At 45.8% G+C, this 144,179-nt stretch overlaps 1 protein-coding gene across 1 annotated transcript; it reads right to left on the bottom strand.

Annotated features, from left to right (window-relative positions):
• Positions 1-43,102: 43,102 nt before the first annotated feature.
• On the bottom strand, positions 43,103-116,191 carry LOC135022342 (myeloperoxidase-like). The gene is made up of 13 exons (XM_063953307.1): positions 115,999-116,191; positions 114,440-114,542; positions 113,197-113,372; positions 109,536-109,656; positions 80,965-81,094; positions 75,702-75,908; positions 74,592-74,907; positions 72,805-72,965; positions 70,126-70,378; positions 66,705-66,875; positions 48,507-48,744; positions 44,743-44,951; positions 43,103-43,182 (listed from the first exon to the last, which is right to left on the bottom strand). The coding sequence occupies exons 1-12, from the start codon at positions 116,189-116,191 to the stop codon at positions 44,753-44,755; spliced, it is 2,268 nt and encodes a 755-aa protein (XP_063809377.1). The 3' UTR covers positions 43,103-43,182; positions 44,743-44,752.
• Between the last annotated feature and the right edge of the window lie 27,988 nt (positions 116,192-144,179).

The following is a 144,179-nucleotide window of genomic DNA, read 5'->3' as shown; positions in this document are numbered from 1 at the left end:
AAACACCGGGCCCATCTAGGAGTGGCACTGCAGTGTCACGCAGGATGTCCCTTCCAAAAAACCCTCCCCAAACAGCACATGACGCAAAGAAAAAAAGAGGCGCAATGAGGTAGCTGACTGTGTGAGTAAGATTAGCGACCCTAGTGGCCGACACAAACACCGGGCCCATCTAGGAGTGGCACTGCAGTGTCACGCAGGATGTCCCTTCCAAAAAACCCTCCCCAATCAGCACATGATGCAAAGAAAAAGAAAAGAAAAAAGAGGTGCAAGATGGAATTGTCCTTGGGCCCTCCCACCCACCCTTATGTTGTATAAACAAAACAGGACATGCACACTTTAACCAACCCATAATTTCAGTGACAGGGTCTGCCACACGACTGTGACTGATATGACGGGTTGGTTTGGACCCCCCCCAAAAAAGAAGCAATTAATCTCTCCTTGCACAAACTGGCTCTACAGAGGCAAGATGTCCACCTCATCTTCACCCTCCGATATATCACCGTGTACATCCCCCTCCTCACAGATTATCAATTCGTCCCCACTGGAATCCACCATCTCAGCTCCCTGTGTACTTTGTGGAGGCAATTGCTGCTGGTCAATGTCTCCGCGGAGGAATTGATTATAATTCATTTTAATGAACATCATCTTCTCCACATTTTCTGGATGTAACCTCGTACGCCGATTGCTGACAAGGTGAGCGGCGGCACTAAACACTCTTTCGGAGTACACACTTGTGGGAGGGCAACTTAGGTAGAATAAAGCCAGTTTGTGCAAGGGCCTCCAAATTGCCTCTTTTTCCTGCCAGTATAAGTACGGACTGTGTGACGTGCCTACTTGGATGCGGTCACTCATATAATCCTCCACCATTCTATCAATGTTGAGAGAATCATATGCAGTGACAGTAGACGACATGTCCGTAATCGTTGTCAGGTCCTTCAGTCCGGACCAGATGTCAGCATCAGCAGTCGCTCCAGACTGCCCTGCATCACCGCCAGCGGGTGGGCTCGGAATTCTGAGTCTTTTCCTCGCACCCCCAGTTGCGGGAGAATGTGAAGGAGGAGATGTTGACAGGTCGCGTTCCGCTTGACTTGACAATTTTGTCACCAGCAGGTCTTTCAACCCCAGCAGACCTGTGTCTGCCGGAAAGAGAGATCCAAGGTAGGCTTTAAATCTAGGATCGAGCACGGTGGCCAAAATGTAGTGCTCTGATTTCAACAGATTGACCACCCGTGAATCCTTGTTAAGCGAATTAAGGGCTGCATCCACAAGTCCCACATGCCTAGCGGAATCGCTCCCTTTTAGGTCCTTCTTCAATGCCTCCAGCTTCTTCTGCAAAAGCCTGATGAGGGGAATGACCTGACTCAGGCTGGCAGTGTCTGAACTGACTTCACGTGTGGCAAGTTCAAAGGGCATCAGAACCTTGCACAACGTTGAAATCATTCTCCACTGCACTTGAGACAGGTGCATTCCACCTCCTATATCGTGCTCAATTGTATAGGCTTGAATGGCCTTTTGCTGCTCCTCCAACCTCTGAAGCATATAGAGGGTTGAATTCCACCTCGTTACCACTTCTTGCTTCAGATGATGGCAGGGCAGGTTCAGTAGTTTTTGGTGGTGCTCCAGTCTTCTGTACGTGGTGCCTGTACGCCGAAAGTGTCCCGCAAATTTTCTGGCCACCGACAGCATCTCTTGCACGCCCCTGTCGTTTTTTAAAAAATTCTGCACCACCAAATTCAAGGTATGTGCAAAACATGGGACGTGCTGGAATTTGCCCATATTTAATGCACACACAATATTGCTGGCGTTGTCCGATGCCACAAATCCACAGGAGAGTCCAATTGGGGTAAGCCATTCCGCGATGATCTTCCTCAGTTGCCGTAAGAGGTTTTCAGCTGTGTGCGTATTCTGGAAAGCGGTGATACAAAGCGTAGCCTGCCTAGGAAAGAGTTGGCGTTTGCGAGATGCTGCTACTGGTGCCGCCGCTGCTGTTCTTGCGGCGGGAGTCCATACATCTACCCAGTGGGCTGTCACAGTCATATAGTCCTGACCCTGACCTGCTCCACTTGTCCACATGTCCGTGGTTAAGTGGACATTGGGTACAACTGCATTTTTTAGGACACTGGTGAGTCTTTTTCTGACGTCCGTGTACATTCTCGGTATCGCCTGCCTAGAGAAGTGGAACCTAGATGGTATTTGGTAACGGGGGCACACTGCCTCAATAAATTGTCTAGTTCCCTGTGAACTAACGGCGGATACCGGACGCACGTCTAACACCAACATAGTTGTCAAGGACTCAGTTATCCGCTTTGCAGTAGGATGACTGCTGTGATATTTCATCTTCCTCGCAAAGGACTGTTGAACAGTCAATTGCTTACTGGAAGTAGTACAAGTGGGCTTACGACTTCCCCTCTGGGATGACCATCGACTCCCAGCGGCAACAACAGCAGCGCCAGCAGCAGTAGGCGTTACACGCAAGGATGCATCGGAGGAATCCCAGGCAGGAGAGGACTCGTCAGAATTGCCAGTGACATGGCCTGCAGGACTATTGGCATTCCTGGGGAAGGAGGAAATTGACACTGAGGGAGTTGGTGGGGTGGTTTGCGTGAGCTTGGTTACAAGAGGAAGGGATTTACTGGTCAGTGGACTGCTTCCGCTGTCACCCAAAGTTTTTGAACTTGTCACTGACTTATTATGAATGCGCTGCAGGTGACGTATAAGGGAGGATGTTCCGAGGTGGTTAACGTCCTTACCCCTACTTATTACAGCTTGACAAAGGGAACACACGGCTTGACACCTGTTGTCCGCATTTCTGGTGAAATACCTCCACACCGAAGAGCTGATTTTTTTGGTATTTTCACCTGGCATGTCAACGGCCATATTCCTCCCACGGACAACAGGTGTCTCCCCAGGTGCCTGACTTAAACAAACCACCTCACCATCAGAATCCTCCTGGTCAATTTCCTCCCCAGCGCCAGCAACACCCATATCCTCCTCATCCTGGTGTACTTCAACACTGACATCTTCAATCTGACTATCAGGAACTGGACTGCGGGTGCTCCTTCCAGCACTTGCAGGGGGCGTGCAAATGGTGGAAGGCGCATGCTCTTCACGTCCAGTGTTGGGAAGGTCAGGCATCGCAACCGACACAATTGGACTCTCCTTGTGGATTTGGGATTTCGAAGAATGCACAGTTCTTTGCTGTGCTGCTTTTGCCAGCTTGAGTCTTTTCATTTTTCTAGCGAGAGGCTGAGTGCTTCCATCCTCATGTGAAGCTGAACCACTAGCCATGAACATAGGCCAGGGCCTCAGCCGTTCCTTGCCACTCCGTGTGGTAAATGGCATATTGGCAAGTTTACGCTTCTCCTCCGACAATTTTATTTTAGGTTTTGGAGTCCTTTTTTTACTGATATTTGGTGTTTTGGATTTGACATGCTCTGTACTATGACATTGGGCATCGGCCTTGGCAGACGACGTTGCTGGCATTTCATCGTCTCGGCCATGACTAGTGGCAGCAGCTTCAGCACGAGGTGGAAGTGGATCTTGATCTTTCCCTAATTTTGGAACCTCAACATTTTTGTTCTCCATATTTTAATAGGCACAACTAAAAGGCACCTCAGGTAAACAATGGAGATGGATGGATTGGATACTAGTATACAATTATGGACGGGCTGCCGAGTGCCGACACAGAGGTAGCCACAGCCGTGAACTACCGCACTGTACTGTGTCTGCTGCTAATATATAGACTGGTTGATAAAGAGATAGTATACTCGTAACTAGTATGTATGTATAAAGAAAGAAAAAAAAACCACGGTTAGGTGGTATATACAATTATGGACGGGCTGCCGAGTGCCGACACAGAGGTAGCCACAGCCGTGAACTACCGCACTGTACTGTGTCTGCTGCTAATATATAGACTGGTTGATAAAGAGATAGTATACTCGTAACTAGTATGTATGTATAAAGAAAGAAAAAAAAACCACGGTTAGGTGGTATATACAATTATGGACGGGCTGCCGAGTGCCGACACAGAGGTAGCCACAGCCGTGAACTACCGCACTGTACTGTGTCTGCTGCTAATATATAGACTGGTTGATAAAGAGATAGTATACTCGTAACTAGTATGTATGTATAAAGAAAGAAAAAAAAACCACGGTTAGGTGGTATATACAATTATGGACGGGCTGCCGAGTGCCGACACAGAGGTAGCCACAGCCGTGAACTACCGCACTGTACTGTGTCTGCTGCTAATATAGACTGGTTGATAAAGAGATAGTATACTCGTAACTAGTATGTATGTATAAAGAAAGAAAAAAAAACCACGGTTAGGTGGTATATACAATTATGGACGGGCTGCCGAGTGCCGACACAGAGGTAGCCACAGCCGTGAACTACCGCACTGTACTGTGTCTGCTGCTAATATATAGACTGGTTGATAAAGAGATAGTATACTCGTAACTAGTATGTATGTATAAAGAAAGAAAAAAAAACCACGGTTAGGTGGTATATACAATTATGGACGGGCTGCCGAGTGCCGACACAGAGGTAGCCACAGCCGTGAACTACCGCACTGTACTGTGTCTGCTGCTAATATAGACTGGTTGATAAAGAGATAGTATACTCGTAACTAGTATGTATGTATAAAGAAAGAAAAAAAAACCACGGTTAGGTGGTATATACAATTATGGACGGGCTGCCGAGTGCCGACACAGAGGTAGCCACAGCCGTGAACTACCGCACTGTACTGTGTCTGCTGCTAATATATAGACTGGTTGATAAAGAGATAGTATACTCGTAACTAGTATGTATGTATAAAGAAAGAAAAAAAAACCACGGTTAGGTGGTATATACAATTATGGACGGGCTGCCGAGTGCCGACACAGAGGTAGCCACAGCCGTGAACTACCGCACTGTACTGTGTCTGCTGCTAATATAGACTGGTTGATAAAGAGATAGTATACTCGTAACTAGTATGTATGTATAAAGAAAGAAAAAAAACCCACGGTTAGGTGGTATATACAATTATGGACGGGCTGCCGAGTGCCGACACAGAGGTAGCCACAGCCGTGAACTACCGCACTGTACTGTGTCTGCTGCTAATATATAGACTGGTTGATAAAGAGATAGTATACTCGTAACTAGTATGTATGTATAAAGAAAGAAAAAAAAACCACGGTTAGGTGGTATATACAATTATGGACGGGCTGCCGAGTGCCGACACAGAGGTAGCCACAGCCGTGAACTACCGCACTGTACTGTGTCTGCTGCTAATATAGACTGGTTGATAAAGAGATAGTATACTCGTAACTAGTATGTATGTATAAAGAAAGAAAAAAAAACCACGGTTAGGTGGTATATACAATTATGGACGGGCTGCCGAGTGCCGACACAGAGGTAGCCACAGCCGTGAACTACCGCACTGTACTGTGTCTGCTGCTAATATATAGACTGGTTGATAAAGAGATAGTATACTCGTAACTAGTATGTATGTATAAAGAAAGAAAAAAAAAACACGGTTAGGTGGTATATACAATTATGGACGGGCTGCCGAGTGCCGACACAGAGGTAGCCACAGCCGTGAACTACCGCACTGTACTGTGTCTGCTGCTAATATAGACTGGTTGATAAAGAGATAGTATACTCGTAACTAGTATGTATGTATAAAGAAAGAAAAAAAAACCACGGTTAGGTGGTATATACAATTATGGACGGGCTGCCGAGTGCCGACACAGAGGTAGCCACAGCCGTGAACTACCGCACTGTACTGTGTCTGCTGCTAATATATAGACTGGTTGATAAAGAGATAGTATACTCGTAACTAGTATGTATGTATAAAGAAAGAAAAAAAAACCACGGTTAGGTGGTATATACAATTATGGACGGGCTGCCGAGTGCCGACACAGAGGTAGCCACAGCCGTGAACTACCGCACTGTACTGTGTCTGCTGCTAATATAGACTGGTTGATAAAGAGATAGTATACTCGTAACTAGTATGTATGTATAAAGAAAGAAAAAAAAACCACGGTTAGGTGGTATATACAATTATGGACGGGCTGCCGAGTGCCGACACAGAGGTAGCCACAGCCGTGAACTACCGCACTGTACTGTGTCTGCTGCTAATATAGACTGGTTGATAAAGAGATAGTATACTACTAATATTATATATACTGGTGGTCAGGTCACTGGTCACTAGTCACACTGGCAGTGGCACTCCTGCAGCAAAAGTGTGCACTGTTTAATTTTAATATAATATTATGTACTCCTGGCTCCTGCTATAACCTATAACTGGCACTGCAGTAGTGCTCCCCAGTCTCCCCCACAATTATAAGCTGTGTGAGCTGAGCAGTCAGACAGATATATAATATATATAGATGATGCAGCACACTGGCCTGAGCCTGAGCAGTGCACACAGATATGGTATGTGACTGACTGAGTCACTGTGTGTATCGCTTTTTTCAGGCAGAGAACGGATATATTAAATAAACTGCACTGTGTGTCTGGTGGTCACTCACTATATAATATATTATGTACTCCTGGCTCCTGCTATAACCTATAACTGGCACTGCAGTAGTGCTCCCCAGTCTCCCCCACAATTATAAGCTGTGTGAGCTGAGCAGTCAGACAGATATATATAATATTATATATAGATAATAGATGATGCAGCACACTGGCCTGAGCCTGAGCAGTGCACACAGATATGGTATGTGACTCAGTCACTGTGTGCTGTGTATCGCTTTTTTCAGGCAGAGAACGGATTATAAATAAAACTGGTGGTCACTATCAGCAAAACTCTGCACTGTACTGAGTACTCCTAATGCTCCCCAAAATTAGTAAATCAAGTGTCTCTCTAATCTATTCTAAACGGAGAGGACGCCAGCCACGTCCTCTCCCTATCAATCTCAATGCACGTGTGAAAATGGCGGCGATGCGCGGCTCCTTATATAGAATCCGAGTCTCGCGATAGAATCCGAGCCTCGCGAGAATCCGACAGCGTCATGATGACGTTCGGGCGCGCTCGGGTTAACCGAGCAAGGCGGGAAGATCCGAGTCGCTCGGACCCGTGAAAAAAAACATGAAGTTCTGGCGGGTTCGGATTCAGAGAAACCGAACCCGCTCATCTCTAGTGACAACAGGTAGCAATCTTATCTTTAAACTAATAGAGGTAATTACAAATAATCAGGTGGGCACTGCTTCTCTGATGGGACCCCATATACTACTTTTATCTTTAACCTGGATCAGCTGCTATGTAGGTGTGTTGGTGACTGTCTCACTTTGAAAGCCAGTAGTCTGTTGGCAGGTGAGCTGTAAACCAGCGATTTCCTGTCTCCTGTCTCTATCTAGATTCCGACAGAGGCTTGGACTTAAAAGACCAGGGGATCGACAGGCACTGTGTCAAGCCGTAATCCGGTACGCAATATTATTCTTGCGTGTGACGAAAACTTCACTAAAGGATACTACACTATAGGCGCTCTGTTGTTTCTTCCTCTATTTTCATATTCCTTTTGGGCTACGAATACCTAGTGGCACATTTTGAAGAACTGAGCAGCCACCCGATAAAATGGGGAGAGTGTGGACTGTTGGTTAATTAAACCTTGAACTAGTTGAAAAAACTTATTTACTGGACTGGTCATTTGACCAACTTATTTCTGACTGCAGATTGCACTTTTACAGTGAGGTATTACGCATAAATTTGACGAGCGCACTGATTCACTCATTTATAATATTTGTTGACCCCATATACTAGTTTACGTCTGTTAATTAGTTCACATTGGAGTACTTAGTTGTAATTCCCTCAACTCATCTGGTTGTCCCAACTACCTACTGTGTATAAAGGGCTTAATTCAAACTGGAATGCTGCAGCGGCGGCATTCGTAGTCTGAAGCCCTGTGCTGTGTGCAAGATGTAAAGGCATCTCACTGGTGCAATCACCTCTGTCTGATTGACAGGCAGAGGCGATCAGGGACGTGTCAACGGCATTGGGGGGCGTGTAGGCGGCATTGGGGGGCGCAGTCTGGACAACGCAGGCATGTCCAAACCGCTTGCAGGGCGGGCCGCGGTGGCTACATGACATCACACGCAGCGCTGCAGCCAAAATCATGGTGGGTAGCTGCCTGTCCTCGCAGCTAGGCTGCATAAGCAGGGAGCTACTAGCCAGGTGCGACTGTACTGGGCGTCCCCGCCGCATGTCAGAGATTGGGATCATAGATGTGCTTTCTTTCTCACATATGATCAGCTCTGAATCATCCCCAAAGTTTGCAAGGGCAGGCTGGCTCTATTCGGGTGTGGTTCATCAAATCGACAGTGTCTAGGTCGACAATGTTTAGGTCGACCACTATAAGTCGACAGTCACTAGGTCGACATGGATGGAAGGTCGCCAGGGTTTCTAGGTCGACATGTGCTAGGTCGACAGGTCTAAAGGTCGACATGAGGATTTATTTATTTTTGTGTCGTTTTCTTCATAGAGTGACCGGGATCCCAAATTAGTGCACAGCGTCCCCTCGCATGGCTCGCTTCGCTCACCATGCTTCGGGCATGGTGCCTTCGCTCCGCTACCGCTTCGCTCGGCACACTTTACCGTTCCAATCGTAGTCCACGTGGATCGTTAAGTATGAAAAAATAAAAAAAAAGAAAAAAAAAAGGAAAAACTCATGTCGACCTTTAGACCTGTCGACCTAGCACATGTCAACCTAGAAACCCTGTCGACCTTCCATCCATGTCGACCTAGTGACTGTTGACCTATAGTGGTCGACCTAAACATTGTCGACCTAGACACTGTCGATCTTCAGACCGGATCCCGCTCTATTCCATGCTCTATTCCAAAGAGGAGGGTTTCCTTTCCTAGCATAGAAATGTTTTACTGCTCTCAACTTGCAGTCAGTCAGAATTGTTACTTTGTTTTAAGGCTGGGTACACACGTGCCGATGTCACATTAGATATGACATCGCACAAGAACCTCCTTTCCCCCGCAAATGATATCGTTCATACACACTGAATGATATAGTTTTCTTCTCATTATGTTAATACCAGCAGGAGATTCAGGAGCTCACAACAGGATGAGAGACAACAAACCATAATGATGTGCGGGAGCGCACATCGTTAACAATATAGGGAATACACACTGGACGATGTGTGCGGATCGGACGATATATATCGGGTGCACATCGACAAGTGTGTACGGAGCCTAAGGGTGTGTACACATGGTGAGATCCTTGCTATGCCCGATTTTCACTAGCGATTTCCCTTGAACTACCCGGAGCCCAGATAGCACAGATTTTGACTAACTTTTCTTGAGATATGGACTGTGGCCCTCATTCCGAGTTGATCGCTCGCAGCCGATTTTCGCAGCGTCGCGATCAGGCTAAAAATCGGCATTTCTGCGCATGCGCATGGCATGCAGCGCACATGCGCTAAGTACTTTCACACAAAACTATGCACTTTTACACAAGCACGAGAGACAGTTTTCAGTCGCTTGAGTGTTCATTGTTTGATTGACAGGAAGTGGGTGTTTCTGGGCGGCAACTCAGCATTTTCCGGGAGTGTGCTAAAAAACGCAGGCGTGCCTGATAAAAACGCATGAGTGGCTGGAGAAACGGGGGAGTGGCTGGCCGAACGCAGGGCGCGTTTGTGACGTCAAACCAGGAACTAAACAGACTGCATTCATCGCAAGCTAGGAGTAAGTATCGAGCTACTCTGAAACTGCATGAAATTATTTAGTAGCAGAACTGCTAACCTTTCGTTCGCACTTCTGCTAAGCTAAGATACACTCCCTGAGGGCGGTGGCCTAGCGTTTGCACTGCTGCTAAAAGCAGCTAGCGAGCGATCAACTCAGAATGAGGGCCTATGTGTGCTTACGATTTTGGCTTATGTAAGATTTTGGGTTATGTGAGATGTCATTGACATGTGAGATGAACTAGATAGTACACCGATCTAGCAAGGATTGACTTGCCTGCACAGTCTATCTTTTCTTGCAATGCTGACCTGGCGGGACCGCGCATCGGGATCAAATCGGGATCGCAAGGTGACTTTCACCTTGCGATCTGCACTAACTTTTCTTGCAATTTTGACTATATAGTCAAAATCGAAAGAAAATATCTCACCGTGTGTACACACCCTAACTCTTCAGATGACATCTGCAACAAAAGCATCCAGTGGCGGCTGGAAGTTGTATGTAACATATGTGCCAGCTTCTTTACCCAGGGATGGCAGCCGTCGCAGCATGGGATTAAGGAATACACTACTGAGCCTGTCAATTGTCATTTAGCCCGCCTCCCAGACTCACATTGGTTGGTTTCACATGTATGCTGATATGTGCTGGCCAGATCCCCCTGCACACTTTGGTCAGCGCTTCAGCCCAGGAGCAGTAGCCGCCGTTGAAAGTATCTACCCTTAGCAGACAAATTCACTTTTTCTGTGCATGTCATAGTTGGTCTCTGAAGAGCTGAGTATTGTGTTATTATGCACCCTGCTATGCTGATGCTCCTTTAACTAGATTATAAACTGTAGCTGTCAATTAGTGATGTGGACTATGTGTCCCTGGATGACCTGTCTAGTATAAAATACTTGTTTGCTTAGTTTATGCTCTCTAACGCATATGCTGAAATCAGGTGACTTGGAGTATACACTGTTAAAGAGGCTAGTCTGCACTCTAATGTGGAGATGTGCCCTGTATCATAAGGCACATCAGAGCAGTGACAGCAGGGGTCCGTAGCCGAGACCATCCGTTGGTTCCTGGCTCTGTTCATTCAGAGGTGATGAGCTGCGCTGCGGTGCTTCAAACTTGACGCAGAGTCAGCAGCAGTCAATAGGAAGCGCCGCCCAATGGCCTTTCAAACCCGGTGCCCTCCAAGAGCCAATCATGGCTCGCAGAGCAGCAGCCAATAGGAAACAGCCGCGGTGACCCAATCAGAGTGCACCGCACCGTAGCAGACCCCGCCCTCGGTGTCTGATGTATCAGAAGCTAACTGATTTTATTTAATATATTTTATTATCTGTGACAATATCACACTATGGGGGTAATTCAGATCTGATCACTAGGCAGCAAATTTTGCTGTCCTGAGATCAGATAGTCGCCGCATACAGGAGGCGCAGTTTGGCTCTGATCGCCCGCTGTGCGAAAACGCACAGCAGCGATTAGATCTGAATTACCCCATATATACTGTTTTATCTCAATCCCCATATGCACAAATAATCAATTTGTTGAAACCGAGTGCTACAAGAGAGAAGTAATTTGTTTTTATTCTATTTATGTCACGGGTTGGTGCCATTGGTTATTGCACACTATCTCATTCCTTAGCATTTCTCCTTGGGTTTAAGGATCCCCACGTGTATGTACCATACTGTATGTTGCCTACCTGGTTGGGCTAGGTTTGTGTATTCCTGCATTTTACATCATCTCCTATATAATAGACCAGATCTGTGACTCTGTGCCTGTGTGTATAACGCTGGGCGTGGCTAGGAGCTCTCATTGGGTTAGCAGCAGGTCTATAACACCCAAGCCACAGCTGATTGGGCGAGAAACGCCGTCCCAAACAGGTTACATCCAGTGGGAGGTTCTACCCTATGGCTGCTGTCTGTTCCCAGAGCAGGATTAACAATGGGGCTGATGGAGCTGCAGCTCCAGGTCCACACTCCAAAATAGGCCCACTGCATCTGCAGCAACATACCCTCCAACAATTTACACATAAAAATCAGTACAAATTCAAAAAGGGGGCGTGCTCACGGGTACCGTGGCGTGGTCACGCCCTTTTCCTATACTTTCAATGGAAGTTTGGAGAGCCAAAAATCGGTACAGACCATAAAAAGAAGGTACTGTACCTGCCAAAAAGGTACAGCTGGAGGGTATGCCACTGCATCTGCAGCAAGTCTCTGCGCTGTAGATAGGGGAAAAAATCCTTTTACTGCAGCATCCTATGGCCAACAGCCAGTCCGCCTGCCCCCTCCGGCATCAACAATCCCCACTCTCTAGCCGCGGCGCAGGTGGAACAAAAGCTGCTGCGGACGCCGGAATAGATATGTATGAAAGCGGTGCAGCGGAAGGCTTTCATAGCCCTCTCTGCGCAGCATACTCTCTGAGCCCCGGAGCCTCCTCTGTGCATGATGTCACAGAAGTGCCTCCCCGCTACAGCTGCGCCCAGAGGTCCTGACTTCGCAACACAGCACCTGGGCTGCCAGTCTGGAAGCCCTGAGATGGCTAATGTAACCGAAAGAATGGGTGATATCGCGGAGGGTAATGTCTGGACGCTGAATCAATGTAAAGGTTGACAGTGCTGTGCAATGCAGTGGGTGTGCAGTGTCACTGACACTGCACAGCACTCGCACCTTTTACATTGGTTCAGCGAGTCAGTCAGTTCTGCCAGCCAGTCACTATTGTTAGCGCCGGTGTCCCAGCGCGCCGCATTACAGGGAAGTAGACCCACTAAATAAGAGCCAAAGGGATGACAGCTGCTTAGCTGCTTCTGAGAGGAGAAGCATTACCCGCCCCTCCCCCACTCGCAGTACCTCCGGGCCCCATCCGAGGCACCCCCACATCCCTCCTCCACAACCCGCGGTGGCCCCAAACCCTCTCCCCCACCCGCAGCACCCATGCACCCGCCCCTCCCCCACCCGCAGAACCACCGCACTCACCCCTCCCCCAACCATGGCACCACCGCAACCGCTCTTCCCCTACTCACGGTGGCTCCGGACCCACTGCCCCACTCGCGGCACCACCGCACCAGCCCCACCCGTGACACCCCAGCAACCGCCCCTCCCCCACCTGCGTCTCCCCTGGACCCCGTCCGCATCTCCCCCGCACCCGCCACCCGCCCCAACCACAGCACCTACTAGGTGATTCATCAGGCCCGGCGTGCACTGTTCACGCTGTTGCAAGGGGCTACGACCCCTTAACCATCGCACGCCCTTTGTCTGTGCAATATTTAACCACTTACACAATTATGATTGGAGGTAGTACTCCATATAATAAAAATATTTCACGCCACAAGGGCGTACAAGGGTTAAGTGGGCATAGCCCCTTACGACAGTGTGGAGAGTGCCCACAGGGCGTGATTAATCACCTAGTTCTATGTTTAAGCTTCTCGACAGCAGAATTTGTTTTAATTTCACAATTTGGTGGCATTGGTTATTGCACAATACTGTATCTCTTTCCTTATTTGTATGCCCAAGACCTTTACTTTGGCTGCACAGCACTCCAGGCAAGTCAGCAGGGTACAGTGTCTGCAGCCAGTGATGATAGGCTGTTCAGGCATTAGCTGTGCTGTTCCCAGTGGACAGAGGTCAGGCAGACTTCCGGGGACCCAGATGACCATACAACAGCTGTGGCTATTAACCCGCCACTAGCTGCAGCAAGGTTCAGCAGTCACTAATTGGTAGAGGCGTAACTAGTGTTTTCGTTGCCCAGTGCAAGATGAGGAATGGCGCCCCCCTCCAACACACTCATAATACAAAGTACACTATGTGCTTGTGTGTCAAAAAGTGGGCATGGTCACATACCGGTAGGGGCATGGTCAATGAAAATGGGCCATACCAATATGACATGCCACCTGTCTCTCGTCACTCTGGGAACATTCCTTTCCATTGCATATGCACCTTACCTATATGATAGTTTCGTAGTGTTCACTCTAGGAGTTGGGCAGGGCAGGGCGCCGGACTGTGAGGGGCACAAGTGTGTGCGCGCGCGCCAAAAAAGGGGCATGGCCACGCAAAATAGGGGGCATGGTCATTTCACAGCATAAAAGTGGGCGGTTCAGCCCACAGACGTTAAAACAGGGGGTGTGGGCGTCCGGCGGCGTCACTGTTGGGTGCGTGCCCAGCACCTACGGAGGTACTGGGCTTCCCCCAAGCTCTCTCACTGCGTGAATGGATGCCGCGCGCATGCGTACGGCATCTTTACATGCTGGGAGGGCAGGAGGCGGGCGGCTGTTCTAGCAGGGCGCCGCAGAAAGGGCAGGGCGGATTTTGCCCTTAAAAAAATCGGGCAGGGCGCGGTGCCCTTCTAAAACAGCCTAGCGTGAACACTAGTTTCTCACAATATGGAATCTCTAAAGAAATGCATCATCCCTGGCAAGACGGCATCTTCAGTTGGTGTTCACTATTCAAGTAGGTCAACACCTGGAAGACCATTGCATCTGGTCTTGAAAGTTGAGGACAGAACTGAGCAGGCTTAATGTAAGATCTTCTCATGCAGACTTGGCAGTTGGCTGAGAGAAGTTGTAGTGAGAGGTGACCTGCTATATGGGTACTGGACCACTGATGGGCAGACCCACCAGTGCAATAGATAGCTAGGGTGTCACCAGTAACAGATAGTCACTGAGAAGTTGAATGTTCAGGTACTGGTAATCGGAATGCTGGGCGGAACCAGCAAGACAGGTTTACAGAATGCTGGACAGAGATGAACCAGCAAGGCAGGTTTCCAGAGTGCTGGGTGGCGGAACTAGCAAGGCAGTTTTTCAGAATGCTGGGCAGAACCAGCAAGGCAGTTTTTCGGGATGCTGGATAAGTTGAACCAACAAGGCAGAATTCCAGACTGATGGGCGGAACCAGCAAGGCAGGTTTTCAGGATGCTGGATGAGTTGAACCAGAAAGGCACGTTTCCAGAATGCTGGGCGGAACCAGCAAGGCTGGATTTCAGGATGCTGGATGAGTTGAACCAGCACGGTAGGTTTTCAGAATGCTGGGCGGAACCAGCAAAGCAGGTTTTCAGGTTGCTGGATGAGTTGAACCAGCAATAAAGGTTTCCAGAATGCTGGGTAGAATCAGCAAGGTAGGTTTTCAGGATGCTGAATAAGTTGAACCAGCAAGGCAGGTTTTCAGTATGCCGGATGGGCTGAACCAGCAAGGCAGGTTTTCAGGATGCTGGATGGGCTGAACCAGCAAGGCAGGTTTTCAGGATGCTGGATGGGATGAACCAGCAAGGCAGGTTTTCAGGATGCTGGAAGGAACCAGCAAGATACTAATGCCGCAATAATATGCAGGACAGTCCCTTGGGAACACTGGGAAGGCACACCAGTGAACCTGGATATGCTGCAGTGTTATTGCAGTAGTGGCCCTTTAAGATCACCCAGGGAGTCAGATAGTGCTAGAGATGGATACTGCACATTGGCCCTCATTCTGAGTTGTTCGCTCGCTAGCTGCTTTTAGCAGCATTGCAAACGCTAGGCCGCCGTCCTCTGGGAGTGTATTTTAGCTTAGCAGAATAGCGAACAAAAGATTAGCAGAACTGCTACTAAATAATTCCCTGCAGTTTCTGAGTAGCTCCAGACCTACTCCTAGACTGCGATCACCTCAGTCCGTTTAGTTCCTGGTTTGACGTCACAAACACGCCCTGCGTTTCGCCAGCCACTCCCCCCGTTTCTCCAGCCACTCCTGCGTTTTTACCTGGCACGCCTGCGTTTTTTAGCACACTCCCTGAAAACGTCCAGTTTCCGCCCAGAAACACCCACTTCCTGTCAATTACACTACGATCACTCAAGCGATGAAAAAACATCGCTTGAGCTTGTGTAAAAGTACAAAGTTTTGTGTGAAAGTACTTAGCGCATGCGCGCTGCGTACCATGCGCATGCGCATTTTTGCAGTTTTTTTATTTGATCGCTGCGCTGCGAAAATTGACAACGAGCGATCAACTCGTAATGACCACCATTGTTAATACCAGCAGGAGATTCAGGAGCTCACAACAGGTTGAGAGACAACAAACCATAAAAAGGTCCAATAGCACGATCAGAATTTCTTTGTTTTTTTATTTCTTTGCTGCTGCTGACATGAGGGATACTCAGCCCTCAGAAAATTGACCAAAAAAATGGAAAAGATTGTCACAGCGCACTAGAATAAAAGCACATGGATGTTTATTTTAAACACAGATCCACACTAATTTAATACACTATTTTAAAAATACATAAAAAAAGATTTCATATTATTCCTGAACAGCTGCTATAGTGTTACAACACAATATATCACTTAACTGGACACAATGTGATGGATTTTGCAGACACAGCTTTGAAAGATTGTATCAATTATGCCGTAAGAATTTTTAAAGAAAACGATACAATAGATATTCATAGGTTCCCAGAAATTTGTATCACACAACTTTCCTGCTGGTTCAACTGTGATTAGAAGGTTGCTCAAACATAAGTTTATCCAGTAATTAAGGTTATGAATCAAGTGCACCTTTTAGTGACATGTAATTAGAATAGTCCCAACAATGTGTTTAGAAACACTTGATGAATAAACAGCTTTGCGGCTTTGCAGCTTGTTTCTTAGATAGTAAAGCAGGGGGAAAACGAACATACAAGTTCCTTCTATAGCAGCTTGTACTTTGAAGCCACCTATTTCTTTATAAAGATTAAAATATCTGGCCAGACCGTAAAATTTATGATTCAGACAGCAATCTTATCACTTTGCTTTTAAGCAGAGAGTATCGGATGGTCCTCCCAACTGCTGGCGCTCACTCCTTTGTTGCAGTCATCTCCAGAGGCTATCCATTCTGAATAGGTGGTTCAGATGTTGGATTTAGCATGGATCCGGATGTTTTAAACTTTACGCATTTCCCCGCCTACTGTGGTTGTCAGCGGCTTCCTTAACAATCTCAGGATTTGTGATTTCTGATAACGCCACAAATATTGTGAGAGCATTACAGCTAGGTGAATTCAATGTTTTTTAAGCAATGACAGGTGCATGCAGAAGACGCTGCCTTTTGCCCCCCAAAAATGAGACATTTTTGGCATTCATCAACAGCATATAAGAGATGGCAGTTGCTGTGAACAGTTCAATTTGCCCTGCCACCAACTGAAGCAAGAGGTGGTAACAACGTGAAATTCCACCCTTTATATGCTTAAATGTATGGAGGAACAGCACCAAGTCATCCTAAGCAACACAACAAACCATGACATTGGGAAGGAGGCGGAAAGTACCTTAGTCCAGCACAATGGAGAATTGTTTCTATGTTCTGCAAGGTGCTGAAACATTTCAAAGTAGTCACATGTGAAGTGCAGGGCCAGATTAACAATGGGGCATCCACATAAAAATAGGCCCATCATCATGGCAACATGATCACTAGCCACCAGTTGGCCACATGGTCAGCTATAAATCATAACTATTTAGATTGCATTTCTATTTTTCTTACAAAATTATGCAATTTTTTATATTTTTATATATTTAGGGAGACATTAGAGCTGATAGTGTAGGAGTTGTACATGCCCACATGGCTCTTACCACACCCACACAGCACTGATTACACCTTCCCTTTTTCTCAAAATAGGGCCTTGAATATGTTCAGCTCCAGGCCCATGTGGCCCTTAATCCGGCCCTGGTGAAGTGAGTTCAGACACTGTTAGCTTGAGTCAGGTGATTCCGCTAATTAGACTTTTGGAAAAGCAGCATCAAAAATTGCAGAAGATGAAACATTTCTCCTAAGTATGTCAGACTTGTAGATCAAGTTCATTTGTTCACTTTGCCAGGATTTAAGGGTTGTCAGCATCTTGAAAGTGGATCACTACATCTTGGTGATCATTCTTGATCCTAGTTTTAAGTCATATGTCTTGTCTTTTTTTACAACTGTCGTAGACCTTAAGAGATGCAAACAGCTCCTGGTGAGCAAGTTGGCAGCTCAAGTGGTACATGACACAATGAAGTCTCCTCCTTCAGTTTTCTCTGACAACTGCTGTTGCCAGAAAAAAACTGAGCTTTCCTAAGAGACCCAGTAGTGATGCAGATGAATCAATATAACATTTTGACATTTCAAATTGTGTCTAAATGAATTGACCAAAAGTAGTGACACCTCTACCATAACTCCATTTGATACGGTCAAAATCCAAAAGATGGTTGAGGATTTTTTTAATGACAGCATAAATAGGCATGTCACAGAGTCCCTTGGACTACTGGAAGGAAAAAAAATGCAAGTTGGAAGCCCACCGTACTAACTTGCCTTGCATCAGTTTAGCTGTCCACCCTCCAATGTGTACTTTGAATGAATTTCCAGCCAGTTATCAGCATAGGAGGCTACTTCCTCAAAATGTGAAAAAGATGATGTTCATCAAAATGAGCTACAAATTCCATGAGGAAGATTTTTACTGCCAATTACATCAAAGTACAGAGACTTCTGTAATTGTGTATTCCAGTGGGGATAAATTAGTATTGTGTGAAGATAATGTGAACACTGATGTGGATAAGAGTGAGGAAGATAATGACAATGACATCTTGCCACAGTAGAGATAATTGATAGCACTGTTATCTTACAGTAGCTGCCTTAAGCTCATTGGTAGCTTGTTTTGTGGGGGGGGGGGGCAACAAACCAAGCACTTCAGCTCAAAGTGGCAGTCCCTATCGCTGAAGTGTTTGGTTTTTTAAACTGTGCATGCATTTTTAATATCCAACATAAGGGTAGGTGGGAGGGGCCAAGGTCAGTTCCATCTTGCACCACTTTTCTTTTCTGCTACTGCTGTGTGGCAATGTTTTATTGGTGTACTATAAACTGCCGTGTGTTTGTGCCACTGCTCTGTCACTTAATAACCAGCCAGGTTGCTGCAGCCTTTGGCCTAAACTGGATGAAAACAATATTGTGAGCTGTGAGGTGGTCAAACTTGTCTGGAAATGACTGAAAACGAATGCCAACATCAGGAGCATATATATAATATACCATTCATTAAATACATATATATTTATATTAAAAATGTTTTTTAAATATATATTGGTATAACTCTCTCATATAATAGGCATCGCTCTTTACCCCTTCAAACATATATATTAGCACCATCTAGTGGTTAAAAAGGATATCTTTATCTGTTTATTTCCAACAATCTCTACCAATTGTATATATACTCTAATTCATTTGTATTTATCTATAGCCAGCTTTTTGCTATTATTATATCCATTTCCTTATTTACTTATTTAATTAAATAAACAAATATAATCTCTTTCTTAATCATAAACAGTATGTACTTATACATCGCCTTTTATTTCAATCAGAATCTTTGTCCACATTTATTTTTCACAATAATTCTCCTACATGAACCCTACATATCCGCCACTGTCCATGAGCCACAACCCCAATTATATCCCATTTAGTTCTACCATATCATTTAGACCGGAAGGTATCAATGTGTCCAGTCTAAAGATCCAGTAGGCTTCGCGTCTACGAAGCCTACTGAATCTATCCCCCCTCCTCCCCCCGATTTGTTATTTTGATTTGTTCAATTCCAATCATAGTTATATTTTTCCAATTTGAATTTTGACAATGTATTACGTGATCTGATAATGGATGTCTGGCCCCTTTTATTATATTCCTTCGATGTTCCATATAGCGGGCATGTAGGGTTCTTGTGGTACATCCCACATACTGCTTCTCACACTGACAGGTGATCAGATAAATAATATATGTTGACATACAAATTACAAATTCTTTAATGGGAAAAGTTTCATTAGTGATAGATGACTGAAAGGTAGTACTGTTCCTTGGTATATTGTTACACGACTGACAATTGTTTTTTCCACATTTATGATAACCTATTGGTCTCACCAGTAACCAAGTACTACTTATGTCCACTACTTTTCTATTTTCCTTCTGAAAATGACTTGGCACCAATTTTTTCTTTAAATTATCCGCTTTTCTGAAAATAGCGTATCCTCTAGGGTCTATATGAGTTTTCAACACCTCATCCAGGAGCAACAGAGATGTATTTTTCTTTACTACCTGACTAATCTTATATGCACAGCTATTGTATTGCGTAACAAAGGCCTCACTTCTCCTACTATCTTTTTTTTAGTGGAACGCTTTATGCTGGATGTCTCCACTTCCCCATAGCGCTATAGACATTGGGTGCGTGTGCGCCCTGTGTTTCCGCCGTCGAGTGGAACACAGGACGTACTTACTGCTGGATGGAACGCACTGTGGACCGCATGTATTTCCGGTCCAGCGTGACTAGACTCTGTATTATTGTATTAAAACTCGTCTGTGCATTAATTTTTTACCAATCATATTGTATTATATTTATTTCAATATTCAGCAGTTTTAAACATTTATAATAGTGTTTATATTTCTCCAAATGTCATGGCTGTTTGTATATCCCATCATGCATTGTTGTTCCTGCTTCCTGTTACATGGGCATAAATAGCCTCTAATCCACCTATATCACAGGTTCTCAAACTCGGTCCTCAGGACCCCACACAGTGCATGTTTTGCAGGTCTCCTCACAGAATCGCAAGTGAAATAATTAGCTCCACCTGTGGACCTTTTAAAATGTGTCAGTGAGTAATTAATACACCTGTGCATTTGCTGGGTTACCTGCAAAACATGCACTGTGTGGGGTCCTGAGGACCGAGTTTGAGAACCCCTGACCTATATGATCGAAACGGCATTGGTGCGTGCTGAGATTGGACACTGCATTCTTTTTAAAGCAAGTTTTGTCACTTGTTTCACTTATAAGGTACGCTGGGGTTTGAATACAGTGGGTACAGGTATTCCGGATTCCTCACTTGTATTGGAGTTTTTTCCATCTGCTCCCTACGCTCCAGTAGGCACTTTAATGTGTCACGTATGATCATCTTTCCTATTATTTTATTGCATATTTTTTATTAAATAAAGTGAATAATTTTTTCTTCAATCAACTGAATTGGCTGCTCATTTAAAAGATACCTTTATATGTGGAAAGATCATATCTGATACATGAGTGGGGTACGCTGTGCCTATATGAACACTTGTGATATTATTAGAAAAGATACCTTTATATGCAATTCCCTAATCTTTTGTCATGTGAGTTTTCGTACGCTCTATTCTGTATTTGGATTGGTGGTGAGACCCTATTCTTTCTTCTATCAAGTTTATTTATACACCAGGGTTCCATTTCTGGACATCACAAAATAGACTTCTTCAGACATTATTACACATTGGACTTTATTCTTTTCATTCTTTTACACATCTGCTGTGGACAATTGGATCACAAACGGATGACCTGAGGACTCTCTCTGGAAAACTTACCGTATTGTAGAATTTATTTTATTTATCTAATTTTTTATTCATATTGTCTTTCAGTCATTTGTCGCCTTTGATCATTTCTCTTTTTGTTTATCATTTGCACACTTTCTCATACCTGGTTGGGCAGGTATTAAGGGATCTGATTGGGCTGACTATATATAGTGCGCCAGAGTTCACCCTCTTTTCATTTTTTCTATATCTAGGAAACTTATACTAGTAGTACTGTGACTAGATGTGAATTTAAGACCGTATTTATTATTATTTAAATCATTAGTGAATGTCTGCACTGCCTCATAACTCCCACCCCAAATAATAAATAAATCATCTATATATAGGCCATAGTATACCAGATCCTCCCCAAGTCCGCCTCCCCACACATCCTCCTCCTCAAAGATGCCCATATATAGGTTAGTGAAACTCGGAGCGAATCTGGCTCCCATGGCCGCACCACGTGTCTGCAACTAATATTGTGCAACAAACATAAAATAGTTATGTGATAATATGAATTTTATTTCCTCTAATATAAAGTGACGTATTCGATCTGAGGTATCGCCCTGTCTTAAATAACACTCTACCGCCAGAACACCTTTTTCATGTGGAATATTAGAGTATAGTGACTCTACGTCACATGTTACTAAATAATAATCCTTTTTCCATTTAATTTTATTTATAATATTCAAAAAATGTTGTGTGTCTTTTATATGCGACCTCAGACCCTCTACATGTCCCTGTAGATAATGATCTACAAAAAAAAGATAAATTATTTGTGAGTGATCCCACACCCGAAATAATAGGTCTCCCAGGTGGATTAGCAAGTGTTTTATGAATTTTCAGTAAATAATAAAACGTTGCCGTAATTGGATGTGCACAAAGTAAAAAATTAAATGTTTCCCTAGATATAGAGCCATCTTCGAGTGCTGCATCTAATAACTCTATATATTGTCTCTGAAAAAGGGTGGTGGGGTTAGAGTCCAGCCTTCGGTAAAAATTCACTTCTCTTACCTGTCTATGACACTCTGTAATATATTCTTCCGTATCTATCACCACCCTTATCAGCTGGTTTTATTATTATACATTTGTCATCTTGTAATGACAGAGGCAAACGCAGGATCTAGTCGGCGGGGTTTCCGTGTGTATGTGTGAGTACATACACACACACACACATATATATATATATATATATATACATACATACACACACACACGTATGTATATATATATATATATATATATATATATACACACACACACATTTGTATATATATATATATATATATATATATACAGTATATATATATATATATACATACACACACACATGTGTATATATAAATATATATATATGTATGTATGTGTGTATATATATATATATATATATATTGCACACACATTCATTCATACAGACACACATATATACATGCAAACATACATACACAACCACACAAAGAAACACACATACACATATACTGTACATTCGCACAAACTTCACATGCTGTAAAGTGTATAAACTACATATTTAAATATACTGTACAGTACTGTACCATCAGGAGCTGGGAGGCGGAAGCAGACTGACGGCATTGTCTGGATGGAGGGAGCTGCTGTGGCTGAGCATGCGCAGCCAGCAGCTCCACCGGGACACTCTTTATACAGAGAGCTACATAGCTCTCTGCTGCAGCAGCTCCGCTATTGCGGTCGCGTACGTGATCGCGATTGCGGCTTTTACTGAGACGGAGACACTACTGTCTCCGTCTCAAAAATGTAAATGTTGGCTCATCAGGGGGGGTTTCCAGGTACTCGGAAACCCCCCCTGCGTGCGCCACTGAATGACTTAATTGCTTTTCGTTCCCCAGGGGTCAGATTGTCCTGATATTTTATATCATGTGATTTTTCACATATTTGCCTAAAACTTGCAAGGGTAGATCTATAGAAACTGTCTATAAAAGGTCCTTTATAAGCCATAGGGTAGAAATCTGATCTCTTTTTAAAGGGTTTTGTTCCCATATCAAAAATAGGAATCTCTACACCCGAATCTTCTCCACCTGTGGCACCCTCCTGTCCCAAACATTCCAATATCTCTCTTATATCCTCATCATCTTTATCTAAAATTATTGGGATATCCTCACTCCTTTTCTTTTTTAATGCTTTTAATGCAAAATATCTCTTTCTGCTAAGTGTACGCACATATCAGTTAAGATCTACAAATAATTGGAATAAATTTGGTTTAGCCACAGGTGCATAATTTAGACCTTTCTCTAATATAGTTATTTCCTCCTTTGTTAGTACCCGTTTAGACAGATTATAAATTCCTTTTCCAGATCTCTCTTTAGTTACCTTCAGCAGGGCGTTTTCTACCTGTTTTCTTCTACCTCCTCTACATCCTCTACCTCTCTGTTTCTTAATCTTTTTTTCTGATATTTGTCTGTATGCCAAGTGTTTTGTTCTTGATGCCTGTCTAAAAAAACTTTACCAATTGGTGTGTTATCCTGTTCATCTTCTGTTTTTGACGGTTTCTGACATAATATTCTATGTGATGCTGGACGGCATTAAGAAATGTATGTTTGTAGAAATTACATTTTATGTGTGAATAAAAATCCACATCAGATTGGACTGCGCATTTCCTGTATTATATTTTGTTTGGTCGTTATAAAAAGGGTTATAACCTAAAACCCTTGGGAATTGCAGCGTCCATCTGTAATCAATCACAGCGCCAGGAGTATTTGTTTGGAATGCTATTGAGGTTATTAATGCTGTAAAACATAAAAAGCCCAAATTATGTGATTTTTTAACTATTTTTAACATTTTTTACATAAAATACAGATCCAAAACATGTGAGGGTGGTTTTGGCAAAACCAAAACACAAAGTTAATACAGATCGAAAACCAAAACACGGGGGTCAGTGCACATATCTACTAGAGATGAGCGGGCTCAGTTTTCTGAAAACTGAGCCCACCCACACCTCAATGATCTGATGGAGTCCGAGCATTGTCTCGAGTTCTCCTGACATGCTCAGATTCCAAAACAGGGCAAAATGTCATCATCCCAGTGTCGGATCTCATGATCTTTAGATTTAATATAAGTGCCTGCAGTCTGAACTATTGCATACCCCCCAACTATCCCAAATTTCGAGAGGCAGTCCCGTTTTTTTGGGGGGGACTGACCAGCTGCCCACCCACGGGCTGCAGTGTCCCGCAGTTGGGAGGTTCCAATCACCCCCCGCTTTGCTATAGAGCAACGGTGAATAAACGCTGTGTACATGCACACAGCGTCTATTCACAGGAGACAGAGGGACTGGGGGCATGGCCAGCAACGCCCCCGCTGTGATGATAATGGGAGGCTTGAGACAGGTGGTCGCAGCATTTCCATAAAGCCACACCCTCTTTTTACTGAGGCCACGCTCTCTTTTTGGGCAGGCGTGGCTTTACCGCGCAGAAATGTACCTCATCTCAACAATTCAAAGTTGGGAGGTATGCTATTGTATTTGTTCACTCCAGGCTGAGCTGAATTGTCTGTCCATCCACTCCTGTCCTTTGCTGCTGAGATGAACTATTTGTCCTCCTATGCTGACTGCAGTTTTGCTGAGCTGACATATCAGAGTGTCCACTCTAGTCCCCTTACTGAAATAATGGCCAAACTAGATATTCTGTACAAGCAGTTAACAAGTCATTGTTTATTACTTTTTATAGTGCAGGAACTTACTGTATACTGTACCTATTGTCTAAAGGCCCATATAGACGGGAGAGATGTGCGCTGAGCGGTTCGCTCAGCACACATCTCTTCTGCCGCTCAGAATAGCGCGATGTGTGCTGAGCGATGCGGGGGAGGACGGGGGGCCACTCATTTCACCCAGCGGGTAAAATGAGTGACGTGCTAGATTGGCCTGCATGGAGGACAATCTAGCACCGGCGATAGCGATGTGCGGGGCCGCGCATCGCTATCACTGAGGGGGGTACACACGAGTGATCTGTGCTTAAAATCTAAGCAATCTAGTCAGATTGCTTAGATTTTAAGCATGGATCTCTCCGTGAGTACCCCCCTTAAGTGTGTCACACTGATGCTGCTGCGTATCCCTAAGTGTCACAGTGGTATTTAATTTTTTTGGCATTGTTCAGTGTGCAGCTTCAGCCCAGTGCTAATATATTGTTTGCACAACTGGTATGTGCTGTGCCCTACTGTGTTCACATAAATACTATAAGCAGTGTGACTACACAGTGAGTGGTCTTTTAAAAAAAAGTTCAAGTAAATAAATACAATACTATTATATGGGATGGAATTTGGGTGACCGGGCTCAGGATGCCGGCGGTCAGCATACCATCGCCGGGATACTGGCCCCCAGAATGCTGGCAGGGGGGCGATTGCAGCGATGCCCCTTGCTGGCTCGGTGGTTTGTTGCGCTTGCCACAGGTTCTATGGTGTCGGTATGCTGACTGATGGGATCCTGACCGCCGGGGTCATAACTACATTCCTATTAAACTATTATTGTTCTTTTGTACAACTTTTGTGTGCTCAGCTGTACCCCAGTGTGTTCATGTCATGTTGTAGCTGTCATTTACTGTCCCCCTGGCATTGCTTCCTCGATAACTTTGCTTCCCTTCTTCTGACATTCCCTCCATTATCCTAGGTGATTTCAACATCCCTATTAATAGCCCCACAAAATCCCCTTCCACTTAACTCCTTAGCCTCACATCTTTGCTTGGTCTCTCCCAGTGTACCTCCTCCCCCTCCCATGTGAACGGGAGCTCAATGGATCTGGTCTTCACTCACTGTTGTGATATTTCTGATTTCTCAAACTCCCCATTTCCCCTCTATGACCACCACCTGCTCTCCTTTAACTTATCTCTCTTTTCGTCTCCATCTCTACCTCCTAAGGCTACCATCACTAAGCGTAACATTGCGGCTATTGATACCACATCCCTAGCCTCCTTGTTCGACTCACTTCTCTCTCCTATTCTCTCTATCTCATGCCCTGAACAAGACACTTCCCTATATAATGCATCCCTTAATTCGCTCCACCAACCACTATTCACCCTTGAAAATTAACACCTCAACCCTGGCACACCAAGTGCACCAGATATCTGCAAAAATGTTTGCATACTGCTGAGCAACACTGGAGGAAATCACACTATGAGGCAGATTCCCTCCATTTCAAACTTTTGCTCTAGTCCTTCAGTGCTGCCCTTTCCCTCACTAAACAGTCATACTTTAAGAATCTCATCTCCTCCCAGTCTTCCAACTCCCTGGCTCCTCTTTGCCACTGTCAACTCCCTCCTCTGCCCACCTCTTCTCCCCTCCTCATTCTCTGCTCTTGACTTTGCCACTTACTTCACATCCAAAATTTACTCCATACGTCAGGACATCACATCCCACCAGACCATCAGTAACCAGCCACCTCCTGTCCCTTACCAGCAATCCCCATCCATCTCACCAACTCTGACATCTTTCTCCCATGTATCTGGTGAGGAATTCATGGCCCCCATCTGTTCCTTCCCACCACCACCTCCCCCACTTAATCCTATCCCCTCCCGCCTCCTCTGCTACCTCTCTCCTTCTGCTTGTTCCCATTTTGCCCACCTTCTCAATCTCTCCATCTCATCATGCACTGTCCTCTCTGCCTTCAAGCATGCACTCATCACCCCTATTCTTAGAAAACCTACCCTTGATCCAAACACCCTCTCCAACTACCAACCCAAATCTCTCTCATCCCTTTTGCCTCCAAACTCCTTGAGCGTATTGCCTAAAACCGCTTTACTACCTTTCTTTCCTCACATTCACTGCTTGACCCATTCCAGTCTGACGTACATCCTCTCAAATCCACTGAAACTGCCCTCACAAGAGTCTCCAATGACCGCCATGCTGCCAAATCTAAGGGCCAATATTCTCTGCTTATTCTTCTTGACTTCTCTGCTGCTTTTGACACTGTGGACCATCCTCTCCTTCTGCAAATCCTTCACTCCATTAGTCTGTGTGATACTGCCTTCTCTTGGCTGTCCTCCTACCTATCTGACCATTCCTTCTCTGTCTCTGTCTCCGCACCTAGCAATTCCCTACTGCTGGGTGTTGTCCCCACTGGCCATGCCTCACACTGTGCACATCACACGTATCCTCCAATGCCCTCTACCGGCGGCTCCCTCCCACTCGCTGGGCCTCACATTACCTTCACCCCCACCCATGTCGGATGCCTCCTGCCAGCCAAGTCTCCCGGTGACCAAAACTGCAGTGAAGACACTGCTCTCCCACGAGGACTCCAGGACTCATAGAATAATCCATCCCATCATGGTGACACATTGAACGATTCACAAATATATCTGCAGATAAATTGGTCATTGTCTGTGCAGCAGAGCTGCCACAATATATCTATGAACAACATAGTTCACAGACATATTGTTTATACACACCCCGCGATCAGTTAATGATATATCGGCTGATCAATTGATAGGACAATATATCTGCCAGTGTGTACCCAGCTTAAGACCCCGGCTTCTTTTGTGCCAAAGGAGTGGGAGCTGCAGGAGCCAATTGTGTATCATGTAGATTTTTCTGCAGTGCCTGAGAAGCAAGTAGGAACCAGTGCTGTGGGGCGAAGCACCTGGCTACTATACCCATGCCGCTTAATGGCCCATGTCCCTTGAGCAGGTAAGGATAACAGAGTATGGGGATATTAGCTGCATTTAACAGACAAACAAGAGAGAGTTGGCGAGGTCAATGGGGGCTGGGGGGTGGGGGGGGGGACATGGTGGCAAGGAGAGAACACAATGGGGGAAAAGAGAAGTCCAGAAAGTGAAAACTGGCAGAAGGGGACCCAGAGGCATAAGGGGACACAAAAATTGGGTACAAATGGACACAGAGTAAGCTACATATATTTATTCCACTTTGTAATGGTGGATGTGCTTTTTAGGCTTTGTCTTTAGCTCCAGTCTACCAAAAACATTTTTATGTAGGGGTAGGTCCTACAGTATGTGAAGGGACTCCAAATCTATAACCTGCTTATGGCTCCATAAGATGATAATCCAACTCTGACAGTGAAGGGTTGGCTCTCTCAGGAAGGTTGTGCTAATATATTACTCCATCTGCCTCTCTCCTCAGCCCACAAGTACTGGTTAACTGCTCTCATCAACGTCAGGCAGTCTTCTGTCAGAGGTAGGTCCGCATTACTTTGTGGAAAAATGTGTAAGGGCACTACTACTGTGTGGCATAATGTGTACTGTATAAGGAGCTCTATTGTGTGGCGTAATGTGAATAAAGGGCTCTACTGTGTGGCATAACATGTATAAGGAGTATTACCGTGTGGCATAACGTGTATAAGGAGTACTACCGCGTGGCGTAACGTGTGTAAGGAGTACTACTGTATGGTGTAACGTATGTAATTTGTAATACCATGTGGCGTAACGTGTGTACGGAGTACTATTGTGTGTCGTAATGTGCGTAAAGAGCACTGCCATGTAGCATAACATGCATAAGGAGTACTACTGTGTTGCGTAATGTGTGTAAGGTGCACTTCTGTGTGGAGTAATGTGAATAATGGGCTTTACTGTGCAGTGTAATGTGAATGAGGTTGCACTACTATGCGACGTAATTTGAATAGGGGGTACTATTGTGTGGCCACGCCCCTTCACAGTGAGAGCACACACAGTCCCTATTTGGAATATGCGGGGGCTCAATGCACATTGTTGCACCTGGGCCCACCACTCCCTAGTTCCACAACTCACCCACACAGTGGCGTAACATGCCGGGTCCGGGGGTTGGGACCCGCACCCGGGTGTCACCCTCGGAATTGGTGATACCAAAGTGCCAGCTCTTCTGCAGTGGCAGGAGCCGAGTGCTGTAGTGTGATATTCACCTGCAGCACTCTGCTCCTGTCACACACTAAGAGCCGGCACTGCACTCAGCCCAGTCTCCGGAGCCATGCCCCTTTTTGCTAGGCCCCACCCCCTTTCCGGGCGGACACAACAGAGGCGCGGGGGGATAGTGCAGAGTGCGCACTGGGTGTTACCACACCTGGTGACGCCTCTGAACCCACAGAACCTCTGGCTAGAATCCTCACTGTGCTTAAAGCGTTTCTGACCCACCTTGATTCTTCAACAGAAGCATGTGTGGGACAAGCCAGCTGTCCTCACATATGTTGGCCAGAAAGAGATGTGTTAAGCACAGTGTGGACTCCAGCCAGAGGTTCTGTGGGTGATCCCTAACATCTTGGTGACCTCCAGTGGTGAGCACTTAGCCCAGGCTTCTGCATCCCTTTGCATCTGTGGGAACACAAGGGAGAAGCACTAGCACCCTAAATGGGGTGTAGTATGGTATGCCGGGGGCCGGGCTCCCGGCGACCAGCATATCGGAGCCGGGAGCCCGACCGCCGGCATACCGACAGCATGGTGAGCGCAAATGAGCCCCTTGCGGGCTCGCTGCGCTCGCCACGCTGCAGACACGCTATTTATTCTCCCTCCGGGGGGGTTATGGACCCCCACGAGGGAGAATATCTGTCGGTATGCCGGGTGTCGGGATTCTGGCGCCGGTATACTGTGCGCCGGGATCCCGACATTCAGCAACCTGAAGACCACCCCCTAAATGATCTGGCTGTGGAGTAATATTTATATATGTTTTAAAATTTTGCTAAATCATCAAAAAGGTCAGCACGATTATCTTTGTTTTGGCTGTATTCTCCTCACCCTGATACTTTTGAGCTATAGGGTCAGAGAGAGTACATGCTTGTGATTTGCCCTAGGTGTCACTGTGGGACAGAATATGACAATGGACTCATAAGTCATTGCAAGCACTACATTTTCTGTTGAGAGAATCTCATCAGATTCAAAAAGGACAAAGTGGACTGTTTATAAAAGTGAATGTTTTTCTTCTTCATTGTTTTTTATAACATGGTTATAGTATAGATCAGCGTCTGAGTATTTAACTGTGTCCTCTACTGTTATATTATCCATTGAGAGTTACTTTGAGAGACCCTCTGTAAATCAAGTACAGGCTGCTTTGCTTATATTTATTGCACATGTAGTTTAGGTTATTTTTGTACTATCTTCTGCACATGTGGCATCTTTCCACAGACATCACTGGAAAGATGGCGCTGCTGGCAGAAGATTAGGGGCAGATAGTGGAGGGGAACGCTCTACACTCCCACCTGTGTCCTGAGCTCTGTGCTTTTCTGTACAAACAGGTGCTTTTTTTTAAATGCAAACTACAGTAGGAAATTGCTGCATAGCCATACTGCAATTTTCTAGCTTTATAAATTACCCCTATCATTAACCTTACTGATTCCCTTTCATTTAGTCCAAACATTGTTTTTTATTTGACCTTTTTTGTTATATATTCATTTATTTTACGGATGTGTACTATTAATTTGGTTGTTGCTTAAACTGTACAATTGACAAAATCTTATCTTTAAAAGAAAAAAGTCCACTTAGTGAGCTTCTATACATTCAAATAAATATTTTTTGTTTATTTATTTGTAGTATATTAATGTGTTACTAAATGTATTCTTTAGCCTATCATTATTACTTATGATTTGGATTTTGCATTGGATTGGAAGTTTAATGAGTTAAGTGGTGATCATTTCTTTAGTTTTTCATGAAATTAATTAATTAGGCCTGATTGTAATTATTGAAAAGCCTGATGTTTGTGTCTTTTGTCTATTTAGTACATTGTAGCTGTATAATCTGTTTCTGTGGTGGAATGGAAATTTAGATTTGGTCAATTTCCAGAGACAGTCCAAGCTTTTATCATACCTCCCAACATGACCCTTTCTAGGAGGAACAAAATGCTCTGTTTCCGGACTTCTCTCTTAATTTAAGACTGTGCTCACCTGTGTTGAAACAAACACCTGCGTTATCAATTAACCTGTTCAAAACAGATGACAGCAATCCTAAATTAAGAGGAAAGTCCAGGAACAGAGCAATTTGTCCCTTCTGGAATGGGTCGTGTTGGGAGGTATGCTTTTATTGTGGTATCAGTGTCACACAGATGCATACCTCCCAACATTACTCTCTCCAGGAGGGACAGACTGCTCTGCTCCTGGACTTCCGTCTTAGTGTATGATTGCCATCACATGTGCTGAAACACCTTTCTTATCCGTTAACCTGTTCAACACAGGTGACGGCAATTATAAATTAAGAGAAAAGGCCAGAAGCAGAGCATTGTGTCCCTCCTGGAGAGGGCCATGTTGGGAGGTATGCAGATGTTTTTCAGGCAACGCTTATGTGCAATCTTTTTCATTACTGCTGGAAAAGTACAGAGCTTAATACTGCTTCCTATATACTGTACAACAGGGTCTACTCATATATAATATATTTCATATAGAGTATTTTATCAAGGTTTATGAACACTTGTCCAAAATTCTGCTGTCAGTGCTTGGAACAAAAAAGTTTTAAGTAAGTGTGACATCTCCTCTGTTTTAACTAATAAAAATGGTAGGTTAACCGAGTGCCAATTTATGAAATAAAATGTATAAAAAGAACTCAAAGAATGTATCTAATATAAAGATGAGTTAAAATACCAAAGAGCTGCACATTCCAAAAAGTGAGGGTGTGACCAATTACTAAGGTAAGAGAAAGAAAGAAAACCAGGGGTGGAATTGCATTTACCTATGAAAATCAATAATTTCCATTTGGAGAGATCAGATACTGTGCTTTAAATGTGGAATGAAAAGTGCCTGTGCGGCACCACTCCAGGGGCTCATTCACACCTATCTGGTGTTAACGTGCTTTTCATGAAAATATATTGTGCTGATTAAAGAAAGCTGCTTGTGCTAAAAGCATCACTAATGGTTTTTATGCCTTTTGACCCTTACTAGTTTTTCGGCATTAACCAACATAAAGGGCAGGTTCAATTAACTGCAGACATTGAATAGGTTCGGGTTAAGTGTCCAAAGCTATTCAATTACTGCCTGCAGTAACCCCGTGGTTATCCCTTAAATTGCATTAGACCCCGAGTTAAGTTCCAGAGGATCTAAGTTACTTGCCATGGTAAGCCCTCAACTAGCCCTGATGGTGCACAAGTGGCGGATTTTACCACCAATGACAGATTTTACCTATGGGCTGCAGTCCTCCTACCCCAGTAAAAACTCAGCTCAGTGTCAGTGAGCTAGATGCAGTCCGTAACTACACTGGCCTCAGTGTGACTGGTAGTGACTTCCTATTGGAAGTCACACCTGTCATTCACAGTCACTACAGGCAGTCCCATTTGGAGGTAGGGGTGGCCAACGGTGGAGTGCCAGACCGAGCTGAGATTAGTAGAGAGAGGGGTTCCTGTGGAAAGTCACTCCCTGCCTGTCATGCAGCCCAATCCAGCTTCTGTGGTCTGCAGCCGATGCAGTCCATAAAAGCAGGTGTTTTGCGCATGCGCCGTCATGCTGCCGCTTGTGCACATGCCCTGGTCAAAGTACCTGCGAGATCCATTCTACAGATGCCGGGACCCTGCTGACAGGAGCTCTTCTCTCCTCCTCTCCAGGTAGCAGCTGCGGGAGGGGTGGATTATGGTTAGGCTGCAAGAAGGGAGGTAGGGTTTGGATTTTGGCAGTCAGGGTGCCAGTCAGAGGCGGAACTACCGCCAGTGCAACCAGTGCGTTGCACTGGGGCCCGCCTCTGTCCAGGGGCCCAAAGCATGTAATGAGTCAAACTGACTCATTACATGCTGCTGTGTGCTGCGGGCAACCGCTGCCCGCAGCACACAGCCGCCCGGAGAGGAGAGGAGCAGCGGTACGGGGGGAGAAGGAGGAGGAGGGAGGTGGAGGAGAGAGCCGCAGCAGCGCTTTACTACTGGTTGAGGCGCTGCTGCTACTGGCCCTCTGCTTCACTATAGGCTGTCTTCTGAGAACAGCCTATAGTGAAGCAGAAGGCTGCAGCAGCAGCGCCTCCACCAATAACACAGCGCTGCTGCGGCTCCCTCCTCCACCTCCCTCCTCCTCCTTCTCTCCTGCCCGGGAATCGTGAGTGACCAGAAGCTGCACCGAGGAGCCTGAGCCAGCGGAGAGGGTAAGTATAATTCATTCTTTCTTTCTTTCCTTTTCTTTTCTTTTCTTTTCTTTTCTTTTCTTTCTTTCTTTCTTTCTTTCTTTCTTTCTTTCTTTCTTTCTTTCTTTCTTTCTTTCTTTCTTTCTTTCTTTCTTTCTTTCTTTCTTCAAAAAGGGGGAATTTGCCTGCCACAATGTGTAAAAAGGGGGAATCTGCCTGCCACAATGTGTGAAAAGGGGGAATCTGCCTGCCGCAATGTGTAAAAAGGGGGAATCTGCCTGCCGCAATGTGTAAAAAGGGGGAATCTGCCTGCCGCAATGTGTAAAAAGGGGGAATCTGCTTGCCGCAATGTGTAAAAAGGGGGAATCTGCTTGCCGCAATGTGTAAAAAGGGGGAATCTGCTTGCCGCAATGTGTAAAAAGGGTGAATCTGCCTGCCGCAATGTGTAAAAAGAGGGAATCTGCTTGCTGCAATGTGTAAAAAGGGGGAATCTGCCTGACGCAATGTGTAAAAATGGGGAATCTGCTTGCCGCAATGTGTAAAAAGGGTGAATCTTCTTGCCGCAATGTGTAAAAGGGGGGAATCTGCCTGCCGCAATGTGTAAAAAGGGGGAATCTGCCTGCCGCAATGTGTAAAAAGGGGGATGCTGTCTGCCGTAATGTGTAACAAGGGCACGCTGTCTGCCGTAATGTGTAACAAGGGCACGCTGTCTGCCGCTATGTTTAACAAGGGCACGCTGTCTGCCGTTATGTGTAAAAAGTGTACGCTGTCTGCCGCTATGTGTAACAAGGGCACGCTGTCTGCCGTTATGTGTAAAAAGGGTATGCTGTCTGCCGCTATGTTTAACAAGGGCACGCTGTCTGCCGTTATTTGTAAAAAGTGTACGCTGTCTGCCACTATGTGTAACAAGGGCACGCTGTCTGCCGTTATGTGTAAAAATGGCACGCTGTCTGCCGTTATGTGTAAAAAGTGCACGCTGTCTGCTGCTATGTGTAAAAAGGGCACGCTGTCTGCTGTTATGTGTAAAAAGGGGGACGCTGTCTGCCGTAATGTGTAAAAAGGGGACGCTGTCTGCTGTAATGTGTAAAAAGAGGAATCTGTCCGCCGTAAGGTGTAAAAGAGTCTCTACCTGGTGTAGTGGTGCTACTGTGCGGCGTAATTTGAATAATGGAGACTACTGTGCACCGTTTTATGAATTGGTATTATTTTGTGACCACACCCCTTCCCCACAAAGCCACGCCACTATGTATTTTTGCGCGCGCCTATGGCGCGCACTGCCCCTGTTTTGCATGCAGGGGTGGGGCTTCAATGCCGTTTCTTGCACACAGTGCTAAAATGTCTAGTTACGGCACTGTTGCTAGGTATCCATTTCTCTGGCCCTGAGCAGGTCCCCCTCACCAGATCCTCTCCAGGGGTGAGGGGGTGGACTTGGATGGGATGGGGGGCCCAAAGCATTTTGTCGCACCTGGGCCCACCACTCGCTAGTTCTGCCACTGGTGCCAGTGTCTGTAATCTGTACGCCGGTACCCTCACTGCCGGTATCCCATACCGAACCCCTGCATCAGGGACGTGGGGTGAGCTAAATAGCTCAGGAGGCACTGGCTAGCACCAGAGACAGATTTACATGCAATATATGAGCCAAAGCGTACATCTGGGCATTATACACAAGTGCAGCTGTATAAACTACTGGAAATTTGGTGAGTTTTGATTAGAGATGTGTGGAAAAGTTAGCCAGGTGAGGCACTGACTCACCTGCCATAGACTTTTTACTTCAGAGTTTTGGCTATAAAAAATATTAGAATAATGCAAAGAAGATATTTCAAACATATTCTTTGTATTTTTCATATACTTTATACAGTCAAAACTCTGGCACAAACGTTAGTATGACAGGAAAGGCTCTGCCTCACCTGCCTCACCTCACCACACGTCACTGCCCTGCATGGACATACACATTGCGGCAACATCCATGAAGGATGCGGCCGCAATGTGATTGACAGGGGTGGGCTTTCATGGGGCATTTAGGTAAACTATCACACACAGTACTTGTCTAGACTCCCTAAATGTCCAGGGAGTGAGATGAGGCAATTCTCTGAGTTTGGCATTATCTTAGCAGTGCCCCCATGCTGCACGATGAGGACAGAGGTAAGAAGGAGATCGAAATGACAGGCATAGGAATGGAGAGAGTTAAACCTCCTGTGATGGGTGTGGACTTAATTGTTATGGAAAGTACAGCCAATGGTAGAGAGGGGAGGGATCAGTATATATAGGGATGTATAGGCTAGCTAGGGGTCTCTTACTTCTGGTTTGCCTTCTGGTGAGTGATACTGAAAGTTTGTATATCACTAGTGGTTTAGCTAGACTAGTTAGATTAGTCACGTTGATTTCACTAGGTGGGTGACTTATATAGCAGTTAGGGAGCTTCCACATCACCCTCCTCTCTCCTCTCACCTCACGTATTCCAGCGTGGTATAATGGCCGCCTCTCGCCCCCTCCGTTCTGCCGGGATCCCAGCTCGTTACCGCTCTGAAGGCGGAGAAAATGGGTCCTCAGATGTGCCTGCTGGCTCATCCGCTATTTCCTCATCCCCCTGCGCCGACGCGCGTACCCGCGCGGTGGTGGCTGGGCGGACCCGGTCTTCCCTGCCCCAGGTATCGGGACCGGAGTTAATATCCGGCCGCGGGCGGCGGGGGAGGCTGGGGGCACGGGGGAGGGGAACTGAGGTGGCCAAGCATCGGCCTTCACCTCCACCTCTGGAGGGTGAGGCGCCGTTGCCGGGAGAGCGGGCGGGCTACGGGGGCTCTCATCCCATCTCCCCACCCGCCCCCCTTGTCACGGCCACGGAGAGATGCCGGTCGGGGGGGTCGGGGTGGGCGGAGAGCGGTGGCAGGTCGGACAAGGCCTGTCGCAGGGTCTCGTCCGGCGGTGCTCCCTGGTGATCTAGACACTGGACGGAGGGTGGCGGGAAGCGACAGCCCGTGCGCACGAGGGTCGCGCACGCCCGCGCACACAGCCAGTGGCGCCGATCGAGCACGTGTGCGCGCTGCGGCGCCGCCGGGTTACATGTCTCCCCTGCTGCCTCCCTTACAGCCGGAGTCCGTCGGGGAGCGGCGGCAGGGGGGGCTTACTAGGGTGAGGCATGGTAGCATTTAACCCCGCAGAGGTGCCTTCCCTGCAGACGGAGGGAGCTCCGGCCTGCGGGAGGAGGGCACGCGTGGCGGGGCCGGCGGCAGGCACAGTAGTGACAGTGAGGGCCAGCATAGGCAGGATAGACTAGATGAGTGGTGGGGGGCCACGCCAATTGTAGCCAGGGGGGCCAGCGAGTCACCAGAAGGCCAGGCTGGTCATTTGCAGATGGGTTTCTTAACGACGCCTGCCGGACGATGGGCCAGTATACGTGCGCCGGCATCTGCGGGGGCTCCCGCCGGTGCTGGCCGCGATTTTTGGGGAAGTCAGCAGGCTTCCGGAGAGCTAGCATCGGCCCTGTCGACGGTGGTGGCGGCATTGGGCCCATTGGCTGCAGCCGCATCTCCGGGGATAGCAAGGCATTCCAGCGCGCGCGCAGAGCAAGGGCGTCCGGTACGTAGTCGGGGTCAGCGGCTCAGCGAATAGCGCTTGCTTGCCGTGACCTGGGGGCGGCCGCGGCGCAGTTGGGCAACCGTCCAGTATGGACGGAGCGCGGACGCGAGGTGGGGACGTATTTGCCCCGGAGTGCTAGGCATGCCCCGGGAGTGGTTTCCGGGTCCCGTGCTTTGTCATCTTTTTCAGGTGATCGTGGTGAGGTTGAGGTGGACGTGAGCGATGAAGAAGATTTTGAAGTTTCCACACTGGGGGACTCCCAGTCCGAACAGTCGGCAACGTCAGGTGAGGTCGAGCAGTCGACGTCGGGCTCCAGCGCACGCTCCAGTTCTCTCAGTTCCTCCTCTTCTTCATCCCTATCGTCGCAAACGTCCGACGTTAGTAGCACGACTAGGGCAAAGAAGCGTGCGACAAAGTACGCTAAAAAGGCGGCAGGGCAGCAGGAGAAGCGGAAGAGGTGCAAGCGGCTTAGCGAGGACGCTCGCAGGGCCAAGAAGCGCCGCAATTTGCCTGGAGTAGTCCACTGTGATTATACAGCAGTGTTGAGGGGGTTGCGGGATAGCTGCCGTAGGAGGATCTGCAGAAGCGATTACGCGGATATGTTCGTGCTGACTAAGGACGCGAAGAAGGAGTATAAGGCATCGACGGCTAAGAAAGGCATAGGAGCTGAGGCTTTCCGTACTTTTGACAACTGGCTGGCTGGTTTCTGCGTCTTTGCGGCATGTTATCTGGAAGATAGGCCGGATGAACACATGAACGTCATACGGTACCTGCACTTGATACACGATATGCAGCGCACATCGTCAGGAATAGAATGGCGGATGTATGATGAGAAGTTCCGAGAAAAGCAGGACTGCTTACAGATTATTGATTTTGGTTGCAAGGACGTGGAGGTCTGGCTCCAGGTCACCCGGGCTTCTTAACCTGCAAAGGAGCCCCGGAATCCGCCCAGGGGGGGTAGCGTGGAAGGGGGACCGGGTAGGAAAAGTAGATCAGCTATCCACGGGGGAGGACAGGCCACCGCGAGGGGGAAGTGCTTCGCCTTTAATAATGCGACCTGTTCCTTCAGCAAGCAGTGTCGGTTTCGACATTCATGCTTGCAATGTGGCAGCTTCCACCCGATCTCCAACTGTTTTAAAGGCAATCGGCAAGGCGCAAGGGGAAAGCAAGGCTATGCAAAACCCACCGGGAGCGGGATCGCTCAACAGGGCCCCAACGCCAATTAATTTGGATGCCATGTCCAAGTGGTTGGATTGGTATCCGAATTGTACGGACGCCCAATTTTTGTTTCAGGGTTTTTAGTTTGGTTTCCGCTTGCCGGTTGTGGGCGAAGTATCGGTCAGGGCTCTCAGAAATCTTCAATCCGCTCGCACCTTGCCTTTGGTTTTGCGTGAGAAAGTTGATAAAGAGGTGCGACTGGGTAGGATGGAGGGCCCGTTTAGCTTGCCCCCATTGGAGGACTTGGTCATTTCCCCAGTGGGGGTAGTCCCCAAGAAGACTCCGGGTGCTTTTCGGCTCATTCAGCATCTTTCTTACCCATCAGGGTCGTCGGTCAACGACGCAATACCGCCAGCACAATGTTTGGTGGTGTACCAGTCGTTTGACGAGGCACTGGAGATGGTTCGTAGTTACGGCCCGGGAGCTCTGATGGCTAAGATCGATGTTGAATCCGCGTTTCGGTTGCTCCCGTTGCATCCGGACTCATTCCGTTTTATGGGTTTTCGGATCGGAGCGGAATATTTCATTGACAAATGTTTGCCGATGGGGTGTTCCGTTTCCTGCTCGTTTTTTGAAAGGTTTAGCACATTTTTGCATTGGTGCGTGGAGTCTTCTTCAGGGGGTCATGGAGTTGCGCATTACCTCGATGATTTCCTGTGTGTGGGACCGGCGAATTCGCCGCGCTGCAGCGACTTGCTGTTCAGCATCCAAGCGTTGTTTTATCACTTTAGCGTTCCTGTGGCCGAGGATAAAACGGAGGGGCCGGTTTCATGTTTGTCGTTCTTGGGGATCGAAATCGATACGGTGGCAGGTTTGTGTCGCCTTCCTCAGGCCAAGGTCGCGAAGCTCCGCGAGGTTATTGGGCAGTTCGTGACGTCGAGCAAAGTCACGCTGAGGCAGGCGCAGTCCTTGCTGGGCCTCTTGAACTTTGCTTGCCGGGTAATCCCGATGGTCAGGATTTTCTGCCGAAAACTGGAGAGGGCGACGGCGGGGTGTGCCAGGCCGCATCATTTCATTCGCTTGTCCTCCGAGATCAAGAGGGATTTGGCAGTCTGGGCCTCGTTCCTGGAGGACTTCAATGGGGTGCGCATCTGGCTGGCCCCAACGATCGACAATGCTAGGTTACAGCTGTATACCAACGCGGCGGGTTCCTCTGGGGTTCGGTTGCTACCTAGAGGGATCTTGGTGCATGGCCTCGTGACCTGAGGAATGGCATCGCGAAGGTTTCACTACGGACCTTTTGCTGCTGGAGCTTTTTCCCGTTATGGTAGCACTGGAGGTTTGGGGCTAACGTCTGGCTGATCGCAGCATTTTGTTTAGATGCGACAATCTGGTCATGGTGCAAGCGATCAATAACCAGAGGGCGAAATCGCTGGTGGTCTTGAGGGTGCTTGCGCAATTGCTGCTGACATGCTTGCATAGGAATGTATGGTTCCGCGCGCAGCATGTGCCAGGAATTGAGAACGGAATTGCCAACGCGTTGTCCCGAGGGCAGTGGGAGAGATTTCGTTTGTTGGCACGTGAGGCCGATGAGCGGGGGTTTCAATGTCCCGGTTATGTCTGGCAGGTGATCGGATCGGACTGGAGGGCCTAGCGATGCGGTCAGTGGCTCTGAACACGCTCAAGGCTTACGGTCAAGCTTGGAGAGAGTGGGAAGAGTTTGTCCGAGGACGTAGTCAAGAAGGTAAGAGCGGGCATCGGATGATGCTTTCTTTTATTTGGCAGCTTTTTGTCACGGGTAGGTCCAGAGCGGTGGTGTCCAGGTACTTAGCAGGGATTTCGTTTTTTAATAAAATCAAGGGTGTTCCTGACGTGACAAAGAGCGTGCTTCTTGTGAAGGCGATGAAAGGGTGGGCGCGCGTGGCGCCAACGCCGCCAGATAGGTGACGCCCCATCGATGCGGCCTTGATACCAGCTGTCATCGATGCTGTGGGCAGTATCGCATCGTCACTTTTTGAATCGCTGTTGTTCCAGTTGGCGTTCTCCATGGCTTATCACGGAGCCTTTCAGGTTTCGGAGCTGGTAGCGCCATCTAAGCGGGCAGATTCGCGCATGCTTCTGGATGACGTGGTGGTGGGTGAGAGGTCTTTGCTTTGCAGACTGCGTCGCTCTAAGACGGACCAAGTAGGTAGAGGGCGATGGGTCACTTTGGTACCGTCTCTGGAAGGGAGCATTTGCCCGGTGAGATTGGCATCGAAATATGCAGCAGTTCGGCCCGGGGTGAAGGGGTCGTGGCTGCTGCATTATGACGGTTTACCTTTGACAAAATATCAATTTCGTTGGATGCTGAGTCGCTGTCTGGCGAGCTTGGGCCTTTCACCCGCTGCTTTCGGTACGCATTCTTTCCGAATCGGGGCGGCGACGTCGGCTGCGTCGGTGGGTTTTTCCGTTGCGGAGATTCAGGCGGTGGGGCGATGGAAGTCTTCAAGTTACAAACGTTATATTCGCCCGGTTTCATGAGTTTTCAGTTTTATTAACTGTTCAGTTTTATTAACCGTTGGCTAAGTTAATGTTGTAAGGTTAAGTACGTCCTTGTGCCGTTTGTGTCTGTTTGTCTCCCCTGTTCATCCTACTCAGGGATTAGCTACTCGCCGCTGCTGGCAGCGGGGGTCTGGAGTTCTTTTGCGATTTTTTGCCTGACTTGACGGACTGAATTTCAATCTACAATTCGGCTGATCAGTTACAATACGAAGTCCCTCAGCAGGTTTTTACGCTTTCACCTCCAGCTGAGTTTCTTACATGTTTTTTTCCCATTTTCAACCCCCCCCCCCCTCCTTTTATTTTCTTATTTTAATTTGATCTTTCCCGCTGTGTTTCTATGTTATGCTTCGATTGGCTGGAAGCTTGTTTAGTTCGGCTAGGCCGTGACTCATTCAAGACACGAAAACCCCTTTTTTCTTTTGGCAGATCCTTCAGGTTAATGTATGCAATAAGCTCATGTTAGGATATTTATTAACCAATTTTTACTCCTTTCCTTCACTTCAGGTTAGGTAGAAGACGATTTGGCAATCTGGGTAGTTGGCCACTCTTATGTTTACTGGGCAGCCAGGTTTGTGGCCTCGGATGGGGCGCAGTTTTTTCCTTGGGCTCATGGCGTTCGTTGGCTTGGTTGGCGTGGGATGACGTGGCAAGATTTGAAGAGTAGATTGGTCAGTCAGGTCAGTGAGCATGGAGTCCCTAGGGTGCTGGTTGTCCACTTGGGTGGCAACGATCTGGGGAAGAGGACATCTTTAGAGCTGAGATGGGCCATGATGGAAGATCTGGCCAGTGTGGCCGCAGCGTGGCCCAATTGTGTTTTGGTGTTCTCTATGATGGTGCCAAGGTTGCGTTGGCAGGGAGTGGTGGACGGTCGCCCGATTGATGAGGCCAGGCAAAAGGTGAACGCGGCGGTGGCGAAGTGGGTATTGGCTCACGGAGGGAAAGTGGTTCGCCACCCTAGGATTCGGTTCCGGGAAAGTCACCTTTTTCGGCATGATGGTGTGCATCTGTCCAAGGAAGGGATGATGCTTTTCCTGGAGGATCTGTTTCAGGTGTTGCAGGAGTTAGGTTGAGGGTACGGTGGCGGTGCGAAGACTCTGTGGAAGAGTCTTTCGCTGTTGGCGGAAAAGAACGGCAGGTTATAGTTTGACTTGTTAGTTACAGTTTTTTACAGTATTGGTGTGGTTTAGGTGCACTCACCTCCATTGACTTTTAAGGCCGCTAGATCACCCAACAGGGGGCAGCGTCATCACCCGTCAGGGTGGGCAGTCAGCGTGGAGGTCTGAGTCGGGCACCTATTACCTATGTATGGTTTGTGGTAGATTAGGATTGTTTGGGTTTTTAATGTTTTGAGGTTATCGTCAGTGGATTATAGCCGTTCTTTTTTCTGCCACCATATGTCGGTTGAATCGGCATGTTAACTTAAATTGTACTTTACAGGTTTTTTCTAATGGTTAGAGTACAATAAATAGCTAACAATTTTCTGCCAAATTCAAGTCTCCGTGTCATTATTTCATGGTATTAAGGGTATTGAATGTTTTACTTTTAGAATAGAGGTCCACACATTATCATTAGGAGGTTTAGGAGATCGAAATGACAGGCATAGGAATGGAGAGAGTTAAACCTCCTGTGATGGGTGTGGACTTAATTGTTATGGAAAGTACCGCCAATGGTAGAGAGGGGAGGGATCAGTATATATAGGGATATATAGGCTAACTAGGGGTCTCTTACTTCTGGTTTGCCTTCCCACCCTCCCACCCCATTAGGTAGAGGTTCTGGCATGGAGTGTCTTGGCTCTGGATTGTTAGTTGTGGTTTATCGTTGGCTATTTGTTGGCGGAAAAGAACGGCAGGTTATAGTTTGACTTGTTAGTTACAGTTTTTTACAGTATTGGTGTGGTTTAGGTGCACTCACCTCCATTGACTTTTAAGGCCGCTAGATCACCCAACAGGGGGCAGCGTCATCACCCGTCAGGGTGGGCAGTCAGCGTGGAGGTCTGAGTCAAGCACCTATTACCTATGTATGGTTTGTGGTAGATTAGGATTGTTTGGGTTTTTAATGTTTTGAGGTTATCGTCAGTGGATTATAGCCGTTCTTTTTTCTGCCACCATATGTCGGTTGAATCGGCATGTTAACTTAAATTTTACTTTACAGGTTTTTTCTAATGGTTAGGGTACAATAAATAGCTAACAATTTTCTGCCAAATTTAAGTCTCCGTGTCATTATTTCATGGTATTAAGGGTATTGAATGTTTTACTTTTAGAATAGAGGTCCACACATTATCATTAGGAGGTTTAGAACCTTCAACACATATTTTATTTAATTTACATGCATGAAGTGTTTCTATCTTGTTATGCATTGTGGTAACTTTCTGACTTGTACAGATAGTTACGCGTTGGTTCCTTTGAGAGAAAGTGTTTTATGGAAGAAGATAATATAACTAATAATGGCTATAAAATGTCCTATACTTTACCACAATTTGATAAGGTTTATACCTCAGGGGAAGTTGTGTACTTTTGAGATGTGGACAGGGCCGCTGAGTGGGAGGCAGGTACTAATTACCCAAGCCTGTTCTTGTTGGAAGGGCCAGGGTCCGCCCCCTGCCCCACTTCTTACATGTCAGCAGTGGCGCCCCCTCCTTATCAGCGTGCAGTCAATACATTTTTCTCTAAGGGGGCATAACCATGCCATCCATGATTAGACCACTCCCCCAAAAAGTACCAGGGCCCAGCACATCTCTCTACAGCCCTGAATGTGGAACTGACATGTTATGTACATTATTAACATAAAGATGAAATAAAATTTTGTTTTACAGCAACGTATTCAGATACATGAGTGATAATTACTATTAGCAGTAACAAGTTTATTAATAAAAAAAATACTAATTGAAATACATAATCAGTTTAATATTTTTCTAGGATTAGCAAGAAAATTAACTGGCATCTTCTTTATCTGTCGATGTTGGATACATCCGTTTTCTCAGTGCTTTCAAACAGAAGCCAGGACCTAGAATGCAAGAATTAACAAACATGCATTAAAAGTTAAAAAATAAAAAAACCTTTCCCTTCTCTAAGTAACAGAATACATTTATTATGACTTAAAGTAGTGTTATTGCCTGCACACATGTTTGCTATCAGAGAATTAATTTACAAATTGTTTTAATTCATGCAGAAATAATTAACACCAAGAACAGTGTAAGCAGAGCACATAGAACGTAAATCAGCAAGCATCAACAAATGTTTCTCTGAGGCTGGCTATGATTCCATATACCAGCATTGAATAATTTAGACTTTCACAACCTATCACCCTAATTACTCTTATTGTCCAGATATATATACCTAAAGGCCAGTACACACTAGCCAAGCCCCCGCCGACGCCAATATTAGCGACAGCAGGGACTCGCCGGGGTGCCGGCATCGGCAAGTGCATACACACTTGCCGATGCCACCGGAAAAGTGAGCGGTGTAGGGGGGGAAACAACAGCCATGCTGCATCTGCAGCATGGCTGCCGTTAGCGAGGACCCCCTACGTCTGTACATGTTCAGACGAGGGAGGGGTTGTTAACGACGCAGGGGAGTGCGCATCGTTCACAATAATGAGTGTACACACTAGGCCCTTTCTGAGCGATATTGTTCAAAATATCGCCGAGTGTGTATGGAGCTTGACACATCTTAAAAGCATACATCCATGGCTATCTTACCAGGATTGTAGGCCCTGGGCAGAGCAATGCACTGGGTTCCCTTCACATCCATTCATGTGATCCAATAAAAAAACAATTATAACATTTCCCTTCTGCGGTCCTGTGCCATCTCTCCATATGATTCCATACAGAGAATGGCAGTCAGCACTATGATTGGTGGATAGCTCCAGCCATTTTCCAGTCAGCCTGCTAATAGACATTCACTGTCTGGCTGCAGGCTGCAGGCTGGGAGGCAGATAGAGAATAAGAGCATATTTATCAAAAATCACAATTATATTGTGATACTAAATATTCAAGCATATTCATATTTTAAATCACAGCAATGAATGAATATTCACCGGCTCGGACAGAGCTCAAGTAAGTTCTGTCTGGCAAATCCCTCTCCCTGCAGTTTCCATGTATTTATCATGATTAAAAGGTTGCCGAAGCTAACAGTGTATGCGCCGGCATTGGGATGTCTGTGCACTGCACACCTGACAGGAGCAGAGAGGGTGCATAAAACACACGTTTACTTTTAGTTACATTTCTTACAATTTCAATCAAAAACACTGTTTGGGTAGAATTTATTTTACCGTGTTGGAAGAAGCAAAAACACTAAAAGCTTGTGAATGCAGCAAGCTCGTGAGGGGACACGCTGCAGTCGCCGCCGGTATTCTGGCTGTCAGGATCCTGGCATCGGTCTCCTGACCACCGGGATCCCAACAGCCAGGATATCATACTGAATCCGTCAAAATGTTATAGCCTGCTAGTTGATCTATATTACTGTAGCCTAAATATTATTAGTGAAAGAGCAGTTTGAAACGTCACTCATCTCTACCAACCATCTTCAGTACGTGTTTGACAACAAGCTGTTATTGTGTACTCACTGTCTCTGTCTCAAGCTGTCCAAGGACGCAGGTCCAGCGATGGGATGCTGATACAGTTGACAAAATCATAAGGGTACTTGTTCCCCATGAAGACATTGCGAGGGACCTGTTTGATGTTAGTATTACTACATATGATACTGGCCATGTTCACTTTGTCTATTGAGCTTCTTTGCGCTGGACTGAGCACTGTGGTACTTTCATAGTAAAACCTAAATAGAAAAGTAACGAATGGTCATTCATATTTTTATGTGCACAGTTCTAGCTAACATTAAAGTGACACCAGCTGCACAGCCTTGATCTCCTGGCGTGCCAGCGCCAACAAAGGGGGCGTGGTCATATAGAGGGGGTGTGGCCTCATGGGCAACCCGAGAACGTCACTCTGGGGGCGTGCCTAGCATCTCCGGACATCGTGGGCTGTACTGGGCGTAGTTACCCTCCCAACTACCTGCTTAAGCAGGTGGTGCTAGCTGATCTCTGGACTGCGGGTGGACTGATCCTGGTACTTCGACTTCCCTTGTACCGTTGTGGTGTCCGGGACCTCCGGTGCTTCCCCTTGTGCCATCTTGGTAGGGTAACTAGAAGATATCCAATACCAGCACCCCTTTCTATCCACTGGCAGTGGTTACATGCTTGTTTGTTTATGAATTTTGTGAGTGTTCTATGTTAAATAAATACGTTGTCCCTGTGAAATTGATCTGCACTATGACCTCTTCTTCTTTATTGAGAAAAAGAAGTACTCTGTATCACTGAGGTTGTGTGGACAAGGGATTCGAGAACACGGAGCATACAAAAATCAAGATTTCACTCCTGTCTTTTCATAAGGATGCTTATGTAAGGATTCATTTACGGTGTTTGCGCCTACTTTAAACCATTTCTGTTGTTACCATTTATATTCTTGGAATTTTGTGTGAAGGTTCCTCTGTTTATTAGTGGGCTGCATTTACATCATAGGCAGCGCATTTGTACAATAACTTCTCTGTATATGTGATTCATTCAGCCAACCTTAGTTCTGCAGTGGTCATCTGACTTCCTCCACCAATGGACATCCTTTTGTTCTAATGTAAACCTGAGACTACCAGCAAACCATGTCAGAGCAATGCTTTCCCTCTGGGGTATAGTTACTGATCACAGGCCTTTGCTATCTGAATGATGCTAGTGTTATTTTGCTATCAGTCTCCAGTGTCAGCATGTTCCTGCCTTCAGCTTATCCATGTGTTCTGTCCAGTACTTCCATGTACCCTGCTCAGTGCTGCCGTCAGCTAATCATGGTAACCTGCTCAATGCTGTTCCCAACTACTATGTGTACATTTTCAACTTATCTGGATTCCCTGCAGCTGCTACATTTCCAGCATATCTGTGTTTCCTGCATCTGTCCACATCTCTAGGCTAGCCTGTACCTGTTTAAGCATCTCTAGTCTCTTTGCTTCCACGCTGCATATAGACTTGCTTCTAACAATCCATCTCCAGCCCAGCCAGTGTATCTGAGGTTCATCTCATCTGCTGCTTTACTCACCGCTAACCATTCTTGTGGATTCTGCTCTGCGGTGTGCCCAATAGTTTCATGGACTGTGTTTGCTAGTATTACCTATAAGGCCTGATTAAGGGTTCCAGCTGCCTTAGGCTAATGCAGAAGTGGCCGCCCCCCTTCCCCATCCTTGCCATCAATTTTTTCACTTATATTTACTTTTGCTCATATTCAGCTAAATGTCCATTGTCATATAACTTGTTTACAGTAGATTTAAATATGGTTCAGCAGCACAACATCGTGATTATCATGAGCACTTCAATCTGAATATCAATTCTGCTAATTTATATTTTAGCAATAGGTCAAATACAGATTGTTGGTGCTGGCCTGGCTGGGGCTGGTCACGTCAGCTGACACTGTCACTCCCTGTCCTCCCCCTTCAGTGTCTGCAGCGGCTCTAGGAGCAGATGCGAGGGCGGCGCATGATATTATGACACACGTGACGTCCACCACACCCACAGTGCTCCTCTGGGAACGTAATCAGCCAGGGCGACATTTTTTGGGTTGAGTACCATGAGCCTGCAGGAGACGGGTGCTGCATCCCCCCCAGGACCCAGCGCTCCAGGCTGCAGCCTGATCAGCCTATTGGTTTATCAGGCCCTGCCTATACTCTGTAGTTCACTCAGGTTTTGGCATTCTCTAGCTGACTGTTATTGGTTTCCCAGTACTGTGTGCTGCTGTCTTGCGCTGGCAGTATAGTGAGCAGGTTCCAGGGCTGGAGTACATGATTGGGCTACAGTCTATGCGCTCCGGTGTCCAGTACTGCTTTACCTGGATTTTTTCTCTGTTCTGAGTTCCCCATCTGGATTCCGGGATCAGGTCTTGCGCCACAGCAGTACAAGGGATATAGCTTCCTCAAGCTCTTTTCTGGTTACATAAGACTCCGATTCCTGATATGGATTCCAGTTCCATTCTGTTAGTACTATACTGCTTTGAGTTCTAGGAGTTGCCTTGCTTCTGGTGTGGGTCTCTGGCCTGGCTAGTCTTTATTGATCATTAGGTAAGAGGTCACCTGGTGACCTGGTGGCTCCTGGTTCCATTTCAGTGTCCTTGCATATCACTAGTCCATTGTTCCCAAGTTTCACTAGTGTGCTTAATCTCCTGTACAATCTATGAGTCTCTGACCATCAAGCATCATTTAGACTCACTCCATGAGCATACCCATATTACATCCTCCTCATGTCACTCATACGCCTATGTCAGCAGAGCCCAGGTGCCCAATACGTATAACAGACTTTCTCATTTTGTGATACAGGGCACATATAGGAGTCAATGGGCTAGATACATCATCGCTTGGAGAGTGATAAAATGGAGAAAGAAAAAGTACAAGCCAATCAGCCCTAACTGTCATGTCACAGGCTGTGTTTGAAAATGGCAGTTAGGAGCTGATTGGCTGGTGCTTTTTCACTCTCCGTTTTATCATTTTCCAAGCGATGATGCATCTGGTGTAATATCTTTTGCTATATTTCTTTTCTATACTGAGTTGCAGAGCTGGATTACCAAAAAGGCAGTGCAGATGGCTACCTATGGCCCAGAGTAATCCATGGGGCCTGGCTGCCACCTGCTCCGCTGCCAGCGAGTGCAATGTGAGTTAGGAATGCAGGGAGGGGTGTATGCATGCATGAGCCCTGGACACACCTACATCACAATACGCTAGACACCGCAGATTTATGGGTAGCAGTGGTTTAGCGCAAATATCCCTGTGATTTGTGTGTGGCGTGTTCAGTGAGTTGTTTAAAAGAAGCAAAAGTCAAAGAAGGTAAGTTTGTTTGGGCTGCGGCTGGAGTGACACATCAGGTAGCTGGCCTGGACTGACACATGAGGGGGGCTGACTGGAGACAAGTGGCACATGAGGGAGCCCAGGGTTGGAGTGACAAATAGACGGCTGGCCTAAAGTGACATATAAGGGGCCTGGAGTGACACATAATGGGCCTGTGAGTAACATATACAGTAAAGGGGGCTGGAGTGATAATTTAGGGTGTATCTATACGTTAAGAAGATTGTAATCTTGATATAACAAAGGAGAAGGGCCCCAGACCGGTATCTTGCTTAGTGCCCCATGGGGTCTTAATCCGGCTCTGACAAGTTGGAGACACTATTACAGTATCTGTCCTTAATAATAATACTAAAGCAGTTACTGGACTCTGTAATAGATCAGGAAAATGTATGGCTGTTTCTTGTTTCCATTTATTTGTCTATAGACACATGTATTTAATTCATAATCTGTAAAGAAACTTACCGATCTCCATTTCGAGCCCTACGGAACTGATTTCCAATCAGACAAGAAAGCAACTTCCCGGTTCTTCCATTGGGAACCAGGGGCTCAGAGACTCCTCCAACCCAGACATCAATGTTTTCAGGTGTTCCATATAAACTAATCAATTTTTCAGCGAGTTTCTTATTATTAAGCACAGTGGCCAATTCCTCCACATTACGAGGTGCAGAAAGGCCACAGAACCTCCTCCATGAATTGTATCCTTTGATATAAAGAACGAAAGCAGGATATACCTTATTTAGGAATACACTAATAAGCATGATAAGATACGGAGAGCACATTATATTTGTAACAAATTGTATACATAAATAATCAGCATAGTGCTGATTTCTCATTGCTCTTATACCTCTCTTATCCAGGAAAATGATCAGTAAGTAATAATTATTATGTAAGTTCACTACCTTATGTACAGCAAATACCTAGATGTTAAATAATTTGAGGGTGGTTCAACAAATAAGGTACTGTAGCAAGACCTCTCATGTAAATTTATTCAGCTCATACATACAGTATGTATAATCAATAGTATGGCCTTAGTACAGATTATTTTTCCACATAGTCCCCATACTTGTCTAAGCATTTGTTCCAACGGTACACCAAGGCATCTATCCCGGCATACAAGAAAATAGTGTCTAGCCAGCGCCTAAAGCCAGGATATGATGTCTTGCTGAACTTCACTGTTGGTTGCGAATCGCCAGGGCTGCCATCAGAAATGATGGGGCCCGGGACTGACCCTCACAACGCAGGGCACCCAAACCACACACACTGTCCGCTCTGCCCCCCTTCCCTGCATTCCCCAAACTTTACCTTTTGAGTGGGCCCGCATGGTTGTAGTTAGGATCAGGGGGCAAGCAGCCACAGAGGGACAGAGCGCATCGGAAGGGCAGCCACGGAGGGACAGAAGCAAAGCCGCATCCATATTCTTAATACAGAGCCAAATGGCAGCTCTTGTTTGGCTGCCAGCCCATGAGCTCCGATTGGCTCACGGCCGGCTCTGCCTCGCCCTCTGTGGCTGCCTGCCGATGCGCAGGCAGGCAGCTGACCTGCATCCCTGAATCTGACTACAAGCACCCGGGCCCTATCTCGGTCCGGGCCTGGGGTACCCACCGTCCCCCCATGATGGCGGGCCTGCGAATCGCCTTCCACCCAGGTGCCTCTACAACGGTCCAAAGAGATGTAAATCACTCAGTGCCAGTTCAGGGCAGGGAGGATGGTTCAGTACCTCCCAATGGTAACATCTTGAATGTCTGTCCTGCCATTATCAAAGGCAGTGCACCAAACCCAAACCTGCTTCTGTGACATGACATTATCACCGTACACCTCCACAAGATGGCAATGAATTTCAGCTGCTGATGTCCCCTTTAGGGGCAGAAATCTGATCCCGCTATGTTTGACTATGTTTCCACCAGCCCCGCCATCTTACACCTGATGTTGGTGCAGTATGACTGATATGAGACACAGTCTATTTGCAATGGGGAGCCATGAGTGGTCTACATGATCTGGCCTGGTCAGAAATGAAATAGAGAATATTACACGGTCTTGTTACCTTACTTATTGAACCACCCTCATAATGTATACAATGTTTAATGAAGACAAGTACAAAACCACTGATGTTTCAATTACATTATGCATTATGCACTGCTCATATGCTGAATGAGCCTATTTTGTGGTTATTGTTGGTATGTGTGTGATATTGGTGGATAAATGCAGAGTACAATAGCTGCACCAGCGGATAATGAGATGCAGATGATAGCCCATTGGTGCTTAACCATGTATCTGGTTTATTTGAAGCACAACAGAGTTTGTTTGTACAGCTATACTCACAGTTACACACTTCAGGTATTCTAGATGGGGTGGAGCTTGAGCAGAGCATACAGAGGACCAGTCGGCCATGTATGTGGGTAGCGGTGTGTTAATACAGCGTCTGGTAATTGCTAGATCCATCCAGACACTCACAGGGTCACTGAGCTAAGTGAAATATGTCTATGTCTCACTGTGGTGTTCTAACACAGTAACAAGATGGCGCAGTGCATTCGCAGAAGTACAGAAGGCGGCCATCTTGGTTTTACTTACTTATTGAGTACCATGGTGATACCGCAGTAGCACACTACATTCTACAACATATATTGTGGGATATCCCCACAAAAACAGCCATTTTCGGGGAGTACCCGCAAATATTAAGAATCCCCCAGATGTACCATGCTATGGGCAACACCCTCTTTTTCCTTTAGAATGTTTGATGCATCTTCCCTTAAGGTTCTAAAGTTACTCATGATCCATGGATGCACTGAAGGAGTAAGGACTCCCGAAGTGTAGTTGTTGCAATCTCCACCTAATCTGATCTACAGCTAGTCTTCTCACAGGAATCCTGTACAGTACTGCAAGGGAGACATACTGTAGATTAGTGATAATAGAGAAAAGGGTGTCAAATTATTTTGCCCCTTTTTTCTTGTCCTTTAAAGGATTGTGGGATGCAAATCTGATGGGAAGATGTGGGAACAACATTTTAGTCTTTTGGTTAGGACAGACCTAAACATGACACTTGAAGCTGTCTTGTGTATTAGCAGCAATTGTATTTGGGGGGTAATTCAGACTGGATCGTTGCAACGGCAGCAATTGCAGTCTGAATATTTTTGTGGAGCGCACATGTGCAGCGGCCGCACTGCGCGTGCACACCCCGAGAGCCCAGTGAGATGCTATCAGCATCTCTGGGCTGCAATCGCCTTTGCCTGATTGACAGTCGCGGGGTGGGAGGGGTCAGTGGCAAACGCAGGATTTGCATGGGGGGGTTTCCAGAACTGGGTGGAGCCAATCACGGGGGTGGGGACTGAGGTGACCCAGTCTATGCTGGGTCCGTAAAACTAGTGTGTCTGTGTGTATGTATAAATATATATATATATATATATATATATATATATATATATATATAGATACACACATATCTACACATATATATACCGTATATACACATATATCTTCTATATAATAGCCCAGATCTGTGACTTTGTGACTCATTTGCTAACGCTGGGCGGAGTCACAACACTGGGCGGAGTTAGTCAAATGAGTCACAGATCTGGGCAAATCTATAGGAGACTAGGAGCAGAAGCAGATAGTATGGGCATGGCACAGGCAGGGGTGCATACCTCCCAGCTTTCTTCAGGCAGACAGGGGTGCATACCTCCCAGCTTTCTTCAGGCAGAAGGAGGGCACACACACACACACACGCGCGCGCAGCAAAAAGGGGGCGTGGTCAACAAAAGGGGGCGTGGCTTCACGGGAGGGCCCCCATTTTCGTCAGTGAGGGGGCATGCCCAGCGCTCTGTGAGCTGCTGGCATGCCTCCAGGGGCGGATTATGAGTCCGGGGGGCCCAGGGCACTTGAGACAGGGGAGCCCTATCTCATGGCTGTCTCTGCTGTGGGGCTGGGGGCGTGGCCTAATCGTGGCAGCGTGGCCACGCCCCCTTATGCAAATTCCGGTATTATTATTTTTTTTTATATGGAATTTTGGCCCCTCAGCTAGGGCTAAATCCAGAGGAGGTGGTCGCTTCCCCCTACACACCCGCACAGGCAGAAGAAAGCAGGCAACACCACAGAGCTGCCAACACGCAGCAGCGTGTGCTGACTGTAGCACAATGCTGCCGCTGTTGCTGGCAGGACGGTGGAGCTTCTGAGCTGGGACAGAGCTACTCCAGCCGGGGGGCCCTCTAAAACTGTGGGGCCCACGGTACGTACCCCCTGCCCCCCCCCCCCATCCCCCTTAATCCGGCTCTGCTGCCGGAACCCCGGGACAGTTGGGAGGTATGGGGGTGTGTGAGGGGGTATGCCGTACAGACAGACGGGCACCGGCTCACTGTGTGCTTGACCCCCCACATCAGCATACTCAGCAGGGTCTCTCTGGCGCGGAGGAGCGTCACTTTCTAGCACACTCCACGCTTCTTAGCTGCAGTTTTGTGGGGCACCTGCTGCTGTGCAGGTTCCGTACTGCCTCTGTTATCTCCAGCCCCGGCAACCCCACCGCTAGCTGCAGTGCTGCCGCCCGCAGTGAGGTGCGCCCAGCTCCTTCACACACTTTAGCCAGCGGGTAGCGCTGCAGAAGTCCGAGCTGCTTGCAGGCTCCGACCCCCTCCTCCCTCCAGCCGCAGCGTCTCCTGGGAGCTAACCAGTCACTCCCAGTCTCCCCTTACCACAGTGCCCGGCAGCTGCGCGAGGTCTGCGGTGTGTGACTGAGGAGGGGGGGGAGGGATGCTGACGGGCAGAGGAAGCAGGACTCCAGCCTGAGAGAGTCAGCCATGCCAAGTCTCCACCAGCAGCAGATCCCAACAGGTTGGAGTGGAACAGCAGCAGCCGTGACTCCGGTAAGACACATCTGTCTGTCACCACTGTTTTGTCCCTAATACCAATCTCTCCCGTGTTCTGTCATGTCCCTGTCACCCCTGGCCTTGCCCTGTCACCCCTATCCTGGCCCTTTCACCCTTATGCTGGCCCTGTTACCCCTATCCTGGCCCTGTCACCCCTGATCTGACCCTGTCACGCCTGTCCTGGCCCTGTTACTGCATACCCTCCAACTACCTTTTTGGCAGGTACAGTACCCGCAGCGCCTCCAGACCCCTCCTCAATGCACCACACCTCCGCACCTTCCCCTCCACCACATGCGGCACTCCACCCCTCCCCCACACGCTGTGCCTCCAGACCCCCTACACCACCCGTGGCTCCCACTCCTCCGCCCCTCCACCACCCACAGCACCTCCAGACCCCCTCCACCATCCACCCCCCATATATGTCTCCCCCCACACCTGCCCCCCTCCACCCGCAGCATCTGCAGACACCCTCCTCCATCTGCGGTCCCCCCCCCCACGACCCCTCCCCCACCCATGGCACCCCCGCACCTACCCCTCCCCCACCTGCAGCGCCTCCAGACCCCCTCCCCATCTGCCGCACCACCCGTACCTGCCCCTCCCCTACCCACGGCGCCTCCAGACCATCGCAAGGGGCTGTGCCTTCTTCACCATCGCACGCCCTTTCATTGTGCAATATTTAACCACTGACAAAGGAATGCAGGTAATACTCCATATAATACAAATCTTGAACCCCAGAAAGGCATGCAAGGGTTAAGGGGGCGTAGCCCCTTGCGACGGTGTGAAGAGCGCCCGTAGGGCGCGATGAAGCAGCTAGTATATATATATATATATATATATATATATACACATATACATAGCATATTAAACATGCATACACATATATATATATATATATATATATATATATATCTCCAAGAAGAGTACAGGCACTCACCACTTCCTTGATGATAATGAATTTATTATACCTCACAGGTGTATCTCACATAGAGATGAATGACAGCATGTCAGCAAAAATGTCGACGTTTCGGCTGCATCTGAGCCTTTGTCAAGACAGACAAAATCACATCAGGCTGCTGGGTGTTAACCTGATGTGATTTTGTCTGTCTTGACAAAGGCTCAGATGGAGCCGAAACGTCGACATTTTTGCTGACATGCTGTCGTTCATCTCTATGTGAGATACACCTGTGAGGTATAATAAATTCATTATCATCAAGGAAGTGGTGAGTGCCTGTACTCTTCTTGGATATATTTTGGACTATTTGAGAGCCCTTTATGGAGCACCGCCCATGATGTAATTTGCAGCAATGAGTGTGGATTCATTGGATATATATATATATCATGTGTGTGTGTGTGTGTGTGTGTGTGTGTGTGTGTGTGTGTGTTAAATGTATGTATGTATATACATGTGTATATATATATGCATGCACATGGATATATACTGTATGTACTATAATTAAAATAAACTTTTATTAAGCACTTACCACCAGGAAGACAGCAGGCTGCAGAGGACGCTAGACAGCCATTAATAATACTCATGCAGCAAAAAATATATATATTTATTTATTTATTTTTGGTGGAGGGGGGTTTCTGGGTGCTCGGAACCCCCCCCCTGGGTGCGCCACTGGGGGTTGTGCCAATGGCGTTAGTACGTTATTGGCGGGGCGCGGTCCGGACAACGGAGGCATGTCCGGACCGTTGGGGGGTGGGCCGCGGCGGCTGCGTCACGTCACATGCAGCCACTGCAACCCAGGATGCAACGAGAAGCTCCCTACCAGCGCGCAGGAGCTGTGCTGGTAGGGTGCTGCTCATCAGGTACAAAAGCATCCCCGCCATGTGATGCTTTTGTACCTGTGGGGGGAGGGGGGGGGCCTGACATGCGGGGTAGACTAGCCCTGTGCTGGGCGTCCCCCCGCATGTCTGTGAAAATGATCGGAGATGTGCTAAGTTTAGCACATCTATGATCATCAATGAATTAGTTGTAGAATTTTGTTTCTTAAATTTTAGTATAAACACAATATGCAACAATATGCAACAACTATTGCCTTCGTCGACCACTACTTTTAAAATAGTTGAATAGAAATAGTTAATAGGCAGTTCTTCTTTCCTGAATCGTTATGGAACCTACATCCCAATTGTGCTAATTTTGGAAATTCAAAAAAGGCACGGGCTTAATTTCAAAGTGAGTGTGGCCTCACACAAATGTGTGCAGGTTGTTTGGTGGGGTTTGGGTGAATGATAAGTGATTTTTTTTTTCTATTTCTGAACTGTTACATTTTGGAAGGTATGACGCAATCATTACAAACATATATGATACCACTGAACCAGCGCTGTGTAGGAGTCAAATTAGGATCGTATTCCAGTAGTTTTCCTTAGTTCTCAATTTGTACCGGAAAAAAAAGGAAAATTGCAAAGCATAGTGCATTATCTTGGGTTACATGGTTTTTTTAATCACTTAAAAATTGACACTTAAAAAACAAATGACAATAGTGGAAGCTGAATAGCAAAACAATCTCCACTACACAAAGTTAAAATCTGCACAACATGTGCTATAAGGCATTCTTCTGTGGGCCGAATCCTGACAAAATAGAGCAATGGGTAATTACCACGAGCTGGTGAGAACTGAAAAATAAGTTCTATGAGCGTGTGAACATCAGGCTTTCCAACTGCAGCTTGGAGAGTTCTCTGGTGTCATAGGCCTTCCAGGTCTGGCATTGGTGGTACCACGTCCTCCTTCAGTCAGATCAGTCCACAAGGGCACCCACGCGTTCCGACCCTTCCTGGGTCTTTCTCAAGGTCAGCTCCTCTGAATGCCTTCTCTATCTCTCTCCGTGATTTAAAAGTCCCTCCCTTGTTCCTAATTGGTCCCGGCACAGCTGGTCTCTATACAATAATCATCCTACAAGTCTGTGACACTCGTGTGCCAGGACCGCCTCCTTATGACATCTCCAGCCTCCTCTTTCACTCACGGTCTCGCTCTCCGGTCACGTGATCAAAACAAATAGAGACGTCACTAGATCATGTGCTCGATTCCATCCCGTAATTACATCTGTCCTGTATTCACCCCGAGCGCTCGTCGTCTAGTCACGTGTTGCGGCTCACGTCATCACGTTTCCCGATCACATGACCGCTCTCTGGTGTATGTCGTTACCATAGAGACCTTCCTCTCCCGCAATCATTTAGCTTCATTGGTTACTATGGTAATCGGAACCAGTCGTGTTCCCGGACCGCTCCGCTTTTCATAATCATGGAGGCATCTCATAAATAGGAGTTTAGTTGATGTCCGGTTCTTTGGAACATACATATCAATATGATCTAAAAGGTTTAAAAATAAAAATAAATTACCAATGTCACAATGTAATTATAACTTACTATAGGAACCACTTGACTTCAAAGTCTAAATTTAGTCCCCCCGGTTGGAGGGTACCCATATCATAGATTAGTTTCATTTCGGCCTTAGCTAATTGAGTGGAAATGTCCCTCCTTCTCCAGTGTCCCTGTATCCACTGTAAACCTACAAACCGAGTAATAGCTGTTGTGGAACACCCATGTACCCTCTTAAAGTGGTTAGAGAGGGCATGGGTTTCCAGACCCTTTCTGATGTTCCTGAGGTGTTCCCCCAACCTAACCTTCAAGGGTCTGGATGTTCGCCCTATATATACCAGTTTACACTCGCACTCCACTGCGTATACAACATTCTTCGTTGCACACGTAATAAAATCTTTTATTTCAAATGGTTTCCCATTAATATCCAATTTACTGGTTTTACTTTGGTTCGCCATTTTCACTTCTTTGCAGGCAATGCAAGACATGCATCTGTAGAAACCCTTCGATTTAACCTTTGAGGGTTTTTTTTCCGGAGGGTAAGCACTTCTTACAAGGCTATTTCCTATATTTGGTGCTTTTCGATAGATGCACACTGGTTTATTGGGCAGGGACACCCCTATCACCGGGTCCTTTTTTAGGACATTCCAGTGTCGGGTCATAATTCTCTCTATTGATCTGTATTGGTCATTATAGGTGGTCACAAAAGCCCATCCAAGATCTTTCTTCTTATTCTCTTTGACTTTAAGGTCATCTCCCCTATCCCTCAGTAAAGAGTCTCTATCTAGGGTTTCCACATCCCTCGCTGCCCTATCTATCTGCCCTATCTATCCAATCTTTATTGTAACCACATGCCATAAAATTTTCCTGCATTTTCCCAGCCTGTACCTGAAACTGTTCATCCTTAGAACAATTCCTTTTGACCCTTTTCAGTTGTCCTGCAGGAATTGATAGGAGCCAATTACGATGATGGCAACTTGTTGCATTAATATAGCTCAATGAATCAGTACTTTTAGTGTATGTTCTTGTCTGGAGTAAGTTATTCTCCACATAAATGGTAATATCCAGAAAATTAATACACTCCTGACTACTTGTAAAGGAAAACTCTATGTTTAAAGAATTATTATTCAAGTATAGGCAGAAATTTCTTAGGGACTCCTCATCTCCACGCCAGAAGAATAGAACATCGTCTATGTACCGGGACCAGGACACCAGGCTCGCCCCAAATTGATGGTCATTCCATATGTGCTCATCCTCCCATCTTCCCATGAACACATTGGCGTAACTCGGGGCGAACCTGGTGCCCATTGCGGTCCCGATCTTCTGTAGGTAGAAATCCCCCCCAAAGGCAAAATAATTGTTCTGTAAAATAAAAGTCACTGACTCCACCAAAATTTTTTGTAGTTCCTCACCCAGTTCACTTCTCTCCAAAGTTTTCATCACTGCTCCAATGCCATCTTGATGGTCTATTATGGTATATAACGACCTGACGTCGGCCGTAACCATAATAAGGTCATTGTCCCATGTGATGTCTCTAACTAACTTGAGAGCATCTTTGGTGTCCTTTAGATGTGATCTGTTCAATGATACCAAGGGCTGCAGATGGTGGTCCATAAATTGTGACAAATTTGCTGTCACGGAGTCGATTCCCGATACTATAGGTCTCCCCGGAGGATCCACCAAACTTTTGTGGATCTTGGGGAGAACATACAACCGGGATAACAGGCTCCGTATTATTGATGAACTTTTGTTCATCTTCATTAAGCACACTTCCGTATTTATCAATCAAGGTTTGCAGCTTTTTAAGAATTTCTATAGTAGGGTCGGTCCGCAATTTCCAATACGTGGTGCGGTCCCCCAGCTGACGCAAAATTTCAGCCTCATAATCTGTGGTATTCATCACTACAACCCCCCCGCCCTTGTCGGCTGGTTTATTAGTGATGTCTGACCTCTCTTGTAATTCCTTTAGAGCTTTCCTTTCGTTCCTAGTTAGATTTTGTCTACAGTTTCCTTTTTTAACCTGTTTCAAATCGTCTAGTACAAGTGTATGGAAAGTGTCTATAAAGTTTCCTTTACAGAAGGTAGGATAAAAAATGGATTTAGGCCTGAAAGGCCTATATTCCACCTCTGAAAATATACAAAAGTGCTGCGCTTGAAGTAAGCTAAATTAATTGGTAAAATAAAATATATATAGAAAAATGTGTATAGGTGTCTGCTTTAATCAATTGGCAACTCACACGGAACTTGCTGATATAAACAAATTTAATAACACACACAGAATAAAAATAAAAAATGGACACAGATGATTAAAACAAATGTTTAAAAAACATAGCTCAAGCACACTGATAGATTTGCTAGATAAATCACTGAAATGAAAGGATTGGAAATAGTGTCACTTCAATGTTGCCACATAGACCTGTTTGCGGTCTCTTTGTATCAATTGAAACTGATGAACAACAGTTAATACAGCCTATTGGAGAAAAGGTGAACAGAGCTCTCGTACCTCTAAGCTACTGGCGTCCCAGTGCAGAGGAAAAGCCGCTGGTTATAATTACCCGTCCTGCGGGAAGATGCAGTATCGCGGCACAAGAGGTACCGGAGCAGCTACCGTGCGTCCGCCGCTGGCACTAGCAAAGTGCAGGTGAAGATATTGGCAAGCCGGTAATGGTGCTGCAATGATACGCTGAGCTGGCGTTCCGGTGAAATGTTCTCCACGGCTGATTGGCAAGTTCGATCGTCTTGAGGAAGTCCCGGGACACGGGACGAAACGCGTTGACGTCACTCCTTCGTTCAGCTCACAGACGCACTGAGTGTTGCCAGTTACCTTCACCCGCAGCGGTGTTAATTGAACTTGCCAATCAGCCGTGGAGAACATTTCACCGGAACGCCAGCTCAGCGTATCATTGCAGCACCATTACCGGCTTGCCAATATCTTCACCTGCACTTTGCTAGTGCCAGCGGCGGACGCACGGTAGCTGCTCCGGTACCTCTTGTGCCGCGATACTGCATCTTCCCGCAGGACGGGTAATTATAACCAGCGGCTTTTCCTCTGCACTGGGACGCCAGTAGCTTAGAGGTACGAGAGCTCTGTTCACCTTTTCTCCAATAGGCTGTATTAACTGTTGTTCATCAGTTTCAATTGATACAAAGAGACCGCAAACAGGTCTATGTGGCAACATTGAAGTGACACTATTTCCAATCCTTTCATTTCAGTGATTTATCTAGCAAATCTATCAGTGTGCTTGAGCTATGTTTTTTAAACATTTGTTTTAATCATCTGTGTCCATTTTTTTTTTTTATTCTGTGTGTGTTATTAAATTTGTTTATATCAGCAAGTTCCGTGTGAGTTGCCAATTGATTAAAGCAGACACCTATACACATTTTTCTATATATATTTTATTTTACCAATTAATTTAGCTTACTTCAAGCGCAGCACTTTTGTATATTTTCATTTTTGTCCTTTTGGGGGAACCAGCAGTCCCCCAGTGCTTGCAGCTGTTGTATTGCTTTTTTTCAAATTTACCCAATCAAGGTGCGCCAGGAGTGAGGGTGTTTATACACTCTCAAAAAACCTTTTTTTTCCTATATTCCACCTCTTCCATAGTATTGGAAGTTTCTAGTTCACGGCCCAGAAAAAACTTTTTGACGGTCAGTTTTCTTATATACCTTTGTAAGTTTACAAACAAAGAGAATTGATTTATATTATTGGAAGGTGCGTATTTTAGCCCTTTTTCCAAAACGCTATTTTCATGTACTGTCAGAAGGTGTGTGCTCAGGTTAAAGATTTTAATTTTCCCTCTACATAAATCTACACCTTCTGTATTTTGATTCACCGTATTCTCTCCTCCTTCTCTATCGTCAGTGATTCTTTTCACACTGGTCCTACCCTTTCTCTTTTTTCTAGGTCTTTTTTACGCGCTTTCCCCCCTCTTTTCCCCCTTTTCCTCCTTGGGGCTATTTGAATGACTCCCTCCTCCCTCTTCTCTCTAAAAAAGGGGGAGTTCGTGGCTGGGGCATTTTCCCTTAATGGATCAAACCTATTCGTTCTCATCACCTCTCCTCTCCAGGTCTGCATTTCAGATCTTTGATTTCCCATTGGTCTCTCTTCCCATCTGGGTCTAGAGAAATCCTCGGAATGTCTATTTCCAAATTGTCGACTCACCCTCTGCTCATAGTTAAACCGCTCTTCGTGGTTATTGAACCGTTCATTTACATTCTCATAAGATCTATTTCTCCAATTTGGAGTGTAGATCTTATTTGGCTTTGTATAGCCTTTATTATTTCTCTTTTGTGTAGATATAAACTGTTTCGGTCTAACTACTTGCTGTTTGGACTGTACAGAGTGCTCATTTGCTGTGGTCTGTTCTACTGGGCCCTCCACTTTCCCATCCTTCTTATCCCTGTAGAATTTTTTTCGTTTCCGTTCCACAATCAATTTCTCATTCTTTTTAATGTTTAACTCAATTTTACCTTCTAGTTCTAAATATTCTGGAGAATTCAAAAAAGGAATGATTAACTCTTTTTGTTTTTGTATTTCTACCTCCAATAAATTCATTTATTTTTTCCTTTCATGGATGATAACTCTCATCAATGAAAATGAACACTCCTTTAGTGTCTTGTCCCATTTTAGTCTAAACTCTTCATTAACATGAGTGAAAGAGGCTGTTTTATTCATCATTAATCCCTTTGGAATCATCTGGTGGGAGATATATCTCTCTAAAGTGACAATCTCCCACCAGATTTTGTTCTCTTTCAACAATAGATTCTCAAGTTTCCTCATAACATTCTCAAGATCATCATCTGAGACATAGACAAAATCCCCTTCATCTTTAAATATACTCTCTAGGACCACTTTCCCGTCCTCTCTATATTTAAACATAGCTGCTGCACCTGTAACCTGTTAATGGAGAACCAAACAATATGCAATCTGAAATATAGGCAGATGACAATGCGCTGCTTACAGCTGCTAGTTAGATATCATAAAAAGAGGTTTCTCCTCCCTCAAAATAGAACAGACAAGTACAAACATATATGATACCACTGAACCAGCGCTGTGTAGGGGTCAAATTAGGATCGTATTCCAGTAGTTTTCCTATCTTTAAAACCATGTAACCCAAGATAATGCACTATGCTTTGCAATTTTCCTTTTTTTTCCGGTACAAATTGAGAACTAAGGAAAACTACTGGAATACGATCCTAATTTGACCCCTACACAGCGCTGGTTCAGTGGTATCATATATGTTTGTACTTGTCTGTTCTATTTTGAGGGAGGAGAAACCTCTTTTTATGATATCTAACTAGCAGCTGTAAGCAGCGCATTGTCATCTGCCTATATTTCAGATTGCATATTGTTTGGTTCTCCATTGACAGGTTACAGGTGCAGCAGCTATGTTTAAATATAGAGAGGACAGGAAAGTGGTCCTAGAGAGTATATTTAAAGATGAAGGGGATTTTGTCTATGTCTCAGATGATGATCTTGAGAATGTTATGAGGAAACTTGAGAATCTATTGTTGAAAGAGAACAAAATCTGGTGGGAGATTGTCACTTTAGAGAGATATATCTCCCACCAGATGATTCCAAAGGGATTAATGATGAATAAAACAGCCTCTTTCACTCATGTTAATGAAGAGTTTAGACTAAAATGGGACAAGACATTAATGGAGTGTTCATTTTCATTGATGAGAGTTATCATCGATGAAAGGAAAAAATAAATGAATTTATTGGAGGTAGAAATACAAAAACAAAAAGAGTTAATCATTCCTTTTTTGAATTCTCCAGAATATTTAGAACTAGAAGGTAAAATTGAGTTAAACATTAAAAAGAATGAGAAATTGATTGTGGAACGGAAACGAAAAAAATTCTACAGGGATAAGAAGGATGGGAAAGTGGAGGGCCCAGTAGAACAGACCACAGCAAATGAGCACTCTGTACAGCCCAAACAGCAAGTAGTTAGACCGAAACAGTTTATATCTACACAAAAGAGAAATAATAAAGGCTATACAAAGCCAAATAAGATCTACACTCCAAATTGGAGAAATAGACCTTATGAGAATGTAAACGAACGGTTCAATAACCACCAAGAGCGGTTTAACTATGAGCAGAGGGTGAGTTGACAATTTGGAAATAGACATTCCGAGGATTTCTCTAGACCCAGATGGGAAGAGAGACCAATGGGAAATCAAAGATCTGAAATGCAGACCAGGAGAGGAGAGGTGATGAGAACGAATAGGTTTGATCCATTAAGGGAAAATGCCCCAGCCACGAACTCCCCTTTTTTAGAGAGAAGAGGGAGGAGGGAGTAATTTAAATAGCCCCAAGGAGGAAAAGGGGGAAAAGAGGGGGGAAAGCGCGTAAAAGACCTAGAAAAAAGAGAAAGGGTAGGACCAGTGTGAAAAGAATCACTGACGATAGAGAAGGAGGAGAGAATACGGTGAATCAAAATACAGAAGGTGTAGATTTATGTAGAGGGAAAATTAAAATCTTTAACCTGAGCACACACCTTCTGACAGTACATGAAAATAGCGTTTTGGAAAAAGGGCTAAAATACGCACCTTCCAATAATATAAATCAATTCTCTTTGTTTGTAGACTTACAAAGGTATATAAGAAAAGTGACCGTCAAAAAGTTTTTTCTGGGCCGTGAACTAGAAACTTCCAATACTATGGAAGAGGTGGAATATAGGCCTTTCAGGCCTAAATCCATTTTTTATCCTACCTTCTGTAAAGGAAACTTTATAGACACTTTCCATACACTTGTACTAGACGATTTGAAACAGGTTAAAAAAGGAAACTGTAGACAAAATCTAACTAGGAACGAAAGGAAAGCTCTAAAGGAATTACAAGAGAGGTCAGACATCACTATTAAACCAGCCGACAAGGGTGGGGGGGTTGTAGTGATGAATACCACAGATTATGAGGCTGAAATTTTGCGTCAGCTGGGGGACCGCACCACGTATTGGAAATTGCGGACCGACCCTACTATAGAAATTCTTAAAAAGCTGCAAACCTTGATTGATAAATACGGAAGTGTGCTTAATGAAGATGAACAAAAGTTCATCAATAATACGGAGCCTGTTATCCCGGTTCTGTATGTTCTCCCCAAGATCCACAAAAGTTTGGTGGATCCTCCGGGGAGACCTATAGTATCGGGAATCGACTCTGTGACAGCAAATTTGTCACAATTTGTGGACCACCATCTGCAGCCCTTGGTATCATTGAACAGATCACATCTAAAGGACACCAAAGATGCTCTCAAGTTAGTTAGAGACATCACATGGGACAATGACCTTATTATGGTTACGGCCGACGTCAGGTCGTTATATACCATAATAGACCATCAAGATGGCATTGGAGCAGTGATGAAAACTTTGGAGAGAAGTGAACTGGGTGAGGAACTACAAAAAATGTTGGTGGAGTCAGTGACTTTTATTTTACAGAACAATTATTATGCCTTTGGGGGGGGATTTCTACCTACAGAAGATCGGGACCGCAATGGGCACCAGGTTCGCCCCGAGTTACGCCAATGTGTTCATTGGAAGATGGGAGGATGAGCACATATGGAATGACCATCAATTTGGGGCGAGCCTGGTGTCCTGGTCCTGGTACATAGACGATGTTCTATTCTTCTGGCGTGGAGATGAGGAGTCCCTAAGAAATTTCTGCCTATACTTGAATAATAATTCTTTAAATATAGAGTTTTCCTTTACAAGTAGTCGGGAGTGTATTAATTTTCTGGATATTACCATTTATGTGGAGAATAACTTACTCCAGACAAGAACATACACTAAAAGTACTGATTCATTGAGCTATATTAATGCAACAAGTTGCCATCATCGTAATTGGCTCCGTTCAATTCCTGCAGGACAACTGAAAAGGGTCAAAAGGAATTGTTCTAAGGATGAACAGTTTCAGGTACAGGCTGGGAAAATGCAGGAAAATTTTACGGCATGTGGTTACAATAAAGATTAGATAGATAGGGTAGCGAGGGATGTGGAAACCCTAGATAGAGACTCTTTACTGAGGGATAGGGGAGATGACCTTAAAGTCAAAGAGAATAAGAAGAAAGATCTTGGATGGGCTTTTGTGACCACCTATTATGACCAATACAGATCAATAGAGAGAATTATGACCCGACACTGGAATGTCCTAAAAAAGGACCCGGTGATAGGGGTGTCCCTGCCCAATAAACCAGTGTGCATCTATCGAAAAGCACCAAATATAGGAAATAGCCTTGTAAGAAGTGCTTACCCTCCGGAAAAAAAACCCTCAAGGGTTAAATCGAAGGGTTTCTACAGATGCATGTCTTGCATTGCCTGCAAAGAAGTGAAAATGGCGAACCAAAGTAAAACCAGTAAATTGGATATTAATGGGAAACCATTTGAAATAAAAGATTTTATTACGTGTGCAACGAAGAATGTTGTATACGCAGTGGAGTGCGAGTGTAAACTGGTATATATAGGGCGAACATCCAGACCCTTGAAGGTTAGGTTGGGGGAACACCTCAGGAACATCAGAAAGGGTCTGGAAACCCATGCCCTCTCTAACCACTTTAAGAGGGTACATGGGTGTTCCACAACAGCTATTACTCGGTTTGTAGGTTTACAGTGGATACAGGGACACTGGAGAAGGAGGGACCTTTCCACTCAATTAGCTAAGGCCGAAATTAAACTAATCTATGATATGGGTACCCTCCAACCGGGGGGACTAAATTTAGACTTTGAAGTCAAGTGGTTCCTATAGTAAGTTATAATTACATTGTGACATTGGTAATTTATTTTTATTTTTAAACCTTTTAGATCATATTGATATGTATGTTCCAAAGAACCGGACATCAACTAAACTCCTATTTATGAGATGCCTCCATGATTATGAAAAGCGGAGCGGTCCGGGAACACGACTGGTTCCGATTACCATAGTAACCAACGAAGCTAAATGATTGTGGGAGAGGAAGGTCTCTATGGTAACGACATACACCAGAGAGCGGTCATGTGATCAGGAAACGTGATGACGTGAGCCGCAACACGTGACTAGACGACGAGCGCTCGGGGTGAATACAGAACAGATGTAATTACGGGATGGAATCGAGCACATTGTGACGTCTCTATTTGTTTTGATCACGTGACCGGAGAGCGAGACCGTGAGTGAAAGAGGAGGCTGGAGATGTCATAAGGAGGCGGTCCTGGCACACGAGTGTCACAGACTTGTAGGATGATTATTGTATAGAGACCAGCTGTGCCGGGACCAATTAGGAACAAGGGAGGGACTTTTAAATCACGGAGAGAGATAGAGAAGGCATTCAGAGGAGCTGACCTTGAGAAAGACCCAGGAAGGGTCGGAACGCGTGGGTGCCCTTGTGGACTGACCTGACTGAAGGAGGACGTGGTACCACCAATGCCAGACCTGGAAGGCCTATGACACCAGAGAACTCTCCAAGCTGCAGTTGGAAAGCCTGATGTTCACACGCTCATAGAACTGATTTTTCAGTTCTCACCAGCTCGTGGTAATTACCCATTGCTCCATTTTGTCAGGATTCGGCCCACAGAAGAATGCCTTATAGCACATGTTGTGCAGATTTTAACTTTGTTTAGTGGAGATTGTTTTGCTATTCAGCTTCCACTATTGTCATTTGTTTTTTAAGTGTCAATTTTTAAGTGATTAAAAAAACCATGTAACCCAAGATAATGCACTATGCTTTGCAATTTTCCTTTTTTTTCCGGTACAAATTGAGAACTAAGGAAAACTACTGGAATACGATCCTAATTTGATCCCTACACAGCGCTGGTTCAGTGGTATCATATATGTTTGTACTTGTCTGTTCTATTTTGAGGGAGGAGAAACCTCTTTTTATGATATCTAACTAGCAGCTGTAAGCAGCGCATTGTCATCTGCCTATATTTCAGATTGCATGACGCAATCATTATCTATTTTGTGTTTATGAGCATTTTCTGCAGCATGGAAAAGAAAATTCCTTTTTTCAAACTTTAGCTTCCAGAATTCAAAATTGTAAAAAGTATTTTCGCCTACAGTGTATGACATCTAAGAGTCAGTAAATGTCTAGCATAGATACGTGCACGGTCCCCCATGTTTTGGGGTTTTGGTTCTAATTACTCATCGAGTTTTGGTTTTATCAAAACCTAAAACCAGCCTCAAGTGTTTTAGTTTGGTTTCTGTTTTTGGTTCGGTTTTGAATTCCTTTAAAATTTAGTTTTTAAAACTCTATGATCATTAATAAAAATCGATAAAAACAGCTAAAATCATGTAATTTGGACCTGTTTACACCCAAGTTCGGTTTTAAATCCAAGTTTCGAACTAACAGCAGACCCGAGTCAGGACTTGGTTCTACTTGAAACTCCAATGTGATTCCAAACTGGTACTCGATTCGACTCAGGACTCTTAAGTTCAAGTGTGTTCGTATTTTAGAAAAACCAAATCTCTAGTTTGACATGTGCTTTATTTAAGAACTTACAGCTGTTTATTGTTATGTTACCTGGCAATCCATGTTCCCGACCTCGTTGTATATTGAGAGAAGCTAGATCGAGACCAATACGCTTGACCAACTTGAAGAGTCGTTCCCTTAGCTCATCAACCACCATCTGGTTTTGACGGTTTAATTTGGCTCGATTGGCCATCATGCCCCGGAGCAGAGGATCAATTCCACCTGCAAGAAGCATTTAGTGTATAGTAATTAAAGACAGCAGAGTATGAGGCTCAATACTAGATGAATGACTAGCTCAATGACTAGATCAATGATCAATGACTGCCTGCAGCTACTATCGGTTCTGTTACCTCCTGCAATGGACACGAAGGGGCTCCAGGGCTTGCTGTGTATTCTCCACGCGGCTCAGATGTCCGGATCATACGGCCGGCCGTGGTTGTAAAAGATTAGCCGCACTGCGTTCCATCTTGCATAGCAATGTCCCAGGAGAGATCCAAGTGCCGCAACAGTCTAGGACCTGTTGCTACACTGTCCATTGCAGAACCGATGGTAGCTGCAGGCAGTTCCTTCTTTACTACACCTCACAGAGAAGAGGGGGAGTGCCGCTTGAAGCAGCTATCGGCAAGCACATTGGAAGTGGTAGATACCCATATGGTTTAACCCATGTGCTTGGTGGGGAGAAACCCATGTGCTTCATGACGAGAAGTAATAAAGTGCTTGTACATGTATATTTTCTAAACTGATCAACTGGAGGACTTTTACTATTGTGAGCTAGACTGATCCAGGTGTGCACTCATATATGTGTTTTAAATTTGTAATTGTATCTAATTGGCTCTTATGTGGTCTGAATTAAGGGAAGATGTATTAAGGCTTGGAGAGAGAGATAAAGTGGAGAGCGATAAAGTACCCCAACTAATTAGTAACTGTCATTTAACAGGCTGTGTTTGAAAGATGACAGGAGCTGATTGGTTGGTACTTTCTCTCTCTCCAAGGTTTGATACATCTCCTCCTTAAAGTTGGACATTAATCAATTTGCACCTTATGACTGTTGAGTTGAGCATACTGTACTTTATATTGGAGAGACGTGTAAGTTCAGAACAGTAACAGATATGGCATGCCCCAGGGCATGGTGTGACTTATTGTGTTGATGATACATCTATGAGCTGGATTTCAAAATGCACATATCTGAAGTAGAGATGTGCGTCAGACCATTTTTGCTGGATTTGGATTTGGCTCTGATTCGTCGTCCGTCTTTGGAGTTGGATTTGCCAATCCGCTGCGACTAGTTTTGGATTGTTTTTCAAAAAGTCACAAAAATAGCTAAAATCACATAATTTTGGTCTTTTTTGTTCCTAGCGTACTATTAACCTCAATAACATTAAGTTCCAGTCATTTCAAGTCAATTTTGACCACCTCACATATCAAAATATTGTTTTCACCAATATTAGGCAAAGGCTGAAGTGAGCTGGCTGGTTACTAAGCAACAGAGTAGCGGCACAAACAGACGGCAGTTTATAGCACATCTATGAAACATTGCGACAGCATACTGGGGTACAGTGCACAGAACAGTACAAGCAATATATATATATATATATATATATATGGACAAAAACAAGGGTTCTCTTGGGAGCTTGACCACCACAGATATCTTATATTATAAAATCATTTATTAAAAAACATGTTACATATACACTTCCATAACATGAATCACAGGATCACACATGTCACTTGAGTAATACATTCATTTCTGATAATCTATTATAAGGTGTTTTCAATCATTAGGTAAAGTACTTATTCCTCAGCATGAGAAAGCATGTATGATCTGTTCACCGATTTAAGGAAACGCACAATCGTTGAAACCCAACGCGTTTCATCCCTTAGGACTTCATAAGGGGTGCAAATCAAAGAATGGCTTCACCAAAAGAAATACAAACAGAGCATGTATTCGCTGAGAGTGTATTCCTGAAGATACTAACAGACCATCAAATCATAGATGTTGGCCGAAGTCCTATCTATGATAGCTGTGAGGTGGACCTTGAGACAACACGCCAGGGTTTGATCAGATAGTATCTTCTGACTCCATCTGAATTGCCCTTTTATATTTGTGAAATCCAAACAGGAGTTTTTGGAAGGAAACACACGGATGCACTACTGATTTACTTCGGCCAACATCTATGATTTGATGGTCTGTTAGTATCTTCAGGAATACACTCTCAGCGAATACATGCTCTGTTTGTATTTCTTTTGGTGAAGCCATTCTTTGATTTGCACCCCTGATGAAGTCCTAAGGGACGAAACGCGTTGGGTTTCAACGATTGTGCGTTTCCTTAAATCGGTGAACAGATCATACATGCTTTCCCATGCTGAGGAATAAGTACTTCACCTAATGATTGAAAACACCTTATAATAGATTATCAGAAATGAATGTATTACTCAAGTGACATGTGTGATCCTGTGGTTCATGTTATGGAAGTGTATATGTAACATGTTTTTTAATAAATGATTTTATAATATAAGATATCTGTGGTGGTCAAGCTCCCAAGAGAACCCTTGTTTTTGTCCATTCTATGTGCAGTACTGCTTCTGACAGGGGGTATTTCTCAGTGGTTTGAGCTACTAGACAATAGCGCAATTAAGGGGTCTTAATTTCCTTTTTTATATATATATATATATATACAAAAATTCAACTCGCAGCTCAGTTCAAACTGCATGGAGTCATAGGGCTTTGAACAAAGGGCACTAGGATATAGCACACCAAACAGTACAAACAATAGATCTATATTTATTTTTTGCTGTTTCTGTTTTTTAACTTGTACCTCCGTTCAAGCTGCGTAGATCACTGGGCTTAAAGATGCACATGAACAAAGTGCACTAGGCTAAAGTGTACCAAACAGTACAAACAATAGATATACAGTACTGTGCAAAAGTTTTAGGCAAGTGTGGAAAAATGCTTCAAAGTAGGAATGCTTTCAAAATAGATGTGTTAAAATCAAAATCAAATCAGTTTAGAATACTGGGGCTAGGATGGACTCTGATCCCCAGTGTTTGGAGCAGTTTGGATAATCAATAATCTTAATATATGTGCAGCTGAAAATAAACCCCAAAATGTACAAATGCAGATTGATTTTTCTGTGTATGCAACTACTGCATTTTTATATCCCACTGTGAATCAGGCCCACAGTGCTTATTTCACCTGAAGGTGCTTGAGGGTCAGATCAGAGTAGATATAAGTGAATATATGGTGGCACAATCTGCTCTGCTTTTGCCTCGGCAATCCACAGATTGCCAATCCATACAGCATTTGTATATTCACATTTCACAGAATTTATAGTCTATAACTAGCGATTGGATAAAGATGGTGATTAATTGGGATTAGTTTTATGTTCAAAGTCCAAAAGCGTAACTGCAACAGTATGAGAGTTTGCAGGACCCTATTTCACACATAAACTGCATGATTATAACAGGTTGTTACCTTGTTTCACCACTCTCCAGTTGGTAAAGAATGTCATATGCAGTGGGACTGTTGGTTCTGGGCTGTATGGGATGTAACCATCCGCTAATCGGTAAATTAATGGCTGTATCAGTGTATGACCCATTCTGAAGGCAATAGTGAAGACATTGGACACCCGTGGGTCTTCACTCTCATTGTAAGACCTATATGCAGGAAGAACTTGCGGCATCTCATTGCCCAACAGCAGTGGCAGCCAATCTTTGTATGTGATTTTCTATGAACCAAAAAAAGCATGCTTAACTCAAAATGCAACTCAAAGCAATAGAAAAACAAATGTTTCAATGTACAGTACCTACTTGATAATAGAATAAATTACATTTTAGTTTTCTTATGGAAAAATTTGCATTTTTTTTTTTCTGGCCTATCTACTTGTGAGCTAATTCTTTCAGCTGAACTACTGTATAGCACTGTTTCTAGCTTTTCTGCTTTTGAGCTGGACACGTCAGCAAACATATATGAATTCATTTTATGAGATAATAGTCATTGCCTTTACTCCATCTACATCCCCATTTCAGTAACCAAAAACATAGTAAGTATCCAAGCCTTACTTTTTCACAATGTCAAAACAATGTAGTAAATCTTTGCAAAATAGTTACTGTAAGGGTGTGTACACACGGTGAGATATTTTCTTTCGATTTTGACTAAGTAATCAAAATCACAAGAAAAGTTAGTGTAGATCGCATGGTGAAAGTCACCTTGCGATCCTGATGCGCGGTCCCGCCAGGTCGGCATCTCAAGAAAAGATAGACTGTGCAGGCAAGTCAATCCTTGCTAGATCGGTGTACTATCTAGTTCATCTCATATGTCAATGACATCTCACATAAGCCAAAATCTCACATAAGCCAAAATCGTAAGCACACATAGTCCATATCTCAAGAAAAGTTAGTCAAAATCTGTGCTATCTGTGCTCCGGGGAGTTCAAGGGAAATCGCAAGTGAAAATCGGGCATAGCAAGGATCTCACCGTGTGTACACACCCTAACTCATATGGTGTATACACTCTAGGCGATTTGTAAACAGTATCACTAATTTTTACCCTCCTGAGCCATACTGGTTACAAAATCGCCCAGTGTGTATGCTGCCAGTGATGCCTGATGCGCCTTTCCGGGGGCCGTTAATGACCCCTGCTGTCAGCTGTGCGTGCAGCTCAATCTGACAATATTGTCAGATGATGCATGTTCGGACATCGCGGCATAGCGATATCGCATAGTGTGTATGCACTATGTTTTAGTCCCGGCAAGGGAAGGGAAACACTATGCAATATCGCTCATGGAGCATATCGCATAGTGTGTACCCACCATTAAACTGGCCACATGCTAAAGATAGTTCAAGTCAATCCGACACATTAACGATCGTTCTGAAAAATTATCGTTCAGTGTGTTCATGAAAGATTATTTGGCAATGCTCAAAAACAGCAGAAAATGTTAAAAAGTTCTTTTGGTTTGATCTCTATGCACATTCGTTCTGTCAGATTGGCGTTTTGCAGATTTTATTTAATCTTGTTAGTGTACCAGAAAATTATTAAGATAAGTCTCTCAGTGTATAGAACCACTACAAGATTTTTTGCATCCTTCAGATCATTGGCTATAACAATCACTAGTGTATGGCCATTTTAAATCTAGGCACACAAGTGCTGTAAAAAAAAAGATGTTTTACCTGCCACAGGCAGTCCCATACTGTAACCATTAATGCTGCTGACAAGCTCATACATTAATTAGCTGCCATTTAGTTATTTAGCAATGGTAAAATTTACAATAATGCAAAAGAATAATAAAAGGTGGTTGTTTCCTCTAAGTGGAGGGCCAGCGCAGGGCCAGATTAAGGTTGTGGGGACCCCAGTGCAACTAACTTGTGGGGGTCCCTACCAATCAAATCATTTTCACAGTTAAAGTATATTAAAAATCCCAACAGAACAACTATGCAACAGGGCAGGTTGAAAGCCTGATCACTACTAAGTATACAAGCATATATGTAAAGGTGCATACACACTGGGCATTTTTACCCGGCATTTTTGCCCAGCGTGCATGCACAGCGATGATCGCTGACACCGCTGGGCTGAAAATCGCTCCGTGCATACACAGTGAGCGATTTTTCCCTCTGCCCAGCGATGCTATGGGAAGCTGCTCACCCCGCCGCTCATCTACTGGTAATACCTGGGACATCAGCGCTTAGCGCTCATCGCTTGTGCATACACACTTGGCGGTTCTGAGCTGAGAGCAGCTCAACACACCAAAAGTGAGCTGCTTTCAGATCAAAATTGCCCAGTGTGCATAGGCCTTTACTTAAGATTCGTTTTGATGAGGATCTGATCAAAGACTGTGCACACTGATAAAGTAGAACATTTTACAAATATATAAATATATACGTGGATCTATACGAAAATAAACATAATTTTCCATCTTACTGTAAGTTTTGTTTCTTTTCAAATTTTAATAATTTTAAATTTTCTGTTTTATTATTGTTATATATTGAATTAGATATACATGGGCCTCCACAGGTCTTAATCTGGCCCTGAGTGCTACCCGTGCTGGTGATGTAGCTATGTGTGTGTGTGGGGGGGGGGGGGGGGGGCTCCCCCAGTGTGGGGGCCCCATGGACTACCACACCACCTGAAATATTTACAGAAAACATTATAATGTACCTGCAAGATGCTGCCTATGATCTTTCGGGTTTCTTGGAACAGCGTCTCCCCAGACCAATGTGGGTTTAAGGCGTGCAGCTCCGTTGCAATACGATTATGTTCTCTCAGGAAGAGTGTGTGAAATACAGTAAGACCAGGCTGCTCATTGACACGAGAATCACCTAAAACAGATTTTTTTAAAAAACCATCATAAAAACTACACTACACAAGTAATCGGGATGCAATCAATTTACCAGCTGTCGGTATCCTAGCAACCAGGATACCGATGCCAGAATCCCGACAGCCGACAATGACGACAGCCGGAATCCCGGTTCACAGGCGCTATTCCCACTCATGGGTGTCCACGCCACTCATAGAGTGAGAATAGAACCTGTGGCGAGCACAGTGTGGCATTCATAGCGTGGCGAGCGCAACAAGCCCACAAGGGGACTCTTAGTGCTCGGCCCGCTGCCGACATTCAGGTGGGAGGGATGCCGCTGTCGGGATCTTGACAGCTGGCATCCCGTCCACCAGTAAATAGTATGTAACCCAAGTAACCTTTATCATGTTATAATATTATAAAGGAATCTTGTTTTTTGGGAAGTTCACTAAGTTAAATGAATGTTTACTTACTCTGGTGTGGCATCCCCTTTATCTGTTGGGCCACCCAATGCCATCAAGTGCTGGCCAGAAAGGCAGTGGTGGTGTGGAATGGCTGTCTCCTGTGAACTTTCTATTTGCATCAGTAACACACTATTACATGTCTGAAACAGCTAAGTGCTGCTTTATATACAAGTCTCAGACCATCCTGCAGCGTGAGGACTGCCTCCAGTTGGGGGAAACTCCAATACCTCCATAAATCCAGTTGGATTGTGGTTGTGCCACATGCTGAATATCTAGCTTTGATAAATTGTTTCAATCTCCTAACCAGCTTCAAGTAATATTTATGGATTCAAAATGGCATAGCCTCCTACTGATGTTCTCTTCATCTATTAGCCTATTTACTAAAGTATTCTGTCCTTATAATAGTTGGAAACAGCTATATTGCCACATGTCTAAGACACTAGTAAAAAGGCTATAATGTAGAAGATAGAAATTTCTCCTGTGCTCAGAACAGTTATCCCTCCCTGTAGTTTTCTATAGGAACAGCATTATGGGGCTATTTAACAAGCTCCTATACGCTTAGAAAAGGATAGTCTTAGTAGTGTTGGCGCTGTTTCTGTGGCACATTGTAAGTTCGGGGCCGAACTTGGAAGCACAGTGATCGCAATAGCTTTCCTTTTACTTTCTATTCTTATTTAGGGTGGAATATCTTCATAGTCATGTCCCAGCAACTGCACTTTCAGGTTTTTTTTAAATCCATATTGTCTCATAAGGAATGTTACATTTCGGTACCAGACCACAATGTTAATAAACGAATGGCACATATTTGGCAATTATGGTAGCTGATTTCTACTCGCACCCCATAGGTTGAGAGCAATAAATCAACGAGACACATGTACCAGCTAACTGAATCTACAACTTAGTTTTTATACCACTTCTGTGTTTATGCATTTTTTTTCTTCAATAAAGATTCTTCAACCTGCCCATTGCCCATTTTGTCTTCCAAAGAGCACTTGGTTTCAGGAGTGTCTTAATAAGGGATAAGATAGAGGTTTCTGCTCTTATTAAAAACCCTTCCTCCTGACCAGGTGAAGAAATCTCGGGAAGCTGTATTGTACACTGTTCAAGACAGGGAAGCATTTGTGAGAGAAGCCTGGATTAAGGAGATTCCTAAACCACACCATAACTCTATGCACAAGCCGCACCTGCCAGGAAACAAGGAATTCCGGACGATCTGTTTGTCCTGGAACATATGTCCTTCTTATTCCCAGTAAAAGGCAGGAATGGATGCCCATTGTCTGTGAAGTTCTGATTAATGGCCAGCAGGCCCAGTTGGTTTGTGTTGTTCCGAAGCTTGGTAGCCACTGCTGCATCACTGCCATAGACTTGACTTCCATCAACGTATGAGGTCAAGACATTGATCTGCTCACGTACAGGAGTGATTAGACTGCACACTGGTGCTGATCTAAACATTGGGATACAGTCATTTCTGTTTGTAATCCGAGGATCATTTGGTGGAATCTACACGTAGAAAAATAATATAATATCATTACTAATGCAAGACATGCATAACCATAAATTTATGGTCAGCATTCAAAATTATATAATTTGTGATCTGATATATCTAAGTCTAACGGCTCATGTAATTCATACCAACACACAATTTCTGACTTCACTTTTACAGGCATATTTTTCAAAATATATATTTTTTTCACGAAATTCTTCACCACGACCTTATATTTGCCTTTTTTTAGTAACAAGATCATATTTCCTATGCTTGTAATGGGAAGTGCGATTTGCCTGAATTTACTAAAAAAAAAAAAATACCAGAGGGAGCCCTGTGATAATAACGCTATCTTGAGATAACATTATCCAGGCTTCCAATTGGTTCCCCTACCCATGCACAGCTTTCTCTGCCTGCTGGCAGTGAAAAATACCCTGAGAATTGTGGCATGAGGATTCACAGGGACAGAGCTTTCTAGCTTGCAATGTATTCAATTATGGTAATGGGAATTTCGGCAAATCAATCACAACTTATCCACATTTGAGATGCAGATTATGCTAAATATGATTCTTAGTGTAAGAGACCAAACACAGGAAATGCACATTTACTGGATACAGTATGTCCCTGTTATTCCTGCACATGAATGATCATGTTCTGCAATACGGTGCGGTTTCAGGGAAGCTCATGCTAAGTAATACTTTGGATGGTAGCGATTCTGGCTCTTATTGAGAGGAAATGAAACACACGCAAATTAAATTTTCCAAAATTATAACTTCTGACCAGTGAATTGATTTGTGAACACATCACTTACCATCAGAGGAAAGCAGGGGTGTGACCGAGCACAGCTGGTCTCACAGTCCGTGTCTTCAAAAAAAGTTGTTCTAGAAGGGGTGTCTGGAGAAAGGTCAGTATCGTGATCCAGGAACTGACCCCACTGCATGAACATGAGTGATCTCTCAACATCCGGTGTCAGGGTCTCAGTAGAAAACCTTACAACTTCATTTGACACTGCGCGTGGCTGGTAAAAAATACAGGTACAGATATTGTAATTGAGTCTCTTAAATGTAAATACAGGTTGAGTATCCCTTATCCAAAATGCTTGGGACCAGAGGTATTTTGGATATCGGATTTTTCCGTATTTTGGAATAATTGCATACCATAATGAGATATCATGGTGATGGGACCTAAATCTAAGCACAGAATGCATTTATGTTTCATATACACCTTATACACACAGCCTGAAGGTCATTTAATACAATATTTTTTATAACTTTGTGCATTAAACAAAGTGTGTCTACATTCACACAATTCATTTATGTTTCATATACACCTTATACACACAGCCTGAAGGTAATTTTATACAATATTTTTAATAACTTTGTGTATTGAACAAAGTTTGTGTACACTGAGCCATCAAAAAACAAAGGTTTCACTATTTCACTCTCACTCAAAAAAGTCTGTATTTCGGAATATTCCGTATTTCGGAATATTTGGATATGGGATACTCAACCTGTATACTAATCTAAATATCATCCTACAAATTAACATTATCTTGTTGGAAGTTGTGCGTTCCTGTGTTGCCTCCCTCCAGCATCCTCAAGGTAGGACTGACCCTGCAGCCACTAGGACCCACCGGAGCTCAGTTATAGAGGTCAGACCTCTGACATGCGCTACTGTGTATGTGCAGCATCTCAGCATGTCTGTACGCCCCAGACTGTATGAGGACAGGTCAGACCAGGGGACTCAGCCAGAGCCTTGCAATGCCTAAACACAACTGCAGGTATACTGTATAACCCCCAATGCACAGTAGGGCACCAGTGCTACCATCCACTGTGTCCCACTGTGGCGATGCAGTTTGAGGCCCCGTCTAACTTGCAGCTGTGCTTAGCAGCTTAGCAGAGCAGCGGTGAATAGATGCTCTGCATATTCGCACAGCATCTATTCTGTGGAGAGAGGGACTGGGGCATGGCCAGTAGCCCCCATAGTGCTGGGCATGCCCCACAGTGCCAAAAACAGGAGTGGCTCATGGTAGCGACATTTTCCGTGAAGCCACATCACCTTACATGAGTTTACACCCCCTTTTCGGGAGCGGATCCCGATTAGACTTAACAATAAGCTTTGAGGTATGGATTACTCAGTGCATAGATACCACTTACATAGTGCTCAACTCAGGGCCAGCGCAATTAGCTCAGCATAGTCTGCAAAGCACGGAGGTGCTAGGCTGAAGAGGTGCTCTGTCTGCTCTTCTACCCTGCTGCTGTTCATTCACTGTTCATGCTGGCTGCCATTGCACCTGTCAAACTGTACAATGGGTAGTGGCCACGGCGGCATGAAGAGCGGCTACACCTTTTTGCTTCCTCCTGGTTGGAAGCAGCAGCTACAGAGAGGGAGACACTGAAGAGCGCTGAGCTCGGCCTGCTCCCCCATTTCTGCCTGCATGTATTTGCTGACTGACGGCTCTTGCTCAGCGCCTACCCCCAGGGAGCAGTGACCAGCGAGTCTGTACTTGGAAGCGAAGAATGCAGGTGTGAGCAGTGGTGGGGGGAGGTGGTGCAGGGTTTTTCGGCATGCTCCTGTGTGCACATGTGCCCAGGCCTCCATCTCACTGCACACTTTCCCCCTTGTAATGTGTAAGTGGCATTACTGTGTGCATTATGTGTATAAGTGGCACTACTACTGTGGGCATTATGTGTATAAGGGCACTACTACTCTGGGCATTATGTGTAAGCGGCACTACTACTCTGGGCATTATGTGTAAAAGAGGCAGTACTACTCTGGGCATAAAGTGTAAGGGGCACTACTGTGGGCATTATGTGAATAAGCAGCACTACAACCATGGGCATTGTGCATAAGGGGCACTGCTGTATGGAATAACGTGTATCTAGGGTACAACTGTGTAGCATAATGTGTATAAGGGTCACTAAGGTGTGTCATAACATGAATAAGTGACACTACTATGTGGTGTAATATGAATCAGGGCGGTGAAATGTAAATATGATTGTGTTACTTTGTGATGTAATTTGAAATGTGGGTACTATTGTGTGACCATGCCCCTTCCTTATGAGGCAATACCCCTTTTTTGCAGCGACGGCCATCCTTTTGTAAAGTATGGGAGGACACAAATTTATCAAATTTATAGTTTGCAGGGGTGCGCAAACACCCTAACACAGCCCCTGGCTCAACCCCTGCCTCCAGCCTGTAGGGAACTTCTCTGATGGGTCTACAGGCCTGCATTTCCATGCAGCTCTCCAATGCTCCTTGATAAACTGCATATGTATAACAAGACATACGGTATATATATATTCACTTACAAGGCAAATCCTTGTCTTGTAATCAGAGCCGTAACTACGTGTGTGCCTGGCACACAGCGCAGTCGCTCTGAGGGCACCACTGCCCACATTCCAAGTCAGCGGCTTGTAATGAGTCAAATTGACTCATTACAAGCCGCCTGTGTACGCCGGAGGAGGAGAGGAGCAGCTCCGGAGGCAACGGAGAAGGAAGAGGAGGGAGGGGGAGGAGGGAGCCACAGCAGCGCTATGTAATTGGTTGCAGCGCCACTGCAGCTGTTCCTCTCCTTCCACATAGGCTGGTCGCCGCCGCTGTGAATGCTGGGATGCGCTTCCCTCATCCCAGCATTCACAGCGGCTGCGGCCAGCCAATGCAGAAGGAGAGGGACAGCTGCATGTGGCGCTGCTACCAATTACAGTGCGCTACTGCAGCTCCAGAGTCCCCCTTCCTCCTCCTCCTCCTCCTTCTCTCCTGCCTTTGGAGTTGCCAGCACCGAGGAGCCTGACTGCCTGAGCCAGCGGAGAGATGGTAAGTATCATCTATTCTCTCTCTCTCTATCTAGCCTGTCTACCTAATATGTAAAAGGGAAACTGGCTGCCGTAATGTGTAAAAAAGGGACACTGTCTGCCGTAATGTATAAAAAAGGGGACGCTGTCTGCTGTAATGCGTAAAAAGGGGACACTATCTGCCGTAATGTGTAAAAAAGGGGACGCTGTCTGCCGTAATGCGTAAAAAGGGGACGCTGTCTGCCGTAATGTGTAATAAAGGGAACGTTGTCTGCCGTAATGTGTAAAAAAGGGGACACTGTCTGCCGTAATGTGTAAAAAGGGGACACTGTCTGCCGTAATGTGTAAAAAAGGGGACGCTGTCTGCCATAATGTGTAAAAAGGGGACACTGCCATAATGTGTAAAAAGGGGGACTGTCTACTGTAATGTGTAGAAAAGGGACGCTGTTTACCTAATGTGTAAATAGGGGACGCTGTCTGCCGTAATATGTAAAAAGGGGACGCTGTCTGCTGTAATATGGAAAAAGGGGACGCTGTCTGCCGTAATGTGGAAAAAGGGGATGCTGTCTGCCGTAATGTGTAAAAAAGGGGACGCTGTCTGCCATAATGTGTAGAAAGGGGATGCTGTCTGCCGTAATGTGTAAAAAGGGGACACTGTCTATCGTAATGTGTAAAAAGGGGGACTGGCTGCCGTAATGTGTAGAAACCCCTTTTCTACGCATTACGTGTCTGCCTTAATGTGTAAAAGGGGCTCTACCTGGTGTAGTGGCGCTACTGTGCGGCATAATTTGAATAATGGAGACTACTGTGCACTGTAATATGAATTGGTATTATTTTGTGGACACGTCCCTTCCCCATGAAGCCACGCCCCTAAATTTTTTATATAAAGGGGGGTAGCCAATGCCATTTCTTGCACACAGCGCTAAAATGTCTAGTTACAGCACTGCTTGTAAGTGATTGCCCCTTTAAAAAAATGTCTGAGTTCAGCCAGCATCCCGCATAGCTGCAGAACTCAGACGGCATTACATCCCACCCTATGTGTCAATAAATTTTGTTTTTGTTATTGCTAAACTTTAACTTGAAGGATCAAGATGAAACAAAGTGCAGGTTATTTCTGGGAGTTTCCACTGCAAAATTATTATGTTTTCATGAAATTGGTTCAGTAGTTTTTAAGACAACTTGGATTTTATTATAGATTATCAGGTTTTTGGCCCAGATAATAAAAAATTCTTATCGCCGCTTGTCTGTGTCAATCAATTAGATCGGCATTGATGGCTATTCTTATGTCATGTATGGTTGGTTAGGTGGATTGGGGAGTGTTAATACTTCATTTTAAGTGAAGAACCCATAATATTCTTCACTAAATATAAACTAACCTAAATATAAACAGAGTAAGCAGGAATTTTGTCTCTATGTTTTTTGATTGAAACTGCCAAAACAGTTCAGCAGAATATTTACATCATTGCGCATTTGGCTACAGAATGTTATATCTGGAGCTGAATTTGTCCCTTAGGGGTTCCGTGTGCAATTTCCATTATTATTATTTATTTATTTTACTATTATTATATTTTATTTATAAGGCGCCACAAGTGTTTCACAGCGCCGTACAAAGGACAGTAGAGGGAGACAAAACTTAGCATTACAGTAAATAAATAACAAAAATAGAGTACAGGTAACAAAGAGCACCACACATTCTCAAGACATAATACATAAGATGTAAGTAGCGAGGGAGTAATCATCGTACTAATTTTGCCAAGACTTCTCCCCTATTATACCCAACTACACCACAGAGCAAAATGAATTACAATCTAAAGAAAATTAAACAAAAGGCAAAATGTGAAAATGACAAATGCAGTGCGGAATGCCATTCCATTAATTATAATACCTCTTTTCCACCAAACCACCCAAAAACCTGGGTAACTGAACACTGTTTCAAGTCGTGTCACAGCAGCTTGAAACCCCGTTCACACTGCAGACTGGACTGGGTTTAGTATTGGGTCTTTCCTCTGCTGGTGCGCCTTATGCTTTTAGCGTGACCTGGGTAGGACAACACCGCTACTAGGGTCGGATTTCTGGTTAACTCAACCTGAGTTAGTTTTCTTCCAAACATGGAACCGGGATTCCCCGCCAATAACCCAGATTATTTGTTTGGTTGAATCAGCCTTTATTACTCAGCTACACCTACACTCTCACCTAAAATTGGAGTGGAAAAAAGCATTAAGTTAAACCACCCCCAATTTCTATTGTTGGCTACCATGGTACAAAACCTATTATTATTACCAAGGGTAGAGTGAATCCATTGATGATGAGGTTTGGAGTCCAACCCCGAGGTAGTGAGACTCCATCTTCATATTCTGGATTCAGCAAACGTGTGTAACCTGTATTGGATGCCCCAAGGATGGGTTTCTTTCTGAAAAATTTGTTTAAACAACCATTAACAGCAGTAAAGGGTAATGTGTCACCAGGGAAATTAGGGTATATCACATGTCAAATTACTACAGTGTGTAACAGGAAACTACAATTCACCATAAAAATGCAAATCAAAAGGTACTGTATAGAGGGCCTTTATCAGCATGGATTGCTATTCAGAGAAATTGCAGTTGTCTGTGAGTAGAAAGGCGCCGCCCTAACAGGAAGAAAAACCTCCCCATGCAAAATTGCGAATGCATCGCAGATCGCGATCCACTCGCCAATGCATATGCAATTCCCGGAACATCGAAGAAACTTTGCCGTCTGAGCAAATATGAGTAAGTCTGAGGCTGCCACTAATCTGCGACTGAGACGGCCTGGAAGTGGTCTGCGCTCACATCAAAGACCTTCCCCAAATAAATACACTTACATTTAGCATAACCTAGTAACTTTAAGGCCATTTTCATTTAATATGGTCCTAAAAATGACACGTATAAGTAAATTGTTGCTTATTTTCTACTAAAATATGTTAGCTCCCTTTTTGGAAATGCTTTTGAAAATATAATGTTGACTCTGGGGCGGTAATTTACAAGGGAGGGTGGTGGGGGAATTCTGTATATATTGAAAGATTGTTGTATCTCCCTTTTGTAAGGTGCAGGTTACTAGCAAAGCAGGATGATTAGGTATTCTGATATATAATAAATGACTTCACCCAACCACTAACCATGAGTGAAAGAAAAGTTTGTGAGTTATCATTCATATTCTCTGACAAATGGCCAGAAAATCACAAATTCTGCTAGGGTATGTAAACTTATGAGCACAACTGTATATTAGTGATGAGCGGGTTCGGATCCTCGGGATCCGAACCCGCCCGAACTTCACCTTTTTTGCACGGGTCCGAGCAACTCGGATCCTCCCGCCTTGCTCGGTTAACCCGAGCGCACCCGAACGTCATCATCCCGCTGTCGGATTCTCGCGAGATTCGTATTCTATATAAGGAGCCGCGCGTCGCCGCCATTTTTCACTCGTGCATTGGAGATGATCGTGAGAGGACGTGGCTGGCGTCCTCTCAGTTTCTATGTTCAGTGGGCTGCAAATTGTGCTGCAAATATCTGTGCTCAGTGTGCTGCAAATATCTGTGCTCAGTGTGCTGCAAGTGCAAATATTACGTTCTCTGCCTCAAAAACGCTCCATATCTGACTGTGCTCAGTGTGCTGCAAATATCTGTGCTCAGTGTGCTAATTGCTTTATTGTGGGTACTGGGGACCAGCAGTATTATATAGTAGGAGGACAGTGCAGAGTTTTGCTGACCAGTGACCGGTGACCACCAGTATTATACGTTCTCTGCCTGAAAAACGCTCCATATCTGTGCTGCATTGTAGTGTATATATATACTAGTAGGAGGACAGTGCAGAATTTTGCTGACCACCAGTATAACTATATATATAGCAGTACGGTACAGTAGTCAACTGCTCTACCTACCTCTGTGTCGTCAAGTATACTATCCATCCATACCTGTGGTGCATTTCAGTTTTGCAAAGTTTGCTGACCACCAGTATATACTATAGAGCAGTACGGTAAAGAAGGCCACTGCTCTACCTACCTCTGTGTCGTCAAGTATACTATCCATCCATACCTGTGGTGCATTTCAGTTTTGCACAGTTTGCTGACCACCAGTATATACTATATAGCAGTACGGTACAGAAGGCCACTGCTCTACCTACCTCTGTGTCGTCAAGTATACTATCCATCCATACCTGTGGGGCATTTAGGTTTTGCACAGTTTGCTGACCACCAGTATAACTATATATATAGCAGTACGGTACAGTAGTCCACTGCTCTACCTACCTCTGTGTCGTCAAGTATACTATCCATCCATACCTGTGGTGCATTTCAGTTTTGCACAGTTTGCTGACCACCAGTATATACTATATAGCAGTACTGTACAGAAGGCCACTGCTCTACCTACCTCTGTGTCGTCAAGTATACTATCCATCCATACCTGTGGTGCATTTCAGTTGTGCGCAGTATATATAGTAGTAGGCCATTGCTATTGATATATTACTGGCATATAATTCCACACATTAAAAAATGGAGAACAAAAATGTGGAGGGTAAAATAGGGAAAGATCAAGATCCACTTCCACCTCGTGCTGAAGCTGCTGCCACTAGTCATGGCCGAGACGATGAAATGCCATCAACGTCGTCTGCCAAGGCCGATGCCCAATGTCATAGTAGAGAGCATGTAAAATCCCCAAAAATAAAGCTCAGTAAAATGACCCAAAAATCTAAATCAAAATCGTCTGAGGAGAAGCGTAAACTTGCCAATGTGCCATTTACGACACGAAGTGGCAAGGAACGGCTGAGGGCCTGGCCTATGTTCATGGCTAGTGGTTCAGCTTCACATGAGGATGGAAGCACTCATCCTCCTGCTAGAAAACTTAAAAGAGTTAAGATGGCAAAAGCACAGCAAAGAACTGTGCGTTCTTCTAAATCACAAATCCCCAAGGAGAGTCCAATTGTGTCGGTACTGATGCCTAACCTTCCCAACACTGGACGGGAAGAGGTTGCGCCTTCCACCATTTGCATGCCCCCTGCAAGTGCTGGAAGGAGCACCCGCAGTCCAGTTCCTGATAGTCAAATTGAAGATGTCACTGTTGAAGTACACCAGGATGAGGATATGGGTGTTGCTGGCGCTGGGGAGGAAATTGACAAGGAGGATTCTGATGGTGAGGTGGTATGTTTAAGTCAGGCACCTCTTTTTAACTTTGCATCATGTGCTGTTTGGGGACTATTTTTTAAATCTGCCATCCTGTCTGACACTGCAGTGCCACTCCTAGATGGGCCAGGTGTTTGCGTCGGCCACTTGGGTCGCTTAGCTTAGCCATCCAGCGAACTTGGTGCACCTCTTTTTTTTATTTGCATCATGTGCTGTTTGGGGACTATTTTTTGAAGTGCCATCCTGTCTGACACTGCAGTGCCACTCCTAGATGGGCCAGGTGTTTGTGTCGGCCACTTGGGTCGCTTAGCTTAGCCATCCAGCGACCTTGGTGCACCTCTTTTTTTTCTTTGCATCATGTGCTGTTTGGGGACTATTTTTTGAAGTGCCATCCTGTCTGACACTGCAGTGCCACTCCTAGATGGGCCAGGTGTTTGTGTCGGCCACTTGGGTCGCTTAGCTTAGCCATCCAGCGACCTTGGTGCACCTCTTTTTTTTCTTTGCATCATGTGCTGTTTGGGGACTATTTTTTTTGAAGTGCCATCCTGCGTGACACTGCAGTGCCACTCCTAGATGGGCCAGGTGTTTGTGTCGGCCACTTGGGTCGCTTAGCTTAGTCACACAGCTACCTCATTGCGCCTCTTTTTTTCTTTGCATCATGTGCTGTTTTGGGACTATTTTTTGAAGTGCCATCCTGTCTGACCCTGCAGTGCCACTCCTAGATGGGCCAGGTGTTTGTGTCGGCCACTTGGGTCGTTTAGCTTAGTCACACAGCTACCTCATTGCACCTCTTTTTAACTTTGCATCATGTGCTGTTTGGGGGCTATTTTTTTTAAGTGCCATCCTGCCTGACACTGCAGTGCCACTCCTAGATGGGCCAGGTGTTTGTGTCGGCCACTTGGGTCGTTTAGCTTAGTCACACAGCTACCTCATTGCACCTCTTTTTTTCTTTGCATCATGTGCTGTTTGGGGACTATTTTTTGAAGTGCCATCCTGTCTAACACTGCAGTGCCACTCCTAGATGGGCCAGGTGTTTGTGTCGGTCACTTGGGTCGCTTAGCTTAGTCATCCAGCGACCTCGGTGCAAATTTTAGGACTAAAAATAATATTGTGAGGTGTGAGGTGTTCAGAAATGAGTGTAAATTATGGTTCTTGAGGTTAATAATACTATGGGATCAAAATGACCCCCAAATTCTATGATTTAAGCTGTTTTTGAGTTTTTTTTGTAAAAAAAACACCCGAATCCGACAAAAAATTTTCAGGGAGGTTTTGCCAAAACGCGACCGAATCCAAAACACGGCCGCGGAACCGAATCCAAAACCAAAACACAAAACCCGAAAATTTCCGGTGCACATCACTACTGTATATATATATCTTGATTTTTACTTAATAAATTTTTTTTGGGAGGGGGGTTTAAATATTTTTTACGTGAAACAAACTCGGTCTAAAATTAAATTTTCTTGTTAAATTGTATCCTGACTACCCACATTCTTTATATTAGGTATTCATTACCACTTTTTGACACCATTGGTCTCTTGAACCCTTATCCCCAACTCCGACTTGTTCTTATTACAGTAACATACCAATATTGTGCACTTAAGGGACATCTGACACCTTTTAATCTTGGGTGTGTCGCAAAAACAAAATGGACTATTATTATATTTCTACTGTTAGATACAATCTCTCAAGTGGCGTCGCTGTCTCTTGTTTCTATATATATATATATATTTATATATATACACATATATATATATATATATATATATATATATATATATATAAAAGCGTGGAAGAAAGGCGGCACTCAAGCAGTCTTCATAGATGAATAAGGTCAGCTTTATTGTACCGACATGTTTCGGGGCTCTACCCCTTCCTCAGGGCCTCAACAACCCTAGCTGCACCACAGGAAATACATTTATACACCAACATTAACAAACAATCAAAACCCTAACGTGACTCACCTGCTAGGTGAGTCACGTTAGGGTTTTGATTGTTTGTTAATGTTGGTGTATAAATGTATTTCCTGTGGTGCAGCTAGGGTTGTCGAGGCCCTGAGGAAGGGGTAGAGCCCCGAAACATGTCGGTACAATAAAGCTGACCTTATTCATCTATGAAGACTGCTTGAGTGCCGCCTTTCTTCCACGCTTATCTATAGAGGATCTTTTCCCCTGGGAAGGCAGCATGCATTTATCCTAAGAGGAGTGCCGGGACTTTTGTATGTATATATATATATATATATATATATCTTAATGGAACAACTTTCGCTGTAACAATCCTTCTGAGGTTTATAGCCGGGACTGGTGCAACCTGCTCAGCAGATTATGCAAAGTAGGGAGGCGCTGGGCTGGAGAGGCGCTCTCCACACTTTGCTACCCTGCTGCTGTCAGCTCAGTTGGTGCTGCTGGCTGCCGCTGCACCTGTCACACTGTATGACCGGCAGCGTCATGTTGGGCACACTGGGCTTGACGGTGCACAGATGGCATAATAGCTTGCAGAGGAACTAGGAAGCATCCACAAGAAAAACAAGAATGCTGAGGTGCGTGCTGGGTGGAGGACACATGCGGCAGGCTGGAGTGAAACATGAGGAATGGCTGGCTGCAGGGGCACATTAGGGGGTGCTGGCTATAGTGACATAAGTGGGGGCTGGCTGGAGGTGCACATGAGGTGGCTGGAGGAACACATTGGGCTGGCTGGAGTGTCACATACATGGGGCTGGCTGCAGTGACTAATGAAGGGCAGCTGGATGGAGGTGCCCATGATGGGGAGGGCTGGCTGGAGTAATACATGAGGGACAGTGGCTGGAGGCACACATGAGGGGGTTGCGAGGGGCACATGGGCTGGCTGGAGTGGCAAATGAAGTGGGCTAGCTGGAGGGGCATATATGTGGGGGCTAGCTGCAGTGACTAATGAGGGGGGCTGGAGTGACATATGAGGGAGGCTGGTGTGACACAAAAGGGGGCTGAAGGGGCGCATGAGGGGGCTATAGTGATACATTAGGGAAGCTGGAGTGTAATGTGCGGTCCTGGCTTTTTCATTGTGGTTTATGCGGATCTGGCTTTTCACAATATTTTATGCGGATCTGGCTATTTCATTGTATTTTATGTGGATCTGACTTTTTCAATGAATTTTATGTGGATCTGACTTTTTCAATGTAGTTTATGTGGATCTGCCTTTTTCGATGTATTTTATGCGGATCTGGCTTTCTAAATGTATTTTATTGGATGGGGGGGGTCCAACCTATTTTGTCAGTCCCAGGCCCCATAATTTTTGATGACTGCTCTGGGGGCTGGAGACTGGAGGCGGATCCATCTCACTGACTCTGCAGCACACATCACCCGACCACCGCAAGTCCCTCACACAAATCACCTGACAGGCCTGAGGCATGGGAGAAAGCTGAAAAGATGTCCAATCTAGTGGAGTTTAGCATCAAAGTGATGTGCTACTTCAAGCCTCGCAACGATTGCGAAATTGTGCTGAACAACAAGTACATGGCTAAGTTCAAAGGGGAGGGTACAGTGATCATCTTGGTCAATACCCAGGCAGCGCTTGGGCACTATCTGCAAGGGGTACTACTACTGTGGGCATTGTGTATAAGGGGCACTACTACTGTGGGCATTATGTGTTTAAGTGGCACTACTACTGTATGCATTATGTGTAAGTGGCACTACTACTGTGGACTACTACTTCCTATTAGATAGGAAAAAACAGACACCCAACTAACTTTTCAAACATTTGAATTCCCCCCTGAGAGTCATAAAGTGGAGAGAGATAGAGTACCAACCAATCAGCTCCTAACTGCCATGTAACAGACTCTGTTTGAAAAATGACAGGAGCTAAGTGGCTGGTACTTTATCTCTCTCCAAGGCTTAGTACATACACCCCCAAATCTCCTTTACCATATTCATACACTTACCACGTGAGCTATCAGTAATAACATGATGTATGTGCATCTTGTCATTCAGTTACATCCCCCTGAATATAAATACAATTTTCTTAACGTGTCATACTTGGTTACTTGAATGCATAAACTTATACTCAGCAATCAGACACCTAACACATGTAGCTACTTTTTCTCCTGTAGGTAGCCTGGTAATTTTATATGCAGCTCTACATCCAATTCCCTGCAGCCACACACTAACTACATAAATCTGCTTAACTGCAATATTTTCATCTGACAATTATAACTAGCTTCATATACAGTAGTTAGAATTATTAGATATTTTACGTAGGCGTAAATAGATCTAGGGGGTATATTTACTATCGTTCAATTTTCATTTTCTAGGAATATGGCATTCGATTTCCATTCGATTTTGATAGAAGAGATTTACTAAAGGCAAAATCGAATGCCAAATTGATTCTAAAACCGAATTCAACTCAAATGCCACCCAAAATCGAATTTCTGAAAAAATCGATGTTTTCCCATAGTCGAATATAAGATCCCCTCATTTACTAAAATTAGCAAATCGATTCGAAATCAAACTCTAAATCGGACTTCAAATACTCATATTAATCATGTTAGACATTTGATTTGTGCTTCTAAACACCATTCTGTTGGTAGGAAATTGATTGAGATGACTTTTAAAGTAGCCAAAAGCATGTGGAGCACTGTGGCTGTAGGAACAATGACTACCCAGGGTTCTGGTATGTTGTGCACCTACCTGTAGTATACAAATCACCACCTGACTGAAAGAACCCAGAAGCATTAATCAGATCAACATCAGCAACTTCTAGAGATGTGCACCGGAAATTTTTCGGGTTTTGTGTTTTGGTTTTGGGTTCGGTTCCGTGGCCGTGTTTTGGGTTCGAACGCGTTTTGGCAAAACCTCACCGAATTTTTTTTGTCAGATTCGGGTGTGTTTTGGATTCGGGTGTTTTTTTCAAAAAACCCTAAAAAACAGCTTAAATCATAGAATTTGGGGGTCATTTTGATCCCAAAGTATTATTAACCTCAATAACCATAATATCCACTCATTTTCAGTCTATTCTAAACACCTCACACCTCACAATATTATTTTTAGTCCTAAAATTTGCACCGAGGTCGCTGGATGACTAAGCTCAGCGACCCAAGTGGCCGACACAAACACCTGGCCCATCTAGGAGTGGCACTGCAGTGTCACGCAGGATGGCCCTTCCAAAAAACACCCCCCAAACAGCACATGACGCAAAGAAAAAAAGAGGCGCAATGAGGTAGCTGTGTGAGTAAGCTAAGCGACCCTAGTGGCCGACACAAACACCTGGCCCATCTAGGAGTGGCACTGCAGTGTCAGGCCGGATGGCCCTTCCAAAAAATACTCCCCAAACAGCACATGACGCAAAGAAGAAAAAAAAGAGGCGCAATGAGGTAGCTGTGTGACTAAGCTCAGCGACCCAAGTGGCCGACACAAACACCTGGCCCATCTAGGAGTGGCACTGCAGTGTCAGGCAGGATGGCCCTTCCAAAAAACACTCCCCAAACAGCACATGACGCAAAGAAAAATGAAAGAAAAAAGAGGTGCAAGATGGAATTGTCCTTGGGCCCTCCCACCCACCCTTATGTTGTATAAACAGGACATGCACACTTTAACCAACCCATCATTTCAGTGACAGGGTCTGCCACACGACTGTGACTGAAATGACGGGTTGGTTTGGACCCCCACCAAAAAAGAAGCAATTAATCTCTCCTTGCACAAACTGGCTCTACAGAGGCAAGATGTCCACCTCATCATCATCCTCCGATTCATCACCGTGTACATCCCCCTCCTCACAGATTATCAATTCGTCCCCACTGGAATCCACCATCACAGCTCCCTGTGTACTTTGTGGAGGCAATTGCTGCTGGTGAATGTCTCCACGGAGGAATTGATTATAATTCATTTTAATGAACATCATCTTCTCCACATTTTCTGGAAGTAACCTCGTACGCCGATTGCTGACAAGGTGAGCGGCGGCACTAAACACTCTTTCGGAGTACACACTTGTGGGAGGGCAACTTAGGTAGAATAAAGCCAGTTTGTGCAAGGGCCTCCAAATTGCCTCTTTTTCCTGCCAGTATACGTACGGACTGTCTGACGTGCCTACTTGGATGCGGTCACTCATATAATCCTCCACCATTCTTTCAATGGTGAGAGAATCATATGCAGTGACAGTAGACGACATGTCCGTAATCGTTGGCAGGTCCTTCAGTCCGGACCAGATGTCAGCATCAGCAGTCGCTCCAGACTGCCCTGCATCACCGCCAGCGGGTGGGCTCGGAATTCTTAGCCTTTTCCTCGCACCCCCAGTTGCGGGAGAATGTGAAGGAGGAGATGTTGACAGGTCGCGTTCCGCTTGACTTGACAATTTTCTCACCAGCAGTTCTTTGAACCCCTGCAGACTTGTGTCTGCCGGAAAGAGAGATCCAAGGTAGGTTTTAAATCTAGGATCGAGCACGGTGGCCAAAATGTAGTGCTCTGATTTCAACAGATTGACCACCCGTGAATCCTTGTTAAGCGAATTAAGGGCTCCATCCACAAGTCCCACATGCCTAGCGGAATCGCTCAGTGTTAGCTCCTCCTTCAATGTCTCCAGCTTCTTCTGCAAAAGCCTGATTAGGGGAATGACCTGACTCAGGCTGGCAGTGTCTGAACTGACTTCACGTGTGGCAAGTTCAAAAGGTTGCAGAACCTTGCACAACGTTGAAATCATTCTCCACTGCGCTTGAGACAGGTGCATTCCACCTCCTATATCGTGGTCAGTTGTATAGGCTTGAATGGCCTTTTACTGCTCCTCCAACCTCTGAAGCATATAGAGGGTTGAATTCCACCTCGTTACCACTTCTTGCTTCAGATGATGGCAGGGCAGGTTCAGGCATTTTTGGTGTTGCTCCAGTCTTCTGTACGTGGTGCCTGTACGCCGAAAGTGTCCCGCAATTCTTCTGGCCACCGACAGCATCTCTTGCATGCCCCTGTCGTTTTTTAAATAATTCTGCACCACCAAATTCAAGGTATGTGCAAAACATGGGACGTGCTGGAATTTGCCCAGATTTAATGCACACACAATATTGCTGGCGTTGTCCGATGCCACAAATCCACAGGAGAGTCCAATTGGGGTAAGCCATTCTGCGATGATCTTCCTCAGTTGCCGTAAGAGGTTTTCAGCTGTGTGCGTATTCTGGAAAGCGGTGATACAAAGCGTAGCCTGCCTAGGAAAGAGTTGGCGTTTGCGAGATGCTGCTACTGGTGCCGCCGCTGCTGTTCTTGCGGCGGGAGTCAATACATCTACCCAGTGGGCTGTCACAGTCATATAGTCCTGAGTCTGCCCTGCTCTACTTGTCCACATGTCCGTGGTTAAGTGAACATTGGGTACAACTGCATTTTTTAGGACACTGGTGAGTCTTTTTCTGAAGTATGTGTACATTTTCGGTATCGCCTGCCTAGAGAAATGGAACCTAGATGGTATTTGGTACCGGGGACACAGTACCTCAAACAACTATAGTTGGCTCTGCAGTAATGATGGATACCGGAACCACGTTTCTCACAGCCCAGGATGCCAAGGCCTCAGTTATCCGCTTTGCAGCAGGATGACTGCTGTGATATTTCATCTTCCTCGCAAAGGACTGTTGGACAGTCAATTGCTTGGTGGAAGTAGTAAAAGTGGTCTTACGACTTCCCCTCTGGGATGACCATCGACTCCCAGCAGCAACAACAGCAGCGCCAGCAGCAGTAGGCTTTACACTCAAGGATGCATCGGAGGAATCCCAGGCAGGAGAGGACTCGTCAGAATTGCCAGTGACATGGCCTTCAGGACTATTGGCATTCCTGGGGAAGGAGGAAATTGACACTGAGGGAGTTGGTGGGGTGGTTTGCGTGAGCTTGGTTACAAGAGGAAGGGATTTACTGGTCAGTGGACTGCTTCCGCTGTCGCCCCAAAGTTTTTGAACTTGTCACTGACTTATGATGAATGCGCTGCAGGTGACGTATAAGGGAGGATGTTCCGAGGTGGTTAACGTCCTTACCCCTACTTATTGCAGCTTGACAAAGGCAACACACGGCTTGACACCTGTTGTCCGCATTTCTGTTGAAATACTTCCACACCGAAGAGCTGATTTTTTTGGTATTTTCACCAGGCATGTCAATGGCCATATTCCTCCCACGGACAACAGGTGTCTCCCCGGGTGCCTGACTTAAACAAACCACCTCACCATCAGAATCCTCCTTGTCAATTTCCTCCCCAGCGCCAGCAACACCCATATCCTCCTCATCCTGGTGTACTTCAACACTGACATCTTCAATCTGACTATCAGGAACTGGACTGCGGGTGCTCCTTCAAGCACTTGCAGGGGGCGTGCAAATGGTGGAAGGCGCATGCTCTTCACGTCCAGTGTTGGGAAGGTCAGGCATCGCAACCGACACAATTGGACTCTCCTTGTGGATTTGTGATTTCGAAGAACGCACAGTTCTTTGCTGTGCTTTTGCCAGCTTAAGTCTTTTCATTTTTCTAGCGAGAGGCTGAGTGCTTCCATCCTCATGTGAAGCTGAACCACTAGCCATGAACATAGGCCAGGGCCTCAGCCGTTCCTTGCCACTCCATGTGGTAAATGGCATATTGGCAAGTTTACGCTTCTCCTCCGACGATTTTATTTTAGATTTTTGAGTCCTTTTTTTACTGATATTTTGTGTTTTGGATTTTACATGCTCTGTACAATGACATTGGGCATCGGCCTTGGCAGACGACGTTGATGGAATTTCATCGTCTCGGCCATGACTAGTGGCAGCAGCTTCAGCACGAGGTGGAAGTGGATCTTGATCTTTCCCTATTTTTGGAACCTCAACATTTTTGTTCTCCATATTTTAATAGGCACAACTAAAAGGCACCTCAGGTAAACAATGGAGATGGATGGATACTAGTATACTTATGGATGACGAGTGACTGACGACACAGAGGTAGCTACAGCCGTGGACTACCGTACTGCGTCTGCTAGTATAGAGATGATAATGATATAAAAAATATATATATATATCACTACTGCAGGTATATATAATATAATGACGGACCTGCTGGACACTGTCAGCAGACTCCTAAACTACTAGTATGAAGAAGATAGAAAAAAAAACCACCACATATACAATTATGGACGAGCACTGACGACACAGAGGTAGCTACAGCCGTGGACTACCGTACTGCGTCTGCTAGTATAGAGATGATAATGATATAAAAAATATATATATATCACTACTGCAGGTATATATTAGAGATGTGCACCGGAAAATTTTCAGGTTTTGTGTTTTGGTTTTGGGTGCGGTTCCGTGGCCGTGTTTTGGGTTCGAACGCGTTTTGGCAAAACCTCACCGAATTTTTTTTGTCGGATTCGGGTGTGTTTTGGATTCGGGTGTTTTTTTCAAAAAACCCTAAAAAACAGCTTAAATCATAGAATTTGGGGGTCATTTTGATCCAAAAGTATTATTAACTTCAATAACCATAATTTCCACTCATTTTCAGTCTATTCTGAACACCTCACACCTCACAATATTATTTTTAGTCCTAAAATTTGCACCGAGGTCGCTGGATGACTAAGCTCAGCGACCCAAGTGGCCGACACAAACACCTGGCCCATCTAGGAGTGGCACTGCAGTGTCACGCAGGATGGCCCTTCCAAAAAACACTCCCCAAACAGCACATGACGCAAAGAAAAAAAGAGGCGCAATGAGGTAGCTGTGTGAGTAAGCTAAGCGACCCTAGTGGCCGACACAAACACCTGGCCCATCTAGGAGTGGCACTGCAGTGTCAGGCCGGATGGCCCTTCCAAAAAATACTCCCCAAACAGCACATGACGCAAAGAAGAAAAAAAAGAGGCGCAATGAGGTAGCTGTGTGACTAAGATAAGTGACCCTAGTGGCCGACACAAACACCTGGCCCATCTAGGAGTGGCACTGCAGTGTTACGCAGGATGGCCCTTTCAAAAAACACTCCCCAAACAGCACATGACGCAAAGAAAAAAAGAGGCGCAATGAGGTAGCTGTGTGAGTAAGCTAAGCGACCCTAGTGGCCGACACAAACACCTGGCCCATCTAGGAGTGGCACTGCAGTGTCAGGCCGGATGGCCCTTCCAAAAAATACTCCCCAAACAGCACATGACGCAAAGAAGAAAAAAAAGAGGCGCAATGAGGTAGCTGTGTGACAAAGATAAGTGACCCTAGTGGCCTACACAAACACCTGGCCCATCTAGGACTGGCACTGCAGTGTCACGCAGGATGGCCCTTCCAAAAAATACTCCCCAAACAGCACATGACGCAAAGAAGAAAAAAAAGAGGCGCAATGAGGTAGCTGTGTGACTAAGATAAGTGACCCTAGTGGCCGACACAAACACCTGGCCCATCTAGGAGTGGCACTGCAGTGTCACGCAGGATGGCACTTCCAAAAAATACTCCCCAAACAGCACATGACGCAAAGAAGAAAAAAAAGAGGCGCAATGAGGTAGCTGTGTGACTAAGATAAGTGACCCTAGTGGCCGACACAAACACCTGGCCCATCTAGGAGTGGCACTGCAGTGTCACGCAGGATGGCCCTTCCAAAAAACACTCCCCAAACAGCACATGATGCAAAGAAAAATGAAAGAAAAAAGAGGTGCAAGATGGAATTGTCCTTGGGCCCTCCCACCCACCCTTATGTTGTATAAACAGGACATGCACACTTTAACCAACCCATCATTTCAGTGACAGGGTCTGCCACACGACTGTGACTGAAATGACGGGTTGGTTTGGACCCCCACCAAAAAAGAAGAAATTAATCTCTCCTTGCACAAATTGGCTCTACAGAGGCAAGATGTCCACCTCATCATCATCCTCCGATTCATCACCGTGTACATCCCCCTCCTCACAGATTATCAATTCGTCCCCACTGGAATCCACCATCACAGCTCCCTGTGTACTTTGTGGAGGCAATTGCTGCTGGTGAATGTCTCCATGGAGGAATTGATTATAATTCATTTTAATGAACATCATCTTCTCCACATTTTCTGGAAGTAACCTCGTACGCCGATTGCTGACAAGGTGAGCGGCGGCACTAAACACTCTTTCGGAGTACACACTTGTGGGAGGGCAACTTAGGTAGAATAAAGCCAGTTTGTGCAAGGGCCTCCAAATTGCCTCTTTTTCCTGCCAGTATACGTACGGACTGTCTGACGTGCCTACTTGGATGCGGTCACTCATATAATCCTCCACCATTCTTTCAATGGTGAGAGAATCATATGCAGTGACAGTAGACGACATGTCCGTAATCGTTGGCAGGTCCTTCAGTCCGGACCAGATGTCAGCATCAGCAGTCGCTCCAGACTGCCCTGCATCACCGCCAGCGGGTGGGCTCGGAATTCTGAGCCTTTTCCTCGCACCCCCAGTTGCGGGAGAATGTGAAGGAGGAGATGTTGACAGGTCGCGTTCCGCTTGACTTGACAATTTTCTCACCAGCAGTTCTTTGAACCCCTGCAGACTTGTGTCTGCCGGAAAGAGAGATCCAAGGTAGGTTTTAAATCTAGGATCGAGCACGGTGGCCAAAATGTAGTGCTCTGATTTCAACAGATTGACCACCCGTGAATCCTTGTTAAGCGAATTAAGGGCTCCATCCACAAGTCCCACATGCCTAGCGGAATCGCTCAGTGTTAGCTCCTCCTTCAATGTCTCCAGCTTCTTCTGCAAAAGCCTGATGAGGGGAATGACCTGACTCAGGCTGGCAGTGTCTGAACTGACTTCACGTGTGGCAAGTTCAAAAGGTTGCAGAACCTTGCACAACGTTGAAATCATTCTCCACTGCGCTTGAGACAGGTGCATTCCACCTCCTATATCGTGGCCAGTTGTATAGGCTTGAATGGCCTTTTGCTGCTCCTACAACCTCTGAAGCATATAGAGGGTTGAATTCCACCTCATTACCACTTCTTGCTTCAGATGATGGCAGGGCAGGTTCAGGCGTTTTTGGTGTTGCTCCAGTCTTCTGTACGTGGTGCCTGTACGCCGAAAGTGTCCCGCAATTCTTCTGGCCACCGACAGCATCTCTTGCACGCCCCTGTCGTTTTTTTAAATAATTCTGCACCACCAAATTCAAGGTATGTGCAAAACATGGGACGTGCTGGAATTTGCCCATATTTAATGCACACACAATATTGCTGGCATTGTCCGATGCCACAAATCCACAGGAGAGTCCAATTGGGGTAAGCCATTCTGCGATGATCTTTCTCAGTTGCCGTAAGAGGTTTTCAGCTGTGTGCGTATTCTGGAAAGCGGTGATACAAAGCGTAGCCTGCCTAGGAAAGAGTTGGCGTTTGCGAGATGCTGCTACTGGTGCCGCCGCTGCTGTTCTTGCTGCGGGAGTCAATACATCTACCCAGTGGGCTGTCACAGTCATATAGTCCTGAGTCTGCCCTGCTCCACTTGTCCACATGTCCGTGGTTAAGTGGACATTTGGTACAACTGCATTTTTTAGGACACTGGTGAGTCTTTTTCTGAGGTCTGTGTACATTTTCGGTATCGCCTGCCTAGAGAAATGGAACCTAGATGGTATTTGGTACCGGGGACACAGTACCTCAATCAAGTCTATAGTTGGCTCTGCAGTAATGATGGATACCGGAACCACGTTTCTCACCGCCCAGGATGCCAAGGCCTCAGTTATCCGCTTTGCAGCAGGATGACTGCTGTGATATTTCATCTTCCTCGCAAAGGACTGTTGGACAGTCAATTGCTTGGTGGAAGTAGTAAAAGTCGTCTTACGACTTCCCCTCTGGGATGACCATCGACTCCCAGCAGCAACAACAGCAGCGCCAGCAGCAGTAGGCGTTACACGCAAGGATGCATCGGAGGAATCCCAGGCAGGAGAGGACTCGTCAGAATTGCCAGTGACATGGCCTGCAGGACTATTGGCATTCCTGGGGAAGGAGGAAATTGACACTGAGGGAGTTGGTGGGGTGGTTTGCGTGAGCTTGGTTACAAGAGGAAGGGATTTACTGGTCAGTGGACTGCTTCCGCTGTCGCCCAAAGTTTTTGAACTTGTCACTGACTTATGATGAATGCGCTGCAGGTGACGTATAAGGGAGGATGTTCCGAGGTGGTTAACGTCCTTACCCCTACTTATTACAGTTTGACAAAGGCAACACACGGCTTGACACCTGTTGTCCGCATTTCTGTTGAAATACTTCCACACCGAAGAGCTGATTTTTTTGGTATTTTCACCAGGCATGTCAAAGGCCATATTCCTCCCACGGACAACAGGTGTCTCCCCGAGTGCCTGACTTAAACAAACCACCTCACCATCAGAATCCTCCTTGTCAATTTCCTCCCCAGCGCCAGCAACACCCATATCCTCCTCATCCTGGTGTACTTCAACACTGACATCTTCAATCTGACTATCAGGAACTGGACTGCGGGTGCTCCTTCCAGCACTTGCAGGGGGCGTGCAAATGGTGGAAGGCGCATGCTCTTCACGTCCAGTGTTGGGAAGGTCAGGCATCGCAACCGACACAATTGGACTCTCCTTGTGGATTTGTGATTTCGAAGAACGCACAGTTCTTTGCTGTGCTTTTGCCAGCTTAAGTCTTTTCATTTTTCTAGCAAGAGGCTGAGTGCTTCCATCCTCATGTGAAGCTGAACCACTAGCCATGAACATAGGCCAGGGCCTCAGCCGTTCCTTGCCACTCCGTGTGGTAAATGGCATATTGGCAAGTTTACGCTTCTCCGACGATTTTATTTTAGATTTTTGAGTCCTTTTTTTACTGATATTTTGTGTTTTGGATTTTACATGCTCTGTACTATGACATTGGGCATCGGCCTTGGCAGACGACGTTGATGGAATTTCATCGTCTCGGCCATGACTAGTGGCAGCAGCTTCAGCACGAGGTGGAAGTGGATCTTGATCTTTCCCTATTTTTGGAACCTCAACATTTTTGTTCTCCATATTTTAATAGGCACAACTAAAAGGCACCTCAGGTAAACAATGGAGATGGATGGATACTAGTATACTTATGGATGACGAGTGACTGACGACACAGAGGTAGCTACAGCCGTGGACTACCGTACTGCGTCTGCTAGTATAGAGATGATAATGATATAAAAAATATATATATATCACTACTGCAGGTATATATAATATAATGACGGACCTGCTGGACACTGTCAGCAGACTCCTAAACTACTAGTATGAAGAAGATAGAAAAAAAAACCCCACCACAGGTAGGTATACAATTATGGACGAGCACTGACGACACAGAGGTAGCTACAGCCGTGGACTACCGTACTGCGTCTGCTAGTATAGAGATGATAATGATATAAAAAATATATGTATATCACTACTGCAGGTATATATAATATAATGACGGACCTGCTGGACACTGTCAGCAGACTCCTAAACTACTAGTATGAAGAAGATAGAAAAAAAAACCCCACCACAGGTAGGTATACAATTATGGACGAGCACTGACGACACAGAGGTAGCTACAGCCGTGGACTACCGTACTGCGTCTGCTAGTATAGAGATGATAATGATATAAAAAATATATATATATCACTACTGCAGGTATATATAATATAATGACGGACCTGCTGGACACTGTCAGCAGACTCCTAAACTACTAGTATGAAGAAGATAGAAAAAAAAAAACACCACAGGTAGGTATACAATTATGGACGAGCACTGACGACACAGAGGTAGCTACAGCCGTGGACTACCGTACTGCGTCTGCTAGTATAGAGATGATATTGATATAAAAAATATATATATATCACTACTGCAGGTATATATAATATAATGACGGACCTGCTGGACACTGTCAGCAGACTCCTAAACTACTAGTATGAAGAAGATAGAAAAAAAAACCCCACCACAGGTAGGTATACAATTATGGACGAGCACTGACGACACAGAGGTAGCTACAGCCGTGGACTACCGTACTGCGTCTGCTAGTATAGAGATGATAATGATATAAAAAATATATATATATCACTACTGCAGGTATATATAATATAATGACGGACCTGCTGGACACTGTCAGCAGACTCCTAAACTACTAGTATGAAGAAGATAGAAAAAAAAACCCACCACAGGTAGGTATACAATTATGGACGAGCACTGACGACACAGAGGTAGCTACAGCCGTGGACTACCGTACTGCGTCTGCTAGTATAGAGATGATAATGATATAAAAAATATATATATATCACTACTGCAGGTATATATAATATAATGATGGACCTGCTGGGCACTGTCAGCAGACTCCTAAACTACTAGTATAAAGAAGATAGAAAAAAAAACCCCACCACAGGTTGGTATACAATTATGGACGAGCACTGACGACACAGAGGTAGCTACAGCCGTGGACTACCGTACTGCGTCTGCTAGTATAGAGATGATAATGATATAAAAAATATATATATATCACTACTGCAGGTATGTATAATATAATGACGGACCTGCTGGACACTGTCAGCAGACTCCTAAACTACTAGTATGAAGAAGAAAGAAAAAAAAACCCCACCACATGTAGGTATACAATTATGGACGAGCACTGACGACACAGAGGTAGCTACAGCCGTGGACTACCGTACTGCGTCTGCTAGTATAGAGATGATAATGATATAAAAAATATATATATATCACTACTGCAGGTATATATAATATAATGACGGACCTGCTGGACACTGTCAGCAGACTCCTAAACTACTAGTATGAAGAAGATAGAAAAAAAAAACCCACCACAGGTAGGTATACAATTATGGACGAGCACTGACGACACAGAGGTAGCTACAGCCGTGGACTACCGTACTGCGTCTGCTAGTATAGAGATGATAATGATATAAAAAATATATATATATCACTACTGCAGGTATATATAATATAATGACGGACCTGCTGGACACTGTCAGCAGACTCCTAAACTACTAGTATGAAGAAGATAGAAAAAAAAAACCCACCACAGGTAGGTATACAATTATGGACTATCACTGACCTGGTTTGGGAGTGTTGTGGACTCGGGGCTTCTTCCGATGACCGGGAAGAGGAACCGCCACTGGGTCGTAGTAGAGATGGCCGGATGTAGGTCTTCCTCATGCAGGACTAAGACGGCAGGCGGGAGGCCCAGAGGAATTCTTGAAGGTCTCCTGTAAGACAAGACTTGTAGAAATACTGAAGGCTGGGGTACTGAGATATTGGAGACACTGCGGTATTGGAGGCACTGAGGTGCTGGGAGTACAGGGAGTGCTGGGAGGCCCTTGGAGGCACGGAGGTGCTTGGAGGCACGGAGGTGTTTGGAGACACCGAGGTGTTTGGAGGAATGAGGTGCTTGGAAGCACGAGGTGCTTGGAGACACGGAGGTAACTGGAGGCACGGAGGTGCTTGGAGGCACGGAGGTGCTTGGAGGCACGGAGGTGCTTGGAGGCACGGAGGTGTTTGAAGACACCGAGGTGTTTGGAGGGATGAGGTGCTTGGAGGCACGAGGTGCTTGGAGACACGGAGGTAACTGGAGGCACGGAGGTGCTTGGAGGCACGGAGGTGCTTAGAGGTGCTTGGAGGCACAGAGGTGCTTGGAGGCACGAGGTGCTTGGAGGCACGAGGTGCTTGGAGGCACGGAGATAATTGGAGGCACGGAGATAATTGGAGGCACGGAGATAATTTGAGGCACGGAGGTGCTTGGAGGCACAGAGGTGCTTGGAGGCACGAGGTGCTTGGAGGCTCAGGATGCTTGGAGGCTCAGGATGCTTGGAGGCACAGGATGCTTGGAAGCACAGGATGCTTGCAGGGACGAGGGAGCTCTGGAATCACAGCTTCCGCAGGAGAAACGAAGATACTCAGGCACCGGATCTCTGCCTGGTATCTGATTTTAAATTCCCCGCCCTAGCCTGATTGGCGGAGCAGGCAGGTGACGTCAGACCTGCTCCGCCTCCTTGCCCTCGCTTGTGATGGCGGCGTCCTTGCTTCCGGGAAGCCGCCGGAGAGCAGCGCCGACCCGCCGCTGAAGCCGGAGACCGTCAGGGGAAGAGAGGCGCCGGGCAGACCAGGCCACCCGCAGGGACAAGCGCGGTCGCCGCTGCCCGAGGTTCGTGACAGTACCCCCTCCTCCAGGAGTGGCCCCTGGACACTTCCCGGGCTTAGTCGGATGTCTGGAGTGGAAGATCCGAATCAGACGAGGAGCCGTTACTTCAGTAGCCCCAATCCAACTTCTCTCCTCAGGACCATAACCCTTCCAGTCCACCAAGTACTGTAATTTTTTATGAAGATAACGAGAGTCAAGAATAGCTTTGATTTCAAACTCCGCTCCAGCTTCTGCCACTACGGACATTGGCCTAGGGAGTGCTGAGTGGAACCGATTCAGAATGAGGGGACGGAGTAGAGAAACATGAAAGGCGTTAGGTATTCGAAGATGGGCAGGCAAACCCAGTTTACAGACCACAGGATTTAAGACTTGTAGCACAGGGTAAGGACCGATGAACCTTGGAGCAAATTTCATGGTGGGCACCTTCAACCGGAGATTCCGTGTGGACAGCCATACCCTGTCCCCAACTTTATATTGAGGTGCGGCTTGCCGTTTCTTATCTGCGAAGAACTTGTACCGAACAGAAACCTGCTTAAGATTAGCATGAACCTTTCTCCAAATTTGTCCAAAGTGTCGTAGAGTGGACGCTACAGCAGGAACCTCTATTATCGGAAGGCTTGGAAATTCCGGAACACGGGGATGGAACCCGTAGTTGACGAAAAATGGTGATTCCCCAGTGGAAGAATGAAACAAATGGTTATGGGCAAACTCCGCCCAAGGCAACAACTCCACCCAGTTGTCCTGTGAAGGAGAGAGATACAAACGAAGAAAAGTCTCTAGATCTTGATTGACTCGTTCCGTTTGCCCATTTGTTTGGGGATGATAAGCAGACGAAAACTTAAGTTTAATGTGTAGAGTTGTACAAAGGGCTTTCCAAAACCTGGCGGTGAACTGTACTCAACGGTCAGAAACAATCTCTTGTGGCAACCCATGCAAACGAAAATGTTCTCGGATAAACAATAGAGCCAGTTTCGGTGCTGTCGGGAGACCAGTCAAGGGCACAAAGTGTGCCATCTTCGAAAAACGGTCAACGATAACCCAAACGGTGTTGCAACCCTTGGAACAAGGCAAGTCAGTGGTGAAGTCCATGGAAATGTGAGTCCAGGGTCTCACAGGGATAGGCAGAGGACGAAGTAACCCTGCAGGAGGCAGACGAGGAGATTTATGTTGTGTACATTGGGGACACGAATTAACGCAATCTTGTACATCCTTCCTCATGGTGTTCCACCAGTAAGACCTTTGCAGAAACTTGTACATCTTCTGAGCGCCGGGATGACCGGAAAACTTGGAGTTATGGGCCCACAGTAGTATTCCTGGGCGGAATCTAGCTGGCACGGACATTCTTCCAGGAGGAGGAGCTGGAGTAGTTAAAGCAGCAGAGACAGAAACTGGATTCAGAATTAAACCCCGCTCCGGAGGTTCATCCTCGTCTGTGGGAACTTGTGAACGAGAAAGCACATCTGCTTTAATATTGAGAGTCCCGGCCCGGTACTTGATAATGAACGAGAATCGGGAAAAGAAAAGTGCCCATCTCGCCTGGCGAGGATTCAAGCATTGTGCGGATTTGATGTACAGCAAATTCTTGTGATCCGTGTAGATGGTAAACACATGTTTAGCCCCTTCTAGAAGATATCTCCATTCTTCCAAGGCAGATTTGATTGCCAAGAGTTCCTGGTCTCCAATAGTGTAATTTCGTTCGGCTGGAGAGAATTTACGAGAATGGAAGCCACACGGATGTAATTTTTTATCAGAGGAATACTGGGAGAGAACAGCCCCAACCCCGACTGAAGATGCATCAACTTCTAAGAAGAAGGGTTCCTCGAAATTTGGTTGTTGGAGAACTGGAGCCGTCATGAAAGCTAACTTTAGGCGAGAAAAAGCTACAATGGCTTCCGGAGGCCACAAACTAGGATTAGAACCCTTCCTCGTCAGGGCAGTAATGGGCGCAACAATGGTGGAGAAACCCTTAATGAATTTCCTGTAGTAGTTCGCAAAGCCCAGGAACCTTTGTATTGCTTTCAGGGAAAGAGGCTGAGTCCAGTCACGAATGGCCGACAACTTTTCCGGATCCATGCGAAGCTCCGTCCCCGAGATGACATAACCGAGGAACGGAATAGATGTTACTTCAAAGGTACATTTGGAAAGCTTGGCGTAGAGATGATTCTCTCGTAAACGGTGTAACACCTCTTTGACTTGAGTCCTGTGTTCGACAAGATTCTTGGAAAAAATCAGTATGTCGTCCAGATATACCACAACGCTCTGATACAGCATATCACGAAAGATTTCGTTGACGAATCCCTGGAAAACCGCGGGAGCATTACTAAGACCAAACGGCATCACCAAGTATTCGTAATGCCCATCTCGGGTATTAAAGGCAGTCTTCCATTCATCCCCCTCTCGGATGCGTATAAGATTATAAGCTCCTCTCAAGTCGAGTTTTGAAAAAATGCGGGCACCACGAACCCTATCAAATAACTCTGTGATTAGTGGCAAGGGGTATTTATTCTTAATAGTAATGTCGTTTAGGCCGCGGTAGTCGATGCATGGTCTCAACCCCCCGTCCTTTTTCTTCACGAAAAAGAAGCCTGCACCAGCAGGGAAGGAAGAGGGGCGAATGAATCCCTTGAGCATATTGGACTTAATATACTCCGACATGGCTTGAGTCTCGGGAAGAGACAGAGGATATGTGCGACCACGAGGTGGCGTCTTCCCTGGGACAAGGTCAATAGGGCAGTCCCAAGGCCTGTGAGGTGGTAACAGGTCAGCAGCTTGTTCCGAAAATACGTCCTTGTACCCTTGATATGCCTCCGGAATGTGCTCTTCATCCGTTTTGGAGGTAACACGGAGCGGACAAACAGGAGTAAGACAGTTAGTGTGACAAAAGGGACTCCAGGACAGAATTTGTGACGACTTCCAGTCGATGTGGGGATTATGACTTTTCAGCCAAGGCATTCCAAGAACCAGATCATGGGGCATTTCTGGGATTACCAAGAGTTCCAAATCTTCCTGATGTAGAGCCCCGACCTGCAGCTTAACTGGCCCCGTGCGCCACATTATAAGACCTTTGGAAATTCTAGTCCCGTTGATAGCCGTCAGTGAAATTGGCCGCTCGATAGGCCGTAACTTTAAACCCAAACTTTGGGCACAGAAGGAAGAAACGAAGTTCCCTGCAGCTCCGGAATCCAATAGGGCTTCACAAGACCTGGAGACTGAATTGGAGACTAGAGTTACTGGAAGCAAGCAGTCCGAAGTTGGAGAAGCTTTTGTCGTAACTCCCAGCTTGACTCCTCCGGAACAAGCTAGGCCTGCCCGTTTCCCGGACGGGCTTTACAAGATTTAAGAAAATGATCTGCGGCTCCACAGTAAAGGCAGAGTTTACCCTCACGACGACGCTGTCGTTCTTCCGGAGACAGTCGGGAGCGGTTAATTTGCATGGGCTCTTCTGAGCTAGGTGAGGCCACCGGCCTAGGAGTAGGATTCCGGAACCTGGAACGATCCGAACGGCTACGTTCTCTTCCACGCTCCTGCATCCGAAGATCCACCTTGACGCAAAGGGAAATCAAATCTTCTAATGGATCCGGCAGATCTCTAGTAACCAGCTCATCTTTTAGCCGGTCGGAAAGACCGTTCCAGAAGGCAGCTCTCAGGGCGTCATTATTCCAGCGTAGTTCGGAAGCAATGGTCTGGAAATGAACCACGTACTGGCCCACGGAACGGGCGCCCTGCCGAACACGGAGCAAATCGGAAGAAGCAGTGGTCATTCTGCCGGGCTCGTCGAAAATCCTTCGAAAGGACGAGATGAAGTTGGTGTAGTTGGAAACCATGGGATCAGATCGTTCCCATAATGGAGACACCCAATCCAAAGCAGAACCTTCCAACAGAGAAATAATATATGCTACCTTGGACCGGTCTGTAGGAAAGTTGTGTGCAAGTAGCTCGAAATGTACCTCGCATTGGTTCAAGAAACCACGACAATTTTTGGGATTCCCATTATAGCGGGACGGAGTAGGCAACTGAAGGCGTGGAGTGACACCGGCCGATGGTTGAACATTGCTGGCAACGGCAACTGGTGCGACTACTGGAACAGGTGCCGGAATTACTGAGGCCAGAGACGCCTGAATCTGATCCAGACGCCCGGACAACTGCTGGAGGTACTGCATCACCTGGCCTTGCGCTGCTTCCTGACTTTGCACTCGAGAAGCCAGGTTCTGGATGGCACTCGAGTCCGTGTTCCGATTCCCCGAGTCCATGGGGCCTGAGTATACTATCACTGACCTGGTTTGGGAGTGTTGTGGACTCGGGGCTTCTTCCGATGACCGGGAAGAGGAACCGCCACTGGGTCGTAGTAGAGATGGCCGGATGTAGGTCTTCCTCATGCAGGACTAAGACGGCAGGCGGGAGGCCCAGAGGAATTCTTGAAGGTCTCCTGTAAGACAAGACTTGTAGAAATACTGAAGGCTGGGGTACTGAGATATTGGAGACACTGCGGTATTGGAGGCACTGAGGTGCTGGGAGTACAGGGAGTGCTGGGAGGCCCTTGGAGGCACGGAGGTGCTTGGAGGCACGGAGGTGTTTGGAGACACCGAGGTGTTTGGAGGAATGAGGTGCTTGGAAGCACGAGGTGCTTGGAGACACGGAGGTAACTGGAGGCACGGAGGTGCTTGGAGGCACGGAGGTGCTTGGAGGCACGGAGGTGTTTGAAGACACCGAGGTGTTTGGAGGGATGAGGTGCTTGGAGGCACGAGGTGCTTGGAGACACGGAGGTAACTGGAGGCACGGAGGTGCTTGGAGGCACGGAGGTGCTTGGAGGCACGGAGGTGCTTAGAGGTGCTTGGAGGCACAGAGGTGCTTGGAGGCACAGAGGTGCTTGGAGGCACGAGGTGCTTGGAGGCACAGAGGTGCTTGGAGGCACAGAGGTGCTTGTAGGCACGAGGTGCTTGGAGGCACGAGGTGCTTGTAGGCACGGAGATAATTGGAGGCACGGAGATAATTGGAGGCACGGAGATAATTGGAGGCACGGAGGTGCTTGGAGGCACAGAGGTGCTTGGAGGCACGAGGTGCTTGGAGGCTCAGGATGCTTGGAGGCTCAGGATGCTTGGAAGCACAGGATGCTTGGAAGCACAGGATGCTTGCAGGGACGAGGGAGCTCTGGAATCACAGCTTCCGCAGGAGAAACGAAGATACTCAGGCACCGGATCTCTGCCTGGTATCTGATTTTAAATTCCCCGCCCTAGCCTGATTGGTGGAGCAGGCAGGTGACGTCAGACCTGCTCCGCCTCCTTGCCCTCGCTTGTGATGGCGGCGTCCTTGCTTCTGGGAAGCCGCCGGAGAGCAGCGCCGACCCGCCGCTGAAGCCGGAGACCGTCAGGGGAAGAGAGGCGCCGGGCAGACCTGGCCACCCGCAGGGACAAGCGCGGTCGCCGCTGCCCGAGGTTCGTGACATGGACGAGCACTGACGACACAGAGGTAGCTACAGCCGTGGACTACCGTACTGCGTCTGCTAGTATAGAGATGATAATGATATAAAAAATATATATATATATCACTACTGCAGGTATATATAATATAATGACGGACCTGCTGGACACTGTCAGCAGACTCCTAAACTACTAGTATGAAGAAGATAGAAAAAAAAAACCACCACAGGTAGGTATACAATTATGGACGAGCACTGACGACACAGAGGTAGCTACAGCCGTGGACTACCGTACTGCGTCTGCTAGTATAGAGATGATAATGATATAAAAAATATATATATATCACTACTGCAGGTATATATAATATAATGACGGACCTGCTGGGCACTGTCAGCAGACTCCTAAACTACTAGTATGAAGAAGATAGAAAAAAAAACCCCACCACAGGTTGGTATACAATTATGGACGAGCACTGACGACACAGAGGTAGCTACAGCCGTGGACTACCGTACTGCGTCTGCTAGTATAGAGATGATAATGATATAAAAAATATATATATATCACTACTGCAGGTATGTATAATATAATGACGGACCTGCTGGACACTGTCAGCAGACTCCTAAACTACTAGTATGAAGAAGAAAGAAAAAAAAAACCCCACCACATGTAGGTATACAATTATGGACGAGCACTGACGACACAGAGGTAGCTACAGCCGTGGACTACCGTACTGCGTCTGCTAGTATAGAGATGATAATGATATAAAAAATATATATATATCACTACTGCAGGTATATATAATATAATGACGGACCTGCTGGACACTGTCAGCAGACTCCTAAACTACTAGTATGAAGAAGATAGAAAAAAAAACCCCACCACAGGTACAATTATGGACGAGCACTGACGACACAGAGGTAGCCACAGCCGTGGACTACCGTACTGCATCTGCTAATATAGAGATGATAAAGATGATAGAGATGAACAAAAAAAATATAACACTACTGCAGGTAAATATTTATATAATATAATGAATGACGGACCTGCTGGACACTGTCAGCAGAATGCGTTTATAGAATAAATAAAAAAAACACCACAGGAGTGTTTAACTTTTTCAGGCAGACAATATACTGGTGGTCACTGGTCAGTCACACTGGCAACAAAAGTGTGCACTGTACTCCTGCTATAACTGCACCCCAGTCTCCCCCACAATTCAGCTGTGTGAGCAGTGAGCACTCAGCACAGTCAGATATACATATAGATGATATTATCATGCAGCACACTGAGGCTGAGCACAGATATGGTATGTGACTGTGTATCGTTTTTTTTCAGGCAGAGAACGGATTATATTAAATAATAAATAAAACTGGTGGTGGTCAGTCACTAGTAACTATCAGCAAAACTCTGCACTCTGAGTACTCCTAATGCTCCCCAAAATTACTAAGTAATCAACTCAAGTGTCTCTATCTATTCTAACGGAGAGGACGCCAGCCACGTCCTCTCCCTATCAATCTCAATGCACGTGTGAAAATGGCGGCGACGCGCGGCTCCTTATATAGAATCCGAGTCTCGCGATAGAATACGAGCCTCGCGAGAATCCGACAGCGGGATGATGACGTTCGGGCGCGCTCGGGTTAACCGAGCAAGGCGGGAAGATCCGAGTCTGCCTCGGACCCATGTAAAAAAGGCTGAAGTTCGGGGGGTTCGGATTCCGAGGAACCGAACCCGCTCATCTCCAGCAACTTCATGAGTTGAATACTGCACATTTTTATACAAATAGGCATCATACCTAGTACTAGTCTATGGCTGTGGTTCCTAGCTTCTAACTCCATTGACAAATCATCAAACTCCTGCTGAGCATAAGTATAAAGGGGCACATACAGCCACCAAATCCATGGCACAAAACACCCTTGGTCTATTAAAAATAGATAATTTGGGAGGCATATTATTATATCATTTGGCAAAAGTGTCCAATATTGTGCTCTGCTGTCGTGTGTTGCATAATCGTGCATTAAATAAACCACTCCCCCCAAATTATGCTATAAACAGGGAGAAGGCAGAGGTTTTGTTACCAACATCTGACTACAGTATATGAGCACAGAAAGTTGAAGGGAGGTAGAAAAGTAGATTGGGGTTAAACTTTTTGCCAACTATTCTAGCAGTCACTTCAAAAACCAAAAATGTAATCATCAGTAATGTTTTCATGTATAAAGCGGTGTAAAGATAGAGTTTCCCCTTAAATTAGTGTGCATGTGGAATCAATGAGGAAGTTCTCATTGATTTTTCATTCACTTTTGCTGGGGATTTAGATGGGGATTTGATGTTCGATTTTGGAAGGGATTTCAAAATCTGAACACAAAATGCCTTCTAAACATGAATCAAAATCGAATTTGATTTGAAAATCGAATGTAAAATAAATTTTTAATAAATGAGGGATTTTTTAAGGGATTTTTCAATTCCAATAGCATCTATTTCAGTAAATTTTTTGCATTCATAACAATAAATCCCAAATCAAACTTTAGTAAATATGCCCCTAGGTGTCTGACGGCATTGTATGAGATTCTGGATTTAATTCCTGGGTATGACATGCTGACAAAATATGGGTTTTAAATACTGGGCAATGTAGCTGAATCATTGGAGTGTGTCTGCCTGTCATTCCCCTCAAATACTTCAGCCATCTCTGAGAAAAATCAGCCCATCAGGATGTGGGTTTCTGGGTACTCACTCAGCACCCTACTCCTGTGCATTCACTGGTTGCACAAGTCTTAAAACAATATTAATACTATTTTAATTGTTTATATATTGCATGAAAGTGCCTGCTGTTTTGATTTTCTCTTACAGATGTCCTCATACACCTAGCCTCAATACGCCATACAGCATGAGAGGTCTGGTGCAAGTGAGCCGCTCCAGCAGTTGTAGCGTACCATCTTTTTCTTTAAAGTTTGTAACTTATTAACGTCACAGGTGCAGTGAAACGCCGCTCACGGTGTTCTACAGCTGCTGGGCTGTGACTGTAACAGCACAGGAATTAGTTGCAGATGAAGCACAATGGCACTTGATATGAGAAAAAGCCATTGCTACTGCATCATAGCAATCTAGCAAAGTATTTTTGTTACTTCTATTTGTTTTATTTGTGCGACAAAGAACCACATTTTGATAGAAAAAGATGCTCTGCAGGGCTTTTTCGCGGGCCTGAAGCCACAGTGCATGATGAGAACACATCTGTATTTACTGAGTCTGTGATTTATTCCCAGTGTGTGTGTATCTCTGAGGAAGTCTCTTACATGTTATTACACTCTCCAGTAATGCTGCGGTAAGGTGAGGGATCGCAAATCTTAGGGAGGTGCAGGTAGGCGCATCCACTTAGTTTGTAAATAATTTCTTTCTGTTCATATGTGAGAATATCTAAAGAACAACATGTATATGAGACAATTACAATTTAATCCCATCATGTAGCATACAAAATTAGCATAAATGCAAGAATGAAAAAACAAAAAATAAATTATATTTAGATATTAGGTAACATACTATTGCAATTGTTCTAGATGCTGTTTTTAATCCTAAGGGGGCTAATGTGGAGATGTATCAAACCTTCAAAAGAGGACTAGATAAGGTTCTGCACATACTAACCAATTAGATTCAAGCTATTGTTTATCTCATACATTCTATAAAATGGTTGCTATAATCTGGTTGTTTTCTACAGTATGAGCAACACCTTCACCAGTCCTCTTTGGAAGGACTTCTCCTCTAGATGTAAACAAATTAGTCTACAGTAATTCAGGCCTGGCCAACCTGTGGCTCTCTAGCTGTTGTGAATCAACAAGTCCCAGCATGCCCCGCCACAGTTTTGCTATTAGAGAATGCTAAAACTGTGACAGGGCTTGCTGGCATGGCCACAACAAGGGTAGTGCGGCCGCTGCTGGTACCGCTTCAAAGAGCACAGATGCCTTGTGGATATAACTGGAAAATCTGTAAGTGCCTACAGCCCTAACCCCCCAACACACACACACTGTCTGGTGCATGCTGTACTGTATATTGGTAGCCATGCGCCCGAGCCCTTCTCTGACAGATGCACCGCTACTAATATACATTGCAGAGGGGAGTGGACAGTGACTGTCTTCTGTGCGCCATCTACTGCAGTGTCTGCACGGAGAGACAGGTAGATGGTATTATGTCATAACGTCTCTCAAGCAGAGCAGCTGTAGGCCTGGTGAGCAGCTAGAGGACGGCACGTGTTAGGGGATGCAAGAGACATCAACAATGGGCAGGAAGTGACACTGGGGGCTGGGGCTGGAAGTGACATTTCAGGCTGGGGCTGGAAGTGACACTGGGTGCTGGGGCTAGAAGTGACACTGGTGGCTGAGGCTGGAAGAAACACTGGGTGCTGGGGTTGGAAGCGACATTTCAGGCTGGGTCTGGAAGTGATATAGGGAGCTGTGGCTAGAAGTGACACTGGGCACTGGAGCTGGAAGAGACACTAGAGGCTGGGCTGGAAGTGACACTGGGGGCTGGAGGTGACACTGGAGGTTGGAAGTGACACAGGGGGCTGGAGGTGACACTGGAGGTTGGAAGTGACACAGGGGGCTGGGGCTGGAAGAGATACTGGAGGCCAGGGCTGGATGTAACACTGGGCTGGATGTAACACTGGAGGCAGATGCTAGAAGAGACACTGAGCACTGGGGCTGGAAGTGACACTGGACATTGGGGCTGGAAGAGATACTGGGGGCTGGAAGTGACACTGGAGGCAGATGATGGAAGTGTCAATGGGGCTGGAAGTGACATTTCAGGCTGGAGCTGGAAGAGTCACAGGGTGCTGGGGCTAGAAGTGACACTGGAGGCTGGGCTGGAAGTGACACTGGGGGATGGTAGTAACACGGGAAGCTGGAAGTGACACGGGGGGGGGGGGCTGGGGCTGGAAGTGACACTGGGGGTTGGAAGTGACATGGGGGCCTGGGGCTGGAAGAGATACTAGAGGCTAGGGCTGGAAGTAACGCTGGAGGCTGAAGCTGAAAGAGACACTGAGCACTGAGGCTGGAAGTGACACTGGACATTGGGGCTGGAAGAGATACTGGGGGCTGGAAGTGACACTGGAGGCAGATGATGGAAGTGTCAATGGGGCTGGAAGTGACATTTCAGACTGGAGCTGGAAGAGTCACAGGGTGCTGGGGCTAGAAGGGACACTGGAGGCTGGGCTGGAAGTGACACTGGGGGATGGTAGTAACACGGGAAGCTGGAAGTGACACGGGGGGGGGGGGGGCTGGGGCTGGAAGTGACACTGGGGGTTGGAAGTGACATGGGGGCCTGGGGCTGGAAGAGATACTAGAGGCTAGGGCTGGAAGTAACGCTGGAGGCTGAAGCTGAAAGAGACACTGAGCACTGAGGCTGGAAGTGACACTGGACATTGGGGCTGGAAGAGATACTGGGGGCTGGAAGTGACACTGGAGGCAGATGATGGAAGTGTCAATGGGGCTGGAAGTGACATTTCAGGCTGGAGCTGGAAGAGTCACAGGGTGCTGGGGCTAGAAGTGACACTGGTGGCTGAGGCTGGAAGAAACACTGGGTGCTGGGGTTGGAAGCGACATTTCAGGCTGGGGCTGGAAGTGACACTGGGTGCTGGGGCTAGAAGTGACAGGGGTGGATGGGGCTGGAAGAGACACTGGGTGCTGGGGCTGGAAGTGACACTGGGGGCTGGGGCTGGAAGTGACACTGGAGAATACAGCTGGAACAGACACCTGGAGCTGGGATTGGAAGTGACACTGGGGCAGACACTGGAAGTGATACTGGGGCTGGAAGTGATATAGGGAGCTCTGGCTAGAAGTGACACTGGGCACTGGAGCTGTAAATGACATTGGAGGTTGGGCTGGAAGTGACACTGGGGGCTGGGGTTGGAAGTGACACTGGGGCAGACACTGGAAGTGACACTGGGGGCTGGGGCTGGAAGTGATTTAGGTGGCTGTGGCTAGAAGTGACACTGGGCACTAGAGCTGGAAGTGCCACTGGAGGCTGGGCTGGAAGTGACACTGGGGGCTGGAAGTGACACGGGGGGCTGGGGTTGGAAGTGACACTGGGGGCTGGAAGTGACACGGGGGGCTGGGGCTGGAAGTGACACTGGGGGCTGGGAGTAACACGGGGGGCTGGAAGTGACACAGGGGCGGGGGGCTGGGGCTGGAAGTGACACTGGGGGTTGGAAGTGACACGGGGGGCTGGGGCTGGAAGCGATACTAGAGGCTAGGGCTGGAAGTAACACTGGAGGCAGATGCTGGAAGAGATACTGAGCACTGGGGCTGGAAGTGACACTGGGTACTGGGGCTGGAAGAGACACTGGGGGCTGGAGGTGACACTGGAGGCAGATGATGGAAGTGACAATCAGGCTGGAAGTGACACTGGGGACTGAGGCTGGAAGTGACTCAGGGAGCAGGGGCTGGAAGTGACACTGGCCACTAGGGCTGGAAGAGACACTTGGGTGCTGGGGCTGGAAGTGACGTTGGGGCTGGGAGTGACACTGGGGACAGGGGCTGGAATGAATCAAATCATGATTTACTGAGAGGGAGATCTAGGAAGGGGATGGGGGTATAATTTATGTCATGTGTAAAGGGCATTACAGTGTGGCATAATGTGTAAGAGGCATTACAGTGTGGCATAATGTGCATAAGGGCACTACTATGGCACCAAAATGTCTAGTTATGGCTCTGCTCTAACATTAAAGTTTAAATTTATGCACAATCCCATTTGAGTAGACCAATTATTTCATTGTGAACATTGTGGTGGTGTGGGGTGCCCCAGCTCCCACTGTGCACTGATGGAGATAGGACAGACCATTGCAGATTATTGTTATACAGTATATGTATATATATATATTTGCAATTATGCACTAGCAGTTTTCTTTCACAAGAAGGCAGTTACATGTATGATCATTTTGATTTATTCTGTGTTATTTGTTAGTACCTGAGATATTGAAGGGGCCTGGGTGGATCAGTTTCACTTTCTCAGTTACAAGCAGTAGAGTGAGGTCCATGTAATCAGCCGCCCGAATTGCATTTCTGCTTATTGCCACGGGTTGCTTGAAGAATGCCATTAGATCACTTGGACTTACAGTTTCTCTCTTCATGCGAGACTTCAAACTAAAGTGACAGGCTACACATTAGTTATTGGTTGACAATTATTACTTAACACACGGTATATAGTATTTTATTATTCAAAGCCCTACATACAAATTAAATCTACAAATTATAGCGTAAGATATGACTAGGCCCAGAGCGGTGAAAAAGACCTCATAAGAAAATTTATAGCATACCTCAACACTGCCCAAATTACAGGTCTGCATTTTCCCATGTGCATAGTTGCCGACTTTCTATCTAGATGTCAGTACAGCAATGGGAGATACTGGGGGCGTGGCTTGGCATACTGTGTGGGGAGACACGGTGCGTTTAAAGAGACTGTGGGTGGGTGAGGTGGCTTCACGATTGTGTCATCACATAGCCACGACCCCCGCTATGCAATGCCAAGATAACCAGCACTTTACAGAGGAGGCATAGCTATGATGATGCAAATCAGCAGAAATCGCATTTTCAGCCAACCAGCCTGCCCACTTTAGTAAATAAGTGGGCGGCTGGCAAAGTGCGTGCAGATCCAGTGCTACCCAATTTTTGGGAACCTCCTGGTCGTTCCAGGCGAGTAGGCAAGTATTCCCATATGACATACCTTGTAACTGACACGATATTGTCAGGTCAGTCCTGCTCTTTGGGCACTATCCCACCATTTCAACCATGGACTGCAGTGTGCCACAGAAGGGAAAGGTTGGGAGGGAGCTCTCTTACAGCTACTCTGCATAGCATCCAGGCACTATACAGAGAGGGTGGAGGCATCCCAACAGCTTGTGGAGCAATTGGCACACACCCAGCACCAGTGGCATAACTTGAGAGTGGTGTGCCCAGGTGCAAAAGTACAATTTGGGACCCCCTCCCCCAGACCAACCCAAGCTCATAATATGCCACACAGCAGTGAGTGACAGGAAGAGGCAGAGGGAGGCAGATGGAAAAAACACAAGGCAAGGGGAACCAGAGGGTGTCAGTGGAATGCTGAGGGAGGCAGAGAGTGACAGGGGGAGACAGTGGGTTACAAGGGGAGACAGTGGGTGATAGGGTACAAGCCAATGCCCTGTGTGATGTGGAGAACAGGAGGCATGTACCTTGGTGGGGACAGGAACACCAAGGCCTCTGCTCTGTCCATGACAGGGGGCCCCGATCCTTGTGCTTTCCTGAGTTTGACACTCAGGGGCAGATTTATTAAGCCTGGTGAAGTGATAAAGTGTAAGGTGATAAAGCACCAGCCAGTCAGCTTCTGTCATTTTTCAAACCTAGCCTGTAACATGGAAGTTAGGAGTTGATTGGCTGGTGCTTTATCACCTTCCACTTTATCACTTCACCAGGCTTAATAAACCTGCCCTCATTCAGGCAGACTCTGATAGTGCCAGTTGCAAGGGCAGTAGAGAGCCTGGATGGGCCCAAGTACTTTTCAGGGGGTGTGGCCTAATCACAGGAGGTGTGGCCAAGCACCCTTAGAAAAAGACAGAAAAAATTGTATTTTAAGCTCCTCACTGGCCACACTGCAGCCCAGCACACCACAATGTGTGGTTGACTGATGAGAAGAACTGCAGCTGCTGCTGCTAGGTAAGGGGGAAGGGGGGACCAGGGCCCAATGCCGTAACTAGACATTTTAGTGCTGTGTGCAAGAAACGGCACCCCACCCCCCTTATGTAAAGCAGGGGCAGTGCGCGCCGTAGGGGCATGTCAAAAATATAGGGGCGTGACTTCATGGGGAAGGGGTGTGGCCACAAAATAATACCAATTCATATTACGGTGCACAGTAGTCTCCTTTATTCAAATTACGCGGCACATTAGCACCACTACACCAAATAGAGCACCTTTTACACATTACGGCAGGTAGAGTCCCCTTTTACACATTACGGCAGACAGAGTCCAACTTTTTGCACATTACGGCAGACAGATTCCCCTTTTTACACATTACGGCAGACAGAGTCCACCTTTTACACATTATGGCAGACAGAGTCCCCCTTTTAACACATTACGGCAGACAGTCCCCCTTCTTACACATTACGACAGGCAGAAACCCCTTTTTACACATTTTGGCGGACAGCATCCCCTTTTTACACATTACGGCGGACAGCGTACCCTTTTTACACATTACAGCGGACAGCGTCCCCTTTTTACACATTTCGGCAGACAGAGTCCCCTTTTTACACATTTCGGCGGACAGCATCCCCTTTTTACACATTTCGGCGGACAGCATCCCCTTTTTACACATTACGGCAGACAGTGTCCCCTTTTTACACATTATGGCAGACAGAGTCCACCTTTTTACACATTACGGCTGACAGTCAGTTTGACTCATTACAATGCCGCAGACTAAAGTCCCCTTGGAATGCGGATGCGGCCAGTTGCGCCCTCAGGGCGACTGCACTGTGTGCACACATATAGTTATGGCCCTGCCTGGGTCCCCAGTGGGCCCCTCCATCAGACATAGGCCCAGGTAAGTAGTACCCCCTCCCCCCTCTTGTCGCCACTGCCAGTTACACCGGTTGTGGGCTGCATTTAATTCACAGTAGTGAATCAGAAAAACTGTACAGCTGTCTGTTAATTAGAGGCAGTAAGTAACTGTGATCATCAGCACTGATAGGTGGCAAGACTCCTCTATCTGTCCAGCACACAAAAGGTCAGCCTTACCTACCAAAGGTAAGAGGCAGGTTCCTCAGGCAGTGGGGTCCATTCTGTTCTCTGCACTGGGCAATATCCAACATTTTCAAAATGGTCTGCGGGGGTTCAGGGTATAACTCATTGCTGGTCTGGGCAGCAGTGGGCCCCCCTTGGTAGTTCTGCCTCTGCCCAGTGTGACAAAAGAAGGAGGCATGATGCATGGCCATGCTCACATAGGGCCGTGCACTGGGGGCATGGTGCATGGCATTTTAATGTGTGCATTTCTTCCAATGTCCCTCCTCATCGATACAAATATTGAGAGTTATGCATGTGACGTATGTCCCATTCAGTACTGCTCTGCATAATACCAAATGGGTGGTTAGAAGAGAGTAAAGAGGAAGTGTTCAGTGCTAGACACACACGCACCCTATTGTGACAGGGCCACATCTGCTGGGGAGACAGTCAATATACCGGCACCGGAATCCCGACACAAGCTACAATACTGGCGGTCGGAGTCCTGACCGCAGGCTGTTTCCTCCACTTGGGTGGTCACCTCCCAAGGGGGAAAAGAATCCTGTGGCGACCTATGGTCACCACCGTGCCCAAAGCATGGCGAGCCCAATGAGCCCACAAGGGGAACACGCTGCTTAAGCTGCTTATGTTAGAGCTCATTCATATGTCTATGTTAAACACACTCATGGATTGGCCTGTAGGCTGGCTGAGCATTGCGTCATCATCTTACAATACTGTTTTGTCATGTATGGCTGTATGCATACAAATCTATCATCTATGATTAATTGCAAGTAGAATATATTTATTCTGCAGCAGGGTACACAGGTTTCCACAGGGAAACATCAGGGTGTACAGTGGACCTTGACACAGAAGCACCAACAGGCTAAAGCTTTAGCTGTCCCAGGATGCATAGGGGCCTCCTCTACATACCCCCCTCTAGGCACTGAGAGCTCAGTTTCAAGTTGGTGTCATCTAACAGGAGGGCTGCACTGGGCAGCCCTCAAAAGCTTTTTCTAAGAAGATTTTTCTGGCTGTGCTGTCAGTGCTGAATGTCAGAGTGACATTCAGCGCTGCAGCTCCATCACCTCCCAAGCGGCATCGCATACTCCCGCTGGCCTGGTTCCCGGATACTTGCAATGGAGACGTCACGGCTTAGGCAAAGAGTCGCAGACTACTCTCCTGGTTCGCATGGCCGCTACAGGGAGGAGGTATGAGGGTCCCCCAGGTGGGATCCGCCGCTAAATCGCATTACGTCTGCGACCTAGGGAGGTGGGTCGTGGCACTGGCATGGACATTGTCACTGGGCAGGGACCCCAGGGTGTTGGAGCGCAGGTCGGGTGTCTTAACACCACATTTAATAAGGCTCACTAGTACCTGGTGTAGAAGTTCAGCATAGGGAAGGCGGCGCTTGACCTGTAGCCCCTCCCCCATCCCAGGGCGCCATCTCCTCGCAGATTACCTGCCCTGGAGCTGCCTCACACTCTCCCTCACTCCCTGACTGAGACACTGAGCGCCATCTTCACAGCATAGCTGCAGCAGGTCTCTGGGATTGCAGGGCAAGGTCTCCCTTGTAAAGCCACCTGTATACAGCTATACTTTACAAACACTTAAGTATCCTACATGTGTTGAGACAGCATTAGTTGAGAAAGAGTTTACCTTACAGAATATATCATATGAGTATTCTGATATATACTACGGTCACTGACCGCGCTGTGATATATCTACTATATAAAAGTGAAAATGTGTCCTTCTGTCTGTCTTTCTATACAAATCCACAGTTTACAAGCGAAGATTGTGAAATTTGGCATATGAGCGTATTAAAACACACCGGGGGCAACTAAAAAAATTAGAAATCACTAGGAACCCTAGGGGGCGGGACAGCAGCACAGAGTATATCAGGAGACAGCATAACTCCGGAATTGCTGGACCCATGTAAATTGGTACACAAATGACTTACAAGCTGGGAACAAACACTGGGGGAAAGAGGGGAAAGACACCCCTAGCACCCCTAGGGGTGAAGCAGCAGCGCAGAGTTTTTCAGCAGACAGCATAACTCTGGAATGCCTGGAGTAATTTACACCAAATTTGCTACACAAATGACTTACACTCTGGGAACAAACACTGTGGGGTAACACACCACTAGCACTCCTAGGGGTGGGCCAGCAGCACAGACTATATCAGGACATGCATGATATGTCAGTAATGACAGGGCTGCATGTGACAGGGCCAGTGACATGATGTGAGGAGGGGAGTGCAGGTAGCACAAACCCACACACTGACATTTATATAGTGGAAGTAGCATGGTCCCCCAGCAGCACAGAGTATATCAGGAGACACATAATGTGCTGCGCTATATAAGAAACAGTAAAAAAAAGCTCATTTCACAGGCCCACTGACATGATGTGAGGAGTGGAATGGAGGCAGCAGGAAGCCACAGACTGAGAGTTATATAGTGGGAAGAGCAGGGTCCCTGGGGTACCAAAAACGGGTCCGGCCACTGCACAAAGTGCCTCAGGAAAGCAAGATATGCCTATATACTAGATCTCCAACCAATGTAAATTAACAAACAACTATCATTTGCATTTATGATCCTCATCCCGTAGTAAAACACGGGTATTCAGCTATCTATAATGTTATTTATACTGTGTGTTTAATATTTACATTTATTTTTGTAAACAGACATTTTTAAAATCCCAGGCAACACTGGGTACTCCAGCTAGGACATATATATATACTAGTCCAGTGCAGCTTTATTGTGATCATAATTTCTGCATTGCTTGGGACTGTGTGCCTGTATCTGCTGAGTGGTTTCACTCTCAGTGTTTCCCAGATATAACCGTCAATATATTCTGTACCCTGGGCTAGGTGCATCTGGGTCATATAATATAGTCTTACACAGTATTTATCTATTAAGTATATTCTACTGTGTTACAATCATGTAATACCAGTTTTATCCACAGATATTGTTTTGTCTGGCTTAATCATTCTATAATAGCCCTGTTGTTGCATATATTTCATAATGTCTAACAGAAAAGGCAGTAAATCAGTGGAAGCTCCTGCATCATGCAGAGCATGCTCCAAGGATTTATCTGAGTGGGAAGTGTTGTATGATAGTCTGAGTATTATTTGTCATGCTCCTCCCAGTCAGTCCGCAGCTTCTGCACCTACTCAGGAGCCACCATGGGCTACGTTCACCAACTTGCTGGGTACTCTCGTGGAACACCTAGCGCCCCCTATGGGACCACTTGTGCTACTACCACCACAAATTGTCCCTATGGTTAATTCGCCTTGGGCGGAAAATTTGTCTAACCAACTACAGCAACTAAATCAATCTCTGGTTAGACAGAAAGCTACCCCAGCTTACTCCCATGTCCCTGGGCCCTCTAAGCAGGCTGTTTCCTTATCACAATCTACTATCCTCTCTGATGTTTCATCTGAAGAGGAGGGGGAGCATACAGTCCTGTCAGATACTGAATCTTGTGTTACTGACGAGGATTCTCCCTTACGAATTGATGTCCCTGCCTTGGTGGTTGCTCTTAAGCATATCCTGCAAATAACTGATGAAGAAGATTCCACTACTGTGGAAAATAAAACTGATAAGTTTAAACAGCAGAAGGTGGTTAAAACTATATTACCCCAGTGTGATTATCTAGTGGACATCAGGCGGGAACCCATGTCTAATCCAGGGAAGAAATTTCCTCTGCCTAAATGGGCCTTGGCACGTTATCCTCTCCTTGCAGAGTTGTGTATCAAATCGGAGACCACGTCTTGTGGTGTTGTCCACTCTGCCTATCACCACCGTCACCTTGATGAAGGAGCCAACGGATAAGCATGTGGAGGGATGCCTGAAATCTATATACACCCTTACAGGGACTGTTCATAGACCCACTATTGCTGCATCTTGGGCGGCGAAAGGTATTGAGGCGTGGGTTCAGGTGTTAGAGGAAGAGCTGCCCAAGGATATTTCTGACAGTGCCAGACAATACCTGTCTTACATTACCACCAGCTCCTATTACATTCAGGAGACATTCTCTGAGGTGGGAGTATTGGCAGCCAAGGCGTCGGCTACGTCTGTCCTGGATCGTCGCATACTGTGGTTGAGGTCGTGGAAAGTGGACCTGGACTCCAAAAAGACTTTGGAGGTACTCCCCTTCACTGGGGACATTTTGTTTGGGGAATACCTAAATAAAATTGTGTCTGAATTGGCAGCTGCTAAGACTGGTTTTCTCCCTACGACTAATCCTTCTGCACAGAAGGCAAAAGGTACCACTTTTTGCTAATTTCGGCCTCAATGGAAAGCGAAGGGTCAATCATACCTGAGACAAGCTTGTGCTCCTGAAACTACCAAGCCCAAGGCGAAACAGTCCTGGGCAGCTCGTCAGCCTACTTCCAAACATAACAAGCCTGCTGCATGATGGGGCGGGACTCCCCCTGGGGGACCCGAGGGTGGGAGGCCAACTTTTACAGTTCGCCCATGTCTGGTTAAAGACCACTTAAGATGCGTGGGTACTGGAAGTTGTCTCTCACGGGTACACTGTCTCCTTCAAGAGATGTTCCCCTCTCTAGTTCTGCACTACGGCTCTTCCTGTGGATCCATTAAAGGTGCAAGCTCTAAAAATGGTTGTAAGTACTCTCCTGAGTACAGGAGTGGTGGTGCTGGTACCTCAGTCACAGAGGGGCAGAGGTTACTACTCGACCCTGTTTCTGGTCCCGAAGCTCAATGGGTCTTTCCGGCCTTTAATCAATCTCAAATCTCTGTACAGGTTTGTGAGACTATCAAGGTATCTTATGAAAATATTGTGCTGGCTATGGATATCGGAGACTATATGGTATCCTTGGATATACAGGATGCATATCTGCATATACCTATTGCCATATCGCATCAGCAGTGGTTTGCTATTGGCAACCTTCACTACCAATTCCAGGATCTGCCATTTGGACTGGCTACGGCTCCTCGGATCTTCACCAAGGTCATATCTGTGATGACGGCCCATCTCTGTTGCCAGGGAATCAGAATCCTCCCGTACTTGGACGATTTGCTGATTCTAGCCAATTCCCACAAAGTCCTCCTCAGTCATTTGCACTTGACAGTGGATTTTCTGCAAGCCCATGGATGGCTAATAAAATGGAAAAAGTCCTCGCTGGTCCCGGCTCAGAGCATGGTGCACCTAGGGGCACTCCTGAACACACATAGTCAGAGACTGTTTCTGTCTCCAGACTAAGTCCTGAAGCTTCAGGACAGATAAGACACTTCATTCGTCACCCTCGAGTGTCAATACACTCGGCGATGCAAGTCCTTAGCCTGATGGTGTCGTCTTTTGACATGGTGGAGTACACTCAATTTCACTCTTGTCCCCTACAGTGGTTGGTCCTGTCAAAATCGGATGGCCTACCTCATCAGATCAGGTACCAGATGGTCTTGTTGACTACGAAGGTTCGTCTGTCGCTGTCGTGGTGGCTCCAGGTCCAGCAATTGTGCAGGGGCCATCCATTCTGGATCCCCAATTGGGTCCTGCTGACAATGGACGTCAGTCTATGGGGATGGGGAGCGGTGTTGGAACAACACTCGTTTCAGGGTAATTGGACCAAATAGGAATCACTTCTCCCAATCAACATTCTGGAGCTGAGGGCACTGTTCAAAGCACTAAACCTTGCCTCTAGTACAGAACAGGCCTCTTCAGGTATAGTCAGACAACGCCACCATGGTGGCATTCATAAACCATCAAGGCGGCACGCAAAGCTGCATAGCAATGATGGAAGTGTCAAAAATCCTTTGCTGGGCGGAACACCACCTGCCAGCCATATCGGCAGTGTTCATTCCGGGAAGCAGATTTCCTTAGTTGCCAGGACGTTCACTCCGGAGAATGGAGCCTTCATCCAGAAGTCTTTCAACTCCTGGTGGAAAGGTGTAGACCTGATGGCGTCTTGACACAACTACAAGGTTCCAGTCTTCGGATCAAGGACCAGGCATACACTGGCAGTTCCGTGGAACTTTTGGCTGCCTTACATATTTCCTCTGGTGTCACTCCTGCCCAGGGTACTGCGGAAGTTCAAACAGGAAGGAGGATTGCTAATCCTAGTCGCTCCGGCGTGGCCAAGACAGCATAGGTTCTCAGATCTGCAGGGTCTGTCAACAGGACGTCCCCTTCTACTTCAACAGTATCAAGACCTCCTCGTACAGGGCCCTTGTCTTTATCCGGACCTGGCCAGACTGCCTTTGACGGCGTGGGTCTTGAAGCAACACTCCTGAGGGCCAAAGGATTTACTGAGGTGGTAATTCAAACTATGCTGAAGGCCTGCAAACCGGCCTCTGCCCAGATTTATTACAGGGTTTGGCATACTTATTTCACCTGGTGTGCTGATAAGAACTATGACGCTGGTAGATTTAAGACTTCCAGAATTCTGGCTTTTCTTCAAAGAGGCTTGGACTTAGGTCTTTGTCTGGCCTCCTTCAAGGTTCACATTTCTGCCTTGTCAGTGTGGTTTCAGTGCAAGATTGCCACTATACCTGGTGTTCATACATTCACTCAGGGTGTTCTACGTATTCAGCCTCCCTATGTCCCTCCAGTGGCTCCATGGGATCTATCTTTTGTACTGAAAGCCCTGCAAGAGTCTCCATTTGAACCTCTTGAGTCAGTGGACCTTAATGGCTTACAGCCAAAGTCATGGTCTTGCTGACTATTGCCTCTGCAAGAATGGTGTCGGACTTAGGAGCCTTGTACTATCGTCCACCCTTTCTGATCTTTCACCGTGACCAGGCAGTTCTCCGAACTTGCCCCGGTTATTTACATAAGGTGGTGTCATCATTTCAACTTAACCAAGAGATTGTGGTCCCGGCCTTTATCTCTTCGGACTTGTCAGCCAAAGAACATTCTTTGGATGTGGTAAGGGCTGTCCATATCTACGTCAAGAGAACTGCCTCTATTAGGCTATCTTTGTCCAGTTTGGTTTCCACAAACGTGGCTGGCCTGCGAACCTAGTAAACCATAGCCAGATGGATTAAAATGGTGATTGCACAATTTTATGCGCAGGCTGCGATTAAGGCCCATTCTACTCGGTCTGTTGGACCTTCTTGGACGACCCGACGTGGCGCGTCTGCAGAAAAATTGTGCAAGGCAGCTACGTGGTCCTCAGTGAACACGTTTCTTAGGTACTATGCCTTTGATACCTTTGCCTCCCAGGATGCTTCCTTTGGATGCCGGATTCTCACATCTGCTAAGGCGCGTCCCCTCCCTTGAGGAACTGCTTTAGGTCATCCCCAATGTTTCCCTGTGGAAACTTGTGTACCCTGCTTCAGAAAAGAAGTGTTATGGTAGACTTACCATTGCTAACACTTTTTCTGCGAAGTACACAGGGTTCCACAGGGCCCCCACCCTGACGTACCTTGCTTCTTTGGGTTGTATGGCATAAGCCACTTGTACCGTCTCCTGTCGTTAGTATGTGGTTCTATGTGACTAACTTCTTCCTTCTATCTTGCCTGCTCCTGCATTGGACTGGTTATCGAAAACTGATCTCTCAGTGCCTGGAGACGGGGTTGTAGAGGAGGTCCTATGCATCCTGGAACAGCTAAAGCTTTAGCCTGTTGGTGCCTCTGGATCAAGATCCACTCTACACCCCAATATTTCCCTGTGGAACCCTGTGAACTGAAAAAGTGTTAACAATGGTAAGTCACTTCTTTTTATTTTATGGGGTTGAAGCCGTGGAGTTCTGCAATGAGGTCTTATGCGGGTACAAAAAACTGCTTTGGGCAGCAAAACTGGGCCTGGATATCACTACCAGAATATCAGAGCATCAGAATAAGATTAGATAACAGGTAAGGGCAACTTCTGCATTCAGGTTATTATTGCACTTATAATTTTTTTCTGTCCAGATGCTCAGCTAACAGTTCACCCATACTGTATCTCTCCTTGCCATAGGCTTCCTGGTGCTGCCTACATTGAGCTTACATGGTTCTGGTCTCCGTATAGGCCTTATCGACGAGTCGCTTGGCTTCATTTGCACAGTCTGTGATTATACCACTTTGCAACTCTCCCAGTCCACCTTGTATATATAAAAAAAAAAGAGCACGTAAGATTATAAAACTGTGAGGCTAGGCAGAAAACAGAAAGCAAAACTAACATATAAAGCACAACTAAGGATTGTGTCTTGCTAGTTTTTTTCTCTCAGGGTTTTACTAATGGGGATTTTTTAGCCTTGGTGCTAGTAGTGATTCGGACTCTCCCAAGCTACACCAAAATATAAAATACTATCCTGAAGTCACTCAGGGCGGGATGTATCATGTATCACATGCCAGTTTTCAGAGGCTTGACCACGTCTTTGAGTATAGGTGGTCATTCCGAGTTGTTCGTTCGCTAGCAGTTTTTAGCAGCTGTGCAAACGCTAAGCCGCCGCCCTCTGGGAGTGTATTTTAGCTAAGCAGAAATGCGAACGAAAGGATCGCACAGCGGCTACAAAAAAAAATTGTGCAGTTTCAGAGTAGCTTCAGACCTACTCAGCGCTTGTGATCACTTTAGACCATTCAGTTCCTGTTATGACGTCACGAACACGTCCTGCGTTCGCCCAGCCACGCCTGCATTTTTCCTGGCACGCCTGCAGTTTTCCGAACACTCCCTGAAAACGGTCAGTTGACACCCAGAAACGCCCACTTCATGTCAATCACTCTGCGGCCAGCAGTGCGACTGAAAAGCTTCGCTAGACCTTGTATAAAAATACATCGGCCGTTGTGAAAGTAAGTCGCAGAAGTGTCGCTTTTTTACTTAATCGCAGCGCAGCAAAAATTTTCAGCTAGCGATCAACTCGGATTGACCCCCATAGTGCATCCCGATCTGCTTGTACGCCCCTTTCCCTCCCCTCCTCTCTCTGACAAAAATATCAGATATATGCAAGTCTGCATTAGCGCATGTGCGTGTGTTTGTTACACTTGCCTAGTAACCATGCTACTCCTGTGCAGACTAGATAGACTTCACCTCTAACAGCCACCATTCCCAGTCGTAGTAAATTCACCCGGTACTAGGATGCCACCAGGACTTAATGCAGGTACAAAGAGACAGAACTAGTCGAGCACTGGAGAGTGCTCAAGTGGACAGCAGGGAAAACTTGATGCTGGTTTAGTTTGGGATAGGCAAGTAGATTCTATATGCTGGGGCATTCTTTTGCGATAGATTCAGTTAAATATGTTTAAACTTTATTAGTATGCATTAAAAATAAGGAAACGTCGTCTCTCTGTTCACATATTGCATATTAAAAGAAATTGGGTCAGTATATCACATGTATATATTTTTTATCCATTTAATACAGCACTTGGGAGTACACAATAATGTTTTGAGTGTAAATAACAAGGTTTGTTACCTCCACAAGTTATGATTTTAAGATAAGATTTGTAAAAAATGCAGGGATATGTATCAGCCAGTTCTGTTGTATGGTTAACAATAGTGGGTAACAGAATACCCTGTTAATTATAAATTAATTATGGCTGAATTTATTGATAACACAAGTATTTGTATATATTCTGTTAAAAGTACTGCCAAAGATTAATTTGCGTGGGCAAAGTATTTAAAGGGGGTGTGGTATGGAGGGTCGACCACACTTAGGTCGACAGTGTCTAGTTCGACCAATATTGGTCGACAGTAACTAGGTCGACAGGAATTCTAGGTCAACAGGGTTTCTAGGTCGACATGTTCTAGGTCAACAGGTTGACATGAGTTTTTAAAATAAACTTGGTGTCGTTTTCTTGGAACCCCAATTTGTGCACCGTGTCCCCTCGCCATGCTTCGGGCAAGATGCCGCGTTCCGCTACAGCTGCGCTCGGCACAGGTTACTATTCCCAATCGTAGTCTACGTGGGTCGTTAAGTATGGAAAAATGTTTAAAAAAATATTGTGAAAAACTCATGTTGACCTTTTGAACTGTTGACCTAGAACTTGTCGACCTAGTGACCCTGTCGACCTGGAAACCCTGTTGACCTAGTTACTGTCGACCGATAGCGTTCGACCTAGACATTGTCGACCTAAGCGTGGTCGATCTAGAGACCGGATACCATTTAAAGGTACCTAATCACAATGGTGCATATATACAGTATTTGTATGTTATTGGCTATTACAACACGTACCAGTGTCTTGTAGGTTAATCTATTAGTGATGAGCGGGTTCGGTTCCTCGGAATCCGAACCCCCCCGAACTTCAGCCTTTTTACACGGGTCCGAGGCAGTTTCGAACCTTCCCGCCTTGCTCGGCTAACCCGAGCGCGCCCGAACGTCATCATCCCGCTGTCGGATTCTCGCGAGGCTCGAATTCTATCGCGAGACTCGGATTCTATATAAGGAGCCGCGCGTCGCCGCCATTTTCACACGTGCATTGAGATTGATAGGGAGAGGACGTGGCTGGCGTCCTCTCCGTTTATAGAGAAGAGAGTAGAGAGTTAGAGACACTATTTAGTATTTACTAATTTTGGGGAGCATATTAGGACTGGAGTACTACTACTTGCTGATAGTGTGACCATTCACCACCAGTTTAATTAATCCGTTCTCTGCCTGAAAAAAAACGATACACAGTGTGACACAGTCACATACCATATCTGTGCTCAGCCTCAGTGTGCTGCATCATCATATGTAATACTGTATATCTGACTGTGCTGAGTGCTCACTGCTCACACAGCTTAATTGTGGGGGAGACTGGGGAGCAGTTAGAGCAGGAGTACATAAATAATATATTTTAAGTACAGTGCACACTTTTGCTGCCAGAGTGCTACACTGCCAGTGTGACTGACCAGTGACCACACTGACCACCAGTATATTGTGATTGTCTGCTTAGGACGGAGTACTACTTGCTGATAGTGTGACCAGTGACCAGTGACCGCCACCAGTTTAATTAATCCGTTCTCTGCCTGAAAAAAAAAACGATACACAGTGTGACACAGTAACATACCATATCTGTGCTCAGCCCAGTGTGCTGCATCATATGTAATACTGTATATCATTATCTGACTGTGCTGAGTGCTCACTGTTCACAGAGCTTAATTGTGGGGGAGACTGGGGAGCAGTTATAGCAGGAGTACATATTTTAAGTACAGTGCACACTTTTGCTGCCAGAGTGCCACTGCCAGTGTGACTGACCAGTGACCACAGACCACCAGTATATTGTGATTGTCTGCTGACCACCAGTATATTGTGATTGTCTGCCTGAAAAAGTTAAACACTCGTCGTGTGGTGTTTTTATAAACGCATTCTGCAGACAGTGTCCAGCAGGTCCGTCATTACATAATATATACCTGTCCGGCTGCAGTACTAGTGTGATATATATATATATTTTAATTTTATCTCATTATCATCCAGTCTATATTAGCAGCAGACACAGTACGGTAGTCCACGGCTGTAGCTACCTCTGTGTCGGCAGTCGCTCGTCCATCCATAATTGTATACCACCTACCCGTGGTTTTTTTTTCTATCTTCTTGATACTAGTAGCTTACTTTAGGAGTCTGCAGTGCTGACAGACAGTGTCCAGCAGGTCCGTCATTACATAATATATATACCTGTCCGGCTGCAGTACTAGTGTGATATATATATATATTTTAATTTTATCTCATTATCATCCAGTCTATATTAGCAGCAGACACAGTACGGTAGTCCACGGCTGTAGCTACCTCTGTGTCGGCAGTCGCTCGTCCATCCATAATTGTATACCACCTACCCGTGGTTTTTTTTTTCTATCTTCTTGATACTAGTAGCTTACTTTAGGAGTCTGCAGTGCTGACAGACAGTGTCCAGCAGGTCCGTCATTACATAATATATATACCTGTCCGGCTGCAGTACTAGTGTGATATATATATATATTTTATTTTTATCTCATTATCATCCAGTCTATATTAGCAGCAGACACAGTACGGTAGTCCACGGCTGTAGCTACCTCTGTGTCGGCAGTCGCTCGTCCATCCATAATTGTATACCACCTACCCGTGGTTTTTTTTTCTATCTTCTTGATACTAGTAGCTTACTTTAGGAGTCTGCAGTGCTGACAGACAGTGTCCAGCAGGTCCGTCATTACATAATATATATACCTGTCTGGCTGCAGTACTAGTGTGATATATATATATATTTTAATTTTATCTCATTATCATCCAGTCTATATTAGCAGCAGACACAGTACGGTAGTCCACGGCTGTAGCTACCTCTGTGTCGGCAGTCGCTCGTCCATCCATAAGTATACTAGTATCCATCCATCTCCATTGTTTACCTGAGGTGCCTTTTAGTTGTGCCTATTAAAATATGGAGAACAAAAATGTTGAGGTTCCAAAAATAGGGAAAGATCAAGATCGACTTCCACCTCGTGCTGAAGCTGCTGCCACTAGTCATGGCCGAGACGATGAAATTCCATCAACGTCGTCTGCCAAGGCCGATGCCCAATGTCATAGTACAGAGCATGTAAAATCCAAAACACCAAATATCAGTAAAAAAAGGACTCAAAAATCTAAAATAAAATTGTCGGAGGAGAAGCGTAAACTTGCCAATATGCCATTTACCACACGGAGTGGCAAGGAACGGCTGAGGCCCTGGCCTATGTTCATGGCTAGTGGTTCAGCTTCACATGAGGATGGAAGCACTCAGCCTCTCGCTAGAAAAATGAAAAGACTCAAGCTGGCAAAAGCACAGCAAAGAACTGTGCGTTCTTCGAAATCCCAAATCCACAAGGAGAGTCCAATTGTGTCGGTTGCGATGCCTGACCTTCCCAACACTGGACGTGAAGAGCATGCGCCTTCCACCATTTGCACGCCCCCTGCAAGTGCTGGAAGGAGCACCCGCAGTCCAGTTCCTGATAGTCAGATTGAAGATGTCAGTGTTGAAGTACACCAGGATGAGGAGGATATGGGTGTTGCTGGCGCTGGGGAGGAAATTGACAAGGAGGATTCTGATGGTGAGTCAGGCACTCGGGGAGACACCTGTTGTCCGTGGGAGGAATATGGCCATTGACATGCCTGGTGAAAATACCAAAAAAATCAGCTCTTCGGTGTGGAAGTATTTCAACAGAAATGCGGACAACATTTGTCAAGCCGTATGTTGCCTTTGTCAAGCTGTAATAAGTAGGGGTAAGGACGTTAACCACCTCGGAACATCCTCCCTTATACGTCACCTGCAGCGCATTCATAATAAGTCAGTGACAAGTTCAAAAACTTTGGGCGACAGCGGAAGCAGTCCACTGACCAGTAAATCCCTTCCTCTTGTAACCAAGCTCACGCAAACCACCCCACCAACTCCCTCAGTGTCAATTTCCTCCTTGCCCAGGAATGCCAATAGTCCTGCAGGCCATGTCACTGGCAATTCTGACGAGTCCTCTCCTGCCTGGGATTCCTCCGATGCATCCTTGCGTGTAACGCCTACTGCTGCTGGCGCTGCTGTTGTTGCTGCTGGGAGTCGATGGTCATCCCAGAGGGGAAGTCGTAAGACCACTTTTACTACTTCCACCAAGCAATTGACTGTCCAACAGTCCTTTGCGAGGAAGATGAAATATCACAGCAGTCATCCTGCTGCAAAGCGGATAACTGAGGCCTTGGCATCCTGGGTGGTGAGAAACGTGGTTCCGGTATCCATCATTACTGCAGAGCCAACTAGAGACTTGTTGGAGGTACTGTGTCCCCGGTACCAAATACCATCTAGGTTCCATTTCTCTAGGCAGGCGATACCGAAAATGTACACAGACCTCAGAAAAAGAGTCACCAGTGTCCTAAAAAATGCAGCTGTACCCAATGTCCACTTAACCACGGACATGTGGACAAGTGGAGCAGGGCAGGGTCAGGACTATATGACTGTGACAGCCCACTGGGTAGATGTATGGACTCCCGCCGCAAGAACAGCAGCGGCGGCACCAGTAGCAGCATCTCGCAAACGCCAACTCTTTCCTAGGCAGGCTACGCTTTGTATCACCGGTTTCCAGAATACGCACACAGCTGAAAACCTCTTACGGCAACTGAGGAAGATCATCGCGGAATGGCTTACCCCAATTGGACTCTCCTGTGGATTTGTGGCATCGGACAACGCCAGCAATATTGTGTGTGCATTAAATATGGGCAAATTCCAGCACGTCCCATGTTTTGCACATACCTTGAATTTGGTGGTGCAGAATTATTTAAAAAACGAGAGGGGCGTGCAAGCGATGCTGTCGGTGGCCAGAAGAATTGCGGGACACTTTCGGCGTACAGGCACCACGTACAGAAGACTGGAGCACCACCAAAAACGCCTGAACCTGCCCTGCCATCATCTGAAGCAAGAAGTGGTAACGAGGTGGAATTCAACCCTATATATGCTTCAGAGGTTGGAGGAGCAGCAAAAGGCCATTCAAGCCTATACAATTGAGCACGATATAGGAGGTGGAATGCACCTGTCTCAAGCGCAGTGGAGAATGATTTCAACGTTGTGCAAGGTTCTGCTGCCCTTTGAACTTGCCACACGTGAAGTCAGTTCAGACACTGCCAGCCTGAGTCAGGTCATTCCCCTCATCAGGCTTTTGCAGAAGAAGCTGGAGACATTGAAGGAGGAGCTAACACAGAGCGATTCCGCTAGGCATGTGGGACTTGTGGATGGAGCCCTTAATTCGCTTAACAAGGATTCACGGGTGGTCAATCTGTTGAAATCAGAGCACTACATTTTGGCCACCGTGCTCGATCCTAGATTTAAAACCTACCTTGGATCTCTCTTTCCGGCAGACACAAGTCTGCTGGGGTTCAAAGACCTGCTGGTGAGAAAATTGTCAAGTCAAGCGGAACGCGACCTGTCAACATCTCCTCCTTCACATTCTCCCGCAACTGGGGGTGCGAGGAAAAGGCTCAGAATTCCGAGCCCACCCGCTGGCGGTGATGCAGGGCAGTCTGGAGCGACTGCTGATGCTGACATCTGGTCCGGACTGAAGGACCTGCCAACGATTACGGACATGTCGTCTACTGGCACTGCATATGATTCTCTCCCCATTGAAAGAATGGTGGAGGATTATATGAGTGACCGCATCCAAGTAGGCACGTCAGACAGTCCGTACTTATACTGGCAGGAAAAAGAGGCAATTTGGAGGCCCTTGCACAAACTGGCTTTATTCTACCTAAGTTGCCCTCCCACAAGTGCGTACTCCGAAAGAGTGTTTAGTGCCGCCGCTCACCTTGTCAGCAATCGGCGTACGAGGTTACTTCCAGAAAATGTGGAGAAGATGATGTTCATTAAAATGAATTATAATCAATTCCTCCGTGGAGACATTGACCAGCAGCAATTGCCTCCACAAAGTACACAGGGAGCTGAGATGGTGGATTCCAGTGGGGACGAATTGATAATCTGTGAGGAGGGGGATGTACACGGTGATATATCGGAGGATGATGATGAGGTGGACATCTTGCCTCTGTAGAGCCAGTTTGTGCAAGGAGAGATTAATTGCTTCTTTTTTGGTGGGGGTCCAAACCAACCCGTCATTTCAGTCACAGTCGTGTGGCAGACCCTGTCACTGAAATGATGGGTTGGTTAAAGTGTGCATGTCCTGTTTATACAACATAAGGGTGGGTGGGAGGGCCCAAGGACAATTCCATCTTGCACCACTTTTTTCTTTCATTTTTCTTTGCGTAATGTGCTGTTTGGGGAGTGTTTTTTGGAAGGGCCATCCTGCGTGACACTGCAGTGCCACTCCTAGATGGGCCAGGTGTTTGTGTCGGCCACTAGGGTCGCTTAGCTTACTCACACAGCTACCTCATTGCGCCTCTTTTTTATTCTTTGCGTCATGTGCTGTTTGGGGAGTGTTTTTTGGAAGGGCCATCCTGCGTGACACTGCAGTGCCACTCCTAGATGGGCCAGGTGTTTGTGTCGGCCACTAGGGTCGCTTAGCTTACTCACACAGCTACCTCATTGCGCCTCTTTTTTTCTTTGCGTCATGTGCTGTTTGGGGAGTGTTTTTTGGATGGGCCATCCTGCGTGACACTGCAGTGCCACTCCTAGATGGGCCAGGTGTTTGTGTCGGCCACTAGGGTCGCTTAGCTTACTCACACAGCTACCTCATTGCGCCTCTTTTTTTCTTTGCATCAAGTGCTGTTTGGGGAGTGTTTTTTGGAAGGGCCATCCTGCGTGACACTGCAGTGCCACTCCTAGATGGGCCAGGTGTTTGTGTCGGCCACTAGGGTCGCTTAGCTTACTCACACAGCTACCTCATTGCGCCTCTTTTTTTCTTTGCGTCATGTGCTGTTTGGGGAGTGTTTTTTGGAAGGGCCATCCTGCGTGACACTGCAGTGCCACTCCTAGATGGGCCAGGTGTTTGTGTCGGCCACTAGGGTCGCTTAGCTTACTCACACAGCTACCTCATTGCGCCTCTTTTTTTCTTTGCGTCATGTGCTGTTTGGGGAGTGTTTTTTGGAAGGGCCATCCTGCGTGACACTGCAGTGCCACTCCTAGATGGGCCAGGTGTTTGTGTCGGCCACTAGGGTCGCTTAGCTTACTCACACAGCTACCTCATTGCGCCTCTTTTTTTCTTTGCGTCATGTGCTGTTTGGGGAGTGTTTTTTGGAAGGGCCATCCTGCGTGACACTGCAGTGACACTCCTAGATGGGCCAGGTGTTTGTGTCGGCCACTAGGGTCGCTTAGCTTACTCACACAGCTACCTCATTGCGCCTCTTTTTTTCTTTGCGTCATGTGCTGTTTGGGGAGTGTTTTTTGGAAGGGCCATCCTGCGTGACACTGCAGTGCCACTCCTAGATGGGCCAGGTGTTTGTGTCGGCCACTAGGGTCGCTTAGCTTACTCACACAGCTACCTCATTGCGCCTCTTTTTTTCTTTGCGTCATGTGCTGTTTGGGGAGTGTTTTTTGGAAGGGCCATCCTGCGTGACACTGCAGTGCCACTCCTAGATGGGCCAGGTGTTTGTGTCGGCCACTAGGGTCGCTTAGCTTACTCACACAGCTACCTCATTGCGCCTCTTTTTTTCTTCTTTGCGTCATGTGCTGTTTGGGGAGTGTTTTTTGGAAGGGCCATCCTGCGTGACAATGCAGTGCCACTCCTAGATGGGCCAGGTGTTTGTGTCGGCCACTAGGGTCGCTTAGCTTACTCACACAGCTACCTCATTGCGCCTCTTTTTTTCTTTGCGTCATGTGCTGTTTGGGGAGTGTTTTTTGGAAGGGCCATCCTGCGTGACACTGCAGTGCCACTCCTAGATGGGCCAGGTGTTTGTGTCGGCCACTTGGGTCGCTTAGCTTAGTCATCCAGCGACCTCGGTGCAAATTTTAGGACTAAAAATAATATTGTGAGGTGTGAGGTGTTCAGAATAGACTGAAAATGAGTGGAAATTATGGTTTTTGAGGTTAATAATACTTTGGGATCAAAATGACCCCCAAATTCTATGATTTAAGCTGTTTTTTAGGGTTTTTTGAAAAAAACACCCGAATCCAAAACACACCCGAATCCGACAAAAAAAATTCGGTGAGGTTTTGCCAAAACGCGGTCGAACCCAAAACACGGCCGCGGAACCGAACCCAAAACCAAAACACAAAACCCGAAAAATTTCAAGTGCACATCTCTATAATCTATATGTCCAAAAGGAAGAAAGAAAAGTCACACAGTACAATACCCTGTCCGAAATTCGTTATAATTGAATATGTTGGAGTTTCACCATTGTCTCTGTGCACATAATAAAGAGGTTCAAATTCCTCTAACTATAAAATGTATACATGTAGGCCCTCATTCCGAGTTGATCGCTCGCTAGCTACTTTTAGCAGCCGTGCAAACGCATAGTCGCCGCCCATGGGGGAGTGTATTTTCGCTTTGCAGGAGTGCGAACGCCTGTGCAGCAGAGCGGCTGCAAACATATTTTGTTCAAAAAAGACCAGCCCTGTCTTTACTTATCCTGTGCGATGATTGCTGCGACGAGTGACATGGTAATGATGTCAGATACCCACCCAGCAAACGCCCGGCCACGCCTGCATTTTTCCAAACACTCCCAGAAAACGGTCAGTTGCCATTTAGAACCTCCCACTTCCTGTCAATCTCCTTGCGTTCGGCTATGCGACTGGAATCGTCGATAAAACCAGTGCAAAACCACAAAGGACTTCGTACCCATACGATGCACGTGCGCATTGCGGTGCATACGCATGCGCAGATTAGCCCTTTTTTTTCACTGATCGCTACGCAGCGAACAATGGCAGCTAGCGATCAACTCGGAATGAACCCCTAATTGCAGCCGGCGATTGCTCCATTAATTCCATTAGGAATTAATAGAGCAATCGCCGGCTGCAAATAGCTGCAGCCTGGCATGCCATGCAGCAAGCCATATTGCAGCATGCCGCATTGCAGCAAAGATGAGCACGGCTACATCTGTATTTCACTGACAGGTATGTAAATAGGTGTGCAGTTGTCTGTCTACTGATTCTGTCCCCAATCACATATATATATATATATATATATATATATATATATATATATACATATATATATGTTTGACAACATCTTCATGTAGTAGACTTCAAACCTTCTGGAAACAGTCTGGTAGATTAGCAATAGCACATCTTCTGCTATATTGGAACTACAGATCCCAGCATTTCCTGTCAGGTCTATCTGTCAGCTTTCTAACTGTTATTTTCATCTGGCAACATGTGTTTATCTGACTGGGTTGGAACTACAAATCACAGAATGCCTGTTCAATTGTATTTGTCATCTGTTAGCTGTTATTTTTATCTATGGTTCTAGGTGTGGGTGAACTGCAGGTGCCAAAATGTGGTTCCACCACAGCAGGGGAACCACGTGTTGTGTATCACTTATCTTGATAGGAAATATACTGAAAATAACTCCGGTTTCCTCCCACAATCCAAAAATATACTGATGTGTTAATTGGCTCCTTACCACAAAAATGAACCCTAGTGTGTAAATTTGTGCATGTACCATGAAGTAGGGAATATAGACTGCAAGATCCTCTTGGACAGGGACTGATGTGAATGGACAAATATTCTCTGTGAAGTGCTGTGGAGTGTGCTCTATATACTGTATAGTAAATAACTGGTAATAATAAAGAATAAATAAGTTTCAATATACAGTATGTAAATATATTTTGTGGAAATATAATTATACAGGTTGAGTATCCCTCATCCAAAATACTTGGGACCAGAATTTTGGATATCAGATTTTTCCGTATTTTGGAATAATTGCATACCATAATGAGATATCATGGTGATGGGACCTAAGTCTAAGCACAGAATGCATTTATGTCTCATATACACCTTATACACACAGCCTGAAGGTCATTTAAGCCAATTTTTTTAAATAACTTTGTGCATTAAACAAAGTGAGTGTACATTCACACAATTCATTTAGCTTTCATATACACCTTATACACACAGCCTGAAGGTCATTTAATACAATATTTTAATAACTTTGTGTATTAAACAAAGTTTGTATACATTGAGCCATCAGAAAACAAAGGTTTCACTATCTTAGGGTGTGTACACACGGTGAGATTTTTTCTTACGATTCTGACCGTATAGTCAAAATCGTAAGAAAAGTTAGTGCAGATCGCAAAGTGAAAGTCACCTTGCGATCCCGATTCGATGCTGTTGCGCGGTCCCACGCGGTCGGCATCGCAAGAGTAGATAGACTGTGCAGGCAAGTAAATTTTGACTATCTCTATAGAAGAGATAGTCAAAATTGACACTTAGCCAAATCGCACATAGTCAGTATCGCAAGCACACTCAATATGTGCCTGCGATACTGACTATGTGCCGACATGGCCCCTGTCGCATAGTGAGAATCGGGCATAGCTCGAATCTCACCGTGTGTACACACCCTAACTCTCACTCAAAAAATTCTGTATTTCAGAATATTCCATATTTCGGAATATTTGGATATGGGATACTCAACCTGTAATATGAATGAAATTGTTATTTATTATCTATATTTATCAAATAACCTATTACTTCAATATAATGATCAAATGCATTTGTTATGTACTCATTGCTATTCTCTACATAATCTTGGCATCAGTAATACAAGATAATGAAAATAGTATACTAAGACATACAAATGCCTGCAATAACAATGGACAAGTTATCATATTAATATAAAAAAACATTACTAACATAGGGGTCTATTCATGAAGCAGTGAAAAGTGTGGAGAAGTGAGCCAATGGAGAAGTTGCCCATGGCAACCAATCAGCATTGAAGTAACATATATAATTTGCATACTGTACAATTGTACGGAGCAGCTGTTTGGTTGCCATGGGCAACTTCTCCACAGGCTCGCTTCTCCACTCTTTTCACTGCTTCATGAATAGACCCCATAGTTTCTAATTTCCATTGTTTTGCCTATGGCCTTTACACTCTAGAAAACATGTACATTACAACTATAGTAAACATTATTGGTTCTGTATAAATTGTACTGCAATACTTAAGTGATTAAACAGTAAAATAATAAGTGCAAAAATTACCAGATGACGCATTTGCCTGGAGTAGGCAGTATAACAGGACAGCGGCACAAATATATAGAAGGTTCATTCTGATTTGTCAGTGAAGAAATGCAGTAAGTAGCTGAACGGAGGACACTAATTCCTACGCTGCATTAGCAGATGCTAAGCATCACTGTAGCAGATGCTGAGCACATTTTATAAGCAAGGATCCAGTGTTTGGAGAGAGAGACACCCTGTGGGTGGGTCTATAGCTTAGCGACATCTATAATGATGGCTGGGAGTGGGACAGTACCTGATGGTTGGTTCCTGGAGTCTATGAAGCAAGAAATTGTTGATTTAAGTAGACCAATAAATCATTCTTGGAAGGTAGTCAACAAAAGATATGTACTTAAATTACCTAGGTAAACTTTCAAGGTTATTTACTAACAGAGTGTAAACATACAAAACTCCATATGAACTAACAACATGAAGCTGCTGCATAGATAACCATCAGTACATCTAATTATAAATCCATGTTCATTTTTATTAAAAGGAAGCCAAAGTGTAAGACTAACTCCAAACTTTTATTTAATTTCAATAATTGGTGAGTGTTTGATATAAGATACGTTATTGCAGGCTGAAGCCAATCATATTTTATTCATTACCTTTTTAAAAACACAATTCATATTCAAGATTCTCAATAACTTATACAGTATTTGCATATTACATGCCAGGAAATGACCACTGGAAAGTCCGATAAGAGAGTGTTAGTAGTTACAGTTTAAGAGTAGAACGTATACATTAGTCAAATCCTATTCTTCTGTGAAAAATAACAATTCAACATTCATAAAAGTAAATTTCTCCTGCAGGGTCCACAGTAGTATCCACAGGATATACATTGGGATATGAGGTAGCGTCGGCGGATTGGCAGCAACAGTCAAAAGCTTTCGGTCTCCCAGAATGCAATAGGCCAGTCATCTATATTCCCGCCTCCTGGCTCAGGCAATTCAGTTTTTTTGTTGGTGCAGCAGGAGCCGGACCACGATCTTTGGGCTTCTGATTTTGGCAGTCATAAGCTTTTTATTTAATTTATTTTTATAGTCTTACATTTTTGAGCAAGTTTTCTAAAAAGCTTCCTACACTCAATTTTGAAAGAGTCGCTCCAACAAATCTCCGCCGGGTCGCGACAATGCTTACCCACGTTTACAGTGCTGTTTGGAAGTACTAGCAAGTCCAGCTGACGTCACCAGACTGTGGCAGGAGCACGGGGAGAAGGTAAAACCTCGGTTCCGCTTAGCGGGGAAGACTCGAGACACAGCTGTTTTTGGGAGAAGACTACCGAACAGTCACTGACACGGCTGCCACCTCATGTGCACCAGCGCTAGGCCCCAGGGATCATAGGCTCCAGGGATTAGTGTGAGGCTGGGATCCCTGTAGTTGACGTCAACAGTGGGGAGTAATATGCACCCCTGATCGCCCCTCCCCCCGTTTCATGACCAGTTTCTGCCAAGTTCCCCACCATGATCTGATTTCCTATTTTCGTCTGAGATGCTGTGTATGTATAGGACACAGTCGCAGCATAGGCGGATGTGTGACTGGTGCGTCTGTATTCACTGTTGTGTTCAATGGGCGTTTGTGTACACTATTTGCGTCTGGACCCACTCAGCGTTCACTAACGTAATGATCGATCCTGGAAGCAGGGTGAAGTCTCCCTGTATCTTACTCTCCTGAGGCATGTGATACAGAACTAAGTCTATACCTACAATCGGGGTACGAGTAGTTGGATAAGTGCCTGATGCATATGTGTCTGTAAACTATTGCTGCCGTTTCTTTTGTTGTGCAACTGAATATGTTAAAGGTCCCATACCAGGGATAGGTTACCCTGTTAACCCTTACATGCAACATTCCCCCTGGGTTTTATCACATCCAGTCCAGGAATCTGCAGCCTTTCAACAAAAACTGGCTGAAAGACCTGTGGAAAGTAAATCACAAAGACATGATACAACATCTTCACAGTCTACAGATGTTTCAGATGGGGACACTTCAGAGGATGAGGATGGTTCCTTGCATTCTGGTTCTGCATACAGAGATGAGGATGAAGGTCCCAGCTCAGTGGATATACCTGAGTTAATTAATGCTATGAAAGCCATTCTATTCTTAGAGGAGGCAACAGAGCCTTTGTTAAAATCCAAGGCAACTGTGTTTAAATGTCCCAAACAGTCAGAACTGAATTTCCAGGATCAAAACAGCTGACGGAGATCATGCAAGAGGCTTGGGTCACACCCAGTAAGAAGTTTAGAATTACAAAGAAATGGAATTCCCATTATACTTTCCAGCTGGGGACTGTTTAAAAAGGGAGGTGGCACCCAAAGTAGATACACACGTCATTTGATTGGTGCATAAATCTACATTGCCTCTGCCTTCAACATCATTAAATGATGTTACGGATACAAAGTTAGATGGTTTTTTAAAAAACATTTTCTCCTTGTCTGGGGCACTTGTAAGACTAGCCATGGCTTCAGCCTGGATGGCAAAAGCAGTGGCGGCCTGGGCTGATGCATTGGATGATGATCTCTCATTGGCATCTAGAGAGCAAAAATCCCAGATTGCACATATTAAACAGCTAGCTATTTTTATGGAAGAAGCAGCCTTGGATATGGGTACTATTGTCTCTCAAGCATCAGCCTCAGCATGCAGAGCTGTCTGGCTACGTACATGGAAGGCTGACCCAGAGTCCAAGAAGGTTCTAGAATATTTGCCTTTTACTGGAGATATTCGCTTTGGTAAATAATTAAACAGTATTTTGGAATCAGAGGCACTCCAAGAAAGTGAAGTTTCCTTCAACCTACAAGCCCAAACCTAGGTTTCAAGCTTTTCGGTCATTTCGTAACTCAAGGAAAAGCAAAAGGAAAGGGTTATGGCAAACAGTCCCAATCTGACAAGTTTGGAAAGACTAAAAAGCATTGGGCTACCAGAGGGTCTGCTTCCGAGCAAGAAGATAAGCCAGCAGCCTGATGGCGCATGCCTCCACCTGGGGGATCCCATGGAGGGAGGCTGACTTCTTCAATTTGCACAGATCTGGCAGCAGTCCACCACAGATACCTAGGTGCAAGAAGCGGTATTTTATGGTTAAGCGTTTACCTTCAAGAAACACCCTCCACAAAGATTCTTTTGTACCAGCCCATCTTCTGTGGAAACAAAGGCCAGGTCCTTACAAGAGGCAGTTCAGAAGTTGCTTCAATCAGGAGTGATAATTCCAGTTCCTCCTGCGCAAAAAAAGACAGGGTTTCTATTCCAACCTGTTTCTAATACAGAACCCAAATGGGTTGTTCTGGCCCATACTCAATTTCAAGGTGCTGAAAAAGTACATTTGGTTGCCTCGTTTTCATATGAAGACTTAATCTTCCATTATTTTTGCCATGTAGCTGAAGGATTTTATGGTATCCCTGGATATCCAGGATGCTTACCTGCATATTCCTATAGCACAGTCCCATCAGTGATATCTCAGGTTTGGTATCCTCCAGCAACACTTTCAGTTTCAGGCCCTATCATTTGTACTGGCCACAGCTCCAAGAATGTTCACCAAAATTATAGTGGTAATGGCGACTTATCTCCGTCGACAGGGGATAAGGATTTTTCCACACCTCGACGATTTATTAATCCTGGCACAGTCTCAGGAATTGCTTCAGTGCATCTGCAATAGACAATAGCTTGTTTACAGAAACACGGCTGGCTCATAAATTGGGCAAAGTCGTCCCTGGTTCCATCACAACGTATGACACACTTGGGGGCTGTATTGGATTTCGGGCTCCAGAGAGTGGTTTTACCTCTGAATAAAATATGCACAATACAGTCGAGGATTCAGGAGCTACTACACAGTCAAAGGGTATCCATTCACGCAGCTATGCATGTGATGGGATCAATGGTGTCGACATTCGACATGATGGAGTATGCTCATTTCCACTCGAGGCCTCTTCAACGTCTGAGCCTTTCCAGATGGAATGGGTTACATCAGACAATAAAAACTCAGACTATGGTCCTCCCACTGGAAGTACGGAGGTCATTAGCCTGGTGGCTACAGACATCCCATCTGGACAAAGGGAGACCCTTTTGGATCTCGGATTGGGAGGTTCTGACAATGGATGCCAGTCTACAGGGCTGGAAAGCAGTGTCATAAAAAAGTTGCTTCCAGGGGCAGTGGACCAAGGAAGAAAGTTGCCTGCCGATAAATATATTGGAACTTCGGGCCGTATGTATGGCATTCACTCGGGCAAAGGACATTCTTCAGGGAAAACTGGTTCAAATTCACTTGGACAGTGTGACAGCAGTAGTGTACTTCAATCATCAGGGAGGAACGCGCAGTCAAAAGGCGATGGAGGTTAGCCGCACATGTGCAGAACTTCATCATCCGGCCTTGTCCGCAGTATTTGTTCCAGGAGTCCTACACTGGGAAGCAGATTTTCTCAGTCGACACGCCATTTATGCAAACGAATGGGCTTTACACCCTGAGGTCTTCCAGAGTCTGGTAGACAAGTTGGGGTCGCCGGCGATAGATCTCATGACTTCTCGACAGAACAACAAAGTTCCCACATACGGGTCAAGGACAAAGGATCCAAAAGTGATCTTCGTAGATGATCTGTCAGTGAGATGGGTCTATCAACAAGCCTATGTGTTTCCACCGATCGCCTTGTTGCCCAGGGTGATTCATAAGGTCAAACAAGGAAAGGGCACGTGATTCTAATAGCTCCGGCATGGCCCAGAAGACATTGGTACACAGATCTGCAGAGGTTGTCAGTGGACACTCCATTGCTGCTGAATCAACATCCAGATCTGCTGTCTCAGGGTCCTTGTCATCACAGGCACCTGGATCGTCTGTCTTTGACGGCATGGCTCATGAGACATTCATCCTGAAAGCTAGAGGATTTTCACCACAGGTAATTCAAACAATGCTTAGAGCAAGGAAGCCATCCTCAGCTCGCATTTATTACTGGGTGTGGCAAGAATATATTCAATGGTGCGGTGCCAGGAAGCTGGACCCCAGGTCTTTTAGAGTTTCTAGGGTCTTAGCATTCCTTCAGGCAGAAATGGATAAAGGTCTCCGCGTGGCTTCCTTGAGAGTGCAGGTGTCGGCATTAACGGTTTGGTTTCAAAAGAAAATTGGCAACCTGCAGGATGTTCACATTTTTTTCCAAAGGACACTTCACATCCAACCGCCTTTTGTTCCTCCTACATCTCCTTGGGATCTAGGTATAGTCCTAAAAGCGCTTCAAGTTGTTCCATTTTAACCACTGACTCAAGTGGATCTTAAATGGTTGACAGCTAAGGGTCTCTTTTTACTAGCTACTGCCTCACCTAGAAGAGTGTCAGATCTAGGGGCATTGTCATGTCGCTCTCCTTTTCTGATATTTCATCCAGATAGAGCAGTTCTCAGAACCGAATCTGTTTATCTTCCTAAGGTGGTGTCTAAATTCCACCTTAACGAATAAAATGTAGTGCCAGCTTTTCAAGGGGTGGATCTTTCTGCGGGAGATGCATCCTTGGATGTAGTCCAGGTTTAAGGATCTACATGGATCATACCAGGGACATCAGAAAGACGGATACTCTCTTCAATGTCTATGGGTTCCACAAGAGAGGATGGCCTGCGGACAAGCAAACGCTGGTGAGGTGGCTTCGAATGACTATCTCAGAGGCTTACTTTCAGGCTGATCTTCATATTCTGGCTAATGTCTCTACTCATTCTACTCATAAGGTAGGTCCATCTTAAGCTGCACGCCATGGTGCCTCTGCAGAAGAGATATGTGAGGCAGCCACATGGTCTTCCATTAACACATTCATTAGACATTATGCCTTTAATACCTTTGCCTCTCAGGACGCTGCATTTGGGCGAAGGATTCTCCTGTCCAATCAGGAGCTTCCCCTCCACTAAATTTGCTTTGGGACATCCCAATGTATATCCTGTGGATACTACTATGGACCCTACAGGAGAAATATGTAGTTATGGTAGAGTTACCGTCAATAACTCTATTTCTCCTAAGTCCACAGGGATCCCACCCTGACGCACCTGATTTGAGGATCCTTACACCTACTAACCTCTTCCTTCTTGCATATAAGTGTGTGTGTGTGTGTGTGTGTGTGTGTGTGTGTGTGTGTGTGTGTGTGTGTGTGTGTGTGTTCTTCTCTCCTGATTAGGGCTCTCTATGATGCTCCTACCTTGAGCTTTGGGAAAGAACTGAATTGCCTGAGCCAGGAGGCAGGGATATAGGGAATTGGCCCGTTGTATTCTAGGAGGGCGAAAGCTTTTGATCGTTGGTACCAATCCGCTGACGCTACCTCATATCCCAATGTATATCCTTTGGATACTGTGGACTTAGTAGAACTAGAGTTGTCGAGGGTAAGTCTACCATAACTACATATATAAGTATGAATATAAAAGGGCAAAGGTTGCTTAACTTTATTACTTTGTATGTAACCTGTACAAAGCAGCACTTTTGTTTTTGGTGCCTTGTCTAGGGCTGCCATTAAAAATAGTGGGGCCCACAACTGAAGAAATAGGCAGGCCCCCATCCACCCCGCATAGGAAACTATCCTATTAGCAGCTGTACTTTCCCACTGCTAATAGGATTGCCATGGGCAATCCTATTAGCCCTGATGCCAGTATCGTTTTCTCCCATTGCCGGCACTTATAAGGGATTATGTTTTGCGTGCCTTGGCCAAATTCTCACTCACACACTGTCACACTCCGGAGGCTTACCTCCGGTGATAGTGCTCAGCGGGTACCAATCCGCTGGCTGCCTGTGCTGCGGAGGGGGTCCATCAGGGCCGCTGGGGTTCGGTGGTAACAATGGAGAAGAGAGTGGTGTGGCTGGGGCAGCCGTGGGAGCACTGGAGCAGGCAGTGTACCTGGATGAAATGTCCTTCCTTGGCGTGTCTGCAGTACTGGAGGCAGCCATGTTGGAGACCAGTCCTCAGCTTGCCAATAGTTTCTGGTTTCTTCCAGCCAATTACTGGCTGAGCTCCATGGTAAAAGGGGGCTGTCCTAGTTCAATCCTTGCCACTGCTTTAAGTTTCTGTCCTGTGACAGGTACGTCAGCTCTGAGTTTCCTGCAAGTTCTCTGTATATTTACCAGTGCTCCAGGTATTATTTACTACGGAACTAATTCTCCTGGCTATCTCCTGTCGCACGGTCTCCAACGGAAACTGCGCCTCCGCAAGCCACGGTTTACCAATGGAATGGTATTTCCAGGAGACTTATCCATAGAGAAAAACCCTGTAGTTAAATCCTCAGTATTCTTCAGTTTCATGAGTCATCATCCATTCCTGCAAATCTTCAGTATTCTTCAGTTTCATCAGTAATCATCCATTCCTGCAAATCATCAGTGCTCTTCAGTCTCACCAGTAATCATCCATTCCTGTAAATCGTCAGTGCTCTTCAGTCTTGACAGTAATCATCCATTCTTGCAAATATTTTGGTGTGATTGAGCAGCTACCATTGTTTGTTTGCATGTGTGAGAAGGCATTGAATGAGAGCAGCATTTGGAAGGCATGCTATTCCTTGTAGTGCTAATGGTAGAACCTGGGGATGGCTCCCAGGTAAGCCTGGCCTCTGTCTGGATAAGTTTTAGTATGAGCCTTTATCATGAGGCCTTACTGTAGACAAATAACATGACCCTATGTGGGCACTGCCTTTATGTAGTGTTAGGACTGCTGATATCGGAGAAGCCTTGATGCGGCTCAGCAGCTAAACATGTCTTTGCAAACATATGCAACCAATTTCTCTGAAATTTTCTATTACCACATAGGTTCAGGTATGGTTACAGGTATGTTTTAGT

The sequence above is a fragment of the Pseudophryne corroboree genome, chromosome 2, assembly GCF_028390025.1.
Source record: "Pseudophryne corroboree isolate aPseCor3 chromosome 2, aPseCor3.hap2, whole genome shotgun sequence".
Lineage (NCBI taxonomy): Eukaryota > Metazoa > Chordata > Amphibia > Anura > Myobatrachidae > Pseudophryne > Pseudophryne corroboree.
The sequence above is the reverse complement of the archived record's forward strand: the minus strand, read 5'-3'. Positions and strand labels throughout refer to the sequence as shown.

Excerpts from the sequence above, each read along its gene's own strand:
- LOC135022342 (XM_063953307.1), bottom strand. The coding sequence starts at position 116,191 with ATGGCCATGCATCATGCCTCCTTCTTTTGTCACACTGGGCAGAGGCAG. Across the intron at positions 113,373-114,439 it reads GTGTTCCTGTCCCCACCAAG|TTTGAAGTCTCGCATGAAGA; the intron begins GTACATGCCTCC and ends CTGTCACTTTAG. Across the intron at positions 44,952-48,506 it reads AGGGCTCGAAATGGAGATCG|GTTTTACTATGAAAGTACCA; the intron begins GTAAGTTTCTTT and ends TTTTCTATTTAG.